Below are 106,684 nucleotides of genomic sequence, written 5' to 3' on the forward strand. Positions count from 1 at the left end.
AAAAATGATAAAACACCCCCAAAAACGAAGGAAGGAGCAGCTCAACAGGTCCCCCAACCGCAATCAACTGCGAAACTCAATCTGAAAGCTCGCCGGAATTTTCTGGTAATGCCGGTAACATGCCCGGGGAAACGCAAGTCAAGTCCAAACCTACTGTGCTCGGAAGACGGAAGACAGCTTGGTAGGTGGAAAAGACCAAGATTAAATGAGGCATTAATGACAGGAAAACGCGAGAGAAGAAAGATCTTGGAGCAGAAGGTGAATCGGGTCGATGGTTCGGGTCGAAAGCTGTTTTCCAAATATACCCCTGGAAATAAGTTATCAAGTTGCTCTGATAAGGGTAATAAGGTAATTCAGGTTACCCTACCCCAGCCGCCTTTTCAGATGGTACGACCAAAGAGATCCTTGTCTGACAGTTTCTTTCCAGTTTCAAATAAAAAACAGAAGCTGATAAGGTATAAGGATAAACTCTTTAAACTTCCCATAAATGGAATTAATGTCAACCCACCCACCCAGGTTGACATTCCCACCTCCCATGAATTTCTTTATTTAAACAGACCAACCACACTCTTCACTCCCACTTGCTTCCTTCTTTCCAAAAAAGCTCAGAATTTACTTCAATCCTTTTCAAGACACAGTGTTCCCCAACCCCCTTGCTGAGTTGTTCGACTTCGAACCCCCTTCCAGCGACATTGACTCATTGTTGTCAACTCCCTCGGTCCCCTCTAGCCTTGATAAGATGGATCTTCCAAACTTCGGTGATGTGGAGCTCTTGGGCGTTAGGATGCGGAATGCATTATCTGGGATATCAATGGGATGACGGGACCCACCAGCCTTACCAACCACTGTGGCCTACCAGCTAGAGGTAAACGCTTCTCAGCTCCTGCTTTTATCTATTCTGATGACTCAGACTCCTCCTTTGAATCCTGGGATGAACTAGGTAGAATAGTTGAACCTTTTCTTAAGCCCAAACACAACCGAGCCCAAAAAGTGGCCCATTTTGATGCTTTAATACCAAAGTCCCAACTACCAAAAAAACAGTGTTTAAAACCCCAAACAGCTCTCCTAACTCACCAGACTCTTTCTTTTCTGCCGCATCCTCCTTGGATTGCTCTCCAAATCTAGATCTATCCAAACACATGGCCAAAATTAGTGATCTAAACATCTCCCCTAGGTCACCGGACACTGAAAAGGAAGGCCTCATCATCAGATCTTGTAATAGGGTGGGCTGGAAGGGCAAGGGTCTTATGGGACCGAGCCAGGAGCAGGGATATCGGCGTGAGAAGCCCAACAAACCAAGCCCACCCTCGGTAAGGCCTGTAAAGAGTATTTTCTGGAAGCCTAGCGGGTTCCTGTTGGAAAACATTAAGCGTACTGAGTCCATTAAAGGAAAGCCCAACGCAGAGAAGGTGATCGAGCCCAAAGGAGAATCTAGTGGAGTCAAGCGTGCGTTCAACTCTGTCTTGGACCTCAACCTTGACCCAAAAGATCAAGCCCATGGGGAGCAAAACACAGAAAAGGGAAGGGGAAAGAAGCGCAAGAAATCAAAGGCTTACAGGGGTGCTCATGCCAGGAAGCTTGGTTTGTCGGACGATGATTCTCCTAGACTGGTAATGCCTGGGAGAGGCAAGGATGCAGGGATGGCGGCTCAAGAGACGAAGGATGGGATTGAGAGGGAGGTGCTGATCTTTTTCAAATGCTGCTGCTCATGCTCAAAGGGTTTCGTGGCTACCCCGGGAAAGCCACGAGGTGCGAAATGAGGATCTGGTGCTGGAATTGCTGGGGAATAGGGTCTCTGTCATCCCCTGTAATTCCGTTTATTAGTAGTAGTAGTAGGTCGATGTCTGTTGATTGTATTTTTATTTCAGAAACTAAGTGTCTAGCGTTTGTATCAATCCCAATTCTCTAGGCTGGGATTTAGTGTATGCTCCGGAGTTGATGCTCAGGAGTCGGCAGGGGGTCTCTTTGTAGGTTGGTCTAAACTGTTCTTTGTTGAATGGTTGGCCACTAGTCGCTTTTTCATTTCATGTAAGGTCACTGACCACACGAACTTTGAATCAATCTTTACCTTTGTGTACGGTTCGCCATATTTAGATGATAGGAAACAGGTTTGGGAGATGCTACAATCTCACCTAACGGCAATCCCAGGCAATCATATCATAATTGGAGACTTTAACCAGGTTGAGTTTCACTCACAAAAAAAGGGAGGCTCACAGTTACTAAGGGGAGCTAGTTCCTTTAACCAGTGGAGAATGAAATGCGACTTGATTGAAATCCCCTGCAAGGGCACACAGTTCACCTGGACGAACAACAGGAATGGGGAAGATAACATAATGGAAAGACTCGATCGAGCCTATTGTAACGCCAATTGGTTTGACCAATTCCCAAATGCATTGGTGTTCAACATGCCAATATTCCTATCTGACCACAGCCCTATCTGTTTAGATACCAATCCTGATTTAAATAAAAAACGAAAAAGACCATATAAATTGGAGGCATGGGTGGTTCACTTTGAGGAAGCCCTATCCTTAATACGCGAAGCATGGCAGGAACACTACAGCGGTTCGCACATGTACCAGATATGCCGCAAGATACAAAACATAAGAGGTCAATTGCTACACTGGTGCTGTAGATGGAAGGCCACAAGAGGCGTACAATGGGATGTGTTCCAGCGTTCCCTAATGGAGATGCAAATGGCAATGACATTAGATGGTGACCAACAGGGGCTTCTAGAGATGGAAAAACAATACCGACAACAAATGCAACAAGACGCAACAGTCCAATGGTTGTACTGGAAGCAAAGGGCGAAATCGAGATGGGATAGATTAGGGGATGAAGTCACCTCATTCTTCTTTCGGAGCGTGAAAGAAAGAAAAGCAAGAAACAGCATTATGGCTATCCAACAGGAAGGGGGAGACTGGATTCTTAAAGATGATAAGATTGCATCAGAATTCATGGGTTACTTTGACAACATCTACAAATGCAACCCTCAGGAGACAATCTCTTCTGGATCTCAACACAATACATCCCCAATATTAGAGGAATGGTTACAACATCTCCCAGAACTAACCTCAACTCAATTGCAGGTACTCAATGAAGACATTACAAACAAAGAGATAAAGGATGTCGTTTTCAGCATGGCCCCCTTGAAAGCTCCTGGACTGGATGGCTACCTGCCAATCATAATTCAAAAATGCTGGAAGTTCATGGAAGCTGACATCTACGCGGCAGTGAAGGGGTTCTTCAATGGTGGCAATCTTCTGAGGGAGCTAAACAGGACCTTCCTATGCTTACTACCAAAGGTAACAAATGCCACAAAAGTCTCACAATTCTGACCAATTGGCCTATGCAACACGTTTTACAAGATCATCTCCAAGTGTCTAGTAAACAGACTGAAGAGGATTTTGGGAGACATAGTAAGCGAGTACCAGAACACATTCATTCCAGGGAGGTTACTTGTGGATAACTGTCTGATAGCACATGAGCTTATACATACAATAAAAAATAAGAGAAAAGGCCCAAATTTCGCAGCTGCTATGAAGGTGGACCTGAACAAAGCCTACGACAGAGTTAGCTGGGTCTTTATAGAAGGAATACTCAGGAAGTTGAACTTCCCCGAGCGTTGGGTGGGATGGATGATGGAGTGCATTACCTCGGTGTCATACACCCTGCTTATTAATGGGGAGCCAACTAAGTGGTTTAACCCGAGTGTTGGGCTACGGCAAGGGGACCCTTTATCACCATACATATTCATCCTATGTATGGAAGTTCTATCACGAAGAGTAAGCTTCCTACAAGGATCGGGCATCTTGACGGGGGTAAAGGTACAGAGGAACTCTCCTGCTATCACTCACCTCTTTTTTGCAGACGATGCCCTGTTCTTCTTTAAACCCTATATTGCTGCCTGCACATCGATGAATCAATGTCATGAAGAGTTTTGCTTGATTAGCGGGGAAATGGTGAGCAAAGAGAAATCATATGTCATCTTTAGCCCAAACACACCTCGGAGGTTCCAACGAATCCTAAGGAAACCACTAAAGGTACAACAGGAGAAGACGCTGGGAACATATTTGGGATGCCCCATGGACATAGATGGAAGATCAACAAGCGCTCTAAACTTCCTAGTCGAATAGGTTCAGCAGAAAATCCTCTCATGGAAGTTTCAATGCCTGTCCCAAGCAGGGAAGCTTGTGCTAATAAATTCCATTCTTATTGCGCTCCTGTCACATATTATGTTTGTATACCTCTTGCCTAACAAAATTGTAACAAAGCTGACTTCATCGTGCCTCCAATTCTTCTGGGGTAAGTCGGTGGAGAAGAAGCCTATATATTGGAGGAAGAGAGAGGTGCTTGAAAGGAGGAAAGAAGAGGGGGGACTGGGCCTACGCAATATCTTCATGTTAAATAAAGCCCTGATCTTTAAACAAGCGTGGAGGATCCATACGGAGGGAACCTCACTTGTCAGCAGAATACTTAAGGGGAAATACCAACACTCCCCGATCGAGCTGGCTAAGAGAAACAGAAAGCCTTCCAAAATGTCGTGGGCATACAGAAGCATGATCAAGGCGGCGTTACGTATGAAGGAGGGAGTGGGAAAGTGCATTTCAAATGGGAGACAAACAAGCATAACGGAAGATGTCTGGCTAAAAGGTGGTCGAGTTGCCTTTAAGGAGTCAATAGGAGAGGAGGACAAATCAAAATATACAAGGGTAAGCCACCTTCTCAACGAGGATGGCAGCTGGAATTGTGGTTTGGTTAGGCGACTTTTTCCTCTCCACACTGCAAGATACATCTTATGCACCCCGACCCTACCACTGCCAAATGAGGACGAAGATATCTGGATTGCTGATAAAGCGGGAAGGTATTCAACTAAGGAAGGGTATTGGTGGATGATGAAGAACGGACAAACAGATACTGAGCAATGGTCCAACTCATGGAGAGCGCTATGGAAACTCGACATACCAGGGCGATGGAAAATACTGTTGTGGAAAATCTTACAAGGATGCACGAGTACTAAGGAAAATTTACAGAAGAGGGGTATTGAGATCAGCGAAATTTGTGAAATGTGTGGAGATGCTAGTGAAACAGCTGAACACCTATTTCGAGATTGTTCGATCGCTAAAAGAGTTTGGGCTTGTGGCCCATTGGGAATCCAAACGGGTGGGCTAGACCCACCCTTGAATGTTTGGACACGAAACCTGATCCAGTACTTGTCAAAAAAACTCAGCACCCGAGCAACTCACTTGCTTCGCAGCCATGTTATGGAGTATCTGGATACATCGGAACGAGGTGACCTTTAGCAAGGCATCGCCTAACCCAAAAAGGATCATGGCGTTGCTAGAGGAATCGGTTTCGAGGTTGAAAGAAAATAGGGTGAAAGAAAAGTCGTATCCTAGAGAGAGTGGAGAATTAACCTTGTTCTGGTCAAAGGGAGTGTGTGAAGAAGGTTCGCTAATATCAGTGTTTACTGATGGAGCATGGAAGATGACCAAGGATGGGATTAGCTCGGCGGGAATAGGATGGGTCATAAAGAAGGAACATATGGAAATTGCTAGCGGAGGGAAAGCAGTGATAGCTTCTACTCCACTACATTAAGAACTTCTGGCAATCAAGGAAGGCTTAATTCGAGCACAGGAACTGACCAAATCCGTTGAGGTTTGCACAGACAGCATGGAAGCAAGGAACTGCCTACAACATCCTAATACTGCGCCATGGGAGGTTCGAAGGTTAGCTCAGGATATCATCAAAGGTATTGACAATCTCGTGTACTTCTGTTGTAATAAGGTTCCTCGGACAGTTGTCTCAAAAGCCCATGCGTTAGCCCATGAGGCAAGGAAACAACGGGGGAACTAGTATTATTAACATTTGTTTACAAGTTACCAAAAAAAAAATTAAAAAAAAAAAAAAACTTTAAAAAACGAGATAATGATCAATAAAAGATGAAATTAAAAATCTAGGGAAAAGTGAGAAACTACGGTGGAATTTTCTCTATGCGCGTTTGATGTGACTCATGTGACTATGTGAGTACTCACTACTATAAATATGAAACCTTTATTGTTTTTTTTTAAAGCAACTATAAACCTAGTTTACCATAGAAAATCAAACCAAAATACAAACTTCCTAAGATCATTCATCTCTGTCAGTTGATTCTTTTTCCTTGATTCATATCCATGGAATTACACCAACGTAAAACAACAAACCATTCCAATCACACCGTCAACAATGACGCACCATCCATTTCGAAACCTAAATGTTTATGGAGTTTGCCCTGCAAAACTGCTTACTTCATTGCTGTACTATCCAAAAGAGTCCTCCTCAAGAACACCCAGCACGTAAGAAGGGTTGTTACTCCCCGTTCTCGGTCCTATACTGCCGTTTATGTTGAATCTGATTTTGCTTCTTCGAGTTCATGTTTTCCTATAGATCAGCAAACCCTCTCTTCAGTGACAAGGGAAAAGAACATTGAATCACTTTCGCAACTTGGTGGTGTAAACCATCTTGCTTTAACTTTAGGAACCAACAATGCATTTGGTGTGAGTAGCACCAATACTACTGATCTTTCACGCAGAAAGACTGTATATGGATCTAATGTTTTCCAAAAACCACCTAAAAAAACCTTCCTCAGTTTCGTTATTCAAGCCTTGAAAGACACCACAATCATCATACTTCTCCTCTCCGCATGCCTATCCCTTGGATTTGGCATGAAGCAGCACGGCCTAGAAGAGGGGTGGTACGATGGTGGAAGCATCATCCTTGCTATTTCTCTTGTCGTTTCTATTTCTTCCATCAGCAACTTCAAGCACAGCCGAAGGTTCACAAAGCGCTCCAACATTAGCAGTGACGTACAGGTTGAGGTGTTGAGAGATAGACACCGCCAACATGTTCACATCTTTGAAGTTGTTGTGGGAGATATCGTGTATTTGAACAAAGGAGATCAGATTCCGGCTGATGGATTATTCTTGGATGCATACTGCTTGAAGGTGGATGAATCAAGCATGACCGGAGAAAGTGATCATGTTGAGGTCAATGACAAAAATAACCCGTTTTTGTTCTCTGGCACAAAGGTTACTGACGGTTGTGGGAGGATGCTGGTTACTTCAGTGGGGGTGAACACTTCATTGGGTGAGATGATGAGTTCCATAAGTTGGGATTTGGAAGAAGAGACTCCGTTACAAAAACGGCTTAACAATCTCATCTTAAACATTGTTAAGGTAGGGATTGTAGTCGCTTCACTAGCACTTCTTGTACTGTTGGTACGCTACTTCACAGGACATACTAGAGATGAGCATGGAATCCGGGAATTCAATGGAAGGAAAACAAGACAAAGTCATGTAATGACTGCAGTCTTAGATATGGTTTCTGCTGCAGTAACCATTGTACTTGTTGTTGTTCCTGGAAGTCTCCCTTTAGCTGTGACTTTAACTCTCGCGTATTCAATGAAGAAGATGGTGAGAGATAATGCCATGGTTAGGAGTCTCTCAGCTTGTGAGACAATGGGGTCAGTCACTACCATATGTACTGACAAAACGGCTACTCTTACTCTTAACCAAATGAGTGTCACTGAATTTTGGCAGGGGAAAGAAGTTGTACAAAGGCCACTTTCTTTATCAGAGAATGTTCAAGAACTGCTCCATCAAGCAGTTGGGTTGAACACAACAGGAAGTGTCTGTCAAATACCTTCAGAGCCAATTCTTGAGATATCTGGCAGTCCCACAGAGAAAGCAATCCTCGAATGGGCCGTTCATGTTTTGGGCATGGAGATGAGCATGCTAAACAACAGTTTCAAGGTTCTGAAAGTAGAAGCCTTCAATTCAGAAAAAAAGAGAAGGGGGGTTATGGCTAGGATGACGAGTAATAAAATGGTGCATGTGCATTGGAAGGGAGCAGCAGAGATGATACTAGCTATGTGCTCGAACTATTACAACCAAGAAGGGATGACTGTGAGGTTGGAGGAAGAAGATAAAGAATATTTCCAAGAAATAATTCAAAATATGGCGGTTCAAAGCCTAAGATGCATTGCTTTTGCTCATAAACAAGGGGAGGAAGATGGTATCATGCAGCAGCTCAATGATGGTGAGCTCACTTTGTTGGGTATAGTTGGATTGAAGGACCCATGTCGACCTGGTGTTCTAGATACAGTAGAATTATGCAAGAAAGCACGAGTTAATGTCAAAATGGTCACAGGAGACAATATTTTCACTGCCAAAGCAATCGCTACAGAATGTGGAATTCTCAAACCAGACGACCAACTACATGAAGAAGCAGTCATAGAAGGTACTCAGTTCAGAAATTACTCACTTGAGGAAAGAATGGCTAAAATTGACAACATTCGAGTAATGGCAAGATCAACTCCATTCGAAAGGCTTCTCATGGTCCAATGCTTGAAGCAGAAAGGTCATGTTGTGGCTGTGGCAGGCAATGGTACAAATGATGCTCCTGCCCTTAAAGGAGCCGATATTGGATTATTGATGGGTGACCAAGGAACTGATGTTGCAAAAGAGTGTTCTGATGTAGTCATCTTAGATAACAACTTTGCTTCTGTTGTCACCGTATTGTGGTGGGGGCGATGGATATACAATAATATCCAGAAGTTCATTCGGCTGCAGCTGACAGCAAACATAGCCGCCCTTGTAATCAACTTTGTCACCGCAATTTCTTCAAGAAATGTTCCTTTGACAGCAAGCCAACTGCTATGGGTGAACTTGATCATGACTACCATAGGAGCATTAGCTTTAGCCACTGAAGAGCCGACCGAAGATCTCATGGAAAAAGACCCTGTTGGAAAAAATGAGCCACTGATAACCAAAGAAATGTGGCGAAACCTTATTGTACAGGCACACATGGCTGCTTTGTTAACCCTGCAGTTTAAAAGCCCGTCAATCTCTAAACAAAATTCAAAATTGATAAACAAAATTTGTTTATCAAATGGTAAAATTGTAAATAAATCAACAACTTTTTATGAAATATGGGTCCCACTGTTGTTGATATATTTACGAAAATGTCATGACCAGGTGTTTATGTTGTTTTATTTACCATTTTGCCATTTGATAAACAAATTTTGTTTATCAAATTGATTAACTAGGACTTCCTCATCAATTTTCGTCATATATTAATTAAATTTTCTGAAGAAATTTATCCATTAATTAATTACTTAAAAGTATATCCATTTTTTGCTTTTTTTTTGGCAGCTTAATACAAAATGATGCATTTTAGGATAGTACTGGTATTAAAAATAATTTCTAGAAGATAAAAATATACAAGTAGTAGTATTTAAAATATTTTGCCTCAAAAAAAAAAAAAAGATATTTAAAATATTTAAAAAATTATTTTTAATTAAAATTACAAATAAAAAAAAATCAAAAAACAAATAATTGTACCGTTCATTTAAAAAAATTATGTTAGTCAAAAGTCATAAGACTACATTAATTATCACTAATACGGAGTACGAAGTACGGAATAGTATACAAAGATTACAAAGTTAATAAGCGCCTGGATTTTTGACGCAGCTAACCAAAATCGAACTACAAAAAAGGTTAGATCTCACTGTTTTTGTCCTGAATTCACTTTTTGTTTTCTTTTTTCGAAAGTTCCTTAATTTATTTTTTTATTATTTTTTTTGATAAGATCCTTAATTTACTGTTTGATTCTCCGTAATATAAAATCCACTCTAATCACTTATTAAAAAGGAGGAAAGAGGAAAAAAAAAACCTTGTAATTGTAAAGTGAATACCGAAAATACCCCAACCCGAATCCTTCCGTCACTAATCAACATTCCCAGTTTAGTTAACACATCGACAATTCAACACCATCACAGAAAGCACAAGAAACAGAAACAGAGACAAAATAAAAATACCTCGGGTGGTTAATGTAGGTGGAGACGGGGGTTCTGGTTGAAGCGGTTTCTGAGCTTTCTCCTCTCCATTGAAGCGGCTTCTGATGTAAGAGAGAAAGAGTTAGGGGATGAGAGGGTGTGTGGCCGTGTGGGTGGGGTTGAGGTATAACCATGGGTATAATTGTCCATTCAATCAAATTCAAGTCTGGTTTAACAGTCAACTGATTAAAGGGGCGTTTATTTAGTTTAAACTAGTTTTCTGGCCCGTGTAATGCACAGTATGTATGTATAGGTGTACAATATAAATTTTTATTTTATAAGATGTTTTAATTGGAAAATGAATAGTTTATATAGAAGAAGAAAGGGTGACAATTGAATGTTATTGTATAAGATATTAACTTAGAAGAAAGTGAATCAAATATCTTTCATACATATTCATTTAAAGTTAGTGCTAAATTAAAGGGGATTAATTAACTAAAAGGTGAGCTAACATGTGGCGTTGGTGAAAAATAAAGTTTACATGTGGCATGTTGAGAATGATGGTTTGTGTTTTTAAATACTAACTAAGTATAGATATAAATATTGAAAATGAAGTGGAAAGGAAACAAAGGAGGAAAATAAAATGAATCATTTATTATTACAGAGTGTTGTATTACTTTTTTATTTGTTTGATTAAAAGATGAAAATGAATCATTTAACAGGAAATTAAAGTACGAGTATTGATTGATTAGAAGAGGCATAATATATGCCATACACTTTGGGTACCACTTCGGTACTATGGTGGATATTGATTGATTTTTTTTTAATAATAATAATACGATGTACGAAGTATTTGACTGCTCGGTTTCAAAAAAAAATAAAAAAATAAAAAGTATTTGACTACTCAATAGTACGTCTTTATGATATTCTAGTGAAGTTTGGTGATTGTGAAAGTTAAATATTCTCTCACATATAACAAACATAAGCCGCATGGACATATAACAAAGGGTTATCCTCACATAGTCACATGTACAAGATACAAATGGAAGAGCAATATTTTTGACAGGATATACTCTGTTGTGGTCCTCAACTACTCTCACAATAGGTCTGTCATATAGAGGTGAATGAGTATCTAAAGTGCAGTTTAGTATAAGAATTACTACCTCCGTTTCATATTATTTACAACGATTAGACATTTTTCTTTTCTATTTATGTCAAATTGTTGCAAATAATATGTAACGGGGGTAATATTTACTCGCGATCAATTCATCACAAAGAAATGGATTTTCTACTGCAACTATACCAAGAGTGTTAATTATTAAATGATTGAATTTCAGGCTTCTTGGCCCTAAATTGCTCAGGTCCTAATAATGCCCCATTCGATGGGGTGTTTAATGCGACACTAGGTCACACTTTTGATTTTTATGAACCATGTTTAAAGTGATTGTTTTCCTGTTTCCAATCTTTAATACACAACCCTGTGAGCCAATGGCTGGCTAAAAGCTGTGACTAGTTGTTTTCAATCAGATGACTTCAGGGTTTTAAGAAATAGCATGTAATATGTCATTTTGGACTAGATGCACAAGATGACGAGGGCTTCACATCTGGATCCTTGGCTTCTAAACACACTTTGTTAAACTCTTCAATAACTAGCCTGTCTCATCCTCTAAGCTATCTGTCTGTCCACCAGTGAATGTGTTTATGCCAACACATAATAACTTCCAATTCATGTTACATAGGCCATACTTGTTCAGTTTAAACGCGAACCACAATCCTTTCGCTTAAGCACAACAATTAGATCAAAGATGTTATATAGCTATACTCAAGCAAACTTATGAACCATATTGCGAGAGCTTATTAAGACATATTGCTGAGTTGCAAATAACAAGAGTATACCATACAAAACTTGAAAAAGGTGTATAGGCCTTCATGATCTGGCTGTTGTACTGTGATGAGGATCTTTCAGAGAATCGTATGGGATTTGAAGAGTATGTCATGCAAAAAGTTAGTAGGAAAGGTACACCATGCATCATGGAAAAATTTAAGATGTATTGGAAATTGGAAAATCTCCCTCAGCTGACTGCTATAATTTATAAATTCTAGAAGAGAAAGCCATCAGAGGATTTTGCAGATTAATATGGGACCAACATAACAATCTTGTAGAGTATGTTGGAACCTTTTGTTTTAATTATTTTTTTTATATTTGAAAAGTGGTTTCTTCAACTAAACATTATCAATCTTTTGGCTACTGAAAATTTAAGCAGAAAGATGTACAGAGTAATATATAACCCCAGTGCGAAACAACAAGTAATAATCAGCTCTTGCTATTCATTTCTTGCTTTTAAGGTGCATGATAGTAGTATTTGTACTCTTGTTTGTGAAAACATAACAATCCTAGAAAATTGTATCTCTAAATTACCTGATTGAAAAGCCTTAACATTGTCTCTGATTATTATTTACTTATTTACATATAATTTTTGCCAGCATGAGCTAATCAAGACTATTGCTGTTCTCTTGTTCCCTGGCAGCACTTAGTAGGCTCTAATTGCAGGCCAAGAGACCTTCAATGTCGTATGTTCTTTCAGATATCTGGCATTGAACTCGTCGGACTTGGCAGTTGGCACAGCACATGTATCCAAAAGATGGAGCTGAGGGTGTCTTTCTCTTCGGTCTCCCTGGAGCAAGCTAAGACGGCTGTCTGATAAGATGTCTGCTAGATTTCACTGCAGGACTATCATGATCAAGTTCACCCACAATTGTTGGACTAAGGTGAGTGACAAATTAAGTGGCTATCTTAGAACACCTAACAGCTGCTCTGATTTTAATAAAAGTGCCTACTAAGGTGACATTTAATGAGAGAAATGGATTCTCACAAAGATGATTAGATGATAACAAATTTCAAGTCACATTCATTTAGAGAAAACAACCACCAAAGGGATAATTTCACATTTACTATATTCATTGAAAGAGCAATTTTTAAGTGTCTAATACCTCTTCAAGATTTACTTAATAATGATGAGTAATGAGCTAATTATTTCAATTAACGAGAATGATGTCACATTTCTAAAAGACTTGCGTGGACCTGGTCCACAATAATATTATTGTGGACCCGAGGTCTGTACACACGCAACTGACATTATATTGAACATAGTGACCTTTATTTTTAACATAGTAACCTTATTTTTAACCTAGTAACCTTTATTAAAACTACTACAACGTTTAATAATATTGTGAATTTGAAATACGACGCTATTACATAGTGACCTTATTATTCATATTGATCGGTATATAAAATATTTCATTAAAAAAACTAACCACTTAGGCCTATATATTACCAAAATGACTTTTATTTTAACATAGTGACCCATTTTTTTTTATTAATAAAACAACCATACTTTCTCTAATGTTAGTGGTCCACAATAAATAAGTGTGAACCTGATGAATCACATTTATATAGGCTTTATAAGCACGTTTATGCGTGGACCTGGTCCACAATAATATTATTCTCAAGTGGTAAGCAACTTGATGTCGCTTAAGGAAGGTCTCGGGTTCGAGTCTCACCGTATGCAGAAACTCTTGTTGGGAGACTCACCCACCATAAGTCAGGTGTGCTACCCGAGTCGGATCCGGATCTAGTCGGAGCTAAGCTCCGGTGAACCGGGTGGGCAACCTTAAAAAATAAGCACGTTTATGCTAAGTTTATTGTTGCTTTTTAGGTCTTTTTGTTGCTTTTTAGGACGCAAATGCATAAGTTGTTTGTTTTGTGCTCTATTAAGCTCCGTTTGTGTTTGTCTTAATGTTTCATGTGATTTTATAGTCATTTGGACGCTTTTGAAGTGTTTAGAGTTGATTCGGATAATATTTGGATGGAAGTTGATTAATTGAGTTTATAAATCAAAGATCCCACATTCGTGGATGTTGATTTTGAGATTTATATGCATGAGGAATGAATATAGCATCCACAAGGGTTGTTATGCACTTTTCGGAAATGAATTTGAGTTAGAAATGAAGTTAAACGATATTTTACAAAGTGGCAAAACTGACCTTTGTCCACTCTTTTGATCATAACTTGAGTTCTACAGATTGGATTGCTGCAATTCAAATTGCGTTGGAAACTAGACTTGAAGAGCTTTCCAATGATAGGTCACATGCCCTGAGAAGCCTCCTAGAACAAAAGTTATGGTCGTTTCAATCCGAGCTAGGCTGTCTGCGCCTCTGCCCCGCGCCCACTCGAGGCCACCTGATGCTACTGCCAGGCCGCGGCTAGGCCTGCGCCCGCAGGTCTGGTCGAGCAGCCCTTGAAGCCTCGAGTAGCTTCGTCGTCCCACATCGTACTTAGTCTTCGTGCCACGTCATCCTTTATCATCCAATAATAGTAATACAACTTGTGTAATTTGTATTTTCTTATTTCTTTTCTTTATTTATTTTTAGATTAGATTTAGGAAGTTTAAAAATACTTAAAGGCCTGTTTGGTATGGAGCATTTCATTTGATGCTGGAATTGGATCAAACACCTTGTTTGGGTAATCCAAAAAATTTTGAATTGGAATTGGCCCAATTCCAACCCACTTATAATTATTTATGGCTAGACCATATGGTAGGGAACTATCCCTACACCCCCACAAAACACAGCGTACCACTATTCCCCACAAAGGCCACAATACACCCTACTATCCTAAGTAAAAAACTGTCAGTAAACTCCCTTACCCCACACACACACACACACAAAAAAAAAAAAAAAAAAAACTTTCATTTCATCTCAATCTCTTTTCATTTTCTCTCTCATCTAAAGCTCTAAAACTTCAACAATGGCAGATTTCATAGACGAAATCAAACAATTGAAGCAAATTTCACCAAAAAAAAAAAGAAAAAAAAAAAAAAAAAAACAAGCGGAAATCAAAAGAGTAAGTATTAATGTTCATGTTTATAGCAAAAAAATAAATAGATATAAATACAAACCCTAATTTTTTGAGAATTTGTTTGTGATTGTGTTCCGAGAAACAAATTGATAGTTCAATCGCTGAAAATGTATCAATGTAAGTGTTTATGTTAATTATTGATCAATTTCAAAGCGACTATTTAATTTCGAATAATTAGTAATATTTTTTTTTTTTGAGGCAAATAATTAGTAATATTAACATATACTTGTTTCAATTTAATTTTCGGTTCGGAAAAATCTATTTCAGAGAAGAAAAACAATGATTCTTCAGAAATGTAAGTATATATTTACTCGAACTTTTAAAATTTACAAATATTTCTTCAAAAAAATTATTTATAAATAAATATATAATGTAAAAACAGTGATGATGAAACACCTCTACATAAAATTAGAAAAAGAAAAAAAAAAGTGAGAAAAAATGTCCTATTGTAGATCCAACACTTTTAAAAGATATACAAGCATCGAGTGTTGCAGTTGAAAAAATAATATCTCGAATGCATAGGTAAATTGAACAATTTACAAAGCACTATACGTTCATTTCCATATAATGAAATTATTCACGTGTTTACCTATAATTACATGTTAATATGTATTTTCCCTAAAAAAAAAAAAAAAAAAAAAAAAAAAAAAAAAAACATGTTAATATGTATTCATTAACATATTCTAATTTGATTTTTTTTTTTTAAATATGTGCTAATGATTAGTATAAAATATTATGAATGTATACAAAACTTGAAATACCATTCATTTAAATGTTAATTAATAGTTTATATATCTGCTTTTACATTTATTAATGTGTTCATGATTTTAAAATATAATGAACATTTCTACACACATATATGAACATTTATAAAATGCATAACAAACAAAGCTGGATTGTAATTTTTATACTTCCTCCGTTCTTTTTTTTTATTGCACCATAAGTTGGATTGTAATATATGAACATTTATTAGTATAAAGTGTTTCACGCTTGTCAATGCATTACTTTGGCTATTAATATCTTTAATTATACTTTTGTAAAAATTATAAAAAAATTGATATTTGAAAAGTAGATTTCAAGACGAATGTAACTAGATCTCACATGACTATGTTTTTCCTAAAGGATAAATCACAAAAGATGGTCAAAGAAGATAAAGTGAATAGTGTAAAATTCCTTATGGTGCAATAAAAGAAAAACGGAGGAAGTACCATTTTAAGTGAAAAGGAGATAATATACCTACGTACAACTCAAGATACACTTTTTTTTTTTTTTTTAACAAACTCAATAGACACACATTCATACATAATAAAAAAGTATGTTCAAATATAGATAATTAAATGTTCATAAATATAACGCTTAGTTATACTTATACATTCTTATCATAAAATAAATGAAGTATATATAAACCATCAATTCAACTTTGAAATTTCTTAAAAAGCTGGGCAAAAAGAGAACAATAAGTCAAAAATCTAGGTTTGTGCCTTTAAAGCTAACATTTTAAGTAAAATTTAATAAACAAGTTATAGTATTTAGTGCTCAATTTTGTAGCACATAATGTTCAATTATATAGCACATAATGTACTGTTTATTTTAATAACAATTCATTTTCATTAACATGTAGGCTAAATCAGAAGGTTGGGGATGCAAATTGCAATACACTGCTCAACTAATGCTACTGAAGAAAAACCATGAGTCTAAGAATAATAGAATAGCATCAAGAAGATTTGCAAAGGCATAATCTAATATGTTCACTTATGGATAGATATATGTCCATAGCTGGTTGATAAAACTTATACTTCGTAGATATTATTTGTTAACAGAATTACTCTATGTGATTAACTATTTAATTTTATACGTTTAAAGTTTGATACGGAGTAGATAATATTTGTTTATAGAATAATTCTTACAATTTTATATGAAAATTGCGGATTTTATGTAAAGTATTATGTTAATCAATTTTGATCATTCACAAAAGCTAAATGATTCTTTACAAAAACTTAATGATCATTTTTAAAAACTAAATGCTCAATTACAAATACTAAAATATTCACTTATAGAAGATTTTAAAAAAAAATTAATATCAATAAGAAGAATAGTACTCCACTTAATAACAAAAGGTTAAAGATATTCTTATAAATATTAGGAGCCATTTGAGCATTTATAGGAATTTTTACATTTTTGGAAGATAATGGGAGGAATTTGAGCACTCGATCTTTTGAACACTAGTAGCAACTTGATTATTGGCTTGACCATATAATTGGAATTTGAACACATTTCATAAACTTCATCAGCAGTTTTAAATTGTTTCGTTCCCCACTAACTCAGACTTACTTGCTTCTTCAAAAATAATAATATCCTTTTTTCCCACTGCAATAATGTAACATGTAATAAATTACATTAGCAATAATGTTAAATTATAATGATGCATTTGGTCAATTACAGTTGAATTACTAAATGTAAAACATAAATGATCATCTATCGTCATATAACTGAACATTATTTCTGAAACTACAAAATAGTGATAATCATTAAAAAAAAGTCACATGTACAACATATAATTCCATAAACACAAGTATATATATAAATGAACATTTATAATTACATAAATGAACATTATTACAACATAACAAATATAAAATATATTCACTAGTTAAAATGTATATGAGCATTTATAAAACAATGAAAATAATTGAAATTCACATGTACAACATAAGTATTCAAATACAACTACAATAAACATATACAAGTATTTTAATACATAAAAAATACATTAAACATAAATGAACATTTACTGTTACAGAAGTGATCATTATTTTAACTAAGATTATTTTTTTACGACGCACAAAACTGGTAAAAATAATCGAATAGCAAAATTAAAACAACAATATATACTCATACGAAACGCACAAAACTGGAATAAACAACAATCAAAAATACAAAAAAAAAAAAAAAAAAAAAAAAAAAAAAAAAAAAAAACCCAAATTAGATGAACAATACAAACTAAATTATTAATCAACTAATAACAACAATAACAAAACCAGAGCATTATCAAAATTAAAGTCAATACAACAAAAACTATGAAATCAGATCATTATAATCATCCAATTACAATTGTAAAACAAAGCATTATCAAAACAATTGACTAATTATCATTAAAAGTAAGAATTACTTATATTGATCTCCATGAAAGAAGAGATAGAAAATTGAAAAACAATAAATCCAAAAAAAAAACCAGGAGAGAGAAAATGAAATTGGTGAAAAAGAAGAGAGAGAAAATGAAATTGGTGAAAGAAAGGAGAGAGAAAATGAAGTCTATAAAAATGTTTATATACAGTACTTATTTGAATGGAAGGTAAAGAAGGGAAGGAAAAAAAAATTATGCAAAAGTAGCTGCTTGATAAAACGACGTAGTATAGAAAGGGGGTGCAGGGAAAGCTACATACACTAGAGTCTAGATAAAAATTTGTAACCCACTTAAACTTAAGTTTATTTTTCATAATTTGAAATCCAGCATAAAAGTCTGTCATTTGAAATCCAAAAAATTAACGACAATGCATCTTTCTCTCTCCTCGTGCTTTCTCTCTCTTCTCATGAGCTCTCTCTCTTCTCGTTCGCTCTCATTGCTCGTTTGCTAAGAATTTGTGCGAAACCACATCTCTCTACAAGGGTTGTTCAATTTGTTTAGCTTGAATTTGTTGTGTTATTGGTTAATTTCTGAGAAATTAAGGTTTTATTTTCTATAATCTTAGGTTTAATTGTGTTGGATCTTCTTGGTAATTCTCTGATTTTCCTTCAGATTTTATTTTTTTCCTTTGAATTGGCCTAACTTTCCTCCAAATTGGCCCAATTTTCTTTCTATAATGTATTTTGTTTCCAATTGAATTTCGAAGTTGTATGCATGCTTTGATTGATCTGTAAATTTTTTATCTAATGATGATTTGCTATGTTTATTTCATTCTGTGTAAGATTATCTTTAAACCCTAAAATCTTGAATTAATTGTTGAATTCAATTGTTCACTGCAAAGAAAGGAGCAATTTTGTTCTAGACATGTTGCTGCTAGTAAGCTAATAGTGTAATTTCCAAGGAGTCTGAATTCTAAAGGACAAGACAAAGTGTTGTGAATAGGTTCGTAGTCTAAATTTTATATGTAATGATGAATTGATGATGATTAGTAGATTTAATTTGTTTAAGTGGGAGTGAACTTGAATTACAACTTTGATGTAAGTATGTTGTATTTTTGTGGTGATTTTATTAGAAGAATTTGCCTTTGTTTGAAATTCTGGATTTGAAATACATTGTATTACCAAACATCTTATTAGCATTTGAAATTCCAAATTCCAAATTCATAATTTCCCAAACAAATGACTTGGAATTGAATTCTAGCAATTGAAATTCTGGAATTGAATTTCACTATTTGAAATGAAATAAGAGTATCCAAACGCAACCTAAGGGATATTATTTTTCCCTCATGCCTTTTATATCTTTTATTATTTTACGTTCTTTTGAGTTTTCTCTTTTGAACCCTAGTTTCTCATGGCATCTCCATGGATTCTTCCATGGATGATTCTTGGGTTTACTATTTTAATTCATTGAGGTATTTTATTTCTATTTTCTTGCTTTTAATTATGCTTTCTTCATTGTTTTTATCATTTATTTCATGCTAGAGTAGATTATTTCTAGGGTTTGGGAATCTATGTTTATACAATGAATCTTGATTGATGTTTTTAATATTTTGATTATTAATTTCTCTAATTGATAGTGTTTTATTGTTAATCTTGCAACCTGATCAATTGTTTGATTAATTATTGTTAATAAGAGTTTGAATCGAAAGATCTTACTTTTAGAGGCTTACTTACAATTAGCAATTCTGGTTATGTTTGCGACCGAACTACATATGTTGAATTGAGAGCGTTAAGACCCGACAGTAGGGTTAGCAATTGCTCTAGATAATTGATTGATTGAATTGTTATTGATATTTGATAGATTTAGAACTATAAACATGGTGAACCATAACCCTATGTCTTTTTATTAATTATTTTATCCCTCTTTTAATTTAGACTATTTTTCTATTCCAATTTTGTGACATAGTTTAGATTCTCCATACCTTAGAAGTTAGATTGAATAACCATCTCTCTGTGGATTCGACCCTACTTACCCTACTACATTGTTAGTTGGTTTTGTTAGGAATTTATTTTTGACAGGTGTACGACAACCTATCAGAACCATGTCCATTTAAAAATTTGTATTCACATTTACTCATATCTGGTAATTTGACATTAACGAGAATAATGATTTAATAAAGTATAAATATGTATAGATTTCTATTATTTCATGTTTGTTTAACAAGAGATAACAATAGAAAAGTAAGATAAAAAAAACATTTGTATACACCTAGTTTGTAGTAATATTTTTGTGCATTGAATCACTCTGTGTTGGTCGTGATACAAATTTTTACCTACACCCCACGGCAAGGAACACTACCTGCACCCCCCCCACCCTCCGCGCGTGCTCCGCCCCGCCCCTTTTCATTTATGAATTTCCTGCAAATTTTTAAAAATATGTTCATTTTTGAATTGGTAAATGTTCATTTATGTATCATTAAATGTTCATTTTTATAACAAGGAGTTTTTTGTTCAAATTAAATACATTTCTGAATTGAATTCTAAGAATTTTGTATAAAAAAAAAGAGAGAAAATTTATTTATAAGGATTAATGCGTTCAAAACATTTTTATTGTAAGAAGCATTGCATCATCTAATGTTCATTTTTGTTTATTCGTGTTTCAACAAATGTTCATTTTTGTATCATCAAATGTTCATTTCAAGAGCTATGTGTAAGTTTCATAGTAAGATGTATAGTATACAAATACATACGTCTTAGAATTCTACTTATTTAAATAAAACGTTGTTAAAAAATAATTTTTAATATAAAATAAATTTAATTTAATTACAATAATAACGCATTACTATATAACTATACTATTACATGTAATAATTGTTTCATAAACATGAAAATGAACCAAATGTACATATGTGTCTTGGTAAATGAACATTCTTTATTACATTTGATATAATAAAGTGTGTATATATATATATCCTCCTTTTTGCACCTCTAATATATACGTACATGTGTGTGTTTTCCATGAAATATATAATATGAGCACGATATATTTATCGCCTTCAACTTCCTTAATTGATTATCCTGTACAATAAGAGATCAATCAAGTGTTTTTTTTTTTAAAAAAAAAAATTATAACAACACATTCCAAACAAAAGTACATTAAATATAAGGATTTAAAATTGAACTTTTACGCATTAATAATAATTACAAATTTAGAAATGAACACACTATAAATATATAAAAATATTTCAATATGAAAATGAAAACATATAAAATCTAAATGAACATTTATTAATATGAAAAAGAACATATATAAAAAAAATTCAAATGAATATCTATAAATGTAAATGACCATTAAAAATAATAATCCAATATATCAAAATACAACTTAATATGTATTGATATTAAATGTGGATAAAATACCATAAGATTAAATTATATTTTAAAATAGAATCAAAGGTTTATGATGAATGAACAATATGTGATTTATTTTTGAACATTTTTTGACATGTGAATGAACGATCTATGTGTGAATAAACACATATCCAAATGAACATCTATGTATCAAATTCGAATAAGCATCTATCAATATTAGAGCTAAAATATAATATTCAAATAACGCCCATGAGCATATAATTTAATATGAAGTTAAACATGTATTATTATAGTCTATGTGGATATTTTCAATATGAGAATGAACATGTACGTATTTACATTCAAATCATATGTTTAAATACCAGTAAACATTCATTAACATGTAAAGATCATAAACAAAATTAGGGTAATCTTCTCTCAAGAATGAACCCTAGTAGATGAAAGGTAAGAATGTAAATAATCATATACTACTATCATAATGAACAACTATCAAAATAAAAATGAACATTTACCGAAAATGAGCATTTGTTCAGCAACTGTCTTCTCCGACAGAACCTTCGAAGTGTTCTTCTCTGTTTCGTTTCTACAAATATACCACCAAATATAGTAGATTTTAGTCTATTTTGCATAAAAATAAGTGTAATTATAGTAGATTTTGTTTTAGAATATCAAAACGAAAAAATATATAAAATCTAAGGTTTACACTCAAAATTCTACTTAAATGTACAAATTCTTACTCTTCTTTTTCGGAATTTAGTTGCGATTGGCGAACTTCATCTCGAATGTCAGACATTTTTAGATGTTTTGATGCAATTTGCAGTAATTTTGAAGCAATTTGAGTGAGTTTTTGTAATACCCTAAAATTTTGAAAATAAATATTAAATAAATATTTTAATAATTTATTCAATTATTTGAATTATATAGGAGCCAAAATTAATTTTTGGCGCCAAAAATAAGTATTTAATTATTTATTTTAGTACCTTAAATCAATAATAATTAATTATTTTGGTTAGTTCATATTTTATGATATACAACTATTTTAGTTTGATATTATCTAATATGAAACTCAAGCCAACAAGCCAAGTGCTTACTTATCTTTATCCTATTAAACTTAAATCTCTTAATATATCTTTCTTAACCATATTAGCATCTATTTTACTTCCATCTCTAATCCGATCCTTTCCATTGGATTTTTCCACATGAATTAACCTAGACTAAATTTCACTCATATTCATTTAACAAACTTACATCTATCATGTTCCCATGTTAATCTCAATCCTCCTTTAACTCTATCTTACTACCCCTTAAACACTATAAATAGACCCTTAATTCTTCCCACTTATTCACACCAAATCAGAAATTCTCTTCTCTACTCTCTATCTCATCACTACTTCTTCTTACTCTATCTAGCTTAAATAAACTCTGCAACCCGTAACTAAGTTGTTGCCACCGAACAACTACCTCTTCCGCCACCAACGACCACCCAACTAGCCTGCTGCCAACATTCTGTCGTGACTTGCTATCAAGGAAGGTGCAGTGTCACGTTCCTTCCTTCACCCTTCTTTTTGCCACAAGTCATGATTATTATACTATGATTATTATTACTAATATTATTCCTTTAAAAAGCTAATGAATTATTTACCACTTTGATACTAATAGCACTATTTTTGATAAAGGTTAATATTTAGGTAGTTCATGCACAATAGAATGGTGTTTTTGGTTTTGTGTTATTTTATTAACCTTATACGGAGTATTAATTAAGGTTATTTTATTTGTGTAGGAGGAGTCTCTCGATCGTGGTCAAGTTTAGTAGTCGTACCTTTTTGTTCTCGTGATCAAGGTACGTATAGGTGGTTAGGTTCTTGATACAATCTTTGAATGCGTGTTTTGTATAATGTTTGTTTTAATGATTGTTTGAATAAATGTTGTGTATGAATATTTAAGTTAACAATTTTCATGACAAGTTAAAGTATATAATTTTATGATTTGAAGGTTTGATCTCTAAAAGTGTTGATCGATTTAATAAAAGTTGTTTGATTTATAAATCACTTGGTTCAATTAATTTGCAGCTCATTATGAGCCTGAGTATTTGATATTTTAATTGTCCCTCTACCCGGGACTGGTTAAGTAAGATCATGAACTTTGTATGATCTGGTCTTTCCTCGAGTATAGTATAACTTGCTTGGGAGGTGTGCACACTTAGGTGAGGAAAATTGGTTTGGAATTATATTTTTAAAATTGGAAAGTTTTTAATGATGATCATTACTACCCTTGGAAGGGTTAATTTTAGAAAGTCTAATTTTGAATGTGACTTGTGACAAGTCAAATGGTTATTTCGAAAGCATGTTTGACTACTAAAAGTATTTACATGTCTTGCGCTTATACGTACTTAGCGTTTTTGCTAATCTGTTTTCCTTTTTGTTTTGGTTCGCCTTGTTTACCATTTTTGGTAAGCAGTCTTGATTTCAGGTGTGGAGTTGTTCGTGCGCATACTAGAGTCGGGACTGGGATCACATAGTTAGGATTTAATTTTATTTATGTTTGGAGTTTTTATTAGATTATTTTGAAACAGTTATTATGGTTACTCATATTATTATTGATAAAAGTTAGTTATTTTTCCGCTGCAATTTGAGTAATTAAGTAAGCCTTACGTTTTTCACGTGGCGGTATACACCCAAGTCTACTTCTACGGTATTTGTATACGTATAAATATAGTAATTACATAGAGGGAGATTTGGGGATGTTACAGTTTTATGCGAAATTTTGGTTTTGATGAGAGAGAATTTCACAAAATTGGGTTTGAAATGAAGGTTTTGATTTTTTTTTTTTTTTTTCTTTTTTGTATATAAATGTGAGGAATGTGGGGTTACTTGCATTTACTGTGGTTAGTGGGTGGTAACTACATGATTAGTGGGGTGTGGGTAAGGGTTTTATTGTAATTTTGGGGGGGGGGGGGTAGGTAGTTATGGCTATAAGGGGGTGTAGCCATTAGGAATTAGTATTCTTCCTAAGTCCAATATTTATTAAATGGGCCTAGCTTGTCTGAGGCCTCTAGGCCCTCTAACTCGGGTAAGTGGATCAATCTGATCCATTTTTGCGCTTATTGGATTGATTTAGTTTGGAGATATGGCTAACTCGGATATAGTCCATACATTTGATGTTTGATGCACAACTTCAAAAAGGCAATTTCTAAGCTGCACCCTGAACAAATTTGATCTTTAATATTTTTTTTTCTTTTTTCTTTTTTTTTTTTTTTTGAAGAATTTGATCTTTAATTCATTGCAAAATAATTTGACCATTGTATTGTAAAATATTATGTTCATGTACTAAATGGTATTTTCTACTTTTTTTTTTTTTTCTAAATAGGGAGTAATTGTTTTCAATTTTTTTTTTTTTTTTTTTTTCTAAATATGGAGTAATTGTTTTCAAATGTGAAAATTTTATAGTGTTCATCCTTAAAATGATTACGGAGTATAACTATACTCATTTTGTTTGACTAATTTTTTTTATATATCTTTTGTTGGCCAAACATATTTTAAGTGATTTTTCTTTTTTAAAAGTTCATTTTTTTAACTTGAATATTAATTTTTAATAATTTTCAAAAATCCTTTTTATTTTTATAATAAATTATGAGTTTCTTAAAAAGATAATTGATTTGTTCAAAAAAAAAATGATTATTAATTAAGTTTGACCAATATTTCCTCCGTTTCTTTATAGTTGCAACACTTCTTTAAATTAGAAATATCATAATAGTTGCAACACACTATAAAAGGAAGGGTTTATGGTGAAAATTATATTATTACATTTACTATTTAAAATTCATGATCCACTTGATCATACTTCTAACAAGTTAACAACCTCTTAACCCTATTTGAAGTGTATTATATTATGTGAGGTTCATTTTTCTTAAATACCGTGATAAAATGTGTTGCAATTATAAAAAAAAATGGAGAAAGTGATCTCTCCTATAATTCTAAAAACTATCATTAATTCACTAATTAATAAACGGCGAGTAGGAAGGAAAAAAAAAAAAAAAAAAAAAAAAAAAAAAACCTTACGATTCTGTTTTCCAACCTTAACCTAACTTTACTGCCAAATCTTACTTAGGGACTTAGGGCAGAACGACCACAATACTCTTATACTTCCACAATCTCAATTTTTTTTCCCCTTGCACTTAAACATTATACTACATATTTCGAAAAATATGATTATTAATCAAATACATAAATAAAAAAAAAAAAATTATACGTAAGTATACATTATGTTCTTTCATATGATCATAATCCATTAATTTAAATACGACGCGGTCTATATTTAAGAGTTAAGAGTCTAGACTCTAGATCCTAATGCAGTTTTCGGTGAGATACCAAATTATTTAATTGCTTACGATATATTTAGCTAATATAATGGTTTAGTGCTTACTTCATGCAAGACTGTCACTCAATAATCACGATTGGCTTCTTCTATAAGTCCAATATTGTGTCTTTCCGAATGATTTCATATCATAAGTAGCAAGGTTCGGTCAATTAGAAGATCAAAGTTTGCGGCGCTTAATCTAAATAACATACACTAACCATGTGCATATAGACATATAGTAAGATGCCACGGCCAATGACCTAATTATAACATACTAGTTATTATTATACGGAGTATATAATAAGAATATAAGACGGTATTTGATTTACAAGTATTTAAATTAGTTTGTAGTCGTAAGAGACTTGTACTTAAACAGAGTTTTAGATTCAGAACACTATGTGCATATAGACATATAGTAAGATGTCTTGACCAATAATGACCTAGTTATAACATACGAATTGTTACATACTCTCTATGTCTCAATTTACTTGTAACATTTTGACTGGACACGTTTATCGATGCACATATTTGACCGTTGATAACTTTTATTATAGATTTATATAAGCTATAAAAAATTTATATTAAGAAACTATACATAAAAATAGACCCAAGAACATTTTACATGATTATATTGGCTTCATATAATAGCTAAAAAAGATGGTCAAAGTGAGATATGTGAATAGTGCAAAAAGTCAAAACGTTGCGAGTAATTTGGGACGGAGGGAGTATAATAATAAGGCGGTATTTGATCAACCCATAATAAAATTGATTTGGGAACGCATCAACTATTGTTGGGACTTGGGAGAGCTTTCTCCGAGAGTCTAACCCATATCTAATCAGAATTAGTCGAAGTCTAGCTTAGTAAACTATGTTGGTAAAAAGCCCAAGGACATCCATACATAACAATAGATAGAGACCTGAATAAAGTCACTGAAACTTCATTAATCACACAACACCAGCCTATATTCATCAGAAAAAACATCACTAGTGATATTGATGTATATTTGTTTGCATAGTTGTATAATTTTTGTCACCATATTATAAGCTCCAAAAACTAATTAATGTATGAGCTCTCAATGTAAATAAAAGCACAAACATACAATGAATAAATTACATGTTCCAATTAATTAAATTTACAGGCACAATTAAAGCGCCGCAGTACAGCTAAGCTCTGAGTTATAGTCTATGAATTAAAATGTACAACCTATAAAGTCTAACTGCAATCTTGCTCCTTCCTCTGCATCATAAATTATTTGCCCAATAGTTGCCTACATAATCTTATAAATATAATGTTTTTTTTTTGTTAATATATTAATAAGATTATAAGATCATTAGTACACATAATTTAAATAATGAAGGTAATTAATGCCAAAACGACATGTTATGGTCAAACTTAACTAAGTACACTTCTTAAACTAGCTTACAAAGGCTACTTAAGCTATTTTATTATTCCTACTAGTTGGCTAGTTGTTTTGCTTATCATAGTAAGTCAAAAGTCAACGTTTATGACTTTATTAGAGTGATCCTTTTACTATGAATTTTGATTTGAAAACACCAAATAAGTAGGATCTTGTTAGAAAGCTAATGTTACTTATAGTAGTCAAAAGTAGTAATATTCAAATTAGGGGTTGGACTTTCTAAAAAAAAAAAACAAAGAAGAAAATTATGGATTGGACCAATAATAATGAAGATGGTGACAACTTATTTGGTAAAATAGTACTCGTAATAAATTGTGGTCATGTTAAAGTAATGAACTTGTGCATAGTTTGTGACAAAAAACTATCTTTCTAAGCAAAAACACACATGAGTTGGAGAACTATTACAATGAAATTCTTATTGAACTTTACTTTTAAAAAAATAAGTTTCAAATCTAAGCAGGTCTAATCATATGGTTAATTAGGTCCAAACAAGTAAACATATAACATGAAAATTAAGCTTAATTAAATCTAATAAGTTTAGTTCAGGTATAAAGAACACAACTTAATTATTAAATTACACGTCATAGACACCTAACTTAATTAGAGTACCATTTTTAAAAGTATAAAAAGGTTGTCTTGTTCGATTTAATTGAATTAACTTTAACTAATTATTTGTATATAAATTGAACTTGAATTGGGTATCTCTAATCTTTCCTTAACTAATACTTGTATGAATTTGTTGTTTAATCTAAAATTATTTGAATTTATTGTTGTATAAAATATATTATTTATTGTCTAATAATGAAGGATGTGTTGCTAGAATTGACTTTTTAAAAAAATATATATATAAAAAAATCAAGATAAGATTAAGGGTCTGTTCTCATAGATTGAACTCAGTTGAATTGAATTGAACTGAACTGAACTGAAATGAATATTTTATAAGAGAAGGAAATTAAGAGCTGAATTGAACTGTACTGAACTGAACTGAAAATAAACGTATGAGAACAGACCCTAAATCAAGATAAAATGACAAAATTCAAAGTCTGATCTAAAGTTGAAAGGATGAATGGAGGGAATAGGATAAATAATGAAAATAATTACATAATTTTAGTCATTATCATATGCTAAAATAATGATAATTGGTATAGATCATGAACTAAAGAAAAATTTGTGGTAAAGATTTTGTACTATATTTTATAAAATATAGAAAGTGGAAATATACTCTCATTGTTTAATACTATTAGGTTAAATTGAATTGGAATGTGATGATTCCTTCTCTAGGTTACCCTTTTACCATGTTGTTATTAATATTATACTCCTTAAGTTGAGCAATAACCCTATAATTATGATACTACAAGCCTACAAGTCTATATGACTTTGCATAGGCATAATGTTCCTTTTAAGTACAATTCATAAATTGTGACTGTTAGTACAGTTTCAACCCTGGCATCCACTTAATTAGTTGAGCATGTAGGAATAGTAAGATCATTACACCAAGCATGCGTATTAAGCCACATGAATCGGACAATTTGGAGTTTTGGACTCACTCTTCTGTTTTAATCAAAATTTTCAATTATTTTAAAATGAATTATATTCAAGAAAACAATTACTTGCATTAGAAAAAGAATTACTCACTAGAAAATTAAATTTTATTTTTAAGATGAAATAAATTGTATGATTAATTAGTAATTCCCCTATGTAATCGTCTTAGAATAATTGATAGATTATAATAGTTTAATTAACCTTAATATGCTCTCTAAGAGGAAGTCCAAACCAAATGCTATTTAGAGCCTGTTCCGATTGACTGAACTGAACTGAACTGAACTGAACTGAACTTATTAATTAGTGATTTTTAACTACGGATTAGTGATCTTTGATTATTTATTGATTATTTATTACTATACATATGTGTATATACAAATGTACATATTAAAATATTTACGAAAAATATACTATATAATTATAATTATAAAATGTATGGAAAATATATTATAAAATGTATGGAAAATATATTAAAAACTTGAAACCTCTAAATATTTTTAACACATATACTATTTATTATTATTATTATTTATTGATGATTATTATTATTATTATTTATTGATTATTATTATTTCAATTATTATTGTTATTATTATTATTATTATTATTATTGTTAATAATAATAATAATAATGTTAATAATAATAATAATAATAATAATAATATTATTATTATTATTATTATTATTATTATTATTATTGTTTTTGTTGATGTTGTCGTTGTAATAAGAGCTTAAAAGAATGAAATTTGGCTTTATATCATTAGCAATATCATTAGACATAAATTAAGAGCTGAGCTGAACTGAACTGAACTGAGCTGAACTGAACTGAACTGATATGAATTTCAACGGAACAGAACAGACCCTTATTGGCTACATTTGAAATCAAATAATAGTTTTTTGAAAATAACCAAAAAAAAAAAAACTTTAGAATAATTTTTATTTAACAGATAGTTTTGGTTAGTACATCTTTAATTATTGCCAAATATCTTTGTAGGCGACTAACACACACTATTGACACAATAGTATTAAATTACTTGGTCAAACAAGTCAAGTCAATTAGATAGTAGCCAACTATGCAATCAATATAACCAAGTAAGGGTCTGTTCTCTTACGTTGAAATTCAGTTCAGTTCAGTTCAGCTCAGCTCCTAATTTCCTTCTCTTATAAAATATTCAGTTCAGCTCAGTTCAGTTCAGTTCAGCTCAATTCCGTTCAGTTCAGCTGAGTTCAGTCAATGAGAACAGGCCCTAAGACCATATATATTTTTCAGAAAAGCAAGCAATCGAAATATGTTCACAAAAGAGGATATAATAGCATTAACTATTTAATTAGACACGAATAATAAATATTACATATATAATAAAATGAAATATCCCCTCTGTTTCGATATGATCTTCCCTTATTGAATCTTCAAAATAAATTAGAAAGGGAAAGATTCTAAGAATCAGCCTTCAAAACTATCCTTGCTGGCCGAATATCCAGTTATGCATTTAAGATGATATGAATTTGAAATTATTATTAGAAAATTTTGTAAAAAACTACCTATTATAATCCAGAATTTGCGAGAAACTACCTATTAAAAAAAATGTTGTAATTGACTACCTAATTTTTTAAAAATGTTGTAATTTACTACCTTTACGCCGGATTATGAATGAGTTTGACCAAAATTCTCTGGCGTTGACTTGGTCACGTGACACTTGGTGAAAGAAAAGGGTCATTAAGTGTCACGTGATGGTCACGTGACCAAGTCAACACCGGAGAACTTTGGTCAAACTCCTTCATAATCCGGCATAAGGTAGTAAATTACAACATTTTTCGAAAATTAGGTAGTCAATTACAACATTTTTTTTAATAGGTAATTTCTCGCAAATTCTGGACTATAATAGGTAGTTTTTCACAAAATTTCCTTTATTATTATTGTCTTGGAAAGGTAAAGTACTTTAGTATGACGGTTATATAAAACAAAATTATGACCTTTGAAATACTTGTACGGCAAATCAGCATGCAATCTTTGATTATTTCAATGAACCAATAAAATTTAAGATAACATTAAAATAAACCAATCGGAGTATACGTATAACTGAACGTATAACAAACCACAGAATCGAAAAGTTCCCTAATTTGAATATATCTATAGAATCGAAAAGAGAGAGAAAGCGTGAATTTTGAACAATAGAGTCAGGGCTTCAAAGCAATGGATCATGATTTTGTGATTACAAAGGTAAGGCTTCGATTTCAGGAGAGGGAGAGAGAGAGAGAGAGAGAGAGAGAGAGAGTTAGGGTTCTTGTTGATTGAGAGAGAATGTACAGGGTTGAAGAAAGAGAAAGAAGTGAAGTGGTGATTAATTACGCGCGAAAGGATGAGAGCTAAGGTATTAAATCCAAATGAATATGGTGACATTTTAGAGATTTAAGTCTAACCATGACGATATAATGTGGAAAAAAATGTTCCAAAATGGTAAGATTCAATATGGGACACATTTTGATATACTCGGAAAATGGAAAATGGCTTGGGAAGACGATCATTATGAAACGTAAGAATTACGTACGATCTTGAAAAAACTTGATACTTTCTTAACCATAGGTCATAACTCTAACACTTTGTTTGAAATGGATAGATAGGGAGGGATATAAGTTCCTTGTTTGGATGAAGGTTTAGCTAGGTACGCAAAGGAAAGGGAGGGAACTATTCCCTTTGTTTGGATAAGGGTTTAGGGGTGGGAAAAGGGAGAGAAAGAGGTTACATATGCATTTTGGATAAGGATATGAGGGACGAAATGAAGGGAAAGATTAGAGAAATGAATCTATTTTCCTTCCTTCTTTAATAAGCATCATTATCCCTTCAAATTGGAGAAATTCGGAAGAAAAATGGAGCTCCATTTTCCCCTCATTTTCTCTCCCTCGCCCCCTACTTTTCCCTTCTATATATATTGACATCCTCGACGATGACCTTTAATTCTCTCTCTTAAGTAATCGTCTCTCTATCTTTTTGTCAATCTCCGCATCTTAGCATAAATGTTAACTTGCATGCAGCCCTTCTCCGATCCTTTGCCCTAACAATATTATTTTCTTTTAATAGATCATGGTTATTGATGCTTCGGCCCACGTCATCTTAAGCTCTCGTCATCTTAGGACAATGTCGTTGCTTCTCCATTTGATCATAAGTTATTTTTGACAACATTCGATGATTTATTATTAGATATAATTTAATAATTATTCAGATTTAAGCGTCTGACCTTTTCACATTGCAGGATCGGGGTGCATATACTAATAGAGAACATGCACAAAGTACTTTTCATGTCTAGGTTTAGGATTATTTGGGAAGGAAATCTTTTAGTATCTTACGAATTAACTAGGTATCTTAATTAACTAGGTATCTTGAATTTGATTATAGTCATGTAAGTTACCTAACTTAAGAGGGAGCCCCAGTTGATCTCAGAGATTAACAATCTAATTTATCTCCTCTCACAACTTTATGTGTTGAAATCTGTGCCACTTTATTATTTTACTTTTATCATTTAAAAAATAAAAGAAAATGAATAAATTGTGAGAGGAGATTTATTCACATCATTTATCTCAGAGATTAACTTGAATTTACCCCTAACTTAATGATGAGTCTCACTACAAATCTACAATCCTATAAATATTGTTAAATAAAAATCAATAGTATAAAGGAAGTCTCTAACAAAATCCAAAAAATGGGAAAAAAGTTAACTGTTTTGCAACAATAGGGCGCAAAAGATGCACATGATGATGGAATAGGACATCATGCATGACCCAATTTGGTAACGGTTTGTGGTTGCTTTCAAATGCATGAGAGGCTTAAACAGCTTCCTAATCTTCGGCCACCGATGGATAGATGAAGCATGTGCTCGACATGCATGTTGCAGAAGAGCTTTACTTCTTTCGGTGGCTTGCTTCTTCACCTCTTTCAATAGTTAGCTACGGATGTTACATAACAAACTTTGGATCTATTTTTAAAATATAATCCAAAAACTGTTTGAGAAAGTTGAGCTACTTGTTTGTTGTTTGTTTCTCTCATGATATACACGAGTATAATTAGGTCCGTTTCTCTCGAGGTATAAGTCAAAGATATGTTCTATTCACTTGATTTTTACTTATCTTATCGAACTTATCTTACTTGAACTGATTAGCTAGAACTAGAATTTATTACAATTATTTTAGTTGTATTTTGAACTTGGTCGGTAACACTTATTAGAACTCATTTTTCCTAAACTCATCTTACCTGAACTTAATTGAAATTATTAAACTTGAAATAAGTGAATTTAAGGTGAATCGCCCTAATTTGTTGTTTTTTCCATCATTAAAGACTTACTATACTAGGCACTAGCATGCTACTCCATTTGAACAAAAAATTGTTAGCAAATGCGCCCGTCTTTTTTTTTTTTAGATATTTTTTTAGCCAAGATTATACCGTTGTGACATTAACTTAAGAAGTTTTCTAAGGAAGTTAATGTACGTAAATGCTATAAGATATGTATTTATAAATGGTTATGGTCATCCCAACACATCATTAAACCTTTGAAAATTTCACACAGTATTCCTAAAACGTCATTAAAAGCGTAAATAGCTTAAGTAAATTCTCAACAACACCCTCGATCATAAGTCGACATCGATCTAATAAACACACACATATGACACATCCTATCATCCCTCAAATCTTCTATTCTTTTTTCCCCACCTCCAAAGAAAAAGAAAAGAAAAGAAGAAAGAAGCCAAGAAACAATAGGTATATATGTATGGTATAGAAAGCTAAGTAGGAGTATAAGTTAGCCAAGCTAAGGCAGCAGGCAGGGACCATGATAATAAGCTGGACCATATCATTTGCATGCGCACGTCACCTGCATGTTCACAAGTCACAACCCACAGTTCTTTTTTATTTCCTTTTTTTTTTTTTCATTTTTAAATATATATTATTTATTTATTTATTTTTATTTGTAACATATAAACTGAGATCATATATACTTACAAAATAAATATAAATTTCCTGAAATACTTAGAAAAAGACGAGAAAGCTAATATAAGCATGGTGTTGGGGACAACCCCACCTTTTTCTAAGGGTTCTAGTTTTTTGTTTATCATAGGAAACTCCCATTAATGGCATACAAATATACACGTACCTTAGAATATTATATTACCTTCTTTCATATTTATATAATTTTCACCTTACTATTTATAAATATGTTGCCAACAAAGAGCATGTGATCCTATTCAATGATACATAGTCAAGACAAAATTTTAATCCGGATTTCTTTTTTTTTTTTTTTTTTTTTTTTTTTTTTTTTTTTTTGAATTATACATAAATATCATTGTTTTTATTGTTGTTGGCTCAAGTTGGCAAAATTTGTTTGCCTATCAAATTTATAAAAGTTTTTGTGTTGTGTAGCTAAATAGGGTTCCCCGACAAAATAATAATGAATATGACATAAACTCATCCAACAACCATATCATTAAGATCATGAGATTACAAGTTTTACAATTACTAGCTAACTATAGCTAGCTCTATGATCTTTTGTGTTATTTTGTGCTTAAATGTGAACAATGTCCCATAATTAGTTGTAAGTGTATCATGATTTTAATAATCTCTATTATATGAACAGCCATTTAGATCGATAAATTAGTAAAAACAAAAATATACGTAGTATCGGCCATATATGATTTATCATTATATAAGAATAAATATAAGAATAAATTATGAGTTGATTAGGTTTAGAATATATAACATGAAACTATTATTGATTTATAAGGTTAAACTACGAAATTGAGTTGCATTGTGCCCTTTTGGTTTAAGTGGTCTGGGTTCTTCTTAGAGTTATTAGCATGGAATAGACTTTCAATATCTAGAAGACTAGAAGCTCTTGTTTTTGTTTTACTAAAGATATAATTTAAATTTACAAAATTGATAATTTTTTTAAAAAAATACACAATTAATCAAGAACATTATAACAACTTGTACATAATATAAGAAACTAGCTTTTCTTTTAAGGGTGCAAAAATATTTTACAAATAATTTAGGGTATAAAATAAACTTAATTGATAGTTCGAAGGTAGGAAACTTTTTTCAAACAAGTAGCTATTGTAATCTTTTTTGAAAGGATACATATCAATAAATGTCATGAAAACCAAATGAGTTATTTCATTACTAAATGAGACAATTTTTATTTACATCTAACACATCTTCCACAACCTAATAAGTCTTCAAGATATCGAATCTTAAAGATGTATTGCATATAGAGTAGCCAACAAATGAGAAATGGGAACTAAAATACAATGCAAAGTAGTTTCAAAGCAAATAAGTAAATGAGACTATTCTAACAAGTTTGTTGACCGGTGCAACACACTCTTAACTATAAAACTAAGAAAAACAAAGTGTATTTCATAATGTATTCTTCTTATGGAAAATACGGCGAGTTTAAGAGAAATTAACAGGGTCATCATTAGTATTTACTTGTAAAAAATATTAAGTAAATAGAAAAAAGAAATAAATAACGGGATAGATGTGTGACAGTAGTAGTTTATGCTTTTAAATATATACTCTGTAATCGTTATAGTTTAATACTTCTTGTAATAGGTATAGTTTAAACCCAAATTAATCTATGCTACTTGGTTGTCATTACTAGGAAAGAACAAAATATGAAAAGTAATTAAACGTTCAAGACTTGATATGTAAAACTCAAAATGCTAATTTAAACTAATCTCCTCAATAGAGTACTTTAATGTCATTTAATACACCTAGAACACGTTATTAATTATGTCATGTTGAATAACCACATGTTACATCAAACAAATAACAACTGGAGAGAGAGACAGCAAGTAATAACATTGAATGTTTTAGAGTCACACAAAAGATTAAACCCGTCAAATTTGTTGTAACAAAATTCATGCGGAAAGTAATCCAAAATGTGCTCAAAACAAAATTCATGATGAAAATAATCCAAAATGTGCTCAAAAGATAATGTTGCAAATAAAAGCCATTGCTATCAAAATAAATCAAATGGTTGTGAATAGTTGGCTATATGTGTTGTACATTTTTTCAGATAAGACTACTCAGATTTTAGGCATTCAATGGCTATTGCAACTTTTTTTCAATTCGTTCCTTAAAAAAATTTAAGTGTGTAATGTGTAGAAACATTGTGTAAGCTAAGAATCTAGTTGTTCCAAAATAGTTGGCTACATGTGTTTGTACATCTTTGAGATAAGACTACCTACAATAACTTTTAAGGTCGGGGACCGGTTCATACCAGAACAACGGAAAAGAGATTCGAACGTAAGACCTAATGTAATACTTTAACTAGTCTTACCACTAGAAAATTCGAATAAAGATGCAAATAATCTAGTCAAACTTTATCCGATTACTAAACAAACACTAATCGACTTTAAAATTGGTTTGTTCTAATTGACTGAACTGAATATTTTATGATAGGAGGAAATTAAGAACTAAATTAAACTGAAAATAATTTGAAGAGAACAAACCCTTAAGAATGTATAAGTGTGGAATATATGCAACTTGTTACAAATTCATTTCCTTAACTTCCACATTTTTTCTTCAAAAATTATGAGCCGCCTTGTAATACTATTCTACTAATAGTATAAAAAAAAACATTAGAAGAAAAATTATCACATGACCTTGGATCTATAAACTTTTTCATGTATGATGATGATTAACTGAAATTATAAAAATGCTTTAAATGAAAACATGTATATATACATTGTACTTTCAATTTGCTTTCTTTTTCAATCTACCCCTCTTTCGGTGCACAACCTCATCATTAATTCCCATTTTATAAAGCAACAACCAATGTAATATTTTTAGTCTTAATTTTTTTAAATTAATTTCATTCTAAACCCATAAAATAAAATCTGTTTTATGTACGAACAAGTTAAGGAAACAAGAAAGAAGAAGTGGTTAGAAACAATTAAATAATTAATTATTTAATTAAATAGTCAATTAGTTAGGAGAAAATCACGATTTGACTTAATTAGATAGATCTACTAACAAACAAAACACGATAAGACGCATAAATCAAATCAAAGAAGTTTTATCTCCTAGTAATTAGTAGGTGCAATTAACTTAACATAAAATTAGTCCATTAATTAAATTAATTTCAAAGAATCTATATGGAACAGTGCATGGAAGGGATATATAAAAAGCTTATTTCCCCAAGACTCGAGGAGGGATCTTAAAAACCTTTTTTTAAGTATAATCAAATCAATTATAAAATTAAAAAAGATAAATTAAAATTCAACGATCCAAAAAAAAAAATGAAAAATAAGAATTTTCCACAAAACCCTAGCAAAAACAGCATATAATTTCTCACCCTCTAATCATTTTAGATTAATTCTTCACATATAACATTTTTTTTTTGGAAAAATTCTTCACATATAACATAGCACACAAATATATATCATATGATTAAGAAATAATAGGCATAACACATACCTTGAGATGAAATATATATGTATCACCAAAACATATGTTGATAACTTTGACGGATTGAAATATTTTCCTTTTTTCGAGCGTGCTCTCGTCAACAGGTGAAGCTACCACATGATCTAATCTTTCTCGGACAACGAGAACGAAACAGAAGAAAAAAAAAACAAGGAGAATAGAGAAAAATAAAAAAATAAAAAAAAAATAAAAAAAGAAATAGGGGAAAAGAGGGAGAGAAAGTTCAGATCATGCTGGCAGCTTCAACTGCTACTAAGGCACGAAGACGGAAAAACGAACAACTTTTTTTTTTTCTTTTTTTTGTGTGTTTTATGTGTTTTTCTCTCGAAGTTTTTGTTGTTGGTGGTGTTGTTCAACAACTAAAATGATGAGAATGAGAGAAGAAGTGAGGAATACGGAAAATGAGAGGAAAATAGTGTGTATATATATAGGAGGGAACTGTAGAAAAGATAGGGAGGGTTCAGGGGTATAGGTGGTAATTTTCTTATTTTTATTTATTTTCCAGGGGTTATATATATTTTTTATTTGTCTTTTTCTTTTTTTTTTTTTTGAAAGAATTGTCTTTTTCTACTTGTATTTGGCATAAATTAAGCTTTTTTTGTGCAAAGACAACTATAATTTTCTCTATTCAAATAAAAAAAAAAGGAAAGAAAAAGAGAAAGACAAATATAATAGACGGTTAGACTTGTTAGTTTGTTTTTCATATATAGTTTAGGTGATTATAAATTTATAACTATCTTTTTAGAGCTATTTTTCTTTTTTAAGGCGTGATTTATAATAATTTAAAATTAATGTAAAAGTTAAAGGTCGAATAAAAGAAGTAGATTTTAGATTTTTGTTGCTTGGAATGTGATATTTTTAACAATAATTCGAGTTAAGGTATATTGATGATACTTTTCGATCTAACTTAATTAATTAATTTTATCTGTTCAATTTTTTAAAGACATTTTATCACCTAAGATAATGTTTCATAATGTTTGTAAACCAAACCAAACAACAAATCTGGGCTACAATGCAAGGGCTACGAGTAGTCACATTATTAAGGACATATGCAATTGATGAATTGATATTCTTTTTGGGAAAAGAATGAAAACAAGGTCAATTGAGACTTCTTTTTCAATCTTGATCTTGACTAATAAATGAACCAAATTTGCACAAATTAAACTAAAATTAAACTAAAATTAAACTAAAATTAAACGTTGTTATGTACTCCCTCTGTTCCTAAATTAGAAGCCCATTTCTCTTATTAATGTAAGTAATAAATATTAAAAATAGACTTTTAATAAAAGGACGGAGGGAGTATGAATTTTAAGGTGTAAGTGTATTATATAACGTAGTTTTTGGTTATTAAAGGGGAACAAGTCATCAAATTTTATTCAAAATTTCTAACAAACAAATATAACTGAAATGTTATACATTAAATTTTATTCAAAATTTCTAACAAACAAATAAAACTGAAATATTACACTTGAATTGTACCGACAAATTTTCAACCTAGCAGTTTCATAATTTGAGAAAGTGAAGGATAGGTCATGTACTTGAGAGCTTTTTTACTGGTTTCAGAAAGTCATGGGATCAATTCTCATCACTCGCGATATTTCATTTAATATTATAAAGATTGTAAATGGATAATAGGATAATATCTTATTGTAACATAGGTAACAATATCTGAAGTATAATATGATATTTTATTATACCAAATATAACATGATTTGGTAATAATATTGATACCAAGTGTGATATTATATCTCTTGGTATCAACATTATTATCAAATCATGTAATTTTTGGTATAATAGGATATTATGTTGTGTAAATACCATTGATATTTTATTTTGTAATCACTAATTAATTATATTATTTGATTTTTATATCTTTCCTAAATCTTAAAAATTGTATTAGGAGTTTTTTTTTTTCTTGTATTAAAGCACTACAGATAAATGAGATAATTGTATCCTTTGAATATTCTTTTTCTCATAACTTCATAAATCAAGCTCATGTCTTTCAATACAAGTTATTTAAATTAAACCTTAAACTCATTATATGAATACACAAAATTATGAATGAGCCTATGAATAAGCCAAGGACAAACAAAAAATCAAATTGTTCGTGGGATGTTTTATCAACCCAAAGTAAGATGAAATGCATGATTTGATAATTATGGTTTATAAAGCTAGTGATTATGACTAATTTGTATTTAACATAATTGTGATCAAACCATGGTGAATTTACAACACAAAGAAAACTGTATAATCTAAATTAGTGTTTCTTTTACTTTATAATACTTCCTATATCAATAAATTTATGTTGCCATTACTCATTAATATGTCTAGCAACTTTTCATTTTGTTGATATTCAATTACAACAAAGTTCCACTATTTTTCAAATATTGGTTTGTGAAGAAATTAGTCTAATTAGTGATTAAGAATTTACCATCCACAAATTGTTGTTGCTGGCTAGCAATCTAGCATGCATGAAAGCCCAAAAATACTTAGTCCGTTTTAGAATACATCTCTTGTTAGATTTGTTTTAAAAATATAGTTGAAAATTACAATTTAAACTCTTTTAACAATAATTACTCTATATTTACAGATACAGATCTCAAAATCAGATGGTATATATTGAAAACCATGTAAACATGTTAAAAAAAAATAGAGGGGGAGTGGAAGATAAGAAGGTCAGCCTCATAGGCAGATATGCATGCATTCACTCTAATACTCTATGCCTTATTGCCTTAACTTATGGTAATAGCCTCATAATTAATTTTATATTCTATCTTATCTCCTTAAGCTAGCTGACACTTGGGGCCTGTTCTCATTGAATGAACTCAGATGAACTGAACTGTACTGAACTAAACTGAACTAAACTGAACTGAGCTGAACTGAACTGAACTGAATATTTTATAAGAGAAGGAAATCGGGAGCTGAACTGAGCTGAACTGAATTTCAACGTAAGAGAACAGGCCCTTGATGTCATATATTGTTGGACCGACTCAACCAAAAACCTAAACTTATGTTTAAAGTCCCTATATAAGGGATTTTTTTTTTTTTCAACTTAAAAATAAAGTTTTTAGTTTCTACGTTTAGCCGTCTAGCCATTTATATTTATTGCCTATACAACAAGAGTCGATCCAGGTGTACCATACGCACGCAATGCAACGAACGAACCGATACACACATCCAGTAAGGGAGCAATGAAATTTACCAGAAAGTCCCGTGACCTAAGTACGAAGACATTGGGAAGAATAATAAATTAAGGCATTAATTGAGGAGTTGAAAGCAAAGGAGTTTAGAAAAAGAGTAAAGCAAAGCAAGAACAAAGACACAAACATAGACATAGACGTAGACATAGACATAGACATAGGAAGAGTAGACGAGAGTGGTCCCAAAGTTAGGAGAGAAAAAAATTTAATTCAATATTATCACGCTTACTTCCATCAGGCCACCACATGCACACACTCACTCAACTCACTCACTCACTAGTATAACAAATTAACAATAACTATTAAGTATTAACTAGTCTTTTTTTCTTAGCTTTTTTTGTTTTTAATTTCATCTCTTTTTACTACTCTTTCTCTAATGCAGCTGTGATTTCTCTGTATAGTTAGCATCAACCTTGATCCCAAAATAGTGCAGGTCATAATGGGGACCATTTTCACCACCAACAAAAAAAATGGTTTTTATTTACTCATCCTGTTACAAAATACATGCATCACTTTGACTTGTATATTTATCGATCTATAAGTTGATATATATGCTGAATCAATTACATTATACTAAAGGCGAATCTGATATGACACTTGTCAAGTTTTGATTAAAAAAATTCCCGCCACTTTTACTTTCCTTCTTTTAACAAATATTTATGAACATTATTTTATAATATCCTATAATATTTAACTTTCTATTTGACAACTATATATAAAGTATATTCTATATGCATTCAATGAAAATATTTTGACATATAATATTTTATAATAGGTATTTTATGGAAAAGAAATCAATTACATTATACTAAAGGCGAATCTGATATGACACTTGTTAAGTTTTGATTAAAAAAATTCCCGCCACTTTTACTTTCCTTCTTTTAACAAATATTTATGAACATTATTTTATAATATCCTATAATATTTAACTTTCTATTTTGACAACTATATATAAAGTATATTCTATATGCATTCAATGAAAATATTTTGACATATAATATTTTATAATAGGTATTTTATGGAAAAGAAAATCAAGTATTTGTTTCAATTAAAAATATTGATTTTTATTTTTAATTAATTATTGTTAAATTAACATTATAATTTATAAATATGCTAAGTAAAAACCGTGCATTGCACGGGACTTAAACTAGTATATACATAAAGATGAATTTAAAGTTTCTATTGCACATAATTGTACAAGATTATGGTCAAAATAAGATATGTTAATATGAAAAATATTTTAATTTTTTATTAATCTACTATGTTTATTATTTTATTTATATTTTGCATGGATTAGCTAGAAGTAGCTACCTAGGTTTTGCATATAAGGTTCACATAAAAAGAACCCAAAAGCAGAAAACAGCATCTCAACCTATCAAAATCATACCACTGCCTTAATTATTATTGTTATTAATTAGGTGGTCACTATATTTATACTCCTTTCAATTAAAGTGATTCCATCTATTGCTGAAATAAGAAATGGAAACAATAAACAAGATATATATGTATAATGGCATGAAATTGGGTTATGGTTGTGTTCTTTTGCTTGTTACTCGTCTAACTCATTAATTGTTCACTATAATTGTGTTGCTCCTACCATATGTGATGACCTAGGTTGCCGATAAGAGTTTATGCCCTGGTAGCTCAGGCTTGTATGTATGCTTCTATAGGAATCTATGTGTTATTTCCGTCATGTGAGGTACACGAAGTGTTTATATTACTTTCTACATGTGTCTTGTACGTACATGTGATAACGCATGTACTGAAGTGAAGTGTAAAGTTGATTAAAGACGTGTTCTCTTTCCTTAAAATAAAAATATTAATTAAGTTTTAATGAGTTTATATAAGTTTTAATCATGTTCCTTCCAGTAAGTTTTAATCTTGTTCGATCCAGTAAGCTTACTATTTAATAATTAATTGGTTCTAATAGCTCCAATGAGATTTAGGGCTTGTTCTAATAGACTGAAATTCTGAACTGGACTGAACTGAACTGAATTGAATTGAAATGAAATGAATATTTTATAACAGAAGGAAATTATGAACTGAGTTGAACTGAACTAAACTGAAAATAAACGTATGAGAACAGGCACTTAATCATGGGTATATAAGCTCAATTAAGGTCGTTTCAAATAGATTACAACTTTACAAATTAAGATAATGCACTTTTATAAGTTACTTGTTTTGATAATCATTTGTATACTTAGGTAATAATAAGATATAAAGTTTTGTCAAAAAAACAAAAAGGTATAAAATTGGGACTAAACTCTTTAATCCAATTAATAGACTACATACTAAACACTTATTGATTCTTCAAATTTGATTAATTACATCTCTATGTATCACATCTTTTCTCAAAGTTCATCCCTTAGCTCATTCTAAATGTAGCATTGTACATAAATGTGACATACATCATTTACGCACTAGATGCATCAAACACAAAGTAAAAAAGCAAAGTAGATTAGAGGTGTGTTCTGCTATGATCTTCACTAAATAATAGGTTTATAAGTCCAATAATTCAGATGATTCCAAAAAGTTCAATCATGGACAATGAACTCATCACACTCGTAAGTTTACTTTCTTGCAACCAAGGTTAATAAATTGTAATAAGGTTAAATAAGTTTTAATTTTAATTCAGGTAAAGAAAACATATCCTTACAAATTACATAATACTTGTTAGACAATCACATGTATACATACGTAATATTACCATGTAAATAAAAGTTGGTACTAAATTTAAACACTATGGTCCAAAGTCCAACTAGTACTACTACAAAACACTCATTGATTCTTTAAATTTGATTCACATATTCTATGTGTCATACAAAGTATCTTTTATCAAGTTTCATCTCTTAGCTCATTCCAATATACCATATAGCCTTGTACATAAATGCCATACATCATACACTCACTAGATACTTCAAACACAAAGTAAAGTGCTCAAAATGTCATAATTGATTGGGACAACCAATTGTAATTAATTTAATTAATTAATTAAAACAGAAGAAGAGTATTTATAGTGTTTAGTGATAGCAACATGTCTTTAAGTTTTGTTTTTATGGGGTGAAGGTAATAGGTCCATTACCAAAATGACACGTGTCATGTAGTTTTGCAGGCCTATTGGTACCAGTTTGTAAATTCATTTATGCTTAGAAAGCAACTAAAGGATTGAAGACATTACCACAGATTAGATAACATTTGCAACATTAGCCTGTAAAGGTATTACTTCTGACTTTGGCATTAAGAAAATGATGTTAAATTTACTTATACATTTATATTTATTTATATTTACATTTATATACTTCTATTTCCTTGAGAGTTGTTACTTTGATATTGACCTCCATTTTTAAATATTTTTTTCTCAATTTAATTTTGGTTTTTTGATCTACCTTTCATCTATTGGTTGGCTTTTTTTGTTTGGTTTGATCCCATTATGTATGAACTTTATTATATCTTTTTTAAGGGATTGTGATTTGTGAACTTAAATTTGCTTATGTTTGTGTGATAATTTTTTTAAGCATATAATAAAGTTATCTACATTTATAGGCTTTTAGCCTTTTAGAGATAGCTTACTTGTAAAATGCATTCACTATGTTTCATTTAAAGTTCTATTTGAATCAATTCTAAATTAATGTGACTCTTTTCACACACACACAAAAAAAAAAAAAAAAAAAAAAAAAAGAAAAAAAAGAAAAAAATAATGTGATTTACTTTAAGGGAATTTACAAAATTAATTTCCTTGCAAGATGAAGTTCCTTTAAATTAAGACATAAAAACAATTGTTTCTCATATTATTATGGTCAATTGGTCGTTTTCAACTCTTTTTAGAAGGTGGAGGGAAGTTTCACCATGATTTCATAAAGCAAGCTAAGTGATAGAATATGAATGTATTTGTATGTTTATGGGTGTAATATATGGTGAGCTTCCAGTTTAAAAAAGTTTCACTGATTTTTTTAATTTTTTATTTTAATAAGACTAAAAAAGCATATCCTTATATTTTTAAGGTATTCACAAGGTATCTTTTGCTACAAATTAATATAGGGCCTGTTCCGATTGACTGAACTCACCTGAATTGAACTGAACTGAACTGAACTTATTAATTAGTGATCTTTGATTATTTATTGATTATTTATTACTATACATATGTGTATATACAAATGTACATATTATTATTAATAATATTATTATTATTATTATTATTATTATCAATTTTGATTATTATTATTATTATTATTATTATTTATTGATTATTATTATTATTATTATTATTTATTGATATTATTTCAATTATTATTGTTATTATTATTATTATTATTATTATTATTATTTATTGATGATGATTATTATTATTATTATTATTATTATTATTGTTAATATTATTATTATTATTATTATTATTATTATTATTATTATTATTATTATTATTATTATTATTATTATTATTATCGTTGTAATAAGAGCTTAAAAGAATGAAATTTGGCTTTATATCATTAGCAATATCATTAGACGTAAATTAAGAGCTGAACTGAACTGAACTGAATTTCAACGGAAGAGAACAGGCCCATAGTATCCAAAAAGAACTCCTAAACAACATTAAATTAATATATAACACCTAATTGTATTGTTTACATTCTACTATATTCACTTGCTCTAAACACATACGTTCTCTTCCGTTGAAATTCAGATCAGTTCAGTTCAGTTCAGTTCAGCTCTTAATTTACGTCTAATGATATTGCTAATGATATAAAGCCAAATTTCATTCTTTTAAGCTTTTATTACAACGACGACGATGACAACAACAACAACAACAACAATAATAATAATAATAATAATAATAATAATAATCAATAAGTAATAAATAATAATAATAATAATAATAATCAATAAATAATAATAATAATAATAACAACAATAATAATTGAAATAATAATACTAATAATAATAATCAATAAATAATAATAATAATAATAGTCATCAATAAATAATAATAATAATAATAATAATAATAATAATAATAATAATAATAATAACAATAATAATAATAATAATAATAATAATAATAATCAATAAATAATAATAATAATAATAATAATAATCAAAATTAATAATAATAATAATAATATTATAAATAATAATAATATGTACATTTGTATATACACATATGTATAGTAATAAATAATCAATAAATAATCAAAGATCACTAATCCGTAGTTAGAAATCACTAATTAATAAGTTCAATTCAGTTCAGTTCAGTTCAGCTCAGCTGAGTTCAGTCAATCGGAACAGGCCCTAAGATAAGTTCATAAGAAGTACTTCCTCTGTTCTTTTTCACTTGACCTGTTTCTTTTATCACGTTTGCCAATATAAAACTTTAGCGATCAATAACCTTAATTCTCCGTAAGTAAAAATTATAAAAGTTGTATATTATGATAGTACTTATTGAGACGAATTCAAAAAGATCTCACATGAATATATTTTTCCTTACATATCATTCATAAAAGACGGTCAAAGGAGAGGTAGTAAATAGTTTAAAAGTCAAAGCGGGTCAGTGAAAAAGAACGGAGGAAATATAAGTTTAATACATAAATAATAAGTTTATAATAAGTAAATTTTAAAGTTGATAATGGCTAAAGTGTTGATAAGTTTGGGATCAAAGGAGTTATTCGAGTTCAGTCCTCAACTATTTTGAGCACAAATTTGTAATACTGTAATTGATATCTGATAAAAAGAATGCATCACTTCTTTACAAAATATTAAAATATTATCTCAACCGGCCATAACACAAATTTACTGAACTATTATGTTAACTATTTTAAATGCATAATTAATCTGTCATAACACAAATTTGCTTAATACCCCTTAAAGTTACATTATTTTCCAACAAGTTAATTAGAAATAAATGGAGAGTTCCAACAATAACAAAATTTTAATTTAAAAAATAATAATCACCATACTTTTACGGATTTTTATTTTGAGACTCTAAACATGGGATACTATTCATACTAAGATCCTTCCTAGAAGGAAAGTCACTACCCAAGATCATGCATTAAACTCTATTCTTTGATCAACATTTTTTTTTTTATTATTTATTTATTTATTTATTTTTTATTATTTTTTTTTTATTTACATTTGATTAAAAAAAACTTTATCATCATTTGTTTCTAGAAGTGTTATTAGTTAAAAATAAAAAAAAAGTAAGATACTAATTACTAACCACTAACTAGCATGATATACAAATACCAATTGTTGTAATAGGAACACATATATACTGCCCACATGTAAGTGTTCCATTTTTAGCATTCGAATTTGACGCTTTGCATTTACAATTAGACGCAAGTCACGCAACCCAAGTTGCACTTGACTGATTTTTATTTTATTTTTTTAAAAAAATAATAAATCAAATCACAAAAGCTCATTGTCAACTCGATGCTCAATGTGGACAAAATTTAGCTCTAAGCCTCTAAAGCACATGAACCTAGACAATTTATCTTAGGCAAAATCTTTTACTTGTATGTTTTTATTACTTGTATTATCTATTTATTTATTTATTTTCTTTCATGGCTTATGAATACAAAGTACATGGTATTTTACAAGAATAATGTATAATGTACACCCAACACATCTAATCCCATCAAAATTATCCCTTCATAATTTCATATTGACAGTGTTGGCTCATTTTATAAGACTCTCACCTCAAATTTTAGAAGTTTAGGGTTCAAATCCTACCTAGTGAAGGTATTTAGAGATAGAGATTGGAGGTAGGGATTTCCTCAACCTCCCCTACTACTTCCAAATGTTTGGTCCGTAATTACTAAATATTTAAAAATAAATAAATAAATAAATAAATAATGTAATTTGTTTTTTTGTAAACATATTTATAATGTGGATTTATTTATTTTATAAAGTTAGATTGAGAGTGACCAGTTTATATCTTACACTCATTTGAAAAAAAAAAAAAAAGCTTTTGACAAGCATGTGTGGCAATGCAAGGCAAATGTCTTAACTAGGGGTGTTCAAAAAAACCCGACCCGATTGTCCTGACCCGATTTCCCGATGACCCGGTAAATACCCGATGGGAAGTTTTGGGAAAAAAGCTTTTTTTTTCGGGACGGGTACCCGACCCGGGAAAAATACATATTATCCGGGTCGGGACATGGGCCGCGTTTTGTAAAACCCGGGTACCCGTTTCCCGAAAATAAATTAATATAAAAAAAAAAAAACCAAACCCCCCTCAAACTTTAGCCCAACCCATTAGGGTTTTCATTTCTCACAATCTCACCCCCCTCTGCCGCTCTCTCTCTCTTCCCCCCTCTCTCTCTCTCTCTCTTCCTCTCTTTCTCTCTCTGCTTCATCTCTCTTCCTCTCTCTGATCTACTTCGTCTTCACAAATCTTCCTCTCTTCCTCTCTCTAATCTGCTCCAAAGTAAACTAGCTATAATGCAATCAAATGGTTAGATTCATAAGAAATACGGGTACAATAAATGTAATCAGATGGTTTTTGCAAATTAGGGTTCATGCGAGTTCAAGCCTCCACATATCTGCCTTCATTCAAGCCTTCACGGATCTGTCTTCATTCAAGCCTTCACGAGTTCACGCAAGTTCAAGGCTTTAAGCGACTCAATCTCAGTTTAAGCCTTCACGGATCTGTGGTATTTTTAGGGGTATTTTTAATGTTGTTGTAATTTGTGGTAGATTTGAATTTATGTAATCCAATTGATAGTATTATTGTGGTAATTGGACTAAATTCGTAGTGTATTTCGTTGAATTCTTGGTATTGCATTTGTCTATGACTATATTCTTCATTGTTCATGGAATTCGTGGTATCCGTTTTGCTTGATTTTTTTTCTCCATTGAATTACAGCAAGATAAATACATAAATTTAAGTAAAAAGTTATTTTTTAAAAAAAAATAAAAAAAAATCCGGGTACCCTATGTCCCGACCCGAATAATTCGGGTACCCGGAACCCGGGTACCCGAGATATTCGGGTCGGGACATGGGACAATTTCTCAACTACCCGAATCTCTGGGTACCCGGGTTTTCGGGTACCCGAAAACCCGGGTACCCGGATTTGAACACCCCTAGTCTTAACATACACAAAAAACTATTCCGTAAGTAATGAATAGAGAGTTGATACACATACAACCATTGTATGTTGTCCCTACATACAACACTATTAGAAATTTGACACATCATTAAAAAAGGGAGAAAAATATAAGTCAAGTATAAGGGTCTGTTCCGATTGACTGAACTCAGCTGAACTGAACTGAACTGAACTTATTAATTAGTGATTTTTAACTACGGATTAATGATCTTTGATTATTTATTGATTATTTATTACTATACATATGTGTATATACAAATGTACATATTATTATTATTATTATTATTATTATTAATAATTATTGATGATTATTATTATTATTATTATTATTATTATTATTATTTTTTTTTTTTTTTTTTTTTTTTTTTTTTTATTATTATTATTATTATTATTATTATTATTTATTGATGATTATTATTACTATTTATTGATTATTATTATTAGTATTATTATTATTGTTATTATTATTATTATTATTATTTATTGATGATTATTATTATTATTATTATTTATTACTTATTGATTATTATTATTATTGTTGTTGTTGTTGTTTTTGTTGTTGTCGTCGTCGTCGTCGTCGTAATAAGAGCTTAAAAGAATGAAATTTGGCTTTATATCATTAGCAATATCATTAGACATAAATTAAGAGCTGAGCTTAACAGGCCCTAAATTGATTATAATGGAACTTGATCCCATTATTCTAGCCAATAAAAACATGACAAATTAGAGTTGAATTACTTATTGAATTGGAGTAGATATCATGATTTGCAATACAATTAAAGTGATCCCTTATTGACTTTAGTTTGTTGAATTACTTCAGATTTTCATCGTTAAAATTTGATAACAAATAGGTCTAAATGTTAGAAATAATGAATTCTCGTGCATAGCGTAAAGTTGAATTATATCCTCGTATTACCCGAACAAAGAAAAGCTTTACGTCAATCTTTAGTTTAGTACTTTGGTAATTTGGTATTATTGGTTGGATACTAGGATTAAAATTCGAGAACATAGACTTACGTAAAACTCTGGTTCAAGCCCATTCTTCTTGGACTTAAGAGTAATGGATTGAATTTCTCAATCCTAAACATTGATCAAGTCATTCAAGTGAGATAAAACACTAATTACATACAACACCCGCCTAGTCCGCCTCCCTATCTCCAAAAACTCATGACCAATATCGAGTGTTTATGCTTCTATAATAGCCTCTGTAATATTACAACAGTCCCAAAATGGCCCTATATAATCCCAATATACAGCATAAATCCGAAGTTCAATGTAGAATAAAGCTGAGGCCTAAAGTGATGTATAATTGTATATGCTCCCACTACAAGACTAGTAACTGGTTCGTCAGTTTGAAGCAAAGCAACAAGCAATCCATGAAACTTCCCCTCTTCAAGAAGAATAAGGGACATCAATGGCTAAATTGCTTAGGTTTCGGTGAGGTCATCTCAAGACGGTCTCACAATAATGGCACAGCCAACAAAGTTGTTCTGGAAGCAAGGTCTTTTGGTCAGTGTCAGCAAGTTATTCGTTGCTGAAAATTCAGCTTGTGCTTCATCAATATAGTCCTGATGCTGAATGCAGCTTCTCAGGCCGGTGTGCATTCCACATACTCTGAACTTGACTGCCTATTCCCTCAAACCATCACTATACAAGATAATGATCAGGAGTTGTTGACGGACAACACAAGCAACATTATACAAGATAGCTATGGTAGAGGAATTCAAACTAAAATGGTATTTGTATACAGGAAAAGGCAGCACAAAATTCTAGTCTGCATAAAAGTCAGAACATAGATCATATGCAGATAATTGGAGTAACAAGAATGCATAACAGAGAAATTTGATGATTTCCATAAGTACGATACTTAGCTTCATGTACACTGACCTTTATGTTACCAGATCAATCACCAGCATTGACCTGAAAGTCTATCTAAAGCACACCCAACAATCATCAAAACTATTTCACACCAGCAACACACTGATCAAAACTGCCTTTCAGCAGGAACAAGTCTCGTCAAACAACTTCCCAAGGACACTCCTATAATCCTCCCGAAACCTAGAAAAACCACTTGCAATTTAGAAACATAGTGTCAGTAATAAGGGTAAACATAACAACTTCATCTAGCAGTTGAACTCAAAAGGAGCACAACATACAAATCAAAACTCAAACCTGAAACAAGTGCAGTATATTTTCCAAATTAGCACAGAGATTTAATTCCTCGAAGTTTGTGAGCAGTTTACAAGCACCTACATAAAATGTTGTCAAGCACTTTCTTCCTTTTCCAGAAAGAAAGTTGAGAAGTAGGCACAAGCACTTGGTGCACAAGTGCTTAGCTGCTTATAAATATCAGAGCCACTCAAATAAGGTCAGTTTGGCCCCTGTACATTTCCTATAAGAAGGGTCTGGTGTAGAGGCCAAGTTTGCACAAGATAGTAGCCAGCGGTGATGAACATACTGAAGCATAAGCGGTTCTTAACCCCCCGGTGTTAACCAGAACAAAGCAATTCATGTGAGGAATAATTAAATTTTAATGGCAAATGTATGTCTAGTGAAGCAGTGTTAAGGCAATTTTCTCTCCAGGTCTACTGATGAATTGATTGAATAAATGAAGTTCTGTTAGTCAAGTAAACTGCTTTGGTTTCTGAAGTCTCTGAAAGATACTGGCATATGAAGATTTTCTTTCTTTCACCTTTTCTAGAAGGTAGGAAGATGGATCCTATAGGTGTTTTCATCATCTATCTTGTATTGGATTTGTTTGTAAAATTTCACCTTGCTAATTAAAATTTTCTTTTATTGTAAAAAAAAAAAAAAACACTGCATGAATAAGGTTTAAAATAAAGAATAAGTACTTGAGGTGGGTGCAGATTATCACAGTGAATAAAAGCTTGACAGTCAGAAACCTCCATGGTTTAATTCATCAAAAACAAGGAACAAGAGGTAGAAAAGGAACATAACATAAGCCATATGAAAAAATCATGAAGCTCTTACTTGGGACAGGAGAATGCAGTGAAAAGCGGAATGGGCTCAGGGATAGATTTCATTCTTTATCTCTGTATGACTTTATAAAACATTTTAATAATTTTAAACAATTCCAATATTTTGTAACATCAGCCAATATTTGAAAGATATACAGACCTCTATCTAGCTGCAAGTTGTTGATAACATGTACTTAAAAGGAGCTCTTATCCACTACTATACAATCTTCAACATCGCATTCTGAATTTAAATCTGAGGCAGACTCTGAATCAGCAACTTCTCTATAGGCAAAGTGAGTATTTGACCTCCGTTGTTTTAGGATCCTATCAGAATCATTCATCAGCTCTATGTATTTCTCTCTCACGGTAAACAAGGGATGCCTCTCTATAGCAGCCTCATCTTCATAAGCCTCTTTCAGGATTGCTGTGCAGGTATGGGCCTTCATGGAAAGGTAAAACATATGTGGGTGTCGCTCAAATGCCTTGTGAAACTTTTGAGGCAAGCTCAAAAACTTTTTAAGACACAGTAGTTTTTTCCTTGGAGCAGCATTTTCTACAAAGAGGCTGAGTAATTCATGCAAAACACCCACGACTCTTTTTTCTGCTATATCACTATCTGGACTCAAATGTGAAAAGTCCTCATATGGAGACACATAAGGAAGCTTCTGAAACTCATCCAACCAGGCCGAAATCTTTCTCTTCAATCTCAAACCTCTCGAGGGAAAAAGCGGGAATGGTATTGGCTCCATCCATCCACCATTGCTCTGTCCTCTCTGTACAGCATTTTTCTGCAAAATGGACATCATCTTTTCTTCACCCTCTACGGCTAATCCTCTATCTCCATTTTCCATTTCCACAAACCTAAAAGAACTATCAAGACTTATATCAGGATTTTTCAGAAAATTGTCAGGCAGACCTAAATACCACTGAACTCCTTGAATTATCCTCAATGGCAACCTCTGCTCTCTAGACATTAATATCAACTTCTTCAGCCTAAGTTGCAAATCCAATTTATAATCCTCATAAATCGCCTTCTCCTCCACGTCAATCTCCATTGCTTTTGGGGTCAATCTAAACCATGGCAAATTGTATTGGGGCCCCACGAACTCTTCAAAGACAGAAGGATACCGCCTCAAAAACTTCGCAACTTTGATGGGCACATCCAATACTAAGCCCCTTTTAGATACATCTGAGATTGGAATGCAGCCACTAGGAGCTTGGGCAATGCAATTTTTAAGAGATATCAATGGTTTCAATTCTGGGCTTCTGTAAATTGTTTCAATTGAGTCATAGCTGCGATTCTTTTTCCATTTCATATACACATTTACATAACTCAACTTTCGGATGCAACAATATGATAGTGGATCCTTGTTGAAAGAGAAAAGGACATTAGCATGGCAGAGAAGTTTCTTTGAAGTTTTTGTTGTGGACCAACATATGGAGAGCATGAATGTCAACTAGGGCTAGGAATCAGTCAAAGATGCCTATTGTAAAAATTTGACAAAATGCAGATCCCTGAAGAGAGAGGAAAACAGTAGAATCTTAGCAAAGAGGACCTTCTACTAAGTACTTATTATGAACTAGTTACAAAGAGCATGAAAGTAACCCATTCCGAGTCTCGCTATACATCAAATAAAAGTTACTTCCTCCGTTCTAAATTAGTTGACACGTATTCTTTTTTTGGGAAGTTTCTTTTCGGCTGACTCATTTCCTTTTTAGCAATGCATTTTTGTGGTAAAAAGTCAGATTTACCCTGAATCCACACAGCCCCGCCCATAGCGACCCACTCTCTCTCCTCTCTAAATTAACCCCTTTTCTCTCCTGTCTTAATACCATGCATCCCATTTTCTCTCTCCTCCATTATAGCCACCCCCACCCCATATCCTCCTCCCTCGCCTTCTCTGTTATCTCCCCCTCCCCGATTCCAATTTATATGATACATTTCTTTTTGGGAGTGTGTTACAATTTCAAAAGTAGTATTGGGAGGAGTTAACCTTGAAAAATAGAAATATACTTCAGGAATATAACAGATAAAAACACCAAGATTCAAGCCATTACAATATTACATGAAGAAGGAACACTTCACACTCATAACTCAGCTCTTTGCCTCAATTTATAGTGTCTGAAGTTTATATAATTGAAAATTTTTGATTTCAAAATGTCATAGTACTTTTTTGCTCCACAATATCTTAACACACCAGGATTCTCTAGGCCTATGTTACTCGGACTCTTTCATTTACCTCACGTGTCCGTGTCGACACGACTCGTGTCGGACACCGACACCGACACTTTGACACTTCATTTTTAACTAAAAACACAATATTTTTAAAGAAAATGGGGGAGTCCGATACTTGGACACCCGTGTCTAATTGGACACTTCATCCGAGTCCATGTAACATAGCTCTAGGCCAAACAATCCTTCTTTGCACTTATAACCCAAAAAAAAAAGGAATAGAATATAATTAACTGAAGCTAATTGTTATTTATGTTACTCAGACTCAATTAAAGTGTCATGTCAGACTTGGCCACAACAGCCCACAAGGTACGCCGTAATTGTAAAATAGTCCAAGGGCCCGTTTTCATTGACTGAACTCAACTGAGCTGAGCTGAACTGAATATTTTTTAAGAGAAGGAAATTAGGAACTGAACTGAATTGAATTTCAACGTAAGAGAACAGGCCCCAAGTGTGCCACTTTATAAGATATTGCATTATTTTGGTCCAAAATGAAGTACCCAATTGCCATACCAATGTTTGTAAGAGTCTTAAGTTGAATTATCATTGAAATAATTAGATTCACAATCCTAACAAGGAACCAAACTTCTTCATTAAACTACAATAAGACTAATATATAAACCCTTTTTAATATTGTAACTAGTTTTACCAAGTGATGCACTAGACTTTTCTAATTTCTCCAATCTTCAATTTTTCATAAAAAAAAAACTTCAAAATTCTAAATAACTAAGCCTAGTTATGTCTTTGAAATTAACTTCCCTTTTCGCCCAATCATCAGAAATGAGAAATTGAAATTATAACTGTAGATTATAAAACCTTTCACACTATTACAAATTAACAAAATCTGAAACTCTCAAGAAATCCAAAATTTTATCAATTTTTTTATTTATTTTTTTGACACAGGAAAAATCTGGGATTGGAAGATTGAAGAAGTTGTTATTAGTGGTAGAATGAAATTATCATCCAATAACAACAATTATACAGAATATCAAATACCAACAACAGCAACATTGCCATCAAAATACAAAGTAGATAAAATCAAATCATAATTTTGGCACTAAAAATTTCATTCAAAGCTTCGTTTTAATACAGCAGTATAAATTAGCACCTCTTATTAAACCAGCAAATTGAAAAGAAAAAAAAAACAACAACATTAAACGAACTACACCCTTAAACACCCAATGAAATTAAAAAAAATTGAGCAAATAAAAGAAACTTTAAAAATCATAATGATGGGAAAAATTGATAATACTAAAAGAAATTGAATTTAAATTCAAAAGAATTAAGAAATGAAAGAGTATAAGAAAACGAATATATACCTAGCAAATGACTGAGTTTGTTACCTGGAGAAGTTTGAACATGCTCCGGTGGTGGTAACCGAAGGCTGAGTGGTGTTTGATATTTTGTGGAAATGGGAAAAGGGTTTCAGGAACTACTCAACAATTATTTATTTACAGTGGCGGATCCAGGATTTTGGGGGAGGGGTAGCACAACCGACAACGTACATTATGACACTAAGTTCAAAATGCGCTAAGGCAAATTAGTTAATATAAAAGGGAATTAAAAAAAGTACATAATAATGTATGCAATTACATTACAATACTAATACGTGAAAAAAAAATTAGAGTATGAATTGATCATTGGACCATTGGTATAATATTATGTTCATCTAATCATCTTCATTGGTATAATATTAAGTTTAATAAGCCCACTGCCCACTGCCCACTTTCTTTTTCTTTTTTTTTTGAAGAAAAATCACTGCCCACTTAAAGAGTTAAAGTAAACAATAAGCATTAAGCAACAAACTTATAAGCAAATTATCAATTAGCAACAAACAGTGAAACAACAATTAGTAATTGTAATTAATTAGATTAATTAGTAATTGTCAAACAGTGAAACAGTGAACTAGTGAAGGCTGTGAAAACCCATTGAGGAGGAACCTCAGTAATTGATTAAAATCAGGTTCCACAAGATAGTTAAACGTTAAGAGAAAAGGTTGACACATACTGACATACATGTTGCACCACCATTAGAGGCCTTCCACACGAGAAGAGTGGGCAAAAAAAAAAACTAAATTAAATTGGTTCATGACTCATTCTAGACTTCTAGTAGCCGATTTCTTCCAAACTAAATTAAATCAAGACAAAAAAAAAAAAACTCCTAACTTGGGAGAGGCAATTATAGGTTGTATTAAACTAAATTAATTCAACATTCAGATCCTCTACAATAACAGAGATGATATTGCAATTGGAACAGCTTAAATTATACAAGTATTAAATTCAACTGTGAGAGAGAAGATAACTTACTTGGAGAATGGAGAGTAACAGAGTAACAGAGCCGTCGTCCGTCACTCCGTCGAGCCGAGGTCAGAGGACAGAGGCCAAGATCGAGCAGCAGGGTCGCAGGGGAAGGCGGCTTGACGGCGTCCGGCACTCCGGCGGGCGGCAGCAGTGAATTTGAGTGCGGTGGGGCGGGTGGGCGGAAGTGAGAAGTTAGGATTTAGGGTTTACAGACTTTGAACGAGAAAAGAGAAGAGGAAGGCAGGAAGCCATTTCCCCGTGGTTTTTTTCTCAAAATATTTTTTTTTTTTTTTTTTTTTTTTTTTTTGGGGGGTAGCACGTGCCCCCCCGGGCCCCTACGTGGGTCCGCCACTGTTTATTTACTGTTTTTTTTATAAGAAAACCGATGAATATAAACTTTTTTATTTTATTTTTTTAATATAGGTTTTATACGATTAAGAGCACCAGCAACGGGAGAATTATTCTCCTTTTACCATCCTTTTATGTGCTTTTTAGATTCCTCTTGAATGCTAGATTAGTTAAAAGGATCCTCTTTTGATTAGGAAACTAGCATTTCCTTTCTGTGGAAAGGAAACAATGTCTCGACCCACGTGCCAAAGCAAACATAAGAAAAAAGGGGAAAAGTAACCGTTGGAAGCAACATGCCAAACCGTTGACGTATTTTTGTTCGATTAATAATAATAATAATAATAATAATAATAATAATAATAATAATAATAATAATAATAATAATAATAATAATAATAATAATAAACATATTTTACAAATAAAATAATAATTAAGTGTGTAAATAGGAGAGAGAATATATGGTGGGGGTATATGTAAATAGGAGAGAGTATATGGGAAATGATACTCTGATGTTGGAAATATTTAAGAAAGAGGATAAGTAAAAGGATGGAGATAGTGGGAAGTGGTGTGTCAAGTGGAGGAAAGGAGAGAGAAATTGGGAAAGGATTGTTGCTTACTTATTGATGTTGCAGCTCCGTGGGATATGAAGTATGAACACTAAGTTTGACATCTAATACGAGTACTTATTAAAATCCTTATCAAAATGGAGGGGATCATGGTTATCAATAACGAATAGAATAATTGAAAAAGAAATCTTAATTCATATAATCAACCCCGTCAATAGGATTAAGGGTCTGTTAATTTCAGCTTAATTTCAGTTCAGTTAAGCTGTGAACAAGTCTCTAAGACCTTTTGATGTTCTTAAATTAAAAAAATTACATTAGAAATAAATATACTTTTTTTTTTTTACTTTGCTAGAAAGTAAAAATGTGTGATATATTTATTTATTTTTTTTTTTTTATTACTTTGGTGGTAAATTAGTCCTGCATATAAAGACCAAACACTTGGGAGTAGATCAGTAGAGGAAGGTTGAATTCCCTACCCAGAACTCATGGCAAAAGGTTTGGGACGATTTTGGGGCGGGTATAAGATGGGTATGAATATCCAAGTGGGTGATGGGGCGGGGATGGATCCTATCTTGTACCCGATGGGGCGGGTATGGATGTGGATATTGTACCTGCCACGAGTGGTGGGGTGGGGATGGGTATAAAATTTTTAGGCGGGTATGGGTATGGAGGTACCATCATCCGCACCCGACCCGCCCCATCACCATCCCTACCCAGAAGCATCATCACTTGTCATGATTCAAACCCTAGACTTCAAACATTGTTGGTATTGTTTGTGAATTACTGGCTTCTACAAAATTTGCACTCTTTAACCTCTTATTACTCCATATTTAATGTTTGCAAGTTCATTTAATGTAATGAAGCATGTGAGATGAGGAATTGTCAAAAATAACCAAAAATATATAGAGCAAAAATAATACTCCGTACAAAAATTACAATGTATTAAGTCAAAATACAAGCTGCATTGTGACCCGGGTGTAGTGATAAGTATGCAAGGGTTGCTAGGTCGTCGCCCAGAAGCGACGCGCCACATTGCCCGAGTGTGGTGTCAAATGAGCAAGGGCGTGCCATTGGGGCGTTCCCTACTGAGCGACGCGCTGCACTTCCCAGACCCGGGTGCAGTGATAAGTATGTAAGGGTTGCTAGGTCGTCGCCCAGAAGCGACGCGCCATATTGCCCAATTGTGGTGTCAAATAATCAAGGACTTGGAGTTGGGATCAGGAGGGAGCGTGGGAGAAAAGAATTTAGTTTGCGGATTGGTTCTTGGAATGTGGGGTCTCTTACGGGAAAATCAGCAGAATTGGTAGAAGTAATGAAAAGACGACGCGTGAACATCATGTGCCTCCAAGAGACAAGATGGACAGGAGAAGGAGCTCGAGGCTTGGTTTTGGGGTATAAGGTATGGTATGTTGGGCAAGAAACGAGCCACAGAACAAGGAATGGTGGAGCTAGGAACGGAGTTGGTGTGGTTCTCGATGAGAGGTTGGCAAAAGAGGTGATCGAGGTCTATCGGAAGAACGATAGGTTGATAAGGCTGAAGTTGCTATGTGGCAAGGAGATTGTGAATGTTATCAGTGCTTATGCTCCCCAAGTGGGTTTAGATGCAGAAGAGAAACGACAATTTTGGGAGGACCTAGACGAGGTGGTGCAGGGTGTCCACCACTCAGAGAAGTTATATATTGGAGGGGATCTAAATGGGCACGTTGGGGCGAGCCGAGATGGCTATGAGAGTGTCCATGGAGGCTTTGGGTATGGGCAGAGGGACGCCGGTGGTGAAGCTATTATGGATTTTGCCCAATCATATGATTTAATTTTGGCTAATACTTGGTTTAAGAAGAGGGATCCACACTTGATAACTTTTCGGAATGGAGCAAATGCAACTCAAATAGACTTCCTGCTCACAAGGAGCATAGATAGACAAAGTTGCATAAACTGTAAGGTTATCCCAGGGGAGAGTGTGGTCACCCAACACCGGCTATTGGTAATGACTATTCGTCTGAAAGAGAAGGCGAAGAAAAAAGTTAGACAAGAAGAACCAAGGATAAGATGGTGGACCCTAAGGGATGCAAAAGCTAAGGTTTTTACAGAAAAGGTAATTGAAGAAGCGGATTGGGATGGAGAGGTGGATCCGGACATGACCTGGTTACGAATGAAGAACTGTTTCCTAAGAGTGGCCAAAGAGGTCTTAGGGGAAGTAAGGGGAAGAACTTCGGTACAGAGAGATACTTCGTGGTGGAATGAAGAGGTGAAAGCAGTAATTAAGCAAAAAAGGGAATGCTATCAAGCCTTAGGAAAATGTAGGAGTGATGAAACCTTTGCAGCGTATAAGGAGGCTAAGAGTAAGGCAAAGGCAGCTGTTCGCCAAGCAAAAGAAAAGGCATATCAGGAGGTTTATGAAAAGCTTGATTCCAAGGAGGGAGAAAGGATCATTTATAAGATGGCAAAGAGAAGACAAGAGGCAAGGAAGGATATTGGCATGGTGAAGTGTGTCAAAGATAAGAACCAAATGGTCCTAGTGCAAGAGGAGGGCATCAAGGACAGGTGGAAGGGGTACTTCGATGAATTATTTAATGGAAGTAATGGAGTTGTGATAGGAGATACCTCTATGAGTGATGAAGAAATCAACATGGAGTATGTGCGAAGGATTAGGAGAGTAGAGGTGGAGATTGCACTGAGGAAGATGAAACCTAAGAAGGCGGTTGGCCCTGATGGGGTACCGATAGAGGTGTGGAGGTGTTTGGGTAAGATTGGTATTGATTGGTTAACAAACCTTTTCAACAAGATATGGACGGCTACAAGGATCCCACAAGATTGGAGGAAGAGCACCTTGGTCCCGGTTTATAAAAACAAAGGAGACGCTCAAGATTGTTCTAACTATCGAGGAATTAAGCTTATGAGCCATACTATGAAGTTGTGGGAAAGGGTGATTGAACAAAGGTTGAGGGCATGCACAAGCATTTCAGATAACCAATTTGGTTTTATGCCTGGGAGATCTACTATGGAGGCAATCCATTTGATAAGACAAATGATGGAGTTTTATAGGGTAAAGAAGAAAGATCTTCATATGGTCTTTATTGATTTAGAGAAGGCATATGACAAGGTGCCAAGAGAGATACTTTGGTGGGCAATGTTGAAGAAAGGTATCCCACGAAGGTATGTAGACCTAGTTAAGGATATGTATCGGGATGTGTCAACAAATGTGAGGACATGCGGAGGGTTGACAAAAGATTTCCCTATTACAATCGGATTGCATCAAGGGTCTGCATTAAGCCCTTTTCTTTTTGCAACGGTTCTAGACGAATTAACTAGACCAATTCAAGATGAGGTTCCATGGTGTATGCTGTTCGCAGATGATATCGTTTTGGTGGATGAGACTAAGGATGGGGTTAATGTCAAGTTGGAGCAATGGAGGCAAAGGTTGGAATCTAGAGGGTTTAAGCTAAGTCGGAGTAAGACTGAATATTTGGTATGTCGTTTTGGCACTCAGAGGGGGACAAGCAATGAAGTGGTGAGTTTGGATGGAAAGGATTTGACCATGAGTGAATGTTTTAAGTACCTAGGGTCGATCATCCAGAAGAATGGTGACATTGATCAAGACGTGACCCACAGGATTAAGTCAGGGTGGCTTAAATGGAGAGCGGCCACGGGAGTGCTATGCGACCGCAGCATTCCCTTAAAGTTGAAGGGAAAATTCTACAGGACTGCCATAAGACCAGTGTTGCTCTATGGTACAGAATGTTGGGCTTCTAAGAAAGAGCATATTAAAAAGATGGAGGTTACGGAAATGCGCATGTTAAGGTGGATGTGTGGAAACACTTTAAGAGATAGAATCAGAAATGAGGTTATTCGCAAGAAAGTAGGTGTGGCGGGCATTGTAGATAAATTAAGGGAAAATCGTCTGCGTTGGTTTGGACATGTAAGACGGAGACCCGAGGGTGCACCGGTGCGAAGAGTGGAAGAGTGGGACCATGGAGGGATTAAACGAGGAAGAGGGAGACCAAAGATGACTTGGTTGGAAGGAGTGAGGAAGGATATGAAGTGCATGGATTTACGTGAGGATGAAGTTTTGGATCGTAAGGGATGGAGGAGAAAGATTTATGTTGATGACTACACGGAATAATCAAATTTGGTTCATGTTAGCCGACCCCACTTTTGGGATTAAGGCTTTGATTGATTGATTGATTGTGACTGAAGCAAAGAGTTTTCTTTATTGGATGTCTGGCAATGATATGTTGATATTCAGTCAACTCAAATCATTATTGTAACATCACCCTCTAATATTGGTCTTGAGCACTTACGGAATCTGAAAAGATCAATGCCTGATACCCTGGACTTGTATAGCAGCTTGTACATCAGTGTTCTGTGAATCTGTGATTTGAAAAACGAACTCATCTGTTCCAATGTTTAAATTCCAAAATTTCTAGCAAGGTTTCAAATTCTCAAAGTTTTGTTTGCAAAATCAATATCTCATCTGCTGCTTGTATATACCAGAATATCTTATAACAGTGAAACACGTCCTCTGACATGATGACAAAAGATGTCAGTATTTGGTAGACAGCACCTGATCTTCAGTATTCTCTAGCACGGTCATGAAATAAACAGGGAATTCCTAGGACTTTTATAAATTAAATACTATCTCCGGATTTTTCTTGGCTTCAATCTCTTGTAAGCCATGTATGTCACAGCAGCTGATAGAGAATACCTGCTTGTCATGAATATAAATGTTAGTAATTGGACTAAATATAGAGCATTAGCATGTTTCGGGGTAGTAAAATTGAGTTTAATTACATCCAGGTTAGATATATTTTCTGTCAATCTACATCACACTGCATCATTTCTGACCTATATCATGCATGTTTGGTTTCCTAATCATGAACACAAGCCAGAGACAATATACTGCATGTGTGTTTGGATAAAGAAAGGAGAAGGAAAAGATGGGAAGGGAGGAAAGAATGATGAGGTTTTCATCCAAATTTCTCCATTGTTAGAGATGAGATCAATTTCTTACAAATTTTCCCTCCATTTCTCTCCACAATTCCCTTCCTTCCTCATTTATTATCCAAATGAAAGATACCCCATCTCTCCATCTCCTTTAATCCAAACAAAGTGTCAGCAACCAAACCACCCCCCGCCCTTCCTCCAAAAAAAAAAAAAAAAAAAAAAAAAAGAAAAAAGAAAAAAAAAAATCTAGCAATTAAAGCCTTCAGCAGCAATGGACAAAACATGCTGCCTGCTTATCAAATTGGCACCTCCCTACTCGATAAAATTGTTTTTATTTTATCCGATACCAAACTTGAGTGTTTATAATTTCTTTCCGAAGAGAGTAATGGAATGCCAAATCAAATGTGTAAAGTTCTCCATGAATAAAAGCATAAATTCCTATGTTGGCAAGAACTTCAAGATGAAGTAGACATCTTTTGCTTTAAGACTGTCATATACAGTATGAGAGCAGTAGACATCAATATGACTTGGTTGCAAAGGGATCGCCAAGAATTTCTAAAGACTGGAACTTAATTTGTGCTTTACAAATTTTAGGAGGCAAATGAATTAATTGTCTGAGTGATCTTTTAAACAAGGAGAGTTGTCTTAAAAAACCAGTTTAACTTCCACTTTGACTGAAAAAAGTGTGATAAACCCATATCCCAAAAATAACGCTCAGTTTCACACAATGAGACAATCACACTCTATCCATTTTTCTCTCAACTTTGAATTGACAAATCCCAATTAAACCAATATGAAGGACATTTCAAATCTGGTAAGCAACTATCAGTCTATCACCAAGTATCTTCAGCATACTTCACAAATCAAGAAAACTGATGTACTTAAGATCCTTGTAAAAGATGCATCACTGATGTACTTAAGATCCTTGTAAAAGATGCATCACAATAACATTGTGCATTATTGAAAACTAGGTTACCAGATTGTAAAGCTATTCAGAATTATAACTAACTTGTTTTTCTATTTAGCTCACTTTTGGGCATTGACATACAACAAGTCAGATAGTAGAAATTATGAATCATTGAAAAAACAAAAATTCTGTATAATGCTGACCCAAAATTATCCTTCTCCTCCAATCCCACTGTCCCACACCACATTATCTAGGGCAACGTTACACGGAACGTGTGACATTTTGGAATGTGGTACGGGAATGCAGCGCGTGAGGTCTAGAGTTCCCGGAACGTTTGGCTATTTTTTGAGATGTTTCTTTGGTTGATTTTAAATTTTGTCATTAGTAAATTTCACCATGATAATGTTCCTTTTTTTTTAAATGATAACCTTATTTAATGGAAAGCAGCAAAAAAAACAAAGGAAATTAAAAGTTCAAAGTCATGTTAAAAACAAAACTACATTTGACAGTAATCCAATATTTCAAGACTCCAAGTTTTTTTTTTTTAATTTTTTATTTTTTATTTTTTATTTTTTATTTTTTATTTTTTTTTTTTTAATTTACAAATACAAAAGATAAATCATAACTAGCAAGTTAGTCATTTTTTTCCTCTTAGCACCCAACAAACACCCACCTTATATCATACATTCTCAATGGTGAATCCTCAATATAAGAGCTCTCGGGGTCAATATCCCACCTACTATAAGGGACGGGTGTGTAGCTTTTTGTAAAGCGTGATATAAGTCTTAAGTTAGAGTGAACAAACACTAACTTGTCGGCACGGAGAGCATTCAGCCGATTCCTCTTAATATTGTGGATGTAAGAATAGGTGCTCCAAACTCTTTCGGCAGAATAACTTATAATTGGCTATGATAACATTATAGAATGTGGGATATCCCAAGAGCTCTTAAATTGAGGATTTAACATTGAGAATGGATGACATAAGGTGGGTGCTTGTTGAGGATAATGCAGTTGCTAAGAGAAAGAATTTGACTGACTTGCTAGTTATGGTTTATCCTTTTTTCTTTTTTTTTTTTTCTTTATTTATGTAATTTGGAGTAAGTGGTTAGAAGTCTTAAAACTTCGAGTCTTGAAATATTAGATTGCTATCAAATATAGTTTTGTTATTAACTTAATTTCGAATTTTTAGATTTCTTCTTTTGCTGCATTCTCTGAAATCAGATTATCATAACAAAAATAAAGAACATTATCAGTGAAATTTACTAATTATAAAATTTAAAATCAATTAAATAAAATCCCAAAAATAACCAAACATTTCGGAAATTCTAGACCCCACATACCGTGTTCCCATTCTCGTACCTTGTTCCAAAACATCCCACGTTCCGTGTAACATTGGTCATGATTTCAACACACAATATTATACTTCATACAAAGCATAGCAAATTATAGATGGCCATGAAGGGATACAAATAATTTTGAGTAAAGCTACAAGTACACGCATAACATAGAGTGTTCAACTAGCAAGACACGTACCATGTCAATGTGTAATTTAGATGGTCTTGCGGCATGACTGAGCTGCGAATTAAGGTACTAGCATCCTTTGGAATAGGATATGGATTGCTTGCGCTAACATTATCATTAATGTCTTCAATATAGACTGTATTCTGAGGAAGGCCTGATGCATTGGCAATAGCAGGAACATCAACAAAAAACCACTGACCAGAGGCAGGATCATTTTCTGGAACAAAAATGCTTGGTTTTTCACTCCCACGAATCACACCAATTACTTCCACATGGGTGACAGATGGAGCTGGTTCCTGCAATTAAAGAATGGGATAAATGTGACCACCCCTATTAACACATTTACTAAATGTAACATAAACTATAGCAGTGCAAAGTAAAACCTCAGTTGTTTGGGGCTTCTTAGACCAAAATCTCCAGAATGAACGAATTTCACCAGATGATGAAGCAGTGTTGGGTGCATCTTTATCTTCTTCAAGACCTTGAGAAGATTCCAGTGCCTTGTCCCTCCAGCTGCGTGGGACCCATCCCCTATTCACTAAAACTGGGGACTGAACGCTGAAATTTACACAATCAGCCAGAAGAAAACTTTGTACAGCCAAAACATGTTGCTTATTCAAGCAAAATAACTTTTTTTTATCGATGAAATCACGCAAAATATTTTAATGGCCAGAGATTCTACTGCAATAGCTAGTTTTCCTAAAAGTATTTCTCAAATGACTTAGATGTGATTTTATTCCCAAGCTGACTAAACTAATCAAGGCTCTCTTTTCTCTGATCCCTGTCAACCCTGCATTCCTCTACCCTTTCTCCTCCTACACATAAAGGTTTAGGGGCAAAACCGTATTTCAAGAGGAAACCCCCCCCCCCTATAAGCCGTAACTTTTTAATTGAAAAAATGGTTTTGTGGGTAAATTTAAACTGCGTTTGTGCTGAAATAATTACAAAGTTTAGAGACAACCAACTTTAGGACCAAAACACTAAGATATTGTAAGGTTTTGATGATTGTGAACAAATGATGATTATCTAACTAACATGTGTATTGAGATGTGCATGAACAAGTCATGAAGCAAGAAGATGAATGAGTACAGGTTAGATCATTATTGAAGATGGTTCCAACATACAATGTATGGATCGTGCTTAAGTTCCTCAGGGGGAACACAAAGAAGAAGAGTTTCCAAGGGGGAACACAAAGAGAAGAAGTCTAAACGTACAAACGTATTGTTAGACTTTATATGCAGTTCCTAAGAATAATGAGAAGTAGTTCTTTACAAGGAATAAGCAGCAATTTGTATGTGAGAACAAGAGAAGAGAAGTTCCTTTGAAGGAACAAAAGCTTTGGAGTAGAAGCTTCAAGACAGAAAAATAGGAGTATATTTTTCTAGGAATCATGTAAGTATGTTGGACACGAGAAATTGTTTGGAACATGCCTATGGAACTAAATTGGAACTTCAGTCTAAAAGGAACTGACAGTCGGGAAGGAACTGACCAGCCAGTTCCTTACGGGAGAGTCTAAAATTCGTGTATAAGAGAAACACACGTTTACACAGCACTAGAAGTCAGTTTTCCATGTTAGTAGTCATTGCATTATCTTTGCCTACTTTCTAGGTAATTAGTTTTGACTTGGTATAATTTATTTTAAATAGATTTTATTTTATAAAAATAAGTTTTTAAAAATAAAATCTGATTTTCTTTTTAGTCAAAATGATATTTTATTCTCTTTATTTTCTCCTATATTTTAGGGATATGTTTTAGGTTGTTTCCTATCTAATCTCTAATTGGCTTAATATTTCAAATTAAATAGGATAGTTATTTTGGGATAAAATATTTTTATAAAATATTTATTCTTAATGAATGAATTCCGAATCAGTTTTCAATTGATAAAAATCTGATTTGGTTAGTATTTTATTTTCTTGTAACTTCTATTTTTATTTATTAAGTTTTTGGAAAAATAAAAATTGCTTTTCACGTTCAATTTGAAACAACTTTTTACAGGAGAAAAATAAGGAGATCATGGAGAAAATGTTTTTTTACTCCAATCCATGTCTTCCATTACTTCTTATGTTCATGGAGTTAATGGAGATAATGCCTAGAATTTAGGAAGCACTACTGTTATGATTGAAGATCATGGGATGAATGGGTTTGTCTTTAAAGCACTATAAAAAGAAATGTTTTCATTCATTCCAAACTGTCTGGCTTAATTGAGTCATTCCATAATGGAGTTTATCCAAAGTGGTAGAGCAGTAGAAAAGAAATATATTTTCTCTCCACGTTGGTAAGCCAGTTCCTCCAAGTTCCAAGTTCCTTACATATCTCAAAGTGTCCAACATATTAGTTTTATACATTATATCTTTTATATGTATTTGAGAGTTGTTTAAGGGTTTGAGTGAACTCTTGTAATGGGGAATTAATAAGGGTTTGAGTGAACTCTTGTATTGGGGGTGAGAACTTGAGTGAGTTCTTTGTATGTAGAGAAGGCTTTGAGTGAAGCTTGAGAGAAAGAGAAAGAGTAAGGTTTTGAGTGAAGTCTTGAGTGAGAAGAGAGGTCTTTGAGGGAAGATTTCGAGCTGCAACTATTAGAGGGAATAGTTGTTGGGGATATGAGTTCGTTGAGGAACTCGGTAGAGGCTCAAGTTCCTCATAGGTTGTAACAGAGTCGTTGGCCTATTTAGTGGAATGTTTTGAGTCAAAATCCCTTTGGGTCGAGGTTTTTCACTTCCTATTTGGCCTAGGAAGTTTTCCTCGTAAAATCTCTCTTGCACTATTTCTCTATTGCGTTAAGTTTCTTTTAATTCCGCAAAAAGTAACTAGCAGTCTCCATACTACAATTCACCCCCCTTCTTGTAGTATTTCATCTAAATAACAATATTGAAGGGATCCCAGACATTAGATTTTTGCAAAGTTATGTCATAGTCAATTCAGGTTCCTTTAACACAAGGATGACACAAAACTGCATTTTAATGAGTATTTCTTTAAATGATCAGCATCAAACAGAAGTTTATGAAGTAGATAGGGCAGTAATATTATGCAACCAAACATCAAAGAATTTATTATTTATGAGCTATCTATGACACATTAAATAATGCATGCAGATGAAATGAATCAATGATCAATTATGAGTGAGAATAAGGTGAAGGGTGATAAACAAGACATCAACTGAGAGAGGGAATAAGATAGACCACATTGTATCTGTTTGCAGCTAACAATCAAAACTGGATGATGGAACAGGAACACATTTACAAATATGTCTATCAATCATTGGCTCACCTATCCAGATTGCCAGAAATAGGCACAAGTGGTGTAATAATATAGTATCCATTTTCTGTAACTCCTGATATACTTCTGGATCGTGGGCCTACATATATTGACTTCTTCTCGTCAAAAGCTCCTCTGCAGACCACCCTCCGAAACTCCAAAGTATCTGATTTCTCACCAGAAGCTATGTCATTAAACTCAATTGGCTCCATTGCCAACCTTTCTCTTCTGTAATCCAACGTTTTGATCTACATCAGCATACATCTATAGTCAAACAAGATAGTTTAAGAAAATAAACATGGATGGTACATACTAGTATACTACTTATATTCATGTGCAAACATCCACCAGAGGAAAATAACAAGTTGGTTAAAGTTTCACAAAACCCAGAGTATTAAATCAAAAGCTTCTCAACAGCGCATACAATTAGATGACAGTATGACACCATTATGAGAGCATAAGAATGTAGACTTGTGCATGAATTCGAACACACAAACATCTGAAAATGGTCTTTAATATATTCATATCAGGCTCTTCTGCCTAGCAGTAATACTAATTCTAGATTTTAAGATGAAATCCCAAATACACATCCAGTGAGTTTCATAAAAAAAAAATAAAGATAAAAAAAACCTTCTACTCAACTAATTTGATTTCAAAAGCTTCAACTGAAGAACTTCCCTTAACCAATAGCATCAATGAACCAAGTTTAACAAAAGATCAATAATAAGGATAGAAAAAAAATGGTAATTTCACCTATTTTACTGATAGACAATAGCTAACAAAGAAGCACAAAGACCAAAATGAACCTAAATTGAATATCAATAACAGATCAATGTCAAATTCTCAACGAGCATTCCTCTTTTGCCAATTACAAAACTTATAAATAGGTCAGATGATTCAATTAAACCAATAACAAAACTTTTCAATTGAAGCTCAATCGGCATCAGGACAGCTTAGTATCTTTAATGGATATTTAAGATGATTCAAAACCTGAAATCGTGAAAAATTAGTAAATTTCTCTCACGTATGCAAATAAAGTTTGAATAAGAAAGCTAGTTACCTACCCATTAATACTAAATTGCACATTTTTTTATAGAAGAAATTCTTCATGGATAAGAAGACAAAATGTACGCTGAAATAAAACTCTACAGCATGGTATGAAATGAAACAAGGCCTTTGCCTCCTTGCCCTTTTTAAGATACAGGGCTTGAATTTCTTGGAGATATAATCCAAACAAAAGTCAAACTAGAATGGCAATAGACATCTATATATACAAGGCACTATAGTAGAAATTTTACGAAAATTCCCTTGTCACACCCTGAACCAAGGATTCTTCAAAAAGGTAAGATAACCTAATACACCCCACAAAATTTTGCCAGATGGTTTAACTGAATGGGGTTTATCAGACAAGCAGTAAGCTCAACACAATAATGGCCAAAACAAGCATAATAATAAACTCTATATGGGCAATCTAAATTCATCATATATAAATGCAACTACACTAAAAACAAATTTAGACAACTTCACTAGACACTCAAAATCTCAAAAATAATGAAAAAAATATATTAGTCATTTCAATTAGCTCAAATCAACTCAACAAAGCTCAATTGGACACAGTTATCTCAAGTACCCAGAAATGCTTTGCTGGGGGATCCATTACTGAACATTGGAGATTCCAGCTGCCACACGATTATCCTTCCCTCAACCCAAACAATCAATCCTCAAATAGAACTCCTAGGCTTAAATCTTGGCATTCCATATCATAACATAAACTGTCCACACCAATAAAACCCAACAACTTCTTCACAATAAACAAAAAAATTCAAATGGGCAAATCAATTTGATTTTTCAAATGGCTGCCTATGTTACTTGACTCTTCATTTCAACTCAATTGCTTATCAATCATCATTTCATAAACACCTCAACATAGGTTCAAAGACTTGATACTTCATTTTGCAGCAAAACATTACAATTTTCATAATGTAGCCAAGTCTAACACTTGGATACATACCCGAGTCGGACATAAGTACCCAAGTCCAAATAACATATCGATAGCTAATTCCGGGATCAAAATCAAGCGTAATAAATAAAAGGGAAAGGAGGGAATTTGAACCTTGTCCTGTCGTCTGATAATCTGCCAACTGCCAAGACCAAAAGTAATAGCCCCAGGAAGAAAGAGAAACATCTTCGACCATATTCCTCTTTGCTGCTTTCCTGCTCAATCATTATCACCATTATCATCATTACCCACAAATCAAAAGAAAAAAAAATACAAATTTGAAAAATCAACACAAATCATCATCATCATAATCAACAAATCAAAGAAAAAAAAAATCAAATTCAAAAACCCAATTCAAATTACATTCATAGATTCACTTGGAACAAATGCAAAAGCAAAGAAAGAGGGAAAAATCAACCTTGATGATGAGGTTGAGGTTGAGGAATGGTGGGGTCATCAATGGCGGAAACAGCAGATGCAGTAGAAGTGGAGAAGAAACGAGGTAATGAAGGGGCAGAAGAAGAAGTGGTAATAAATCGAATGTTTCTAGTCAATGTTTTGGAAATGGAGGCAGCCATCTCATGTTCACTGCAATTTCACTGTTTGAACTAGCAAGAACAACAAGACGAAGAAAAGGGTTTTTGGGTTTTTAGAAGAAAAAAAATTCGGGGTTTTTCGTTTTAATTGGGTTTCAATTTTAGCAAAACAAAATTTTATTTTTGTACGGGTAGGGGTGAGCATGGTCTGGTTTGGTGCGTTTTGAGTCTAAACCAAACTAAACCGCAAAATACGATTTGGTCAATTTTCCAAACCAAACCAAACCATATTAGTATTGAAACCAAACCGTAATAATGCGGTTTAGTGCGGTTAGATTTGCGGTTTATGATGAGACAACATTTTTTTCCTAAAAATTGTCTAATATTAATAAATTTATAATAAAGTTCAAATAATTAGGCCAAAGGGATTAAATTATACTACAAAGTTTTAATCAAAATAACAACCAACTAATCAAGTGCTAAGTGCTAACACAATAACACGTAATAAAAATTATACATAATATATAATAACTATTTGAGAATGAGTATAGAATATAGTAGTATACTGACTGTATAGTCTTCTAATAATTTTTCATTTTTTTTATTTTTTTTTTAATAATATATAATAACTATTTTAATTTATTTAGAAATTATATAAATATTAAAATGTTGTTTACTGGTTTACGGTTTGGTTTGGTTTATAATTTTTGAAAAACCAAACCAAACCGCAAACTGTACTTCCCAAAAAATCGAAACCAAACCGTATTGGTCTGGTTTGGTTACGGTCCAGACCAAACTGTGTACAACCCTATGTAGACTTGTAGTCTAAGCTTACACAGTTACAAAGCTCACATATCAAATGACAATTATGTTAAAAAAAAAGAAAAAAGTACTAAATGTAGGGGTAAATTTACCTAAATGTACAAAAAAAAAAAAATTATAATTCTTGTTTGTCCTTGTTTTAACTTAGGATTTGTTCACATTTACTGAACTGAACTAATTGAAGCTGAAATGAACTAAATAGAGCTGAAATGAATATTTAATGAGAGAAGGAAATTGAGAGCTGAACTGAACTGAACTAAACCGAAATTAAGCTGAAGTGAACATGCCCTTAATCCTTTACACTTTTTTTAAATGATTAAAATTAAATCATGTACACTCCTAACTATATAATCATCCCTACTATTTAATTTACAACCATATTTTAACGTATTCAATCTTGAATCCTATTTAATATTCAATACTATACAAATTCATAGACAATAATAATGAAGTGCACTACGACATTTTTTTGAGGTAAGAAAATTATGTGTTAAAATAAATGAACAATCAAACAAAATAAAATTTCCATCTTATATGACTAAGATTTTCGAAGGTCTCTAGCACTCCCCGTATACGATTTCTGGGGGTCTCCAATACCCCCCAACTAAGATTTTCAGGGGTCTCTAGCTAGTACCCCCCCCCCCCCCCCCGATAAGATTTCCGAGGGTTTTTAGTACCCCCTAGATAAGATTTCCAGGGGTAAATGGTACCCCCGAAAAACATAGCCGGGGGTACTTATAAAGAAAATTTACAAAAATTCAATTAAAAAATTAAATGAAAATAACCTAAGACCGGATGATTTATGAGTGGTAAACAACTTATTCATCTCTAGGCCTCAGATTGAAGAATTTTAAAGGAAATAGTGAAATGAAAAAAAAAATGGTGACTGAAATGTTGAATGAAATGAAAAACGAGTAAAATGAATTGCAAAATAAAAAAAAATAAAATGTAAAAACTAAAAGCCTGGTGAAATGGTGAATCAGTTTTTTCATATAGGAAAAGGGTATTTCAGTTTTTTTATTAGTTTCGTATCATTAATTAATTTCTTCATTTGGATTATTTTGTACTGCATTTAGTAATTGCGAAGAAATAAAAGCCATTTCGATAAATAATGCTGGCAAAATATCCAATTTCATAAGACCACTCTCATTCATGAGCAAATAAAAAAAAAAAGGAAAATTTGACAAGAATAATCCCAACTTTGTCTCATTCGATAAAAATAATCTCAACTTTGAATTATTTTTTAAGTTGGGATTATTCTTGGTACTTTTTTTTTTTTACAATTTCTCATACACTTATGGGCTGAAATTAAAACTGAAATGAACTGAATTTATTGAAACTGGGCTCCTAATGAGCTGAACTTATTGGAAATGTGCTGAGCTTAACTAAAAATAATTTGAAGAGAACAGGCCATAAGACATACTCTATGATATATCTATGTAAAATCTTGTTTAATTCAATTTAACATGCACTTTTAAAATATCAACTTTTTATACTACTAGTAAACTATATTTATTTATATATTTATTTATTTGTGTTTCCAAAAAAAAAAAAAAAAAAAAAAAAAAAAAAAAAAAAAAAACTATTTATTTATTTTATCCTAATTAAAAAACAAAATTAGAAATACCAACAGGCAAATGAAACGAATGACAATACAAATATAAAAATTTAAGTCCAAATTATCCTTCAACTAAAAGTCTCGTTAGTTACAACGATAGTAATTAAATCAGAGAGATGATTAATATTACAAATGAGATCATTTAGCTATGTTCCATTGACGAATGAGATCATCTACTTCGCCAGCAACATCTCTGGTCTCTTTGGTTGGCATAATATCTCGAGCATCCATCCAAGGTTGTATGAGTGTAAGCATATGACTCATCCACTACATACGTATTAGAATTTAAGTAAATGTCAATGTTAAACGCAACCTGCAAATCCGGTGCATTTAAATTATAGAGCTAAATGATACTTACATATGCAGCGTTTTTGCGATCCATCGAACAATCCTCATCAACTAAATAACGATGTGATACATCAGAGAACCAATCATCATATTCTGGAGAGCAGGCACTAGGATTTGAATTACGCTGAAACTCGGAGAGAATTAGCTTGGATCCTCTTGGAAAGATTTGCCAAGTTGACTCAGTGGCCATGACCGGAAACTCAACATTATACAACTTGCTGTCCTCTGGCCTGTAAGCCTTCTCTGGCCTAGAAATTGAAGAAGGAATCACCTGTTTGTAGCCTAACTGGCGTAACACCCGTTCAGGCATATATGGCTCAATGATATCCTGATACCGAAGCCACCCCAGGAATAAGGTCCTTGGCACAATGGAAGCAGGATTAGGACCATAAGGCAGCCAATTCACCTACATGTAGAAAGTAGACAGCACAAGTACAAATAATTAAGTATAATACTAGCTTGAAAATGTGAAGATAATGTAATTTTTGTAAGATATATACCTCCAAGGCTGTCAAATAATCTAGATGGGTACGAATCGAACGTAGTCGGGCCTCGCTATTGTCCTCCATCTTGGTGCTCCACATAAGAGAGCGAGGGTCATTAGGGCCACAAGTTAGTCGTTTTTGGTGAGGTCGGAAACAAGGGAAGTACTCATATATCCATGCTTGTAGAAGTGTCAGACAACCAGCAATGCCATCACATGCACCCCGACTAGCAACCCCTAGCTGCCGGTACAGAAATGCCAAAGTTGCAGCACCCCACGCATACTTAGGAATCTTTCCTAAATCACAATCATAATTTACCTCAAGTATGCTAGAAGGTCTAATCCTACTCTCATTCTTATCAACAAATAATGAAGAACCAAGCATCAAAAACATCCAACTGGTGAACTTTGTATCAATATCACCAACCAATGTACCATCACGGCACAAAGCTAGAATAGATTCGATGGAGACACCATCATCACTCCAATGAGGTGTAGGGGGAACTACAAGCTCGTCTGGGGTCCTTCCAAGTAGCTCAGACATATCATGAATCAAATCCTTAGAGCTACTTTGGGAAGTATTCAAACAACCATCTACTGGAATGCGGAGGATCTGCCATACATCATGCAGCATAATCTTCATTTCTCCAAACGGTAAGTGAAAAGAATTCGTGTCAGGCTGCCACCGCTCCACAAATGCAGAAATCAACGGCATATCAATGTGTTTAAACATGCAAGATGGTAAGTGACTTAATCCAGTTGCATCAATCCGTGCCTGTATGAAAGGCAACACCGTCTTTTTCCATCCAACAAGAGCCTCACAAGCATTGGTTAAGTTGTAGCATTTTAACACACCCCTTGGTTTTCCTTCCCAAATCCGCCTAGCAACATGACCTCCATAGCTAGGAATGACAGAACCATCAGATGGACCACCCGGCATGTCTCCCTTAACAATCCAAGAATCATCAACTACCGGTTTAGGCTGATCACTAGTCTTCCTAGTACTCGTCTCATTTTCGACAAATGCCACTCCTTTACGACCTCCGTGTACAGTATAATATCTCCTTGGCAGTGGAGGCACCTTATAAACACCACCCTTAACCTTATCAACACCAACCTCGAACTCAGAATCATTTTCATACTCGTCCTCATCCTCATCCTCATCAACCCAATCATCCTCATCATAACAATCCTCATCATCAAAAGGGCGATTAGCCTCGCCGAAATGGGCATTATTGGCATAGCTCTTGGGATGGCTCAACCGTGCAGCCTCCCTCTCCCTCCAAACATAAGTATCATTACATCCAACTCGAGTTTGCATAGCACCAGAGCCATATTTCATGTTAGTTATCTCCCTTCCTTTCTTACCATACTACACACAAAGTAGTATTTATATAATCAATCATCATTATATTCTACCATTCAAAAAATTTCAGTAGCTAATACCACATTACTATTTACTTCGAATCAAACATGTAATAATCAATAATAACAACCATTTATTTGTTCTTTTCATATCCAAACTCAAAATGAAAAAAAATAAAAAATAAAAACCATCCTCAAAATGTCATTGTTACACACAAGTATAATTAATCATGTAAACAAAAATTTGACTTCAATCCCCTTAAAAAGAAAAAACCCCAATTTTGACTTAAACTTAAATAATTAATTTTGTATTTTAAATTATTTACCACACAAAAAATGAAAAAAAAAAGGGGGGGGGGGGGGTTATTCCAGCACCAAACACAAGAAAACAACAAATTTTCAATTTTTATTTATAATTTACGCAGATAATTAAACACAAATATTTAATCTTTGCAATTATTTGCAGAATAAACTTACAATCTGGGGGGCATGGGTTATCCCAGCCATCGCCGGCGCCGTCGCAAACCTCGCCGGATCCTTTCCCCGACTGGCCATATTGCTTTGAAAACGCCGGAAAGTTGAAGAGATAGAAGTAGTGAAGAGAGAGTAGTGAAGTATATTTGTTGGGTGAAAATGTGAGTTCTGAGTTGGGGTTTTAGTGTTTTACTGTGTAAGTAGGGGCAAAATGGGTATTTTGGATTAGCAGTAAATATCCCTTCTCAACTGTTTAATATTCATCAATTTCAAGAGCAAGAGGAGAGAGAAAGAGAGAAAATGGCGGCAAAAGAGGGAGTAGAAGTGGCAAGAGTGAAACTAGGTACCCAAGGTTTGGAGGTAGGGATGGCAACGGGTCGGATCTGGACCGGGTCCGGATAGACCCGAATCCAGATCCGTTTTTGTACATAGGATTTAGATCTGACCCGGATCCGTCGGGTCTAGAAAATGATGACCCGGATCCGGGTCCAAAACGGATCCAATATATTTTGCCTAATTTTTGCAATAAATGTAATGTTTGGGTCAAAAAATTTATTTCAAACTTACGTTGTTGGTTATTAAGTTCAACCCCAAATTAACCAACTTATACACTCATATTTTGAATTAAAATACAACAAAAAAAATACGATGTTACATATGAGCTAGTGAAAAAACAACGATGATGTATATAATATGAGCATCCAAAATTCATCTCTTGGAAGGGTTAATCTTTATCATTACTAACATTATCAACATTTTAAATAAAGAAAGAAACAATTTTAGTTTTTTTTTAATAGGAAAAATAAAAAACGGGTCCACGGATCTGGATCCAGGTCTAGGGCCCAGATCCAGATCCGTTTTTGTCAGCAGGACCCGGATCCGGATCCGCTGGGTCCAAAATTTGAAGACCCAGATCCGAATCTGGATCCACGGATCCGGGTCGGGTCCAGACCCATTATTGCCATCTTTATTTGGAGGTAATGAATTATACAAAACACCACATTTTCTCTGTTTTCAATTTCTACTTATTGTCTTTTTTGAATTTAATAACATTTAGGGCCTATTCTCTTACGTTGAAATTCAATTCTGTTCAGTTCAGTTCAGCTCAGCTCAGTTCAGCTCAGCTCAATTCAGTTCAGCTCAATTCAGCTCAGTTCAGCTCAGCTCCTAATTTCCTTCTCTTATAAAATATTTATTTCAGTTCAGTTCAGTTCAGCCGAGTTCAGTCAATGAGAACAAGCCCTTAGTTATATGAATTACATGATCTCTTTTCAAAAAAAAAAAAAAAAAAAAAAAAAATTACATGATCGTGATTTAAGATTGCAATTTATTTGTGTTTGAGTAATTGAGTTACTCCTTGTATGGTTGATTGGGTTTGGTCATTTCTTTTGATGTCTCCTTTATGGGCCGGTTTTACGTTCTAATTGGTCGAATTTAACGATTTGGGGTAAAAATGTTTACAAATGTAATTGAAGGGTGTTGAATTGAACCACCCTTTAACGATTTGGGGTAAGAAAGTTTAGAAATGTAATTTAAGGGTGTTGAATTGAATCACCCTTAACGATTTGGGGTAAGAATGAAAGTTTAGAAATGTAATTGAAGGGTATTGAATTGAATCACCCTTAACGATTTGGGGTAAGAGAGTTTAGAAATGTAATTGAAGGGTGTTGAATTGAACCACCCTTTAACGATTTTGGGGTAAGAAATATTAGAAATGTAATTGAAGGGTGTTGAATTGAACCACCCTTTAACGATTTGGGGAAAAAAAATAAGGTTAGAAGTGTAATCAAAGGGTCATGATAGAGTGAGTGATCATATGAATTGGTTATAGACTTTATAGTGTTGAGTTGCCGTCATTGAAGTGCAAATCCGAAAAATGTTCTGAAATGATGATATATAAATACTCTTTCTGTCTTAACATGATCTCCATAAATCCATAGTTCTTAATAATATGAAGTGTAATATGCCAAGAACATAATTAGGAGCCAAGACATACGAAGTCTATTTTTGTCTTAACTCCTTGGTCTATTGCATAAGCACCCAAAGGATATTAGGCAAACTTGCAATGTGATCAGAGAAAAATTAACTTAGACAGGACATACTGTTTAATTCAAGTACAAAGAAGACATTCTAGGACTGTTATTGTTGATAAATAATTTACTTGTTCTCCATATAACGACTGATTTGAACTGTGTGCTAGTGAATCGTATAGCAACTCATTTTAGCTTCTGTATACACTGGTAGATTAGATTTGAAGTCCTTGTTATCTCAGAGTCAGAGACGAAATATAGATTTAGAAACCTATATCATATCTGCCTATACGTAAATTCTGTCACCAAGTGCTTCTATTGTACATACTCATTCGCTTTTTGCTGATAAGAAAGTCATAAATTTATATTCACCTTTTGCTTAAACTGGATGAGGAGCCGAGAAGGTTTCTATTCAATTTAAATTTTTACAACATTTTTTGTAGGTCTTGAAGTTGGGGTTTGGATGCATGGGCTTATCTGGAGTCTACAATGCTCCTGTTTCTAAAACCGATGGAATTTCTATAATTAAGAATACATTTAATAAAGGAATAACATTCTTTGATACATCAGATGTGTATGGAGCTTCTACAAATGAAGTCCTTGTTGGTAAGGTATGCATTGCTCTGCATAACATTGTGCTTGTCGAGTTTTTCATGCTGCTTTCTCTTTCACAGATATCTCTGATAGGAATGTGTTGCATTAGTAGCTGACAAAAATGTGGTGTAACGACCATTTCCATCCTTCTTCCTTATGAATTAGCACCATTTGTAAAGTACATTCATCTATAGATGTGTCATAGGAAAAGTATATTTATACAAGTCTACGACTATGAAATGGAATTATTTCCTAGTAAAGACAACATGATAATTACTGTAGTTAGAGATTGTTGTATGTGACTTACATCCCTCAATCCTTAGATAATAATGCCACATATCTTATTCAGGCCGTCCAGTTACATGACCACTTTAGTTTGTAAACATAAAACTACTACATGGTACCCTTAACTAAGAGTTCCAAAGAAAGATTGCATTTCTATGATGGAGTTAGATTCAAAATTCCTGGAAGTAGTGAAAAATGACCCCAATAAACTGTGGCCTATTATGTAGGGATGGAGGGAATAATGATCCAAGGTTTTGATATGCTTGTTTGCCTCTATGTGTTCTTGCAGTTCTAATTCGACTACTGACATGTATGAAATGTACCTAAATGTGTACACTATGCAGGCGCTCAAACAGTTGCCAAGAGAAAAGGTACAGGTAACTACAAAGTTTGGAATTGTGAACATTGGACTACTTGGATATGGATTTATGGAAGTGAAGGGTACTCCAGAGTATGTACGTTCATGTTGTGAAGCTAGCTTGAATCGTCTTGGTGTAGACTATATTGATTTGTATTACCAACACCGTATAGACACTTCAGTACCAATAGAGGAAACAGTAAGCCATCTATCTAGTGTACCTTTGTTTATATTGGCTCTGTAAGTTATAGGAAGAAGAATCTGATTTTTTGTCTGAAGCATTTTTTTGTCTAAAAGTATGGTGAATCGTGTGGAATAATTTTCTCAATAACTTCCATTCATGTTATTTGAATGTGCTTCTAGATGGGCGAACTCAATGTTGTTTCAAAGAATACTACAAGAAGGGGGGGTTGAATTGTAGTACGAGAGATTAGCCAAACTTTTTGCGGAATTAAAATTAAGTTAGCTAAAGGAACTGAAAGATTAACTAAAAGAACTAAAGAATGCAAGAAAGATTTTACGTGGAAAACTCCTTGGCCCCAACAAGGAGAAAAACCACGAGCACTTGGGATTTTGGGAAAAGAATCTTCACTATAATAGGGCAAATGATCCTATTACAAGCTAATGACTCAAACTCAAGTTCCTCTACGAACTTGAGACCCTGAGGAACAAGTCACCCAACTTGTTACTCTTCTCTTCTCTTTCTCTGATCTCTTCTCACTTCTTTGTTCTCTCTTCTCTTTCTCTTCTCTTTCTCACTTCTCTTTCTCATACACAAAAGTTCACTCGAACTTCCCCATTCCCCAAATTACAACTCGAAAGAAAAATAAACTCTAGTATAAGAACATTAAGAACACTCTAATGAACTTGTGTGGAATTGACACTTGACTCGATTTGAAGCTTGAAAACTTATGTGAGCAAGGGTGAGTTTTTCCTTCTGAAATTAATGGCTATTTATAGATCAATAAACGCTTTGGAAAATCCTCTTTGTGCAGCAATTCCATTACGCCACTACTCCAACCCACTAAGAAGATCATGTTCCTAAAATTAAGGAAATATGAACTCCTCAATGTGCAAGACCATGACTTGAAAAAAATCATGGAGGAGTAGGCCGCAAGCTTTTAGAAAACGTGGGAGATTTTATTTTCTAAAGATATTTTCCGAAAATCAGAAAAAGGAATAAAATAAAATCTTTTTAATTTGAGAAAAAGATAAACGTTTAAATGATAACAGTTTTCCTAAAAACTAGCATGCACATATTTTATCTTTTAGACCAATTCCACACAGATTTTTCGAGTGCCATTTAATATCTTATACTTACATAAATCCTAAAATATAAAAATATATTTAGTCTTCATGTTCTCTGATGAAGCTTCTACTCCGAGGCTTCTGTTCCTTAGAAGGAACTTCTCTTCTCTGATGAGGCTTCTTCTCTAAAGTTTCTGTTCCCTGAGGGAACTTTCTCTTCTCCAGTCTTCATTTCCGAAGCGCCAGTTCCTGTGAGGGAACTCTTCTATATGACTAGCTCTGCTTCTGGCCTTCTTGTTCCTCATGGTATTTTTACAAGACACTTCATTCTCCTAGTCTTTGAAACTGAGTACACACTTAAACAATCAAGCATTTATTAGTTTGTAAGTAAGTGAGGTTGTGTCATCATCAAAATCATTAAGTCCAACACTCAAGAAACTAGTTGAAGAAGGAAAAATTAGATACATTGGACTATCAGAGGCTAGTGTAGACACAATAAGAAGAGCACATGCAATTCATCCTGTGTCTGCTGTTCAAATGGAGTGGTCTCTTTGGACACGTGACATTGAAGAAGAGATAGTTCCCATCTGTAGGTTAGTTATTCATGTATACTGCTAATAATTATCCACATATTCCAGTGTACGATGCTTTTTTTTGTTAGTACTTATTGAAGTTACCATGCATCTATCCGCACTGTTACTGTTTCTTCATCTTATCTTTTTCTAGAAGTTCAAATCTCATTACATGTTATTACTTGCTAAAATTTGTAGCTTATGTTTCTATTTTCTTGGGTTGGTCGGAATTAATACATGTATACATACATACTTTGTATAACATATAATATATAATTGCTTGAAGGGTGTCAAGATTTCTTGTATGTATGTGATACCGTATTTATAGTCTGTATACAAAGTACATAACTAATGAGTGTAAACCTGCTATTTTTTTTCAACAGAGAGTCGGGCATTGGTATTGTTCCCTACAGTCTTCTTGGTCATGGATTTTTTGGGGGCAAAGCTGTCGTAGAAACATTGCCAGAAAACAGTATTCTAGTATGACAAAAGCTGATGACCATTTTGGATTTTTACACATCCTTTCCCTTCCATCTTTCCCCTCCACCTGGCCATGAACAAGGGTTGTTGAAGGACTTAAGTGGCTATTATTTCATTTTTCTAGACTTCACATCCTCGGTTTCAAGGGGAAATTTTGGACAAAAACAAGATAATATATTCTCGGCTGGATAATCTTTCAAAGAAATACGGATGCACTCCAGCTCAGCTGGCGCTGTCATGGATTCTGCATCAAGGGGATGATGTTGTACATATATCTGGTGAGTGACTTTATTCACTCTAATCCTCAGATGCTATGTGAAAATTATTCATCTATCAGACCTGTGGATTGGTGTGATAAAAACGTTTTTTTCCCTTGTTTGTGAATTGCTATCATAAACAACTATATACCTTGTGAAATGAAGACACTATTCCATTGCCTAGAAAAAGACCTGGTGCTAAAGCTCCATGAAACGTATTTGCGCTTGCTGAGCTTTAGGTGATATCACCCCTGCACTTGGATAAGGTGGTACTGCTGATAGCTAGGCAATGGCTGATGCAATTACCTGCATGTACCATTATTCTTCTTATTTTTTATTGGAGCCGGAGGTGCACGTTATTAGTTTCCCTTGTGCACCACGGACACTGTAGGAGGAGCTTCTATCAGATCTACAAGATTTGCTGATGGAATTTTACTGATCAAAACTATCATTTTATCGATAGATTTATAAGCTAACGAAAACAAGGCCTTACTCTTACAAAGATTGTGTTCTCACTTTAAAATGATTTGTTTGCCTCTTAAACGAACAATGACTAGTTTCTTCTCAAAAATCGCACTTGAAGTCTGTTGCTGTTTCAACAAGGTCAGTTACTGATTTAGCACTGAAATGTGGAAATTAAAATGCTCTGCAGGGACAACCAAAATTAAGAATTTGGATGTCAATCTCGGTGCCTTGAAACCGAAGGAGTTAAGTGCACACTAAGGTACTCAACTTTAATAAAAGTTGCAATTAGAGTACCCTAGTTGCAAAAGTTGCAAAAAGGGTACTAAAAACTTACACCGTTAAAGTTCCATCACTTTTCTTCATTTGGCCCAATATGTAAAACTTCCAAGTTTAGTCAGAAAGGTATTGAAACAATATATACACTTTAATGCCGCCTTTTGATTTTTACTTCCAACTCCCAAATTAATCTCTTCCTTGAGTCAATTTTCTTCAATTACACCTTTTTCATTGTTTTTTTATTCCAATTTTTCACTCTATTATCATGGTTGAAGAGAATAATCCATGGCTTGGACCACACTTGTCTCCCGCCAAAGGTATGCTACTGTAATAAATTTTTAATTTTTTTACTTCTTCTTTTTGTAATTTGTGTAATTTCATTTGTTTAATACTTGTTGTTGATAAAATATAGTTATAATTTTGTTTAGGATTGTGATTATGTTGCTATTAATTTTTTATTTTGGGGTTTAGGGTTTTGTTCTATTTTAATTTTCTTTGCAGTTTAATTTTTTTTAGTACGAATTTTTGTTTAAAGTATGAATTAATAATTCTAATTGAATTATATAATTCAACAGTGTATGTGCTTGAATTGTGATAAAATTTCAATCTTTTTAAATTTGAAGTTGATGTAATGAATAAATTTTAATAAATGAAATGATTTTTTTTTGTTTCTTATTATCACTCTTATTTGTTTTTTTTTATATGTTGTTACAGATTTTCAACTTAATCCATGTTTGATAGTGCACCATGGTGGATTTTGGTCAGTTGACAGTGGACTAGCCTGAACAATATGTGAGTGATTATTTCAGAAAGGGCACATACATGAAGGCTTATTCATACCTATTGGAGCCTTTGAATAATGCTGAGACATTGGTTACTGCCCCCCCCCCCCCCCCCCCATTGAAGAAGGTTCAACATAGGCCTCAGACAAAAAGGAAGTTACAAGTAGGTGAGGTAACAAAGTCTGGTAAACTGAAAAAGGTGGGCATTGTTATGACTTGTAGCACCTGTGGAATTCAAGGACACAACAAGAAAGGTTGCAAAAATGTCCCTAATGAAAACATAAACAACAACAATGGGCCATCTGACAACAATGAACAGATTAGTTCAAGGAGTATACCAATGCACAATAGGGGTGTGGGAGTATACACATATCCTAGTGGATATCAGAGGATAGCAACTGTAAGTGTCCACTACATTATTCATTAATTTTGCTTAACTTGTAACAATCTGACTATTATTTAATGTTTATTTTGTGTAGCCTACAAGACCAATAACACAACCTGCATTCAATTTAAACCATCTTAGACCATCAGCAGTCTACTCAGACTTTGAAGGAGAGCAAAGTGTGTATTCATTTAGCCAAGAGTATCACTGGTCACATACTGAAATGGGATCACAACACTCACAATTCATCACTACACAAGGCCTACAAGACTTAGCAATGGCTAAAAGAAATCAAAACAGGGGAAAGTAAAAGTAAGTTTACTCTCATGTAGAAAATTCTTTTTTTTATTGCAATAGTTTAATGTAGAAACATATACGACAATTAGTACCTTTTTTTTTTTTTTTTTTTTTGAGAAACCACGGCAATTAGTACCTTGTAGTACATATTTAATTAGTGTTTAATTATTCACATTGCTTAATTATATTAAAATGAAAAAAAATTAAATCAAACTTTTATGAATTGAAAAATGGCAGTTAGTACCTGGGAGCAAAAGTTACAAAAATGTGCGGTGGAAGCTTTTGGAATGGAGCACTAGCAATCTTGATCTTCAAGAAGAAAGACCTTTTGATTTTATTTTATTTGATTTGATTTTTTTTATTTTTTAAAATTGGACAAAGCTGCCTTTTTTTTTTTTGTTTGAAGAATGCTACCCAGTTGGACCGAGTTGGTGTTGATTTGACAGTTGGAAATTAATAAAAACTTGGTTTTGCAATTATGGCAGCTAATTTATTAATTATTTATTTATTTTTTTTTTTTTTTGGTTTTGTTAACAGCATACTTAACATAATGTGTTTAGAGTACCCTAACTGCAACTTTTGCATCTAGGGTACCTAAACTGCAACAATCATGCATGAAAGTTTAGTACTCATGACTGCACTTAACTCGAAAGCGAAGCTTACAGAAAAAGACCTGAAAGAAATTTCTGATGCTGTACCTATCACTGAGATTGCAGGTGACATGACATATGCAGGCTTTAGCTCCAAGACATGGAGGTTTGCAAATACACCCTTGAAACTTAATTAGAGTGGAAGCCAACCACTTCGCTGGAAACATTTAGGATTGGGGCATTTACAAGGGCATTGAGATTTTAATTACTCCATCTAATAGTCAAGTCTTATTACTACATTTCTTTCTTAATCCATACTATATTTCTAACCTAGAAATAATGTAAGCATCTAAGCATGAAATACGCTGGTTATAGATTATGGTTGCCCCATGTTCTGCTTAAATAATTCATGTAAGAATTTGGAAAATATGTTCAACATTTTAAGCAGCTTGGCTCTTTTATGCTATTATCTGTTAGTGTTAGAGTATTGAAGAATTTAAGTAAAATTTCTGCATTTATTTATTTTATTTTATTTTGTTTATTTTATTTATGTATTTATTATTATTATTATTATTATTATTATTATTATTATTATTATTATTATTATTATTATTATTATTATTATTATTATTATTATTATTTTATTATTTTATTTTTTTTTGTGTGTTCATGTGAACTTTGCTAAACTTTCAATAAAATTGTGTGCAAAAACAGAGGGCACAAATTGAAGTGTTAGTTCAGTAGTTGATTATATAGTTATATATCTTCATTGAACTACAATTAGAAAAAAAATAAAATAAAAATCCATGTTGCAGATTATAACAGGCCATTGTTAAATAAATTACAGAAATATTGCACTTTCTGGGCGACAATTTCAAATTTCCAATCCTATATTATAATCCCAGCCTATAAGATGAATATCATATTTTATGAACTATAGTCTTATGACTTATACGTCTGATCCATTATATTATTAATAGTCAAAGACAGGAAGAAGAGAAGTGCAAGGTTGTAATGGGCAAGAGAAGAGCGGGAACTTGAAGTTCCAAGGGTCAAACTTGGAAGCCAAGGACTTTTTATTATACTACCTCCATTAAATGTTTTCTGCAACTTTGGAGGGGTTTGCGGTTTATGATGCAAAATTTAAGAGGCAAATATTAGAGAAAGTTAAGGGAATGTAATACCCGAATATTTTATGATTTTATACAATATATTTTATAAAAATATAGTTTGTTTTTATTTATTATATAACTTTTCAAATCTCATATTTTTATTTAGAGTTCGTAAAGTTTTAAAACCCTATCTTGTTTAAATAGCACTGTACTATTCAAAACGTATATAAACTATTTTAAACCCTAAAAATATTCTCTAACTCTCAAAAGATATTTTATATAAAAAAAAACGAAAGCTATTCCTTTTTTTTTGCGTGAAAATCATATATGAAACCCAAGTCTTTAGCATTATTCATATACTAGGTTAGATCCCGTGCCATGCATGGTAATTTCAATATTTATCATTAGTTTTTAATACAATTATTTTACTATAAAAAATAAAATTTAATTGCAAAAATAGGATGAAAGTTTAATTACAATTTTTTTTTGAATCTTTAAAGAAAACAGAGGAAGAAATGCATGCAAGACTAATAAAAATAACTATGGATTACATTACAAAGTTATAGATAATATTACATTATTGTATTACATGACTTTGTTCCCGTCATAAAATATATAAATCTTTGTTGAATGTGTACAAATGAATATACTTGCCAAATAGAAAAGAAATATTATTGTAAAGTAAGTATTAAATTAAATACTTCTCTAAGAAGCTTTGGCAAAAAAAAAAAAAAAGGCCTTTTGGAGGGAAAATTTTTAACCAGGTTATGACAAGAGTCATTTCTGGTTTCGCCTTTAGTATAGGTATATTGATGACTTACAATTTGCTTTTTGATTCCTTTTTATTTGCCCATATTCTTCCAAACAATTATTTTCCTAATAATGTTAATTTAGTTCACGAAGTTTGGTTGTGTGATCAAGTAGTTTGACCTACAAGGCAATCACACTATCGATCTTTTGGAGTTGCTTAATTATAATGTGATTGTATTTAATTATTAGAATTTTTTTTGTTATAATTTGTTTATTAATTGTACTCTGTATTATTATGTGTGTAAATTTTATAATTGTAGTTCGTGTGATCAAATTTGTATATGTATATGATTGACTATTGGTATTATATGATTTGATTGGGTATGAGTATCGTATTAATTTTATTGTTTATGATTGATTATTTTTAGGGTTTTTAATGTTGTTGTTATAAGGAGTATTGTTTTATTGAGGTTTTAGCATTATTAATGCAGAGTATTATTTTTGGGTTGTGAGATAATTATTTTTGGGTGCTAGTATTATTTCCCTAAGAGTTGAGATATTTATGAATTGAATCATTATGTTATTTGAAAACATGTGCCATTGTTGAGATACTATGTGAATGATTATCTGGTCGAAGTATGAGATCAAAAGGTTGAGAAATTATTATTTTGTTATTGGTTTGAGGCTCGGCGTTATAGACCTTAGTCATTGGCATGTTGGTAATGAGATAATAAACATGAGTTAAGAATGAGGTACAATCTTTATTATTTATTTTTCTATGGTCCCCTATATAGTGGGAATTGACCCGTATGTGGTCTGGTTCAAGGTGTTTTTTTTTTTTGTTATTAAGAGTATTCAAGTTTTTATACTTGTTGGTTTGTTATTCGAATTGCCCATGTTCAAGGCTAGGTATAGAACAAAGAGTGTGTCACACTTATGGGTTATGAATTAATTGAGTAGAGGATTGTATTATTATTCGAGGTTGAGTTGATAAAAGTTATTTTTCAGAGTACAATGTGTAATGAAGTTCTAAACTACATTGTTTAAGTGAGCTAATAATATTAATTATTATATTATACTCTATACTCTGTTATGTGATGATTACTCAGCTTTTTGCTGATGTGTGTACTGTTTTGTTGTGCTATTTGTGTTTGCGGCCATGTCTTTTCCTTATTGTGGCCCTACGACGATCTATTTTGGAATTTGTCCTTATTGGTGAGCAGTCAAGATTATTTAAGCAGGTTGATCAAGTGATTGTATCTAAAGGAGCTCAAGTGTTTCGATTAGTTTGTTATAACAAGTTTGTAAAGTTGTATAAATAGCTCACCTAGATTTATTGAGTTGTAAAGTTGGAATTTTGTAAGCCTTAACACTCGACAGGTTGTTGAGTGTGGCGGTGATACCTCCGATTCAGGTGTATGCTTCCGCAAATTTTATTTAAAGGTCGTTTATTTTCCTTTTATTCTTGTTTATTATTAATTTATTAGTTAGTAAATCGGGGGTGTTACATGGAATGATTAAATTTTTAAGGAAAGAGAATGTAGGACCCCCCGACTTGCATTTTAGTGGGAAAATCTGTCAAGTAAGGAGGAAATTCCATTTCCCTCTAAATTTATCACCAAATATTTAAAAACTTTGAAATTTTGGAAGTTTAAAGCTTCCCACCTGTGTAAAAAAAAAAAAACAGCCATCTTTTTTCTCACTTGTTTGCAAACAAGTGGCTTCCTTCATTTACGAGGCTTATAAATACAACCTCTTTTTACTACAAGGATTCAATGTTTAATTCAAAAGTACAAGCCATGAAAACATTCAAATGTTAACAAAGTTTTTCAAAAGTTAGCACTGACCCCACATAATTACCCCATCAGTACCCAAAAAATTAGCCTAACTACAATTAGTGTTGCACAAAAACAGACGATTCATTGGCTTGAGACCTCCATCATCCATACAAACCCATAGGGCAGCTTAATATCCACAAAAACAAGCTACCGCCACCCCCTGTGTCATCAACCCTAAGTTGAAAAAAAGAAGGTAAGAACAACACATGGCAGAAAACTTGGAGGATTATGGGTTGTATGAACATGAGTCCGATTGCAATGAAAAAGAACAAATTTTGATTGCAATGAAAAAGAACAAATATCCATCAGAAGGTCATAAATGTTGTTGAGTACTACACTCCAAAACATTGTTGCCTCAACAACAATCTTATACAAGAAAATGTTGGAGCAAAACTCACGTTTCAAGTGAAATTCAATGGAGTCCCTTCATCATATGGACCAATAATCCTACACATGCACAGTTCTGTAAATAAGAAGGGGGACTCCACAACTTCATTGTTACACATAACACAAAAGAGGGACTCATTAATGAACAGATATGTAAAGTTACACATACTCATAGGGGCAGCCATAGTTCCCTACATCAAATGATCATTGGGGACATAACAAAAACCAAACATCCATTCCAATACACCAAACCATGATGTACTGTCATCATTCATAAATCATAATCCCTTATGTGCTTTTGTTTTTTAATAAAAGAACATACAACATAATTGAACCCTTGCAGACTCCATAAGCTCAACAAGCATCCAACTTATATCCACCAACAATCCAACATGTATCCAACATCAAAATAACATAGCATATCCATCACCAACAACAATGTCAAAGGGAGTCCACAATATCAAAATAATCTATAGTCTACCAAACCAGTCAACTACAACCAACAATATCATAATTCATTAGCAAATGCATATAGGTCCACAACCATAATCAAACCAGACCAACCCCATAATCCAACTCATCCATCACAGAACAATAATAATCCATAATCATCCAAGAAATCCAACATAAACCAATATCATTAAAAGTAATCCAACAAAAGCATAATAATACAACACAACCATCCTATCACAGAGCAACATTTTCCAACAGTAGGTATCCATAATCAACCAACAAATCCAACATAATGCAATATCATTAAAAGTAACCCAAGCAAAGCATAATGATCCAAGACATCCATCCTATCACAAAGCAACATATCTCAACTAATCCATCAAAGAAGAACTTAATCGAAGACCAAATGCATAATAATCCAAGCAAAGGGACTGATGAATAAATTAAACGAAAATGGAATAAAATCAGAGAAAATAGAAGGGTTAGTGATCGTTACGCAAGGGATCACTCAGAGGGTTGAACCCTAGGTGTAACACCCTAGAAATTCATTTCCTTTAAATACCCATTCTACTCTTTTTTTAAAAATACGAATTAGTAATAACTAAGACATTACCGCCACCGTGAAAACGGCTAAGGAAAGTATCAAAGATACACAGTGGAAGACTCAAATTTTAAAACGATTAAACAAGTCAACCCAAAGTCAACCAAACAAAAATAAAGTTTAAAAACCAAACGAAAATAAAGTTTAAAACCCAATAGACAAGTTAAATAAAATCAAACTACAACTTGGAACCATTAAAGGCCCTTATTCAAAAACCATTCCCAAAACCAAACCTTTATGTTAGTCCACACATAATATATCATAAATAAATAAAACATAAACACATTGTAATCTAATGAAAACTAGTAGGATTCACTCTTCACTCATGCCCCATCATGATCATGCTTCAATACCTGAAAAGTTTATCTCTACTTGTTTCCACTACTCTCCATTAAAAATGGGTCATCATAGGGCCAAGATAAAGACATGGCCAAAAACACAAACACACACAATCAGCAAAGCTGAGTTCATAAGCGTAAGATAGCCACACTAACATGCTTTCACCTATCAACACACACTTACCTCATTGCACCTGTTCACAAACACACCAATCAACACAACACAATGACTAGACCCTAATTAATTCATTTTGCATTGATTACGCATCAAATGGGTTTCCACCTATTAACCTCCCCCAAATAAATTTGAGGTTAACTGGCACGGGAGCTAATCGTGCCAGCGACAAAACCACACAAAGGTGACGGAATTCCTGCGCATAATAATAAATAATAAAAAAGGAATATACAACGTCCTGTACTCCATTGGAAGTTATGGTTAAAAATAAAACCCCATAACTCCCCCCATTGTTCATACTCAAGGTATATACATTCCAAGAGTTTTGGTGCGTAATCTCTTTCACTTTACGTTATTTACATATTATTAGACTTGGTGGTGACTCTCAAAGCATAATAAGTCAATCAACAATAATTATTCAATCAACACACATACCAATTTAATTCTTGAATGATTAGTGACCACATATTATTTATTGTTGAATCCTTTTTAATTCTACCTCAGTGTCAAAGACACCTTAAACGCATAAAGCGCCAAAATCCTATTCCTCGGTGTTAAAAACACCTTAAGTGCACAAAGGCACCAACATACAATTTATTCCTTGTGTACATAGACACTTATATAGCTCCTTCCTCATGCTTAAAGCATCAATAAAAATTATTTGAACCATAATAAAATTCCTTTTTAATATTCCAAACATAATTAAACATGTAGTTTAATTAATCATGCCTTCTAACATGCCATAAATAAAATTGTGGTTCACACGCAACATGCCCAAAATATAATCTTCCAATCTAAAACCATCACAAATAATTCATGCTTCACAATTCAACCACAACACCATAAAGTCACAATTCCATACATAGACCTTAGCATGATTCTACTTGTAATCAATTGTACGTTATTAAAATTGCCACGACTAGTAGAAATCGCTTACTTCAAAGTCTCCTACACATTAAATCCATAATAAAGTATTAATATCCACTCTAAACAAATTTCCAGCAATATATACTATTTTAAAACCCTTCATAATTTAATTAGAATAAGCTGAAATTATATTTAAAACACCATAAATTAAGTCCCAATTAATGGGTAATTAAAATTTCTTCAAGAAACCTAATATCAAGTGTTCTACATAAAATTCCAGCACTTTATTATACTTAAAACTTGCTGTAATTTGGTTTTAAAATACTTAAAACAAAGGTCTACCCTATTATACATCATAATCTTTCAATAAATCATGAATCAAGAACCTAGGGTTTCAAAAATTGGGGCTTTTTAATTAAAAACCAAATCTGAAAATTAATTCACACAATTACAATAACCAAACATCAAAATTAAATCTCCAAACTCATAATTTATAATTAGACTATAGCATAGATTAGTTTTAGGTAATAAAGATTTGATTTTTAAAAAGAAAACCTTTTTGTTTTTTTTTTTTGAAAAGGGGGCTGCCGACAGCAGGGGGCCGGCGCCACTGCCGGTGGTCGCCGCTGCTGCCGGCTGCCAGCTGGTGCTGGTGGCCGGCGGCCCATCGGTGGTGGTGGCGGCTGCCGGTGGTGGTGTGCACGGCAAGAGGGGAAGGGAAGGAGAGAGAAAGAAAAAAAAAAAGAAAGAGAAAAATAAAGAGAAAAGGGAGAGAAGTTTACCTTGGGTTTTCTCCACTCTGGGCAACGTTGAATTGCCTCATAAGAGGGATATTTATACCCCTTCTCTATTTCCCCTTTTACCCTAAACTTTCCTCCTTTAGTTTTTCCTAATCCCTTCCCTACTAAAACTTGTTTAAATCATAATTTCTTAAAATAAAACCCCAACTTCTATTAATTAATTAATTAATTAAACGACTTTTCCTTTTTTGTAAAATATTCCCAATTTACATGGGATAAATAATTAAAACATCATAATTAAAATGCTAGAGTTATTTAAATACCCTTATAAAAAATATATATATTAAATAAAATACGTATAAAATGTATATATATTAAATAAAATACGTACAAAAATACGGGGTATTACACTAGGGTTCATCCGCCTCACAGAGCGCTGGTGACCATGGCATGGGTGTTCAGATCTGGACATCGGAGGAACACTGAGGGAAGATCTCTTGGAAGAAGGAGTACCATCCTCCTCTTTCTCGCATTCCTCATCAGAAGACAGAAGGATCAGCTCACGGTCAGGCAACCCACGAATCCTGTTAAGTGCCCTTGCCGCTGCTTTTCTATGTGCCCGGAGTTTTGTCGGAGGTCGAGGCCTCTTAGATCTAGCCCTTTTTGTGGGTACGGAACTCCCTTCACCACTTTCCGCCTTGAGATCTACAACAATCTCAGTGAAATCAAGCGAATTCTTCCCTTTCGATACACCCTGACCCTCTCGCTTCAGACGTTCCTCTTCCTTAAGACTTTCAAGTACTTTACCAAGAGCTTTATAGGTGTAATCAGTGCAGTAGGGGCCTGAAAAACTGGGATTCATAGAAGCAACGAGGAAAAGGTGACCTCGTCTCTATGGATTGAATCAGGGAGAGGATCAAGTTCCCTTCAGCTTCATCAATAGTTACCATGAAAGCATCGTGAAGGGAGTCCAAGTTCACCATGTTTGGGGGGACTCGAATTCGTAGAGAATGGAGAGAAAATGGACAGATCTAGAGAGAGAAAGTACAGAAGACGAATGATCAGGAAGAGAGAGAGTGTGTAGAAAAAGTAAGAACAAGGGTTCTTCTAGAGAATTCTCCAGATGAAATTGAGAAACCCAACCATCACAATTAATTTTGGGTGGTTAGGATGAGTAATAAATGAGGGGAGGTGGGAGGGTTTCTGATTTAATATGGAAGGAGTAGTTAGTTTATAGATTTTAGATTATGTGTTAGTAATTAGGATTAAAGTAAAGTAAGGATAAATTAATGGAAAAAAATAAGTTAAGTAAGGGTAAAATTGTAATTTCCATGTTTTTTGTATACCAAAAATAGAAATAAAACAGAAAGTTGCACATAACCCTGATCATCCCGAAATGACAAAAGTTGCAGAAAACATTTAACGGAGGTAGTAATTGATACTAATGATTATATAGCTTAAATTATTATTGTCATGGATGATTCTAAAAATATCTTTTGATTTAACATATAAGTTAAGAACATAATATAATCATTAACTATTAATAACAAAAAAAAAACAATACCCCGTCAAAAAAATAAAAATAAAAAACCAGTGATTTCCATGAATATTGTTCAAAGAAATCAAAATTCCACAATTACATTACTTTTTATAAAATTTCCCTACATACCGTCCATGTCATCTACTCATCTATCCTACTTTTTTTTTTTTTTTTTTTTTTTTTGTGTAGAACAAAACCGCTAAATGAGGGTTCATTTGGCATCATTGTGTTTTTTGATTTTTAAAATCATATGATATGTGTCATATAATGAATAAAATATTAGTCAAACTTATTAAAAGCATGATACTTTTGAAAAATGACAACAAAAAAGTAAAAACACCTTATTCTTGTTTCCTGTTTTTTGTTTTGTGTTTTCAAAAAAAATTGGAAACTGAAAACAAAAAACAATGCCAAACAAGCCCTGATTTAGCGGTTTATCTGAGTAAAAAAATCACCTTACAAAAAAGTGTGAGTTTAATATAACATAAAACCGCTAATTGAGGGCTTAATTGACATCATTTTTAGTTTTTAGTTTCCTGTTTTTTTGAAAACTAAAAACCAAAAACAGGAAACAAGAAAAAGGTTTTTCCATTATTTTGTTGTCAGTTTTCAAAATTATTATAATTTTAATAAGTTTAAATAATTTTTTATTCATTATGTGACATATATCATATATTTTTATACAACAAAAAACCAAAAAAAGAAAACCACAGCAATGCCAAACGAACTCTGAATTAGCGGTTTTATGCAAGGTAAAACCCCTAATTCAATTAGCGGTGAATTAGCGGTTTTACTCTTAACTAGGAAAAAAAAAATCAAGTTTTAAGAGGTTGGATGACGGGGACGGTTGTAGACACCAAATTTTGATCCCCTATTTTCCTTTTTTTTTTTTTTTTACTTTCAATTCACTAATAAATTTTGTGTTATTTCATAATTATAATAATAAGATCTGATTTTGCTAACGACAACCGCAATAATTAGACATAAGAGACAAATTCAAGTAGTGTTTATTTATAATTTTGGAGTATACAAAACTCTTACAATTTGTACTCCTAATTTACGAACAAGATACGAGATTAAATCGAAGCATAACTCGAACCTTGTACACTCCGTGCTGGGAACTTCAAGTCGTCATTTATTCATGATTATGAAAATCATTAATACCATTAGTAGCACCACTAACTCCATGATCAAAGCTAAATATAAATTTAGCACTCAAAAATGCTCGTCGAACGGAGATGGAGCTTGACGATTTTGGTTGCCGGGAGCCATGGAAACCGAAGAGGAAAAGGCAAGGGGTGTGTTTTTTGAGTAAAGGGTGATTTCGGATAAGGGAAATCTCCCTTTTATAAGGGATAAATCTTATCCGTATTTTTGTCGTATCCCAATTGTATAATCGTTTAGTCTAATAATAGTAGTAAGTGTATCTTTTAAAAATAACATAAAATAAAAACAATGTTGTTACCAGTGACATATGTAATAATCATGTCGTTTGACATATCCTGGTCAATAGTATCAAATTTTGACCCTTTAATCTGTACATTTTTAAAACCGTGACCATTTCTAAAGTATCACTTTCTAACCCCTAATAAATTTTTAGTACTACTGATTCTTTTTTATCCTATTGTTATTATAATTATTCTACTATTTTTATATTATAAGTGGGTTCATCATATGTTATGTAAATAATTGTTACATTGTTGTTGGATTTTGTTTGATGATATGCCTAACCCATTAACATATTCATGGCTTTTGTTCCATTATAATTTTATAATTTTCTTTTTTTTTTTTTTAAAAAAAAAAGGAAAAATACAAATCATAAAGGACAAATTAGCATATTTTGATTATGTAAAAGAATGCAAAGCAGGCATGCATTACACTAAGCTATTACCAATGCTAACAAAGTCACGGTTTTCCCCCCTCCCCAACTTATCATTTTTATTTTTTTTTATTGTGTACTTAATTTTTTATTTTTTCACTCATAAAATGCATTTTTGTTAGATTTCACTTTGTTAATAACGTAATGCTACTACCTTATATTTCATCTTCTTCCTTCCTATTCAAATTCCCACCAAAACACCATTACCACTTACCTTCATGAGTCATCTTTTCTCTGTTTCACACACTCAGAAATAACAAGTGTAAGTATGCATGCTATTTCTCTTCTGGGTTATTGCAATGACGACAATATTTGACAGTAAAAGAGTGGCTTCAAGCAAAGATACCTCTGCCATTACCACTCATTTGATATTTCAAATCTCTACAGAAAAAGAAAATGGTAAGCCATGGTTGTAATTTAGCAACGAGAATTAGAAAATGGTGTGATATGACAATACGTTGTATCACTGAGCTGTGTTTCTTCCCAAACGGTAAGGTGATATGACTATCCACAATCAATGGCAAACAACTTTTTTTTCTTGTTATTTTATGATAAGTAGGTGGTGTAATAGTCGTATTTTGCTATGGTGAGTTTAATATACGAAGAGTAAGTACACTCTTCAAAAGAAAGTAGTACTAATTAACCATTGTATTTAAATTATATTAGTACTTTTAATTATTTTTAGTCATTAATAATATTGTATTTTGTTCAGTCAATAGTAATTAAGTTTTACATAAAGTAGTAGACTATTCTATTTGTCCTCTACCTTATTAAGACGATTTTTGGTTATAATTTCTACCTAACTCTTGTATTCGTACGTATTTATTTCGTATAACAGTATATTCTCTGTATTTTGTATTTTAGCTCCCATTTGCTCCCATATATATACCACCCCACTCTTCACGAAAGGAGCAGAAAAAAAGAGATCGAAGAGAATAGTTAAGAAAGGAGCTAAAAAAAAAAAAACTCATAAAAGAAGTCTAAATTATTTAAGCACTATAATTAGATAAAAAAAAAGGTAATCAAAATTTTTATTTTCAGTAAAAAAAAAAAAGAATATAAAAAAAATTGTAGAAGGACTTGGCCTAAAAAAATTAAATCGATCATTTTGACACTACCTTGACTAATTCCTCAAGATAGCTACTCAAAGCCAAAGGTAATATCTTCTTTATTTTTATTTGTAATTTCATATTATTTTTTACATACATTTACTAAATTTTCTACTTTTGTGTGTTCCATAACCTCCTAGGGCACTATACGTGTCGGTTTCCTAATTTGGAAACCAAGTAGAATTTGACCGACCGCGAGCGAGTTTGAGAGTGAGTATACATGGTTTGTTTGATTTTTTTCTTGTATGTATCATCCTTATGTAGAGTATGAAATGGAAGCAATGATAATTGTACAAAATGCATAAGGAAGCTCCAAAGAATGAATGATGGAATTCTAGCAAGATAGCATTTTCGACTACTTACTTTTATTATGTAAAATATCGTTTTTCATCATAAAATTAAAAAATAAATTTTTTACAGTAATCTTATGTATTTAGGAGTGTATGAGACTTGGAATTTTATAAAAATAAATTTTAACCAACTCACAAAAAATCAGACATGAAGACATAGTAACACCACAAATTTCTTACTACAGGTCTGTCTATTTGCCAATTTTCGACCAATATCCTTTTCTAATAATAAAATTTGAATTGAATATCTAGAAAGAAGATTCCTTAAGCTTTGTAATTTGGGGTCACACGTTCCCATAGGATAAATACTCTATTTTTTATGATTTTTACAAAACAAGGTATCAAAATGATAAACTGATTTGAGGCTGTTTTCCCCAACCAAGCATATTCTTTTTATTTGGCATATCAAATGACTTTTAAAAAGGGGGAATTTTCTACAGAGAATTTATATGCTTGTCCTTAACATACCATTAAAAGGATCATGCCAATTTCGAAGTACTTTTACCTATATCACCCAATTCCCCATGAACGTTCCAAACCGGAGTGTTTTTTTTAAAGAAAATTCATTATCTTTCATTTCAACAGCTAAATGAATCCTAATTTTTGATATGTTATATAAGACTTATAGACATTTCCAAAGACCTATCATATGCTCAAATCCGACTGTTAGAACATGAGTTATGGTGTCCGAAATATTAGAGACACTTTAAACCCTTAAGCTTTTTAAGGAAAAATGGAATGAACATTATTATATAATTTGTGTCACCCTATCATGTATACCTCTGGTTTTTTTTTAGTCATTTGAGGAAGTTATAAATTACTCATGCCTCAACTTAATATTAATCCAAAAAAGAGACACATTTGTATCACTTTAAGACTAACACTTTTTTTTATTTAAAGAAAAAAAAAAGTCTTCTTCATTCTATGGCTATATGAAAGGAGCATTATAAATAATTTATTTAGTTTGGAATAGAATGTCTTATAATTTTTAAATAAATCTTGTTTAAGTTTTAATTCCATCATCGTTCGGAAGAGCAAAATTTCCTTATGCATTTTTTAATAAAGAGACAACTAACTTTTAATTAAGCAAAATATGGCCTTGCATGCTTGTATCATTTCATTAATAAAATAAATCTTTCGAGTTATGGTTTATGGCTTATATTTAAATAAGAGGGTAAAGTTGAATATTCAATCATGATAGGTTATAAGATGATCTATTTGCCGCAGAGAATTATGCTTTTAAAGTTTTATTATCTCTGATAGATCGCTTACTTAATCTAACATGATTAAGGTTTTCACATATACTACCTATCATTTAGATTTAAGCTATACAGAATGTCCATTCTGCGTAAGTCAATTTCATACAATCTAAACACATTTCCTTCATATTCTTCTCAAATTCATACCAAATAAATTTCCTTTTTTAGCACACTCAAATAAGCCCACACAATCTCTTTTTGGAAGTTGGTCAACCCTAAATAAAGTCGTTAATTGAAACGCATTTTAAAAACAAAATCATTCTCCTCAAAGAAACTCCTATGGTGTCGCTGATTCTAGTGACTTCCTCAACCTTGATAAATTGACCTCCACCTTGAAAGCAAGATTGCTCAACCTCATTCAAATGACCCTATATGGATCGACCACCTCTCCTAAAAAAAATAATATAAACTTTCTTGAAACCTCGTATGAAATTTCGACCATGTATAAATGGACGTTCGTAAGAACTACGTAGGGTTTTGATCCGGGAGTGGATTCAAATCCCACAATGAACGGTACGTAGTGCAACTTTAATGCTCAAACCCACCATATATCGTAAGGTTTAATTCACTTTTATTTTACATTTGAGTGTGATTGACAATGTGGAAATTTTCATGTTTTTATGCATTAGTTTAAGGAAAAGTATGTGAATAATCATAACCAATTAACAACGTATTAGTAAGAGCCTATTCGTTAGAACAGAGGAAGAGACGAGTTCCAAACGTTCGATCTTCCTAACTTATACCCCGTACCTAGATTTTTGATTTTTCTAAGACCATACTTATATAGTGCCTCATCTAATGGAGTCAATGTCGTTTTCTATTTGAAAACGATCATAAACAAAAAGACCGCCTCTATTCGGGCAAAAATAGAGTGGCGACTCTAATTTATATTTTTTTTTAGTCAAATTATCGACTTACGTGGGATTTTGACTTCTAATTTTAATTAGTCAAAAAATGGGTACCACAGGCTGGCGACTCCACTGGGGATTTTTTTTAAAATTCTAAGAGGTATAAACCTGAAAATACGTTGCCTAAATAAGAAAGCATATATACACATATATATAAACTTATATGTTATATAATGCTATTGATTATGGTTTATTGCATGAAGTGTTTCTTTTTTTACATCATGATTTATGTGAAAATATGTGTCTTTATTTGTGTATGCTTATGTGATCTGCGTCCGCACACGAGCACCGACTTTGTCGTAACCTAAGCTCTGAGCTGCTAATTTGCGGTGTTCAGAGAGTTTAGACAATTTATAATGAATTAAGGACGTAAACCTGTATCCGTGCGTTAATTACAATCGGCTATGCGGGAACGTTCAACCTCGAAAGAGGCCATCTGGTTAATTATTACCTTAAATGAATAATCCTCTTAAATAGTGTGTTAGGACACACGGACAAATGCATGCTTGATTTTATAACATGTTCCTTCGTTTGTGATTATTATGATTCTTGCATGTCAAATCATTTTCATAAGTTTTTTTTTATGTGCACTAGTTTTCATCTCCTACTTTGATTGTACCATCTCTTTAAAAGCATTACCTGCTTTCTTTGCATCCCATGCTCAATTTTTTTAGTCATTTTCTTTCTTTTTTTAATCTGACCATTTTATCTTTCTTCTCCTTTTTCTATTAAAACCACAATAAAATTAACTTAATTTAACTGAAAAATCACTAAAATCCCGAGTGCTTGGCCTAGGCTATGAAACCTTAGAAGATAAGTCTTTCAAGTCCCTAAACCGCAGGGGTAAAAGAAGAATAATTTCAATAATTCCCGATTCGACATTTTTGTGAACCTTTGTGGTCCTTCTTAGCGTCACCCGCCTTCAATTAATTGCGAATTTCTATAATCATGAAAAAGTCTTTCATTGTTATCCTTTCTTTCCACTAAAAAAAATATAATAAAATGAAAGAAACAATTTTTTATGTAAGAGATACTTTTTCATTTCCCGCTAATTTATATTATATGTTTATCACCACTCAAACTATTGATACTGATAATGCTCTTATATGAAATGACAGGTATATATTTTCATTTCAAACAATATGGGATTCAATGCACCACGGAACAAGCATGGAAGTAATGGAGGGCGATGGACATCAATTAACCCCATTTGCTTTGAAAAATGTGAATTTATGAAGGATATGTACTATCGTCTCAAGACACAAGAGTTCATTAAAGCAAAACATTATAATTGTATTTTGCCATCTCCAAAAGTAAACATGGGGAAATACTGCTCTTACTGCCACGACTACGGGCATGACATAGAAGGTTGCTTCGATGTGACACATGTGGTGCAACAACTAATTGATGACGGAAAGATCCCAATCCCAAAAGGATGGATCCCACCTATATTGTCCTTCACTAATGCCGATTTACCAAGGGTCATCAATTTTAGCCAATCCTTGTGAGTTACTTTGGGGTGTAATTATCGCCGGATTTCAGGCATTTTGGTTGATAACAAATCGAATTTTAACATTTGCTCTAAAGAGTCCTTATGTAAGTTAAGACAAAAAAGTGTGCCTTTGGGAATTTCTAATGCAATCATAATTACACATGATCACGTCCCGAGAAAGGCAATAGGGACCATTAATATGCAACTACGACATGAAGATTGGTTATGTGATGTAGAGTTTCAAGTGGTTGAAGCTCCTATCAACTTTCCTCTTATTTTGGGAAAACCATGGCTCCACGATACTCAAGCTATTGCTTCTGCTCTTCATCAAAAAGTAAAATTCTTAACACCGAAAGGAGTGATGGTTATCCATGGTGATATACCAACGGCAAGGATGCCCCCAGTATACTGTAACGTGGTCAGGTCAATAGAAAACCCAACACTTCAACATAATCAGTTGAAATCTCAAAACAGGGGTAATGCGATGTCATTATGGGAGTTGATCTTTGACTCACCAACTCATCGAGATGCCCTCATTCGTCAATTAAAGACAATCACCATGGATCTATTTGAGGAATCAACCAACACCAAAGCATTTATGTCCAAGGACATACTGTGCAATCGAGAATACACTCTTTCGGTAATTGAGCTAGATTTTGCTATCCTAAAGGCAAAAACATCAAAATATGAGAAGGATTGTCCTAAAGTATCTGCTATTGGTAATTCAGGAAGAAGTCGCAACCATTTTGATCTCCGCCGACCATATTCTGATCAATTGGTTGATTCATTTAACACCATGCTACCCGAACATGAATCTTATGCTGGTGTTTTGTGTCATGGGAATAGGCTCAGTGAATCTTCAATGATTCTCCAACGTCAAACCAATCATCAAGAATGGACATTCACCGAAGATGATTTACCCCCAAACCCATGGCATACGCGAGAACTACACATCACGCTAAGACATGGACTAAGCTACATAAATCACATATTGGTCGACAATGGGTCTGCATTAGACATATGCTCTCGAGAATTCCTTTATAGGTTGGGATACATGGATTCTTTTATCAATCCTTTGTCTTACACAATCCTTGGTTTTGATGATACTCCACGAGAAGTAACTGGGTACATCATTTTGCCTTTAAGTTACGAGACCATGGTTTTCTCTGTCAGATTTATGGTCATCAATTGTCCGACTTCATATAACCTACTCTTAGGACGACATTGGCTACACGAGTATAAAGGGGTCGCATCGACTCTCCATCAAAAAGTAAAGTAGGTGACGCCACTTGGAGTAATTACCATTCCCGGAGACTTTACAAACGAAGCGTATAATTGAGGATGGATCAACCCTCAAAGCAACCCAATCTGTATGACAAGATGCAAATCGATTCTACAACGACATCAAGCGAAACAAGGGTTTACCACATCGAAGTTACAAGCCTTGAAATAAAAAAAAACGCAATCGACGAACTATTTTATGTATTATGTATTTATTTTCCAGTTAAAAAAAATGTATGATTAGTAGTAAGAGAACCAAAAAAAAATAATATAATAGTAATGAGGAATAATAACATGTTTCCTAGAGCTACGTTTGGGCCTGATTCCCGAAGAACATCCTTGTTTCGGGATACGTAGGCAGCCTTCGGGCGCGGCCTTTGCACTTATCAATTTTTTGTTGTTTTAGGATTCGCGGTGCTAAAGCTTTGACAATTGACGTTACCATCCTAATAACATCTTCATATGTAACAGGGACACAGACCCTATTTCTATTTCCGTCTCTCTTTATAAATACTTTTTGCAAAGTGGGAAATGAATGAAAAAGTAGAAAGAACTTTTTGACAATGATTAAGTAATTCGCGATTGTACCCCATTGTTGAACCAATCCTCCTTTGTTTTTAAAAAAAAAAAAAAAAAAGTCTTTAGGATGGCCAAACCCGTACTTAATCTATGTAATTTATTTACGTAAAATGAAATTCTTTATTCATTCATTATTGACCAAAGTACATGTGTTAAGTGGACCAAAAGCTAATAAGGACCAATTAGAATTTTAGTGGAGGGAGGAATTTTAAACTCTTCATGATGACCCCAAGGGAATCTTTGACAGTACTCAGCAAGAAATAAAGCCCCTTTTAGATCCTCCTGCAAGAAATGTCGTATACTAATCTCTCAATCATGAGAACACATCATTTGGAGTATGTCGCATAACATTAACTCAACCTCTGTGGTGGAGATGTCTAAACTAGCCAAGACTAGATTATAAATGCCAACATCTACCAGCACTTCCAAATGCTTCACTCGTAGCAGGCGAGCCTTTTTTAAACCTTGTTGTAGTAATGATAAGACAAAGAGTGATAGGCCAGGCCCTTTAACTTTAGAACCGAACCCGACCACCCAATTCTCCTCAGCATTTCGTAATGTGAACCCACCCCTACTTTTGAATGCACCATCGGAGATAGCTGCAAAGGAGAGTGTGTAAGGTTTTGAATGCACCCAAGGATCAGTTATTCGTGCCCTTGAAAATATGTCCATTAAAGAAAAAAGACCCCTTTGGCCTATTGTCCATAATGTTTCGGGAATCACGAATGAAGGAATTCTGGATTCAGGTATTTTTTGGAGGAAACTTTCTTTAAAACGCAAATAGCTCAATGGCCCACCCATTGCTGCCTTTAAGCGATCATGAGAAGCAAAATCCGATAAATTTAACCAGGCCTGGTTAGCTGAACTTTGGCTCGGACCCTTCCCTTCTCGTAATGGAACCTCTGAGGAAGTCCTGCGATGCGAAACATAGGCTGATAAACTTATTGAATCTGCAGTCACTTGGTTCATAGAAAAGAAACATGTTTCGCCCCATAAGAATAAGATTGGTGGGAGAGAGCCGGACCCGCGGAAGATTGAGTATGTTCGAATACCAAAACCCTTAGCCACCTCTTCGCCTATTCTAGGGTCCGAAAGAAGAAGCACAAAACAAGTAGGTTGGTATGTTTTGAGTAGCGTGAGGAGATGACCGGGAAGTTGAGTCATAGGTTGATCTCGAACATCCCACAACAACAACCTAAGTGCCCTAGGACTCGTAAGGTTGACGGGTAATGGGGATGTAGAGCTAGAACTCTCTCTGAAGTTATGAGGAAAATGGAGTGTTTTGTGACTTATGATGGCCAAAATAGAGTAAGTCAAGCTTAAAGGAAATTGTAGACTTAGAGACATGGCTAAAACCGCAGTGTCTGCCACAATTAGAACTAAGGACTCTAAAGGATCACTCATACAAAACGTTTGAGAGAAATTACCTACCAACACAGGCCTCACCAAAGGGGTAGGAGAAGTAGTTGTGGGGAGAATTTGGTTAGAAAATCCCGTAGGAGAATCAACGACTAAGCGGTCCTCCAGCGACATGGAAGCAAGAGCTGCTTCATTTTCCCTATCCCTTAAGTTTTGAAGAGAAGGAGTAGGGTCTTCTGAGAAAAATTGGATTAACCTCCTCACACGGGATGAACGAGAACTTTGAGGAGGCAAGTTGAGATTCATGGGAAATATTCCTATATAATAATAAAAAAAGGTTTTTTTTTATGAGTTCTCTTTTATCGTGTAGTTTAAGGAGGGATAAGGTTACATTATGTGTAAGGTAAGTGATGAACTTATATATAGGCTAGAGTTTGTACTGGACCCACCGATAACGTGTCACGAAATTCAAGACATAAGGAGATAACAAACAAAATCTCCAAACTTCTAACACAAGCTAGAGGAAAACCTATGAATCCCGACAAAACTTCTCTTTTTGGAAAAGGGGAATCTTTTCAAATAAGTTTATATAATCATATTAATTGGTATTTTAGGTATTCATCTCTCAGTTAAATATTCATTAGTCGTATTTTTTTTTTTATGTTTATCATGAATACTAACATCTTTCCTTTTTTCCTTTCTTATCACATTATCATGTCATTTTCGTAAACAGGAGTTCTATATGGACCCAAGCTGGATCTAGACTTGTTCGTCAAGCCCCTTTTAATTGTAGAAGATCCCTTTCTGCAGAGTTCTCCCCTTGCCCGATATCAGTCATATTCTCCTCCCCCAGCTGTAGTAGCATGGCTGGAACTTCAAACAATGAGCAACAAAATTCGAGCTTCAGCTTAGATCCTTTCGTGGAACTTAAGGGGATGATGCAAGCCATAATCGAACGACAAGATACTGTAGAGCAAACTGTGGTGAATTTCATAAAACAAAACACACAGATGCATCCTAATGTGCCAGAATCGGAGGTATCCTCACCATTCCCACTGGAAGTTGGAAACAATGACAGGGAAATTCCCACCAAGATTGAAGAGGAAATAACCAGGATGAAAGAAGTGTTGAAAGGTATCACTCAGGCCGAACCATGGATGGACATCCATGGGCTAACTCTCTTTCCTAAAGCGCGCCTCCCATATGGTTTTAAGATGCCTGTTCTTTCACACTTTGACGGAACAGGAAGTCCTACCAACTTCTTAAAACTCTATGTTGGCGCTATGAGCCCTTGGGGTATAGATGAACCATTGATAGCTCAGTTATTTCAACAATATCTTAATTGAGCTGCTTCACATTGGTTTTTGAATCTGGAAAATTCAAAGAAATCCACTTGGGCCGACATAGTGAGAGAGTTTTCCAACCAATATAAATACAATGAGGAAATTGATATCACGAGAAGGGATTTGGAGACAACTGCACAGAATATTAATGAAACATTTTCTTCCTTCATTACTAGATGGAGAAATAAAGCAGCTAAAATGATAAATAGGCCGAATGAAAAAGAGCAATTGCAGATGATTGTGAAAAATCTCCTTCCTGTATATCAAAAGCAGATGGCATATCAATACTTCCCCTCTTTTAAAGCTCTTATCTCAACTGGTTCATTGGTTGAAGACGCCATAAAAAAAGGAGAGATCAAGAAGGAAGACTTTAACAATGGCAACTCATATAGTTCAAGGTTCGGGGCTAATAAGAAGATCACCAATAATGATGCGTCTGCTTCAAAGCCTACCAACATGATATACAACATTGGGGCAACCTCGGCATTTCAACTCCGACCCCAAAGAGAATTCACTCCTTTAAATATGACATATGCCCAGACATTCTCCAAACTAAAAAAGGCCAATCTCATCCAACCTTTGAACCCAAGACCTCCACCAAGGAACCCGCCACCAACGTACAACCCAAACAAACATTGTGAATTTCATCAAGGAGCCGGGCACGACATTGAAAGTTGTACGGCATTCAAGCATCAACTACAAGACTTGATAGATGGTGGAAGGCTCTCTGTTGGAACCTTAGCCAACAAACCAAATAACACGCAACCCAGCATCACAAATAACCCCCTTCCAAATCACAAACCCCCTACCTCCATAAATGCCATCTCTACCAACACAAATGATTTTGACCCAACCCAATTGATCACCAGAAATGAATCTTGTGAATGTGAAGCACCAGTGACTGAAATAGGCAGGTGTCTAGATAATGAACTTGCTTCCCATAGAATCATCAAGATAAGAGGTCATAACTATACCCTCCGCAAGGATCCTTTTGCTATGATGTGTGGGGCTATAGAATACGACAATACATACTTTATATTGGACCGTGAGGAAGATGAAGATGCTGCACCTGTAATGGCTATTGTTGAAAGAAACACGGGAGCTTATTTCTCCACTCCAAACAACTATAGGCACCCTATATGCCTCGATGACCTTAGTGATGATGAAGTAGTGGAAGTATCCCATTTAACTCGAGCAGGTCGACACTTCAAGCCCTCTTACCTTGAAGAAGATAATCCATTAGATGCTTTACGAAGAAAAGAAAAAGGGAAAGAACTAATGGTAGATGAAGTCAACATAGAGGATGATGCTATCAAGCGAATGAAGGAGGTCAATGCTAATGTTTCTATATGGAAGTTGCTTATGCACTCTCAACCTCATCGAAGCGCGGTCCTTAAGCATTTGAATGAAGCTTCGGTTGACCCCTCTATTACTCCAGATCAGATTGTAGGCCTTATTCATGGTGCAGACCGTACTCTCATGTTCACGGACGAAGATCTCCCTGAAGTTTCAAACCATAATAATTCATTACACATCACTGTTCGATGCAATGGATGGACGATACCTAGAGTTCTTGTGGATAACGGATCTGCAATCAATGTATGTCCCTATCGAGTGCTCACTAAGCTTGGTCATTCAAAAGATGATTTGGCACCATCAATCCAAGTGGTTCGAGCCTATGACAACGCCACCAGAGAAGTTTTGGGTTCCATCGAATTACTTATAGAATATGGCCCAATGGCTAGGAAAGTAGACTTCACAGTGATTGACATCAAAGCATGCTTTAACTTCTTGCTAGGAAGACCTTGGTTACATGAAAACAAGGCTGTAGCCTCAACGTTACATCAAAAAGTGAAATTAATGACCGATCAAGGAGCGGTAACCATCCCCGGAGATCCAGATATCATGAACATCTCACCTATCGGGAAATCTGTGCTACACCTAGATGAAGAAGAAGGGAGTCTCTTGGATGGTTTTAATGTCTTTTGCATTCAAAGTGGTGGGTGGATAGAGGTATCTGATGAGGATAGTAATGAAGAACCAGAGGACCTAATTGAGATCCCAGAAGAAGGCGATGAACCTCTGCATCAAGAAAAGGAAGAAGAACCTAGAACCCCAGAGGATAGAATTAACAATGAACAACAAGAACGAGAAGGAGAGTCGTGGACTAGCAGCGATAGTCGTGCAAATAGCAATGACGCACGCGATGACTTTGATTTAGATTTTGATGTTCCAATGTTTAGAGTGCCAATTTTCCCAGAAAAATTAATTTTATTTCCGGGCTATAAACATGAACCAAGATATCAAGATCTACCAAAGTTGGAAAAATTTGATGGCACAGGTGACCCAATGATCCATCTCAGTAAGTTCGTTAATGTCCTTGCTCCCTTGGATGTCCCAGAAGAGCATCTCCCTACATTATTTGATCGTAGCTTGGAAGGCGCAGCGTTATCTTGGTATTACAGTTTTGAACGCATTGTTGAAGCAACTTGGAATGAGATATCACAAGCTTTTGTTAATTGGGCTTATAATTTTAGTCAAACGGACCCTCAGAAATTGGTCTTAGTCACAACCCTACAGACAAATCAAGAAACATTCTCTCACTTCTGCTCTCGATGTTCTGTTGTACGATCCAAGCTCCGAAATCCTATCACAGATAAAGAGTTTATGCTCATCATGCTTAAGAACCTTAATGATTTCT

General features: G+C 33.4%; 3 protein-coding genes, 1 long non-coding RNA gene and 2 pseudogenes across 10 annotated transcripts; 2 read left to right on the plus strand and 4 right to left on the minus strand.

The window, feature by feature from the left end:
• Nucleotides 1-6,170: 6,170 nt before the first annotated feature.
• On the plus strand, nt 6,171-10,001 carry LOC145627653 (putative calcium-transporting ATPase 13, plasma membrane-type pseudogene; annotated as a pseudogene).
• A 23,155-nt stretch (nt 10,002-33,156) lies between these two features.
• Nucleotides 33,157-37,366, minus strand: LOC145626690 (uncharacterized). Its single transcript, XR_014111057.1, has 2 exons — nt 37,002-37,366; nt 33,157-33,402 (listed from the first exon to the last, which is right to left on the minus strand). It is a non-coding gene; the product is annotated as an uncharacterized LOC145626690 (long non-coding RNA).
• An 11,948-nt stretch (nt 37,367-49,314) lies between these two features.
• On the minus strand, nt 49,315-56,045 carry LOC145628915 (protein WHAT'S THIS FACTOR 9, mitochondrial pseudogene; annotated as a pseudogene). Of its 5 annotated transcripts, none has more exons than XR_014111513.1 (4): nt 55,827-56,045; nt 51,448-52,802; nt 50,482-50,558; nt 49,315-50,367 (listed from the first exon to the last, which is right to left on the minus strand). The product of XR_014111513.1 is annotated as a protein WHAT'S THIS FACTOR 9, mitochondrial pseudogene, transcript variant X2 (transcript). The 5 variants fall into 5 exon arrangements; XR_014111516.1 differs by lacking the exon at nt 50,482-50,558 and having other exon boundaries at nt 49,316-49,956; nt 50,197-50,379; XR_014111515.1 differs by lacking the exon at nt 50,482-50,558 and having other exon boundaries at nt 49,316-50,367.
• Nucleotides 56,046-60,859: 4,814 nt separating this feature from the next.
• LOC145626692 (surfeit locus protein 1-like) lies at nt 60,860-70,029 on the minus strand. The gene is made up of 6 exons (XM_081679154.1): nt 69,776-70,029; nt 69,472-69,572; nt 67,371-67,606; nt 64,487-64,661; nt 64,116-64,399; nt 60,860-61,436 (listed from the first exon to the last, which is right to left on the minus strand). The coding sequence occupies exons 1-6, from the start codon at nt 69,933-69,935 to the stop codon at nt 61,367-61,369; spliced, it is 1,026 nt and encodes a 341-aa protein (XP_081535280.1). The 5' UTR covers nt 69,936-70,029; the 3' UTR covers nt 60,860-61,366.
• A 2,345-nt stretch (nt 70,030-72,374) lies between these two features.
• LOC145628916 (protein MAINTENANCE OF MERISTEMS-like) lies at nt 72,375-75,305 on the minus strand. Of its 2 annotated transcripts, XM_081681346.1 has the most exons (5): nt 75,008-75,305; nt 74,475-74,537; nt 73,182-74,282; nt 72,692-73,087; nt 72,375-72,600 (listed from the first exon to the last, which is right to left on the minus strand). In XM_081681346.1, the coding sequence occupies exons 1-5, from the start codon at nt 75,083-75,085 to the stop codon at nt 72,472-72,474; spliced, it is 1,767 nt and encodes a 588-aa protein (XP_081537472.1). In that variant the 5' UTR covers nt 75,086-75,305; the 3' UTR covers nt 72,375-72,471. The 2 variants fall into 2 exon arrangements, with proteins under 2 accessions (XP_081537472.1, XP_081537471.1); XM_081681345.1 differs by having other exon boundaries at nt 73,182-74,537.
• LOC145628918 (perakine reductase-like) lies at nt 75,305-84,397 on the plus strand. Its single transcript, XM_081681350.1, has 9 exons — nt 75,305-75,364; nt 77,478-77,645; nt 78,258-78,470; nt 78,635-78,649; nt 79,955-80,112; nt 80,475-80,571; nt 80,696-80,849; nt 81,481-81,540; nt 83,687-84,397. The coding sequence occupies exons 1-9, from the start codon at nt 75,305-75,307 to the stop codon at nt 83,818-83,820; spliced, it is 1,059 nt and encodes a 352-aa protein (XP_081537476.1). The 3' UTR covers nt 83,821-84,397.
• Nucleotides 84,398-106,684: the final 22,287 nt, after the last annotated feature.

This window comes from Chenopodium album, chromosome 4, assembly GCF_948465745.1.
Source record: "Chenopodium album chromosome 4, dcCheAlbu1.1, whole genome shotgun sequence".
Lineage (NCBI taxonomy): Eukaryota > Viridiplantae > Streptophyta > Magnoliopsida > Caryophyllales > Amaranthaceae > Chenopodium > Chenopodium album.

What these genes read in the sequence shown, in the direction of transcription:
- LOC145628918 (XM_081681350.1), top strand. Translation starts at nt 75,305, where the DNA reads ATGGCGGCAAAAGAGGGAGTAGAAGTGGCAAGAGTGAAACTAGGTACC. An exon ending in TAGGTACCCAAGGTTTGGAG is followed by an intron (nt 75,365 to 77,477) that starts GTAGGGATGGCA and finishes CATTTTTTGTAG; the next exon opens with GTCTTGAAGTTGGGGTTTGG. An exon ending in GAGATAGTTCCCATCTGTAG is followed by an intron (nt 80,113 to 80,474) that starts GTTAGTTATTCA and finishes TTTTTTCAACAG; the next exon opens with AGAGTCGGGCATTGGTATTG.
- LOC145626692 (XM_081679154.1), bottom strand. Translation starts at nt 69,935, where the DNA reads ATGGCTGCCTCCATTTCCAAAACATTGACTAGAAACATTCGATTTATT. An exon ending in ACCTCAACCTCATCATCAAG is followed by an intron (nt 69,573 to 69,775) that starts GTTGATTTTTCC and finishes ATGATTGAGCAG; the next exon opens with GAAAGCAGCAAAGAGGAATA. An exon ending in CTAAATTACACATTGACATG is followed by an intron (nt 61,437 to 64,115) that starts GTACGTGTCTTG and finishes CATGACAAGCAG; the next exon opens with GTATTCTCTATCAGCTGCTG.
- LOC145628916 (XM_081681345.1), bottom strand. Translation starts at nt 75,085, where the DNA reads ATGGCCAGTCGGGGAAAGGATCCGGCGAGGTTTGCGACGGCGCCGGCG. An exon ending in TAACCCATGCCCCCCAGATT is followed by an intron (nt 74,538 to 75,007) that starts GTAAGTTTATTC and finishes CTTTGTGTGTAG; the next exon opens with TATGGTAAGAAAGGAAGGGA. An exon ending in ATTATTTGACAGCCTTGGAG is followed by an intron (nt 73,088 to 73,181) that starts GTATATATCTTA and finishes TTCTACATGTAG; the next exon opens with GTGAATTGGCTGCCTTATGG.